Source organism: Melitaea cinxia, chromosome 23 (genome assembly GCF_905220565.1).
Source record: "Melitaea cinxia chromosome 23, ilMelCinx1.1, whole genome shotgun sequence".
NCBI lineage: Eukaryota > Metazoa > Arthropoda > Insecta > Lepidoptera > Nymphalidae > Melitaea > Melitaea cinxia.
The window spans coordinates 1,104,310-1,248,488 of NC_059416.1; the positions used below are offsets into that span (position 1 = coordinate 1,104,310).

The 144,179-nt window shown below is 32.9% G+C and overlaps 12 protein-coding genes across 16 annotated transcripts; 6 read left to right on the plus strand and 6 right to left on the minus strand.

Moving 5' to 3' along the window:
* The first annotated feature begins 4,475 nt into the window (after positions 1-4,475).
* Positions 4,476-5,156, plus strand: LOC123665106 (28S ribosomal protein S18c, mitochondrial). Its single transcript, XM_045599451.1, has 2 exons — positions 4,476-4,627; positions 4,712-5,156. Exons 1-2 carry the CDS (start codon positions 4,591-4,593, stop codon positions 5,086-5,088), a joined length of 414 nt encoding a protein of 137 aa, XP_045455407.1. The 5' UTR covers positions 4,476-4,590; the 3' UTR covers positions 5,089-5,156.
* Positions 5,157-5,518: 362 nt separating this feature from the next.
* On the minus strand, positions 5,519-7,148 carry LOC123665103 (transcription initiation factor TFIID subunit 11-like). Its single transcript, XM_045599449.1, has one exon. It carries the CDS (start codon positions 7,013-7,015, stop codon positions 5,576-5,578), a length of 1,440 nt encoding a protein of 479 aa, XP_045455405.1. The 5' UTR covers positions 7,016-7,148; the 3' UTR covers positions 5,519-5,575.
* A 368-nt stretch (positions 7,149-7,516) lies between these two features.
* On the plus strand, positions 7,517-8,698 carry LOC123665104 (succinate dehydrogenase [ubiquinone] iron-sulfur subunit, mitochondrial-like). The gene has a single exon (XM_045599450.1). It carries the CDS (start codon positions 7,753-7,755, stop codon positions 8,599-8,601), a length of 849 nt encoding a protein of 282 aa, XP_045455406.1. The 5' UTR covers positions 7,517-7,752; the 3' UTR covers positions 8,602-8,698.
* A 3,999-nt stretch (positions 8,699-12,697) lies between these two features.
* Positions 12,698-21,972, minus strand: LOC123665102 (biorientation of chromosomes in cell division protein 1-like 1). The gene is made up of 5 exons (XM_045599448.1): positions 21,717-21,972; positions 17,986-18,146; positions 14,323-17,519; positions 13,720-13,818; positions 12,698-13,330 (listed from the first exon to the last, which is right to left on the minus strand). Exons 1-5 carry the CDS (start codon positions 21,801-21,803, stop codon positions 13,161-13,163), a joined length of 3,714 nt encoding a protein of 1,237 aa, XP_045455404.1. The 5' UTR covers positions 21,804-21,972; the 3' UTR covers positions 12,698-13,160.
* Positions 21,973-22,625: 653 nt separating this feature from the next.
* On the plus strand, positions 22,626-24,451 carry LOC123665100 (glutamyl-tRNA(Gln) amidotransferase subunit A, mitochondrial). Its single transcript, XM_045599447.1, has one exon. It carries the CDS (start codon positions 22,709-22,711, stop codon positions 24,185-24,187), a length of 1,479 nt encoding a protein of 492 aa, XP_045455403.1. The 5' UTR covers positions 22,626-22,708; the 3' UTR covers positions 24,188-24,451.
* On the plus strand, positions 24,382-27,320 carry LOC123664917. Its single transcript, XM_045599285.1, has 3 exons — positions 24,382-24,427; positions 25,958-26,349; positions 26,896-27,320. The coding sequence occupies exons 1-3, from the start codon at positions 24,382-24,384 to the stop codon at positions 27,064-27,066; spliced, it is 609 nt and encodes a 202-aa protein (XP_045455241.1). The 3' UTR covers positions 27,067-27,320.
* Positions 27,321-27,643: 323 nt separating this feature from the next.
* Positions 27,644-36,024, minus strand: LOC123665217 (cilia- and flagella-associated protein 206-like). The gene is made up of 11 exons (XM_045599551.1): positions 35,817-36,024; positions 34,606-34,847; positions 33,540-33,717; positions 33,071-33,245; positions 31,907-32,099; positions 31,070-31,351; positions 30,486-30,628; positions 30,117-30,241; positions 28,920-29,029; positions 28,170-28,401; positions 27,644-27,783 (listed from the first exon to the last, which is right to left on the minus strand). Exons 1-11 carry the CDS (start codon positions 36,022-36,024, stop codon positions 27,734-27,736), a joined length of 1,938 nt encoding a protein of 645 aa, XP_045455507.1. The 3' UTR covers positions 27,644-27,733.
* A 1,890-nt stretch (positions 36,025-37,914) lies between these two features.
* Positions 37,915-42,293, minus strand: LOC123665154 (upstream activation factor subunit spp27). Its single transcript, XM_045599498.1, has 5 exons — positions 42,157-42,293; positions 39,959-40,131; positions 39,437-39,556; positions 38,520-38,627; positions 37,915-38,217 (listed from the first exon to the last, which is right to left on the minus strand). Exons 1-5 carry the CDS (start codon positions 42,197-42,199, stop codon positions 37,954-37,956), a joined length of 708 nt encoding a protein of 235 aa, XP_045455454.1. The 5' UTR covers positions 42,200-42,293; the 3' UTR covers positions 37,915-37,953.
* A 517-nt stretch (positions 42,294-42,810) lies between these two features.
* Positions 42,811-51,784, plus strand: LOC123665303 (nucleolar protein 14 homolog). Its single transcript, XM_045599624.1, has 10 exons — positions 42,811-43,109; positions 43,452-43,651; positions 44,256-44,338; positions 45,145-45,467; positions 46,395-46,534; positions 47,800-47,915; positions 48,221-48,936; positions 49,197-50,191; positions 50,823-50,978; positions 51,654-51,784. Exons 1-10 carry the CDS (start codon positions 42,915-42,917, stop codon positions 51,742-51,744), a joined length of 3,015 nt encoding a protein of 1,004 aa, XP_045455580.1. The 5' UTR covers positions 42,811-42,914; the 3' UTR covers positions 51,745-51,784.
* Positions 51,785-52,727: 943 nt separating this feature from the next.
* LOC123665305 (translocator protein-like) lies at positions 52,728-55,517 on the minus strand. 2 transcript variants are annotated; one of them, XM_045599630.1, is made up of 4 exons: positions 55,341-55,517; positions 54,118-54,356; positions 53,654-53,748; positions 52,728-53,303 (listed from the first exon to the last, which is right to left on the minus strand). In XM_045599630.1, exons 2-4 carry the CDS (start codon positions 54,350-54,352, stop codon positions 53,133-53,135), a joined length of 501 nt encoding a protein of 166 aa, XP_045455586.1. In that variant the 5' UTR covers positions 54,353-54,356; positions 55,341-55,517; the 3' UTR covers positions 52,728-53,132. The 2 variants fall into 2 exon arrangements, with proteins under 2 accessions (XP_045455586.1, XP_045455585.1); XM_045599629.1 differs by having other exon boundaries at positions 54,118-54,359.
* Positions 55,518-56,155: 638 nt separating this feature from the next.
* On the plus strand, positions 56,156-61,860 carry LOC123665304 (translocator protein). Of its 4 annotated transcripts, none has more exons than XM_045599627.1 (5): positions 56,156-56,225; positions 58,651-58,895; positions 60,198-60,292; positions 60,605-60,792; positions 61,763-61,860. In XM_045599627.1, the coding sequence occupies exons 2-4, from the start codon at positions 58,661-58,663 to the stop codon at positions 60,788-60,790; spliced, it is 516 nt and encodes a 171-aa protein (XP_045455583.1). In that variant the 5' UTR covers positions 56,156-56,225; positions 58,651-58,660; the 3' UTR covers positions 60,791-60,792; positions 61,763-61,860. The 4 variants fall into 4 exon arrangements, with proteins under 4 accessions (XP_045455583.1, XP_045455582.1, XP_045455584.1 ...); XM_045599626.1 differs by having other exon boundaries at positions 56,168-56,316; XM_045599628.1 differs by lacking the exon at positions 56,156-56,225 and adding an exon at positions 56,338-56,481.
* A 15,992-nt stretch (positions 61,861-77,852) lies between these two features.
* On the minus strand, positions 77,853-100,391 carry LOC123665242 (outer dynein arm protein 1-like). Its single transcript, XM_045599573.1, has 12 exons — positions 100,308-100,391; positions 99,073-99,195; positions 97,431-97,530; positions 96,692-96,789; positions 95,361-95,500; positions 93,957-94,131; positions 89,828-90,010; positions 85,183-85,333; positions 84,813-84,984; positions 79,088-79,220; positions 78,456-78,586; positions 77,853-78,088 (listed from the first exon to the last, which is right to left on the minus strand). Exons 1-12 carry the CDS (start codon positions 100,389-100,391, stop codon positions 77,893-77,895), a joined length of 1,686 nt encoding a protein of 561 aa, XP_045455529.1. The 3' UTR covers positions 77,853-77,892.
* Positions 100,392-144,179: the final 43,788 nt, after the last annotated feature.

The following is a 144,179-nucleotide window of genomic DNA, read 5'->3' on the forward strand; positions in this document are numbered from 1 at the left end:
CATAAAGGCTTTAACAGACAGGTGGAGTATGACAGACCAGGTGGAGTTTGATCCATTCTTAAGTAATTTTAATGTTATTATGCAACTAGCGACCCGCCCCGGCTTCGCACGGGTGCAATGCTGATACTAAATATACTACAGAATGTCTTTATTTATAGTGTGAAGCTAGCTTATAGCGTGGTTATTGACATAATAACAATAACATTCAAATATTTGTCGTTAGATTACACGTTGTTACAGAATGCGTTGAAGAAATAAAGGTCCACTGCTCGTTCCCCGTAGGTGATAGCGTGATAATATGTATCCTATATGTTGACCCAACTTCTTAATAATATTTATGCCAAATTTGAAGTAAATCCATGCAGTACTTTTTGAGTTTATCCCGGACATACATACAGACAAACAGTCAAACAGACGAAAATTCTAAAAACTATATTTTGGTTTCGGTGTCGATTATAGATCACACCTCAAGTATTCTTTTTAAAAACATATTCAATGTACAGATTTGACTTTCCTACCATTTTATTATATGTATAGATATTAATAGAGACACGCTATGGCTTTTTAGTGTGTTTTGACGTTATTTACCTACAACTAATAAGATTCACCAATATATTATACTTAGGACTTGTTTCATCAGCTGTGACAACAACTTTAAGGTTAATATATGCGAATAGAAATGTCTCATAAATAAAGAAGAATTCGATGGTAAAAACAATAATGAATCAAAAACTTTTTACTGTCGGATACTTTCATCCGTCAAATAGCGTTATCCACTTAGTGTATTTGAGCCCAACGGTACTTATGTCCAAAGTGGTCGAATGTTACGCGTTACTAAATTTTAAAAATAAGTTTACGTTACGCTAACTTTTTTATTTTTATGACATGCTCATACTTAACAAGAAAGGAACAGGTTAATTACAGAAAAAGAACAATGCTTATGAAGTTAACTATATAATGTCTGCTCTATATGTAGTTTAATGGAGATAAAAATGTCTTTGAGAGATGATGAGATGAGAAAATACACACCTAAAAGACAGTATTATATTATAAAAGCGGTAAGGTGCGTCATCTCGTCGCGTTCCCTCATTCATGCGCCTGCGCCACTTTCTCCTACCAACCTTGATTTCTTACAAGTGCGCCCGCGCCGAGCGGCTAGCATTACTTCAAAACGATGGCATTTTCGTCGCAACACGAAAACTTTTACTTTTCCCCTCAGCTATAACCGATAAACTTTCAAAAACGAACCTTCCCCGTATTTCACAATGACATATTATATAAAATTTATTATACGATCGCGGAAACTTGCGCAACAAAATCATTACCCATTTAATTCGCATTTACGTTAAGCGTTTCCTTATATCAATATCCAATAATTAGAAATATATAACTCACCAAAAAGGTTTTATTGCGATCCAATAATAAAATTCACAAAAATAACTCTCAAAACACACACTAAAAATTCGTCACCGTAACACGATTTCGGCGCGAGATTTCGCGCGTAAACACTGTCCACTTTTATTTAACAGTCAATGATGTTAAAAAGTAAAAAGTTGATTAAGCATGCGGTGAGCCACGTACGAGTCGGACTGTGGCTGAGCCGGCTGTGGCGCGTCTCAGTCGATTTCTTGTTTACAACTTTACAAGCATTAGTCGGGCCGAGGCGATCGGAGGAAAACTAGCACCATTGCATTTCCGCGGTCGTCTCACCGCGTTTCAAAACGTCTGTGTAATAGACATATTAACAAACACTCTTAGTGGACATGTCGCAACGTATCTGGATGCTGAATTTCGCAATGTAGGCAAATAAACTATCACTTAATGCGGTATAACTTAACTATGGTTTTGCTATCATCTTTGTGAGAGTAGTTACGTAAAGTTGTTATACAAGGCAATTTTTAACTATACAAAACGAATAGATGAAGCTAACATAGTTGTTTATAGCTAAATCAACAATAATACACTATTTTCTTTGGAATAAATTTATATAAATGTACACTTTTTAGAAAATCTATACATTTTTGTCAGCCAGCTATTACTTAAAATGCCTGTGGCTTTAAGTTGACTCCCTCACATAGGAACAGGCGACCGTGTGTGATAAACATATTTTATTTATTTTACTAAAACAATAAACGGTAACGGTGGGGTAGATGGTGTTATTGCGGAAAACCGGGATGTCTGGCGCGAACTTGCCTACGTCCAGCAGTGGACTGCAATAGGCTGGACTGACTGACTAAAACAATAAGAAAACTAACAATATAATAACATATAAATATATATCTGATGTTATATAAGTTTTGTAATTATCAAAATTAAATTAACATTATTTATTAAGATAAATAAAAAAAAACTATGTCAAAATTTATTTATTACTGACTTCGATAAGGAGGAGGTTCTCAACTCAATTGGTTTTTTTTTTTAAATGTATGTACACCGATGACGCCGATATTTCTGATCAGATTTACGTGATTCTTTTTTCGTTTGATGCGATAAGGTTTCCATTTTGTTTTATAAGAATTTGATTCAGTTTGACCCATTCATTTCCATTTTATGACCATTTTTAGGGTTCCGTTCCTCAAAAGGAAAAACGGAACCTTTATAAGATTACTTTGTTGTCTGTCTGTCTGTCAAGACCCTTTTTCTCAGGAACACGTAGAGGGACGCGTCAAGCTTAAATTCATATCAAATACTCAGGTCTACTGTCCCTTGGAGCTGTGTAAAAATCATATTTCTAAGCCAACGCAATCAAAAGATACAGCCTTTTGCTGCAAAAGTTTCGACACTCGCAAGAAGGGTACTTCCTACAGGGTACTTCCTGTGAACTCAGAATCTTAAAATTTGATACGAAGCAACGTCTTATAGCACAGATAAAGCAAAAATTGCAAAAAGAATAAATTTTTAGTTACATCATATAAATAATACTTTTAATAATTTTGTTTTACGGAACCCTCGATGCGTGAGTCTGACTCTCACTTGGCCGGTTTCTTTGTTCACTTGGACGATGTAAATTTTTTAGTATTTTTCATGAAAACAACGAAACGTACTATAGTCTACCTGATCTAATATAGACAAGCCAAGCAATTATCTATAAAATGATGTATAATTTATGTGGAGTCATTGTGAGGTTTTTAATTTAAGCTGTTTATATAATAAAGTATAGATGAAGCGACTAGCATTTTTGCCGGATACCGGATATTCGGCCAACCTTGTGGCCGGATAGCCGGATATTGTCGCCGAATATCCGACGGAACATTGCCCAGGAGATTTGATGAGGTAGTAAATGCAAACTATATTAGCCAGGTTCAGCGTGAAAAAACGCAATACAATGTTTATTCGTAAGCTTGATTTTCATCATAAGTCAATGCGAATTGATCGCAACTGTAACTCTTATTCTTGGTGGGGAGCTAATGCTAAACAATACCCAAATTTAAGAAAGTTTGCCAAAATCTACCTTTTAGCGCCTTGCAGCAGTATATTGTGTACAACGAAAAACTTTTTTCTGATGCTGGCTTTGTTACTGAAGGCAAACGAAACCGCTTATTACTTCCACTACTGAATGCAGAGAAATCAGTATATTGTTGATTAATAAAGCAACTATAAATATATTTTTTTTTTAGTTTTAAGTCTGCAGGATTGGCCGGATACCAGATAATTACCGAATATCCGTTTTATCTCTAATATAAAGCTTTATTTTGTTTAGGGCCTGGCATCGACTTCAAACCAATCAATAGGCTACCACTGCTGCTTGCCGCTTTGTCATACTATACTGTTCTGTAAAATATACAGTCCTATAAAAACATTACAGTTATAACCACCAGCTTTGGGAATGTACCTACTCTCTGAGTGCGAACCAGTAAATAAGCCAATGAAATGCTTAATACTGATACTGTCAAATTATTCTAGCTGCATAAAATAGCTAAGTACATAAAAGAAACGCCTAGTGAAAAAATAGCATTAAATCGAATAAAAAAAGAATTGCTAAAATCGTACATCGCAAAAATATATATAGAAAATAATACTGTCTGCGTGTCAATCTAGTGCTCATAAAATAACAGGACGTGTATGGGCCGAGGTATAGCGAAGTTTAAAAAAAAATCGGATGGCGACCTCTCACGGTTCCTAGGGAAGAAAAATTTTTAAGCAACAGTACCAGCTCCAAAGATAGCTACCCTCTACTTTCATTAGATATTGACAATAAATATACTGCAACGCAACTTATCGTTAGTGAGACCCTAATAGAATTTACAATAATAAATCATCTTTCTAAATTGAAATTTTATTTCTCCGTTCACCTGTCTTGCTCTTAATCTTTAGTAAAAAATATTAGGACTACCAGTAATATGATCAATGCATAAAACATTTGAAATTAAATAGCGTAAAACTGAAAATCAAGTTTTTAAATAACAATATTAGGCTGTATACGTAATACCTCTGCCTATTTTCAGAATTTAAGAATATAATATGAAAATTTACACAATGTCAAACTCAAAATATTGTCAAATTGACAATTTTTTTCAGTAGGAATTTGTAGGTTATGTTGATTTCCTTTCGGTAAATAACTAATTATTAATTAAAAAGTACTATTCAGCAATGGCACTTCTAAAAAATTTAATATTCCGTAACGCTTGTAAGTTCATCATACTGTTTTATACTGCGACATCAGTGAAAACTTACTTTGTAAAATTAACTAACTTTATTATTACTTTTACAGTTTTAATAACCCATAGAGCAATAGTATCGATTATACGGCCTTCATCGAACGCTCCTGTAATCGAAGATGAAGATGCACCAATCGAAATGGAAAACCCATTCAAGAAGGAAAGAGTACAATGTATTTTGTGTAAACTAAACATAACACCAGATTATAAGAATTACCGCCTTCTGTCTCAATTTCAAAGTCCATACACGGGACGAATATACGGAAGGCATATAACTGGTCTTTGCAAGTCGAAACAGGCTTTAGTTGAAGCTGAGATTAGGAAAGCACAGAACTGTGGTTATATGCCATATTATTATGAGGACAAAACATTTTTGAAGGACCCCAAGCTCTTTGATCCAGAAAATCCTATCCGTTCGCATAGATTTTAATTTATTTTTAGTCATTTTAGTTTAGGTAACTGTTATGTATGATGATATAATAAAATGTTAAAGATATACTGGTTTTGTTTTTTTTTTTTTTTTAATTTTTAGGGATGTACTTAAACGACCCCTAGTTGGCTTATAAAGCTTTAGTTAAAACTGATGTCTGTTGGTATTAATACCTTTGATATAAAAAAAAAATAGGTATTTTAAACTTTTTTAAACTATTTTATTATTTACTTTTTTTATACCTTCTAATAAGTATTTTGTTATTATGAAAATTAAATATTAACAGTATCATTACTTATTTTAACAAGTAAACTATAAAAATGACAGAAACCATTTCATTACTATAACATACATAATATTATTAAAAAACTCACTAAGCTAAATTAATTTAATATGAATAAGTAAACTAAAGGCAAAATAAACCATAACACAGCAAAATAATCATTTCTTCTTATAGCTTAATGTACATATAAATATTTACAAAATTCTATTTAATATCAAAACCAGATAAAATAATAGTAGCATCATCGGGGGTAATAAAACAATCGTTTTCCGAGTCATAACCGACTAAATCTGGAGGAATCTTCAGCAATTGTAATATTTCCGAATATTCCATATTTTGACGCTCCGGCATTTTCTCTTTCATCAGATCAAGGAGTTCTGTTAATGCATTCTGACAACCTTTCTGCCATTTCTTGATTAAACTCCGTAATTCAGCTGTTTCGTTTGTCATTGCTTTGGCTAGAAGTAAGTTCTTCTTGTTTTTTATTCTTTGGTTTAACTCATCAATGTCTTTTTGTGTTATAGAACCGGTCGATTTTGATTTTGACGGTTTTTGGATTTTGTCGTATGATTTTTTGATTAATATAGTTTTTTTATTACAAACGAAATCATCATCGTCGAGATCGATTGACTCTTGTGATGAGGGGATGGTTTCTTGCTGCATCTTTGGTTTTGGCTTATTTTTAAGTTTCGATTTTTGTTTATCTAACTTTGCTTTTAATTCCGTTGTTGATGTTGTTTGCTGTTGAAGCTTCTTTACTTTTTTACTGTCTTGAAATTCATCGTCATCATTTATGAGTACTGGTTGAGTATTATTATCTTTTTTGTTTAAATTACTTAAAGGAGTGTCATCAGAGTCTGAGTCAAATAAAACTTGTGAGGCTGTGTCATTTTGTTTAGACTTATCACAAATTTGCAAGGATGATTTGTTTTCTTTAGGTTTAAATAATTTCTTTTGAATAACAACTATACATTCTTTTGTTAAATTTTCTGGACTTTTCTGCTTACTTACTTGTATATTTTCATTATTTTCTAATTCTGATACACAAGGTTTGTCGCTAACTTCATTCTTAGTCTGTTCAACATGTTCTTGTTCTTTTACTAAAGATTTAATTATCTTTGACTTATTTTTAGAGTTTGTTCTTGAAATTTTTTTCACTTTATTATTTTCAGGGGAATCTTGTTTAGTTTCTATTATAGGTGAATCTACTTTTTCATCAATAATTATATTACTCACTTGACTTATATTATCATTCTCTTCACATTCTTTTGATAATAGTAATGTTTTGGATTTTTTTCTAGATAAAATACTACGTAAAGGTGTTCGACTATCAGATGTTCGTGGTGTATTGCAAGATGATTGAATTTCTTCTAACTCTTCATTTTTATCGCTATTCTGAGATGACTCTTGAGATGTATCATCTGTTATGGGACGTTTCCTTTTTCTTGGTTCCTGTTCCTGTGATTGAGGTGTGCTGCTCTCTGTACCTGACAAAGGGGACACAAAAGGCGATGGCCCACTTTTTCTCCAATTTCGAGAAAGTCCAACCCTTCTACAAGGGGTTAACAAGGATTTACTAATTCCACCGGGAGTTTTTGGTGATTCGCTTTTATTACTTTTCTGTATTGTAGATATATTTTTCATTTCTAACCCGTTTCACCCGTAGTGTTGTAAATATTATTTGTTTTAGACACTTTGTAAATAATTCAACATTCAGGTTTTCTTTAAGCTGTCAAATCAAAATATTAACATTCCCGCCATTTCTTCCTTCCATTAAACCCATAAACCGATCAATCAATCAATCATTTCTTCCTTCAACGTTTTATATTTAAACAAAGAGGATGTAACCATTACGTTTTATATTTAAATAAAATAAAATATATTTATTATTTAACTGTTTATTATATATATATATATATATATATATATATATATATTTAAATTTGATTGCAATTCTTAATTTAAGAACATAAATATTTCTATTTTCTTATATATATTTTTAATTAAAAAAACAACTACAGTTTCATTATGAAAAATATAAAATTAAGAATGTTTACTACATTTCACTTTATTTTTTATTTTAAATTTATTTTTGGTTTATTTTTTAAACTTTTAATTCGTCATAATATGAAACTAAACATTTATTAAAAAAAGGTTAGACGTCAACGTAAATTGTCTATGCTTTTCGGATCATTGCTGCTCGAGCCAATCAAAAACAAAATTATTTCGAGAAAAAAAATCGCGCCTACGATTTCGACACTCTCCACGACTTAATATTTAATGTATTATATATTATAAGTGCATATAATTAGTCGCAATAATTACTTGTTAATAAGGAAAAAAATATTTTTTTGTGATAATATAAATAAAAACATTACATAATGCCAATTTTGAGATTGACTGCTGGTGCTTTTGGCCAGCTGCGTACCTTCGCAACGTCATCGGCTCTCGGTAAACGGGTGAAGACCTTTGCCGTATACCGCTGGAATCCAGATGAACCGGATAAGAAGCCGTACACCCAAAATTTCGAAGTCGATCTCGATGATTGCGCCCCTATGGTGCTTGACGCTTTGTTGAAAATAAAAAATGAAATAGACCCGACCCTGACGTTCAGGAGGTCTTGTCGTGAAGGAGTCTGTGGCTCGTGTGCTATGAACATCGACGGCATCAACACACTTGCCTGCATTAGCCACATCGACCAGGATCTATCAAAGCCATCGAAGATTTACCCGCTTCCTCACATGTACGTCGTAAAAGACCTCGTACCTGATCTAACGAACTTCTACCGTCAATACCAGTCTATTGAACCATGGCTGCAGCGCGACAAAGAAGCAGTCAAAGGTTCGGAAACCCAATTACTGCAAGATGTGGAAGACAGAGCTAAACTTGACGGTTTGTATGAATGTGTGCTCTGTGCTTGCTGCTCCACTAGCTGTCCGTCTTACTGGTGGAATGGTGACAAGTATTTAGGACCAGCTGTTTTGATGCAGGCATACCGTTGGATCATTGATTCACGTGATGATGCTACAGCCAAGCGCTTATCTAAACTTAAGGACACTTACTCCGTGTACCGTTGCCATACTATCATGAATTGTACGAGGACATGTCCGAAGGGTCTCAATCCTGGCCGAGCTATTGCTCAAATTAAAACCCTGTTATCAGGAATCGTTAAGAAAACGGATCCCATCATGGACCCTGCAGGCTTAGAGAAACAATCCGCACGTAACTAATGACCACAATCAAAAATTCTGTTAAGTTTTTGCCACTTAATTTATTAGTTGACAATAATTTGACTTTAGCAAAAGTACAATAAAATATTAAAAATAAGAATTATCTTTCGAATGGAATAAATATATAATATTATATTTACTGAACGAAAGAGGATTTAATTGATGAAATAAACTTAAAAACAAATCATAACAATTTGACTCTGTACTTGTGTACATAGGATTTTACAAACATTTTTTAAATGAAAACGGGTGAAAAACTAATTCATAATTGACCTTACTACCTTTATATACTTAAAATCATGAAATTAATTATATTAGTCAAATTAAAAGTATTATTGCATGTAATCTAGTAACATACATTTTATACAAACTGCCTGACCTCACACAGTAATCGAATGTCATGTCTTAACACCTAATGTAAATTATTGTCATTATTTATTATCATCTTAGGTGTATAAATGTAATAGGTTACAATTTATTATTTTGTTGAATAAAGTTTTATTTTTTTCTGCACTAGTATTTTTATTTTATTATACATTCTTATTACCCTTCTACTATCCTAAAAAATTAGTATTCAACAGAAAAATAGTTATAATTTTTTATGTTTTCAGACATAACTCTTATATGTAGGAAAAATTTCTTGGACGAAATTGTATGCTAATTTTATGTAGGTTTCATTTTGAGATAAAGAGCCCTAAAGAAGTTATGATGTATCAAAAATTGTAGATAAATCGAAATCAAGTCGTTTTGTAAATATATTATGCAACGCAAGTTACGAGTATCAGATAGTGTGGTAATATTTCAAAAAAAAAAAATTGAGAATAATTAGCGCATTCTAGAGATATCTAGCAAATAAATAAACTCTGCCTTATCTTAATCGTAATGTTTCTTGCATCAGAATTAATTTGGTTTTTTGTTTTAAACGTAAATTGTTGTGAAATCATTCTGCATACAGATATTATTGTTAATGATACAGTAATTGCTCTCGTAATAAACGGAGTGGAAAATTCCTTGTTTATTCATATTTGCTATGTATTGGAATATTTTTATAATCCATATCAAGGATTTCCTAATTAAAAAAATTACAACTGGTTTTTAGGATAGATAGTTTATGCATATAATTATATCAAATAGTTTTTTTTTTCTGGAATTTACTCTTTATTTTAGGTCTATGAAATATGTCTACTGCCCACTAAGAGAATAAATTATTTTATAGTGCCCACTTTGAGCAATCTTAATGAATATTAGTTGATGTTCACAAGTTGTAGTCGAGAGTCCTTATAGATTAAATGACAAATCGCCCCCCAAGCCTCTACACAACGGCACCATTTTTTTTCTAGCTCTCTTAGCCCCCTTTGGTACGGCAGCGCCCACAAGGGGGCGTTATCGCCCACTTTGGGAAACACTGGCTTAAACGTTTACCAACACTTCATTCTATTCATATTCAACATATAAATTTGGACACATTAGAAAATTCAAGGTAAACGAGATAAATAAAAAACAATAACGTGTTTATGATAGGTATTTCTCACTCGGTTTTAAAGCTAAATACTGGCGTCCTAAAGCTTTTAAGATTTTATCAACAGCGATACTAAGTAATATGAAATTTTTTACCTACTACACCTACCTTACCTACGTACTTAAACGACAAAATTTTATTAAGTTTAAACATGTTTTAGACAATGGTATGGAATGGCTACGAAACATTAAGGTATCTATACCTATTATAAATTTGTAAAATTAATCTAATAATGTTAGAATAACTAGATGACCATTTTCTTTACCAGTGAAATTATCACACGTCTAAGTAACTTTCAACGAAATTGCCACTTTTTGCCTTTATGATATAACAAAAGAATTTATTGGTATTTCATAGGTCTACAAAATTCTGCTATCCATCTTTTAGGGATTAACCTAAATATCCCTTTCCGATTTTCTATAAAATAGTCCATAGTGCCGGAGCAAAAAGGATATCAGTGTCCTTACAAACTGCATCAATGGGAGAGAAAAATGTTTTTTTTTAGGGCAGCCAACACTCGAAAGCCGAACGGCTCACTTGAAGATAAGTGTAAGCAGTTACCGTAGCCTATAAATGTCTACAACATTCATCGATGCATCGCAAGTGCGTTACCCACCTTACCCAGGAGCTCTGGCCACCTTAAGCATCACAGGACGAACACTGCCTACTTGAGAGTAGTGTTATTTAGCAGTGATCTTCTGTAAGGTTGAGATACATCGTACTATCCCAGTTGTGTGGGTCTAACAATATCAAACTTCAAACCTAAAAACATTTGTGTTAAAATAATTTAAATCAAATCATGTCAGTAACATTTATTTGAATCGAAAAATCTTTAAGACTATATTTAATACTTAAAAATTAATTTTTAATAATAAATTTTGAGAAACAATCATAAAAACTTAATTACTTATTTTTCTTTTTCTTTTCAAAGTTTTGACTTATTTAAAAAACTATACGCCATTAAAGATTTTATTGTGTGAAGTGAAGTGTGTATGTGCAACTCACACACGGCAGAAGTGAAACTTCTGAAAAGTAGCCTACGAGAAATGTTTTTGTGTTTGTTTATTTAGAGTGGTGCATTTTTGAAGTGAAACTTCTTTGGGCGCATGAGGGTAAAATTTGTACGGATGGGACGGCAACGTTTTTGTCGATGGCGCTGGAACGGAAATCTAAAGCTTTAGATTTGTATAAATATAAACGAGACTTAAAAATTAGTTTGCCAAAGAAGTTTTACTTCTGACATGCGTACTTTGTATTTTTTCTTAAAATAGCGAATGCGTTTACTTTCAAATATAGTGAGAGCTGAATTGCCTTTGAATATAGTATGTTTATTTCTTTCACTTTTTTTTATTTTATTCATTTCTGGAAGTGTATCTTAAACCTAACGTTATTCAGTAGAGTATGTTATTTCACCTAAAGTTTACCTTTTACCTAGAAATTTAATATATACATAAAAGTACGATAGAACTCAAATAAAAATCTTATATAATATCAACTTAGTATAGACATTCCAGAAACTTCGATTTAAGTTTTACTATGAATAAATAATTTAAAAAAATAATAAATCGTAACTGAAACTACACTACTTTTTAAATAAATGACAGACAAATTTATATTCATATATTTATTTAATACATTTTTAAAACAATCAACATACTGATAGCAACATTTTATAGATTATTATAATATTGCCAGATATAAATGTATTTATGATATGGCAGTGTGTAGCATTTTAATCTAAATTTTAGTGTACGTTTGAAATGGGCTTGTGTGAAATTCCTAATTTTCTACATAATCACTAAAAATTAAAAATCAACATCAAGTCAAAATTTAAGAAATAAACTAAATTATTAACATCTTAAAATAGACAAGAACAAGCGATAAATAAAAAACACAAAAGACGCGCAAAATTACAATATTTACATATTGAATATTATATATCAAAAAAAAAAAAAACTAGATCCATTTTGAAATTTATTTATCGTATTACTTTTTTTATCTACTTTCTAAACCTAATATTTCTGAACGAATGCTTAGTTGTTGATACTGGCAACATTCAGATAAATTCCTGTACATAACCTCTACTTACGGACGCTCAAAACATCGTGATACAGTAATGTTTTAAGTAATTTTTTTTTTTTTTACCTTTTATTTTAATCATCTTGCTAAACACATTAAAAACAATTATTTATCACACGTTTTTAATTATTTCAGAACACACGCCTTGCTTATTTTAGTGTTATTTCTATTAAACCAAAGAAGCAGATAAGAGGAAAAGAAGACTGTATTCGTATATCGAAAGGATAAACACGTAATTCAAACGACGTTTACTACATCACTGACCAATAAACATTGAAATTATGCAAGTGAACAATATATATATAAACGCTTATGTAAGCCATAATGAATTGAGCCTCCGTAATGTTACAAATATTCTTTTTAAAAACCGCAAAAGATCTACACGCTACTTAAACTTTTAATCGAGTATTGTGGCTGTAATACTAATAATGATTTTTAGTACTTTTTTATTTTAAAATAATACTTTTTTTAGTATAAGACATATTTTTTACATCAAAATATATCAAACAATGTCCAAATATTAAATGTATATGAAAAGTATGTTTTAAATAGCATTATTTATAATAATGACACAAACGACGTGATTTATCATATAAAGGAAAAGGAAATATTTTACCGATTTTTGATAAATTTTATCTCTGAGGTAAGTAACGTGTAAGCTATCAGTGACTTTATCAGTAGGAGGAAGCAACTAATAAACTACAACGTTTGGTTATTCATCTTAAGAATAGAAAGAACTAATAGATAAAGTAAAAGTTAGATGGTGAAATAGAAAAAGAAGACAATACAATCAGATAGGTTCAGAAAGGTTAGTCTGTTGGATACCATTGTACATCAGATAAATATCAATAAGCGGTAAAACTGGCCGCGAATTTTATAATTAATTTAACAAAAGGAACGCACTTTCGAAAATCAAATTTCCCGCCCAATTTGACATTCTCAAATTAAAATGGCGGTATTTTTAAGTAATATGGCTTCTTCGTGAGAGAAAGTGCAGTTTAGGTTTATATAAGTCCGATGTATCGTATCTCTGTACTTGAACGCGTTTTATTTTTCCATTCGGTGTCTGGGGCTGGGTTTCTTCTTCATAATTCTCGACTGATTTGTCGCTTGACGGACTGTTGGGTAAGCCTGAAAATAAAATATTATTAAAAATAAAAAATAAAAACAATTTTAGCAGGATTTTTTGAGTCTATCTACTACAAATATTCGAAAATACAAATATGTTCTCATTACAACGTTATAGATTAATAATATTTATTGTGGGTAGTTTACATAATTAAATTATCAATAAAGGAATTCTATTTTAGTCAAGTAATATATAAAGGTTACAAAAACCTCCTTTGAAATATTCTAATTGACACAAAGCAAACGCATATTAGCTGGCAATATCTCTTTCTCCCTCAGAAATCTCTAGGTAAAAACTGTATTGTTTGTCTATAAGCTTTCTCTTCTTAATATTAAAATATTTTAATAAAATGAATGATGATGAAATAAATAGTGAAATGAGTGTAACTTACCAGACCTCTTTGGTCTAGACAGACCGACTCTCCTAGCTTTGCCCAAATATTTCGAACGCGCACTGTTTATAATCTTGTTATTTGAAATTTCATCGTTATCTGTAAAATATTTTTTTAAATCGTTTTATTATATTTTAAACTGACATTTAGTTATGTAACTAGACAGACGAAAACACTGGATTCCTTTTTAAATCTAGTTTTGAATAAGTAAAATATAGTGACTTGATCTTTTAAAAGATAATTTGAAGCTTTACTTTATAATCCATCTGCAATGATTGTTGATATGTCACTGTAAGATTCAGCTCCAAAATATATGTATTTTGAAATTTACGTAACTTTTATAAATTACTGTAAAATAGCGATTCAGCGCTTTAAAGTGCTTATTAGAGTACATTTAGAATATTGGACCAATAAACAGAAATTAGACTTAACTGAAAATATGGGACCTTTATATGCGAATAAACCTGACAGATTTACCTGTTTTGTAATTTTTTTGCACGCACGTGTACACCCTTTCCAAGTTTTTGACATTAACTATGGTGTTACCGATCATATAAAATAAAAAATTAAAGTATCAAATTACAAATCAAAATATCTACCAACCTGTGGTAGACGATATCTGCTCCGTACTAAGTTTCCTTATCTTGTTTGGTGTCAGAACATGCCTGTTGTTATTGATCGTAGTTTCCACATCATTCATTTTACGCTTCAAATTGTTTTCACATCCACTCTCAATGTTCGAATCTGTTAAATAGTCGATTTTGGGCATTTTACTCGGCGATGTATCTATAACACTGCCAAGTATGATTTCCATAATTTCCTGTCTAGATGTCTTATTGACCATCTCTTCTAATTTGGCATCGTAATCACTAGATAGCTCAAACGAACATTCAGATTTTTCTGGACTGAAAACATTGGATTTGAAGTTTTCATAGTAGTTTGTTGGTTCGTAATCTACATCAATGGGTAGTGATATCTCATTTGTAATATTCAGGTTCTTAATAACGTTTCCGGTTTTCGATAACTTTAAATGTCCATTTCTGTGATAGTTGACTATTTCGTAATCACCGAATTTTTTCGATGTATCTCGAATTAGGTTCTCTTCGTAGCTATCGCAGTTGATCAAGTATATCTTATTACTAATAGATGATCTCGAATCGTATTCCTTCAGGAATTTACTAAACCTAGCTCTTTCTATTTCCGCGTTGTATTTCTCGTGTTCAGCGAAATAGTGCAATTTGTTTTCATCTCCGATAAACGGTTCTTGAGAGTCTTTATCGCCATCGAATTCTTCACCAATTCTGCCCGTGTCGTGTGCCCGTTCATTATGTATTTCCTCATTTTCTGATAATTCTTCAGCGATAACAGTAACTTCAAAAAGATTAGTTTGATTCTTTTCTACCATATTTGAGTTAGGACTTTTTAGAGAACTGTCTCTATTTACAGTGCATTTTTGTTCATAGTATGATTTATCTTTTACTGTTTCAGACTCAATATTACCTACATTAGTACAATTATCATCCGCTTCAATATTTTCAATATTAATTTCATCAGCGTTTTCTGATGACACAACTTGATCATTAGTGTCTTCCATATCTGCTGTATCGCTTTGCATTTCTTGTATAGCGTTCTTTTCTACTTCAACACTTGCATCGTTTAAAACATTCAGTAGTTGATTGCTTGTATAGTGGGACTCTTGAATATTCTCATTACTTTGTACGACCAAGCCTTGGCTGTGTCCTGTATTAGTAATACAAGCAAATTCTAGTTCAGGTCCAGGAATACTAGAGTAAACCTGACTCAAACTAGGCCTTACATTTGCTTGAAATTCTAATAAAAGCGCAGCCTCTTGATTCATCCTTTTCTGTTCCTCATCTAGAAATTTACGCATTTTCATTAACCGTTTGGCTTCTTCTAAATTAGCAGCGAATTTTGGTTTCTTTATGGTCACATCTGGAACAAAGGGCAATCTAGGTGGCGATGCCACTGGTTGCTCCAAATGACTCTCTATTCTAATTATCGGTTTATGCTGAAGCGATTCTTTAATTATACTGCCGCGTTCGTGAACTATATTTTCCTTATCGCTAGGGCTTGTTGAGTCTCCACTGGGTGGAGTACTCTCCGATTTCGAACTACTTTTGGTTTCCTTTTTACTTTCTGATGTTTTAGAGCTCGAAGGGTGTGTCGAACCTTTTGATGATGTACTACCGTCATTCGAATCCCTATCCGTTGACCGTCGGTTCGGATTACCTCTGCCAGATAAGCTGTAATGATCATCGGTTTCCTTTTTACTTTTCTTATTTTTATCTTTTTCATCACTTTTGCTCTTACTTTTATCACTTCTACTACTGCTGCTACTTTTTCTATCTTTATCGGATCGATGGCTACTAGATTTCGAATCTCTTGGTTTGTCCATCAAATTTTTATCTGAACTTTTGTCCTTATCTCTTTGATTTGAAGAGGATGACGATGATTTTTTATCATCCGAATGTTTACTAGAATGTCTGTGGCTTGAGCTCGAACTTCGATGGGACTTCGAATCTCTGTGACTTGATTTATGGGAGCTTCTATGTCTTGATGAATCTCTGCTATCTTTCTTATCACTTTTGTCAGATCTGGATCTGTCTTTGTCTGATTTGGACTTGCTTTCATCCCTTGAGGATTTATTTTTGTCGTGTCTACTGCTATCCCTAGAGCTTGATTGTTTAGTATCTGATTTTCTATCTCGACTGCTCGAATGTTTGCTGGAATCTCTCGAGCGATGTGAACTCTTATTATGACTGCTCCTCTTATCATCCGACTTACGTTCCTTTCTAGAGTCTTCAGAATTCTGATCGTTTTCTACTACTTTATTTTCTTGGATAACTTTGCTGTTGGCATCACTTTCATAATCAATGTGTAGAATATTGCTATTTGAACTGTCTTCGTACAGTGGTGTATTGAAATTATTAATGTTAACTTGGTTATTAAATTGATAAGACAAGTTGGTTTCTGTATCTTTCTTTTCAGTTTTAATTACATCAGAACTGTTTTCAGGAGACTTTACGTCGATTGCAAATTTAAACGAACTCGGTTCTTTGATATCATTATCTTTTACGTCAGTTAAGTCATTGTCAAATGCTTGTTGAGCGTCGCTCGAATTTTCATTGTTAAAGTTCCGTATAGGTGTCAACGGTGACATATTTCTGCGTAGTGAGGAATCTGAACTTGAGTCGTCATCATCACTATTTATCGGTTTAAAGTATTGGTCTTTATCGTCCTTGCTTATATCATCTGGAAGCGGTATATTAGTGGATATTATTGGTTCTTTAGGTAGTTCGATTTTCTCCAATTCAACTTTAGGTGGACTGTTATCCGGTGGCGGTATATTTTCAGGCTTTATTTCTTCCGCAGGCAGAGGTATGTTACTCTTATCGACATCGGTAGTTGGTTCGGTGCTTGGTAGCTGGATATCTTCTGCTTTTTCTTCTGGTAATTCAATTGTCATACTGTTTTCTTTTACGTCACTTACCGATTTTTCATCTACAACCATGTTACTTTCTCCCGGTACACCGTCAACTTCCATTGACTCATTTTTGTCGTCATTACTTTTTACTGAACCGGGACTGACCGCTTCTAAGTCAGTGGGTAAAAGATCAACAATCTTGCCATTTGAAGTTTCAGCAGTCACAGTTTTCTTTCGTGCTATTCCTAAATAATTGTATACCAAATCTTCCACTTTTGGAATGAAAACAGAAGCCACTTTCGGATTCACAACTTGATCTACGATCCTTTCCACTCCCTGCTCTAAGTAGTTGCCACTGAAAAGAAATTAGAGTAATTAAGTTTTTTTTATCATTATGTTTATATAATTGTTATCATAGACTTGATAACGATTATACTTCTGGTATGAGAAATGCTAACCCGCAGTGGAGCAGCGTAGGGGATTAAGCTCCAAATTTTTTCTTGTATGGAGACAGAGGCTAGCAGTGGAATATTACAGGCTATTTGATTTCAGTTCCATTAAATAAAAAATAAATAAATATCGTCAGAATTCACACACGTCATCAGTTTCCTAAGGAAAACAACTTAATGCTGATATAAATAACATTTATTTCGAAATTTCACAATACATAATATATATCGAATAAAATATATATTCAACAAAAAAATTTTTTTATTCAAACCTTCCTGTTCCTGAGATTAGCATTCAAACAAACAAACAAACTGTTCAGCTTTATAATATTAGTATAGATTCAAGTTAAAAAGATACCATAGTCAACTCACTCAAGTATGTGCTTTCTGAGTTTCTCTCTCAACTGATTCTTGTTCAGATCCGGCTGCCACGTTTGTCTGGAGAGAAATGTTGACACGGAATTCTCAACTCTTTGACGCAGATTCTGGTACGCTGGCCTTGTGTCGACATCAGCGATGCACTCTTTACGAAACTGTAGATATCATTTGAAAATAAAATATTTTTCTTTACTTATAAATACACATTTGGGTCTATTCAATTTTTTATAAATTTGGTGACAAACACACTATTTTACTAAAAATTACACATGATGTGTCATGAATATTTATGTTACAATGTATGTACATATATGTATGTATGAGAGCATATTCATAGTTACATATTTACTGTAAATGTCTTGTATTAAAAATAGTACAGTGGCTGACATAAGAACTCTGTTTCGAAGAAAGATACAATTGTAAGATAGTGATCACGTTTGCAACAATAATATCATCTTTTGTACGTAACAATACTTTGCTGGGTTTTTCTTTATGTAATATTGCTGTTTTGGTATACAAAAGTGTTTCTGTCCATCTACCGAATTGGTGGTACCTTTATTTATTTTAGTACAATTTTAATTTGTAAAAATGACAATTCAAACATGCTTTTGAGAACTACTTGTATTAAAGTAATTTTCGATTTTTATTGTACAATTGATTTTTGACATTAAAACCACCATAATCTTAAGAAGCAAACATATCTTTTTTAAAAGGGCGTCTAGTTAAATTAATATTTTCATGAAGACATTCGGGTAAATTTAATTCATATTTATTAAATCAACTGCAGTCCTTGTGGGTCTCCCCACAGTGCAGCACGTTAAGCTGTCGGTCCCGGTTGTTATCATGTACACCTGATAGCGATCGTTACTCATAGTAGGGAATATATTCGAAAACCCGCATTGGCGCAGGGTGGTGGATTAAGCTCTGATCCTTCTCCAACTAAATTATTGGGAATCTTTCATTTAAATCACACTGATGTAAAAAAAGGCTTAGGATTATAAAAACGTCACACTACCTCTATAGAGATGAAGCAATATGATGATAATAATGAATACTGCTTTCCTAAATTTATGTTTCAATACAGAGTGATTTACAATTATATTTATTGGATATATTATTTTTTAATGTTTACGCATATTTTATTTACTATAATGAACCGTCCTCCCGTGACCGTTGTGGCTGTAAGGTATCCGAAACATCAGGCAATTAAAAAACCTAACAAACCACAATAAAATCCGAAAAAGTTGTTTAATTATAATACAAAGAACAATTCCAAATAAGTAGTGCCCTATCACTAACATAACCTAGTTAATTATTTATAGACTAGCTGTGCCTTTTGGTTACACTCGCGTTAATTTGAGGAAACATCGTAGTAACATTTTATATAGCCTATATCTTATAGCCTTCCCAGAACTATCCAACACAAAAAGTATTTTTCAACAAACAATCTCTTCACCTTTAATAATATCATTATAGATTACCTCCTTGACTTTTGACATTCACAAAAAGTTATATATTTTTTACATAAAATAATAATTTCCTTACTTAAGATTCAATGTGCAGAGCAGTGTGCATATTTTTAGGCAAATACTAGTTAATAAAATATACTTTTAATAAAATTCAGTATTTAGAATATAAATAAATCAATGTTTACGCAAAGATATTTTTCAATGTTGTCGATTTAGGTTAGTAAATACAACTAGATAATATAAAACAGTCACTAAGGTCCTGTTTGACCAGTTGTGGATAACGCTATTTATTAATATATTCATCATACTATTATTGAAGATACATTTATGACAATTAAATCATTTATGTTGCATTCATGATCAATAACAAATGCATCGCTGACCATTGCACTTGTTCATTACAGCCTATACAGTCCACTGCTGGACATAGGCCTCCACAAGTTTACGCCAAAAATAACGTGAACTCATGTGTTGAATCATGTGTGAACTCATTGCACATGTAATAGTGCCAAAGTATTGGGTGCTCAAAACTAATAACAGCAAACATGGTAAAAATCACATAAACATAAATCATAGAACCAATATATTTATTAAGAGACACATAAATAAAAGCTACTTTATTTTATAAAGAGATTACATATTTAGATTCAATTATAAATAAATAATGCTTGACTTGAAGCTAGGTTCACTAGTTACTGATAAAATTTAATTTGCACAAAGTTAATGATAGGCTATCAAATACTTTATAAAACAAAAGTGAAACACATCAAAATATTCATCAATAGTTCAAGGTATTTTTCTTTATACTCAAAAACTGCAACTTTTGGTTTAACAAGTAGCAAATAGTATCTATTGGAGAATGTTAAGTGTAATTGTGCAACAGAAACAACCCTATAACCTTATCAGCAATTAGTGACTTTTAAAACTAAATAAAAAAAAAACTTAAATAACCACCTAAAATTAGCAATTTTGGTCTTTGTAATGTATTTTATTAGTATTTTGTTTAGTTTTGTATTATTTATTATTAGTTACCTTCCCACATTATAAGAATAATCCACAACGTAAATTATAATTAAATCTTAAATACATACAACATTAATGTTGTGTCTTCATGTTTTCTGCAACTACTTTTAGACAGACTAAATTGATTTAAGTGTAAATTATTGCACAGAAATAAAGATGAAGTGATAAACTGTACATAATTTTGTACAAAATAATTTAAATCAAAGCAACCTGTATGTACACAGTTGGTTTATGCATATTATCACTCTTAGATAATAAACTTTGTTAAGTTTTATTTTTAGTTAAGTAATATTGATGTAATGTATTAATAAATAAATATAACCTTTGTTTTGTCGATAAATATAAATCAATACATAAATATACTTTCTTTTCTTATTAAATCGTTTATGTTTTAAATAGTTCAATAATAATAGAGCTTCAAAATAGATAAATTATTATTTTATTTTTATTGTCAAATTGATACAAGTTATTTTACTGATATTGTTTGGAGCGGAAAACAGTTAAGATTGATTTTTATTAAGTTACATTAAAAGAAATCTTTAATTCATTTACTATTAATTATAATAATAAATTATGTCAATTATATTAGTCCTAGCGACTTCTGTCCGTCCAAATTTTTTAACACTATAAGTAATCACCAACATATCATATACTAAAATATTCTCCGAAACACATTGCATCTTGTGGTATAAGTATTATTCCCATTGGTTCAGTAGTTTTCGCAGTATAACCGTACAAAAAAACTCTCCTGGATTATTTCAAGAAGAAAATTTATTTTAATGTTAAATTTGTAAAGATTTATCATACATTTCATATTTCATATTTAGTAAACATTGAGAATATATATCATGTCATACTTTTTTAATGTGATGTTGCACGACTTTTATCAGATTTATAATTTAAAAAATCTTTATAGGTAAACCAAAATGGCTACATAGTCAACTATTGGTAATTAACTATTGATCAAGTGATTTTGACATTATGTTAAACAATTTATAACATTTATAGTAAAATATTCACACAACAAATATTAACACATGTTGATGTAAGCCCAAAATTGTAAAAAACTATGAATAACAAGTACAAAAAAAACCTCGCAGTACAATTGCGATATTAATTTTAATTTACTCCTTTGTTGGAAAAGTTAAAAACATGACGAAGCGTGTTAAAATAATTTACTTCTACTACTTCTTTTTAATTATTGCGAATGTATAACTTAGGATTAGAAATTACCTGATCGAATATTCCTTTAGATTTGAGTTCGTACACCAATTGATCAACTAAGCGAGGGTCGCCGGGCATGTACTGCAAATGAGCCATTTCTATTTATATACACAAAACATAAGGTGCTCCACTGGTTAAACCTAATTATTTATTTATATTTTCGAAAATATGGTTCTTCAGAACTCAGAAAAATCAAAATAGTTTTTGACAACCTATTTTACACCACATCTTTGCCATATATATTATCTTTTTGACTTTTATAGCACAGAATGGCACAGATCAAAAGTCAAAACTATACACCGGTACACGCTAATGTTTCATTATTCCATTAATTATTGTTTATATTTAATGTGTATTTGTATTAATCTAACTAATAATAAAGTTTTATATTTTAGACATTATCGATTTACTAAATTAATCTTATAATAATTTTGTTTTTACATATTTTATTTAACGCAAAAATAATTTTATTTATATTTTACTGACATACATTGATTGATTGCTTTTCTTTTAAGAATTGTTTTAAATTAAATATAATTAATTCAAAAATTTAATAAAGCATTATGTTGCTAAAAATTAAGAGCTTAATTTACTTAAACTACTTTTTAAAAAATTACTTAAAGGGCAATTTATTAAGTATTGTCAGAAATAATTCAAATTGGAAACTTCGTTAGTCGCCTAGTCGGAAATCGTTATCAAAAAAATAAATTTTATTCAGAAAATAGGTTAAAGTATTTAATAATCATGAAGGTAAATGAAAACCATATAAAGTTGTGTGAAACAGTCGTAAAAAGAGAAATATTAGAACAAAAAGCTTTAGGTAAGTACAGATAAATCGCTATCTTATGTGTATAATCCGTCTAAATGTAAAAGGTGTCTATTTTGACGTAAGACTTGGAATTAAAATTTGTTATTATTCTATTTAATTTGGTTAAATAATCACCATTAATAAATATTTTTCTAACCTAACCGACTATCCAATTGGTTTTATTTCTGACATAATGAATAAGCTAACATCGTACACTATAAAAGAAATCCATAAATCTTTTTGTGATAAATTATTGACGCCGACAAGTTTCGTTGATTTGTGCATTCAACGTGCGAGGCAAACGAAAGAATTAAACGCTTTTATTAACATAACGAACGAAGAAGCCGAGAATCATGCAATCGAAAGTGAGAAACGGGTGTACGTTGAAAAGAAAAGTAAGCCTCTGGACGGAATTACGATCGCCATAAAAGATAATTTCTGTACAAAAAATATACAAACTACATGCGCTTCAAATATGTTAAAAAACTTTGTTCCGACTTATGATGCGACTGTTTATTCTCGTCTTATCGATTCTGGAGCATGTCTCGTCGGAAAGTCGAACTTGGACGAGTTTGCGATGGGTTCGGGGACAGTTGACTCGATATTCGGACCGACGCGAAATCCTTGGTGTTACAGTGAAGATTGGAGGATATCTGGGGGTAGTTCAGGGGGTAGCGCAGTCGCTGTGGCCTCTGGAGCCTGTGTGGCTGCTATAGGCTCCGATACAGGTGGTTCAACTAGAAATCCCGCCGCTTTGTGCGGTGTTGTAGGCCTTAAACCCACATATGGATTAGTATCAAGATATGGATTAATACCTTTAGTCAATTCCATGGACGTACCGGGTATCTTAGCTAGAAATATTGATGATTTAACTATTATATTGAATTGTGTAGCTGGACCTGATATTTTGGATTCAACTACAATAAAGAAGGAATTTAAAACAATTAAAATTAATAAAGATATAGATTTGTCTAAGATCAAAATTGGTATACCGAGTGAGTATTATTGTGAGGGAATGAGTGAAGATGTCTTAGATGTGTGGAGGAGTGTCACAGACTTGCTAGAGAATGAAAAGTGTCAAGTTAGTACGGTTTCCTTGCCTCACACGTCCGTGTCAATTGCGGTTTATTCAATACTTAATCAATGTGAAGTAGCCAGCAATATGGCTAGGTATGACGGCTTAGAGTATGGATTGAGAGCATCTGAAGATTATTCTACAGAGGAGCTCTACGCTTCAACGCGATCAGAGGGCTTCAATAATGTTGTCCGATCACGAATATTTGCCGGAAACTACTTTTTATTGACGAGAAATTATGAGAAATACTTTCTCAAGGCTCTCAAACTAAGAAGACTGATAGCTGATGATTTTAAGAAAGTTTTTCATGGAGACAATTCTGTGAATTTATTGTTGACGCCAACAACATTGTCTGATGCTCCGTTATATAAAGATTTTACGTCAAAGCATAATAGAGAACAATGTGCTTTCCAAGATTATTGCACTCAGCCAGCCAATATGGCGGGAATACCCGCTATTTCGATACCTATAAGATTATCAAATAATAATTTACCGTTGTCAATACAATTGATGGGTCCAATGCTATCTGAAGAACTAATGTTGAATGTAGCTAAAAAGATTGAAACTATGGTTAATTTTCCTAGTCTTGAAGTGTAGAAAATAATTATAGGGAAAATATATATATTTGGGCTTGTTTCACAAGTTGTTACTTTGGCTCCCTGAAGGATTTGCCAATATCTGAGTAAAGCTTAGTTTATGTTATAAGAATTGTTAAGTTAGGACAGAAAACTTTGCTTTGTGTAAGGCTTTGTGGGAGTGCAAGTCGTAGGAGCAAAAATAAAGACTAAGAAATGAATCAGAAAAAACGTCGGCCCCTAGTGTATTGTATTAAGTTTTGTAAATAAATTACTTTGTTGAAAATGATGTTTTTTTTTTTCATTTTATTATAATTTAATTCCAGTAAAGGATAACACTACATGACGACATTTTATGTTACTCCTCTCTTTTATTGTAATTTTTATTTAAAATTTATACAGTAAGGAACATTACAAGTAATTCTTGAAATCAAACGTTCATACAATAATGAATTGCTGACACTCGAAAATTATACATTATTGACTATTTTTAATATTAAATAGTAGTTGTACTGCTATTTTTATACTAAGGACTTTTTTTTTTAAATATTGTATCAAGTAACACATTTTTGAGTGCTTCAATGCACCTTTGATTTGGATGCATACTGTGTATGTTTATTATTAGAAGTAAGATTTTGCAATATGTTGTATGTTATGCTGTTGGTGTGTCAATAAATAAATAAATAAATGAATAAGGACCTCTTCACCAGTTGTGGATAATGCTATTTGATGGATGATGGTATTTATTTATTTATTTATTTAACACTTTATTGTACACCATACAAATAAAATAAGCAAGCAACATTAGCAATAATTTGTAGAAAAAAAAATGTACAAAAGGCGGCCTTATTGCTTAAGAGCAATCTCTTCCAGGCGACCTTAGGGCAAAGGAGATGATATATTGACGGTGTAGGTGTAGAGTATAATTTTATAAAAAATAATAGAAAGCAACTCAATAAATAAACATACATACTTACATAGATAGTTTGTTTACATACATACAAACACACACATACACACAGACACACATACACACATACATACACACACATACACATAAAGTTCATACTAGATAACTAAGAAGTTTTTAAACAAGATTAATAGTGACAGAAGAAGACAATCACAAGACTGGAAACCTAAAGCAAAGGATTAATTCCCACCCATTTTAAGAAAGTGTAGTTGGTATTCCATGGATAAAATTTTTTTGTATATTGTTCTTTCTTTTTTCGTTTAGATGGTCATCTAATTGCACTATATCTATGAGATATTTCTATTTGCAATTATAAATCTTTGAGTTGTAGTTTATTAAAGGTGAAACAGGTCCTAATGGGCTATACCACCTCCTGCTGTTTAAAGTATATTCGTAACATATTTCCGTGATATATACAAATGGTGAAAAAGCCCACACAGATACAATTAATTTTGTATTGAAATTAGTACGCCAAAAAATAAAACTGATTTATAATAAAGAACTATATCCCTGCAATTGTTTTTTTTTTCTTCTAATAAACACCTCACACTCAACAACCTTCACTAGGATTATCTCCTGTGCCGGAATCCGGAAACACACACGAAACGGCCGATGTGTGGGTGCAAATGCTTGCCATGTGCGGGGATCGAACCCGTAACCGCCAGCGCCACAGTCACAAACCAGTACTGTGACCGTTGCGCTAACGCGTCGTCAATTTCGTTTATAGTAGTCTTGTCTCGTGTTGTTTGTTTCCAAAACTAAAATACAATTCTTAAGGTTGATAAGTGTGAAGCCGTAATATGTTTTAATTTTGTTTTCTAGCTACACTAACATCTGATACATTGAAAACTCTAAACATATCTATCGAAAATTTACCACAGAAATGTCAAAATCTTTTACAACAAGTAGCTGAAAGCCAGTCTGTATTAGAAATCGATAATTTAGATTCGGCTTCGATATCTCTGTATCGTTCCAGAGAATTGTCAGAGAAACTACAAGATGAATATGAGATTTTAAAACTCAAACAAAAAAATGCAGTACTTCAAGCAAAGATTGACAGAAATAATCGATCGTTAGAGGAATTACGCAAAGAATTAGAATCATCCAAACAGTCGTTGGCAAGTCAGAACCCGAATCCTGATAATATACAGGACCATATCAAGCAGTTGAAACAAAAATTAACGTCTTATGAAGAGAGCTATGAAAAGGCTAAGGTAAGAATTCATTTTGGAATTCCGACAAAACTGCGTAATTCCGAACGACTTTGCAGAATTCCGAACATCTTTGCAAATATATTCTTTAGTTTAAATTAAATATTTCATGAATAAATTCTGTAAGCTCTTTTAGACGAGAAACGGCTAATATTAGAAATTGTGACCTCGCCTTGATTTTCTTTCTTTAGTTTAAATTAAATATTTCATGAATAAATTCTGTAAGCTCTTTTAGACGAGAAACGGCTAATATTAGAAACTGTGACCTCGCCTTGATTTTCTTATTTATCGTTCATTTAATAGGAACTTTCAAAAAAAAAAAATTACATATAAATTTTATGCTTATGTAAAAATCAAGACTAGGCTTTCCGTCACGATAGGAATTATGAGTAGCTCAAAAAAATTTTTTTTTTATTTTTATATATATTTTTTAAAATGTATGGTATAAATTTACTTTACAATATAAAAAAAAGATATATATATTTTAATGCAATGCAGTCTGCTTCATTCAAGTAATTTAGTTGTATATTTCTTATATATATTTTTCAGAGTAAATACGCAGTTCTATCAGTACCGGAGGCGGTATTACCGAAATCTCTCACATCTCAAGTGACGTCACTGCTCACTCTTCAAGAGGAAGCCACGTCTTTGAAACAAAGAGCCGATGATATTTCTCTAATGAAAGAGGCCAGAGAAACATTTAACAGGTTGAGGCGATAATAAATAAATTCCAGAAGTTCCTAGCGGTTTCAGGCGTTTACTTTAATTTAACTTTATATTGAGAAGTTATTAGGATATTACAGTTCATCGATTACCAACAAGCATTTTATAAATATTTCCTGATAGTGTATGTATAACGCAAGGTGCCTGTAACCTAATATTTGTGCGATATATTTAGGTGTAAGCAATTGTATTAATAATGTTTATATTGTAACTATGTTAAAAGCGGACAAAATATAAATAAATAAAAAACATTTTTTTAAATTTACGTATTTTTAATTATTATCAACATTTGTCACAGATCTAGTTACATATTATAAAAGTTTTCATAAATTTTTGCCATACAAAGGTTATAAATTATTAAACAAGAAAAATAATATTAAAACCTAAAAATGTTTGATGTTTCATTATTGATTTTATTATTTAATGATGATGAGTCGACTACTCGAAACTTATCAGTAGATGCTGTTTCTATTTCGATATTTTTAAATCGTTATAAAGCCGTACTAATGAAATTCCGCAAAAATTCGAAAATTTCGGCTTTGCAAAATTCCGCAAAATTTTGATGAAACAATACGATTTGGAAACGTTACAAATTAAACATCGATAAATATGATTAATTGAGAACATTGTAGCTAAACTTAAAACTAACGATAAGTCAAAAATCTTAGTCTTCGGAAGTAACGCATGGCCAACTGCATGTTGTTAATACTTGAGCTGTTGAGAAATATTAAACATTTATTTCATTTTTTATATAAGCGTTTACTGAAAAAGTGTAAAGGAAGATAAAATAATATAGTCGTGTGTGACTCCTGGCACAGTGGAGGGTAGGTAATATAAATATGGCTGTTAGGTAGGAACCAATATCTTGATAAAGTAATAAATTTTAATACAATCATCATCATCATCCCAGTCTATTGCAGTCCACTGCTGGACATAGGCCTCCACAAGTTCGCGCCAAAAATGCGTGAACTCGTGTGTTGCCCATAGTCACCACGCTGGGCAGGCGGGTTGGTGACCGCAGGGCTGGCTTTGTCACACCGAAGACGCTGCTGCCCGTCAATACAATAATTTCCATTAATACCCCAAAAATATACATTCACCTTTTTGTTTGTCTCCGTTAGTTGCTGTATTTAACTCCATAGCGTGTTGTCCATAACCAATTTGTCCTCGAAGACCCCATATGAACACATCACGCGGATTAGTATTGATCCCCGTATCCTTCTTAGTTTGTTGGCATTTATCGCGCGGTTCAACCGTTTGACAATGTATTTCAGATCGAAGATGGCTGTAGTCTGTTTGGGTTGAATGGGTTTGACAATTGACTATTGTGGCCTAGAATAATATTTTAAAAAAAAATTAGTGTATCATATAGAAAACCGTTTTGGTGCTAATGAGAGAAATTTTGTCAAAATCAAAAGTAGTGGACACGACACACTGCTCAGAATATCAATATAAATATTTCTTTTATTGTCTGGGTATTTGTCCTTGTGGGTCTTACCACTGTGGATGGGAGAGCACCAAGCTGAGCAACGATCGATGGGTATCAGATACTCTGATAGCTTCGATAAGGCTACTCTAATTTTCCGTCAAATTAAAATTGACAAATCAACAAAACCACTCAACACAGTACTGTACCTGTATACTTTAATACTAGCTGTGCCCAGGGGTTTTGCCCACCTTAATTTGAGGAGAGAAGGTGCTAGAATATTATGAAACCTAGAGTCTTACTCGATAAATAGACTATCCAACACAAGATGAAATTTTCAATTCGACCCAATAGTTCCTAACATTAGCGCTTTTAACCAAACGATTTCTTCAGCTTTGTAATATAAGTATAGAAGTGTACTAACCCACTGACAGGCGCGGCGTTTCCACTCCCACATATCCCAAGTGTAGTTTTTCTCTATATACCCGTCAATGGGATGAGTTTCTGTTTGTACAGGTTTGTCTGATATTTTGGCTGAAAAGCAAATGTAATAAAGCAAATATAAAATTATCTTTGCTATTTCATTCATTGATAGATAGTTTCTAAACATTGTATTGTTTATGAGAATTATTATCCGTTAGATGATATAGATACGTGAAAATTTAACAAAGTTGCATAAAAATTTATAATACAAATAGCAGTGGGCAGATTTACAAATTTGCCGCCAGTAGGCTATTAAATTATTGCGGCCCTTACTGACCTCTAAAACTCGATATCCTATTTCCAAGTAGGAGTACAGTCAGGCGCCAATCCAGTCGTCTAAAAGGTGATCACACCACTTGAAACACGGCCAAGTGCTAATCGCGAATATATCAGTTGACTTTTTTTCTCTTTTTTAGCCCAACTATTCCACAATTCCAGAAAATAATCATGTTAAGGGAAAATATACTTCGGCTGACTTTTTTTAGGTATCCATTGTTGTACAAAGGTTGTGGGCATGCCCATTCATTTAATGGATGTTTATACTAATGTTTCAAAAATAAAATTTAGGCAAATTTTTCCGCCCTGGGTTCCAGTCTACTCAGCCTACTGGTAAATCCGCCACCGCCGAATAGGGTGGAACAATAAGTGTGAAACACAATGGTCCAGTAGCATAAGGTTTAGGGTCTAAAAATGTATGTGGTATGGCCTACACAAATAATCGCCATGTGCCGTGATCAAACCCAGTTGTGTATTTTAAAATTCAGCACTCTAGGCCAATAAAGATTGCCGCCCCATATATTAAAGGAAAAGGCAAAAGCAGCGTATGAACTAGGGATGCGAGTTCTCGGGAAAAAACGATATCGTATTTTTCTTTGGAATTTTTTTTCTGACATTGTTTTTAGGTTTCCGTATAATTTATATTAATAATCGATGAAACTAACAATACCCATTATATTTCAGCCTTTTTGCAGTGCGCCCATTCCATGAATTAATTGAGTAAAAGGAAAATATCAGAAATATATTTCGGCTGAACATTTTTTTAGCCTTTTGGGCCTTGGGTACATAGGTACGCCTATGATCGAAACCACAAACTAATATGACTTGAAATTTTAATAGAGTATTATGATCTAATACATACTTTTTGGTAAAACTCGAGTGACTAGATTATCTATTTTCTTCACATCTTTCACATCTTCCAAAATATTCAGTAAATTGATCACACAGGGATTGTTTCGAGCGAATTCTAGAACTTCGTTGACGTGTCTTTAAAGAAAAATGATAACTAAATTATTTTGAAAGAAAAGTACTTAAAAGTACCAACAATATATTTAAATATAGTGGAATAATGAGACAAAACTTATGCTATGTTATGGCTAGTTAATGGCGCGATGGCATATTTTAATAGGTCAAAAATTTCAATTTTTAATGGCCAGGTTGTAAACGGTCCAAACGTATGCATAAAGGCGTTTTTTTATAACAAAGAAATAATAATAAAAAAGGTATATACCTTTGCGAGTCCTTACTGAATCGCGTCGCCATTTTAACACTACAGAAACCATAACTATGTCCTTTAAACTTAATCAGTCCGAGTTTCACATTACTTGGCACGAGCGCTCCAACGCTTAGACAAAGTGCACAAAAGCCAAGAAACTGAAATATTTTACTAACATTAGATTTAAATATTTTAACGATTAAACTATTATCATTAAAATTTAAGTAAACACTCGAAAAATACAGTTTAATTGAGAACCTCCTTGTTTTGCAGTCGGTTAATGGTGGCCAAGAAAACAAATACTTTATAAAAATAGCTCTTTTATACTACTAGGTCGGCAAACAACCTTACGGCTCGCCTGATGGTAAGCGATTACCGTACTACGCCTGCACTACCAGAAGCATCGCAAGCGCGTTACCGACCCAATCCCCAATCCCCCCAGGAGCTCTGGTCACCTTACTCACCAACAGGAACACAATACTGCTTGAAAACAGTATTATTTAGCTGTGATCTTCTGTAAGGTCGAGGTACTTCCCCAGTTGGGCTGCTCCATATTTTGAGCAGGAATTTCCTGCCTCAGTTATTATCTTATCACCAACCTGAACATTCTTGTCAGTCAATGTAGTAAAGCTACCGCCGTAAGCCACATAATTCTTCAACGAACCCAAAGACAGTTTATCTGTTACACTAATTTTACTACTCGTTCTATCGTGATCTGTGATAACACTTTTCCCTTCCAGCATCTTTTCCACAATATCGTAGGGTATCTTCATCTGATCTTGGATGTTAGCAAGAATCGACATCAATCGATTAACGGTAGACATCAAGTACATGACGTTTTGCATGGAACGCCATACTTTCCAAAGTTTTGTGAAAAGAGGCTGAAATAGACACAGTAAAATTACAAAGTACTTTTGTTGGTTATTTTAAACTTCTGTCTACATAAAATGCAAATTCTACAATAAAAAAGCAATTATTAAGGAAACTTAACAGACGCTCTTTTATAATTTATCAATATGTAAAAAGAAAATACTATAAAAATTGAGTAGGTACATTGAATACTACATAGTTATTTTGCCACAATCTAAGTAATTTGCAAAATTCCGCAGATATTGCAAGTTTCTGTTATGAGAAAACTATTATTTATATAGTTGATATTTAATAACCGACTTTTGATCACCTCAACTAATATATGTCTAATTTATTTGGAATCTTAAATTTTATCAGTGGCTCTACTAAATATTGAAATAAAAAACGAGTAAAGACTGTGATAACTGAAGTAAAAATTCTTTAGCTTCATCTAACTTATATCTCCCTCTAACTTCCGTTCCCCTCGCCTGATCACACTTTTCGTAACGCTCTCGTCACGCATTCACCAGCTCTACTACTCCCCAAGTCAAGCGTGCGTAAGGAAATTTCATTTTAAAAATACTCACAAAAACTGTCACAACGGGAACAGCAGCTTTATACTTTACAGATGAATGTAACTCTTCGAGCACTAGCTTCACTTTCTCTACGTAGTGGGTACCGTTTTGTACCATCGTTTCAACGTCTGCTAGTAATTTACGTATGTACAATTCATATTGGCGATTGAAAGCTAGCAATTCGAATATTTGTTTGAAATTATTTCTGTAAAATTGATTTTTATGAATTTTTTTCGCAAAAAAAGTTATTTTAGAATAAAGTGTTAAAATTTATACTTATAAGTACCTAGATTTATATGAAAACTAGCTTTTACCCGCGGCTTCGCTCGCATTGATTTTTTTTTTCAATAAAAATTATCCTATGTTACTTCTAATACCTCCAAAAATATGTGTACAAAGTTTCACGATGACCGGTTAAGTAGTTTTCGCGTGAAAGCGTGACAAACAAACTTACATTCACATTTATAATATTAGTAAGGATTCAGTATTTTTACATCTACTATCATACTGGATGAGGATTGCGGGAAACCGGGATATTTGGCGCGAACTTGGGGAGGCCTATGTCCAGCAGTGGACTGCAATAGGCTGAACTGACTGACAGTATTTTTACTAACAACCTATCTTAAAAATGTTTTTATAGAGAAAGAAATTATTTATTTGCAAAAGTCTTCTTATGGCAAAGTAGAAAAATTTCCAGTGCTTACAACATTTCTATACTTTGCCACTATACTGCGCCCTTTTCACATTAGTATATCCCTATACTCGTAATTATATCACAGCCCTTAAGACGTTTTTTAATAATTAACATTAAGAATCAATTACTCGGGTTCACAAAAAAAAACGTTAGTTTTATTGTAATTATGCTAGTAAAAAAAAATCTAAAATTACCGACTTCAGTTCAGCTCATTTAAATACATAAGAAACCTAATTGTGCTAGTTATGAAAATTCGCATCAATGCATCTGTTTGCGATTTTTAGCCATTTTCCGTTTTTTGGAATCTATTCAAAATTAAGGGGAATAGGGATCAAACTGACCCCAAATTTTGGAATTCACTCAAAATTAGGGGGAAAAGGGACAAAACTCGGTTTCAGCGCATCACAGATGGATCTGGTCAAAGGTACAGAGCACTTTTATTGTGGGCCATTGTTATTGAACTAAATAAAGTGAATACTAACTCAGTCAGTTCTGAGTTGCTTGGTAAATCAATGATAACGTTTCCCGTTTCTTCCTGTATTGTAATTGTATCCGCTACTGCCGTTGTTAAGGAATTAACTCTTTGCATCACTCCTATCAAGGAATTCGATAGTGCAGTTAGACAAGCCTTGCCAGCGTCCACCAGATTAAACGGCACTGAAACAAATAAATAATTATATGAAAAAATGTAAATACCCCCTCGTCATTGCAATTTGTATTACAGCGCATAACTTTTCACTGGTTGTGCTGATTTTGATGATTCTTGTTTTAATTGAAAGCTGATGCTTGTCTTGTGGTCCCGTTTTAAATTGATTACTTACTACTTTTTGAGTAATCTTTGATAACGCGTATTTACTTGACAATTTTTTCGTCTAATTACGTTGTATTACTTGTCGATGTAATTGAAGTTGGTTTTTTTTTTCGTTTTCGTACAAACAAATAGATACTTACAATCAGGTATACCCTCGCCACCCTTGTTACAATCTCTATTAAAAAGCCTCACGCCCGACGTTATTTGCATAAGTTCATTTAACTGTGTCATTTTTTCTTGTCGCGGTAAAGCGACAAATACTTTGAGATCTTCCAGAGAGAACACGCTTTCTAAGGCTGCCATGCCTTCTTTCAACGTCTAGAAGTAAAATATTTTGTAATGATTTTTCTGGTGTGATTTTTTGCTATACATTCACACAAAGTACACATTCCTTCACTTTTATTCACGTCTATTTAAAGGGAAAAGAGTGATTTAAGGGTAAGTTGATTTTTAATTAAATATCTTAACATCCGTAAATGTTTGAAATAAATATGTTTTTTGCGCCATTGGGGTGGCAAATAATCTTACATTGCCGATTCATTTTCTTACCTAGTATCTACCCTAGAAGCTCTGGCTACCTTACTCACCACTGGGACACAACAGTGCTTTACAGCTATATTATTTAACTGTGAGATTAAAGTAATGGCTGCTCAAATATTTGAGCAAGATGTTTCCTGCTGTTCCTTACCTCATATAAAGTTAACAAAACTTTTAAGAAATAAATTTTTGGCGCGTTACGGGAAAATGACAAGAGTAAATCTTTACGATGCGCGCGCACACCGTCACAAAAAAAAACCGACACACTGAAGTTAGCTAGTCATCGAAAAAGAAGTTAGCCAGTGAAGTATAACTTCTTACGTGCGTACATAAGTATTTTTAATTTATCCCTGGTGGAAATATTGGTTTAAAAAAATCATAAGTCTTCACAACTCTGAATAAGGCTTTTAAAAGAATAAGTTTTTATCATCATCATCACATCATCACAGCAGTCTTTCGCAGTCCAATACTGGACATAGGCCTCCACAAGTTGACGCCAAAAATCGTTATAATGCTCAAAAGTTATTATAAAGCTATAAAATTGAAAAAATAAAATATTCTCCGAAATTTCGAACTATATTTCGGAGTCCGACATAAAACTAGGGATATAGGTAATAAAAGTTATAGCTAAAGATCTATATAGCAATACAACAAAAATACTCCACTTACCACAATAGACCCGGGATTACCGAGTCCACTAGACAAGATAATATAAATCGATATTTTTCTAAATAGTTTCTTGAAAGCTATATCGTCGTCAACGTCAGGATCTTCGTCTAGAATCTCATTGATGAGTGGTCGGAGACACTGGTCTATGGAGTCTAGATGTTTGTCGATGAGGTTTTGTAACTTATCGTAGTTAATTTGCATTATAAATTGCATTTTTAATGTATTTATTGATGTTGTACCGCCTACAATAATATACAGTTGAATAATAAATACGTACTTAATATATGTAACTACTTATTAAGTTTGAACAACGAATATTTCATAAATACAACTGAGGTAGGGCACAGCAGGAATTTCCTACTCAAAATATGGATCAGCCCGACTGGGGTAGTACCTCGACCTTACAGAAGATCACAGCTAAATAATACTGTTTTCAAGCAGTATTGTGTTCCTGTTGGTGAGTAAGGTGACCAGAGCTCCTGGGGGGATTGGGGATTGGGTCGGCAACGCGCTTGCGATGCTTCTGGTGTTGCAGGCGTCTTTAAGCTACGGTAATCGCTTAACATCAGGTGAGCCGTACGCTTGTTTGCCGACCTAGTGACATGAAAAAAAAATACATTTGGCAAATTAGTTTTGTTTAAAATCCATCTCGGACTGAGATTTTTTTTTTATAATAAGCTGACGGTACAATCTTATTTTAAATGGCTACCGTCGCCTATGGACATCTGCAACATTAAGAGTTTCATAGCATTGCCCTTGAAGAACTCCGAATTACAAATAAGATAAATTCTGGGACGTATCGGTCAATCCGCAGTAATACATCACAGTAGTCATAGTAGATTTATCTTTATCTATCTATCTCTATCTATCTAGATTTAGTTCCAATCCTTCTCATGAAGTCCTGACTCTACCCGAGCGCCCAGTTGCTAAACATTTAATAGATGTTTATGAAGTAAAATTCTTTACGGACGCTTGACTTGGAGAGTAAGCTGGTGAATATGTGACGAGAGCGTTAAGAAAAGTGTGATCGGGCGAGGTGAACGGAAGTTGAGAGGGAAATAAGTTAGATAGAGCTAAAGATATTGTACTTCAGCCGTGTGGTCTAAAGCACACTCGTTTTTTTTTTAAACTATTTTACTAACAGACTAAATTAATCTAAATAAGTCTTATAATTATCATAGGTACATTTGCATAAAATAAAATTGACTTACTTGTAAGCATATGAACACAGTCATTTACAAAAGCCTCCAAGTTATTTCTGCTGATAGTTTTAGAGAACATTCTTCCATACTTCGGATTTAGTAGAAGTAAATCTATTAAATAAATCACGAAATCTGTATCGACCGTAATATTTTGTGCTTGACAATTACGTGTTATTTCATTCGCCATGTTTTTTATAACGTTTTCATCGCACGCCATTTTGAATATTATTTTAACAAAATTGAAATAAGTTATATGAAGTAAAATATAAATAGAAATTGTCTTTTGATTTATCAATGTGAAGTACCGGTTGCTATAGAAACTAATAACAATTTTTTTTTAACTTTGAAAGGCCTACGCACAGGCTATGTTTATTCGAATCAATTACTCGACATTACATCAAAGATGGCGCCACAAGTTATGAATTCCAAAATATAATTTCCAAAGCTTCTTTATGCACGCATGACTTAGGGAGTAAGCTGGTGAATGCGTGACGTGACGAGACCGTTACGGAAAGTGTGATCGAGCGAAGCGAATGAAAGTTAAGAGGGAGATATAAGTTAAGGAAGATAAAATTACGTTTCGTATATTACTGCAGGAGCTAAAGAATTTTTACTTCAGTCGTGTGGTTTATAGCACACTCGTTCAACATCGTATACATACAAAACCTGAAATGTCTTGCGACTTTCGGAAGATTCATAAATAAAATAAAATAACAGTTAATTGAAAGTCTTTTATTTTATCCTATAATCCCTCTGGGATATGCATACAACCTTTCAATCTAGCAAACTAGATTTATACAATACCTCACATTCAGTTTAGCGAAAAACACTTTTTTCTTATTTTAAGATATGCTTATTGCACTTTAATGTAAAATACCTAAATTTTCCTGATTAATCATTTGAATTGCTATTTTTAATTTGTGTAGAGATCAATTTAATAATTCATGTCAAATTGTCAAACAAATAGAAAAGGAAGGAACTGCAATTGTTATAAGAATCATCTCCTTTTCCCTTATTTATTACAGAAATTTTAATACATAAAAACCCGATTCCTATTAATTTTAAATTGTTGTAAATAGGATAAGAGTTTTTATATACGGTAAAGAAAAAGTATTAAATATCAAATATCTTTACATTATCAATCACAACTAGAGTTTTGCAAACACCTAATGAAAAACAACAATTTATAAGGAATCTTAAAATTATTTATTTGGATGTTTGCAAAACATATTATTAAACTTACGTCATATTTTATTAATAGGATAATTTTATTAATAATAGAACATAAACGTAATTCAGATTAAATCCAAAATAATGTATGGAAATATAATTATTAATGTACTGATTGAACTGCACTGTGTTATTAAAGTATTTATATTTAGTTATGATTCGACAATCCATAATTGAGCAGTATGGTAGTAAACTATTTATATATTTTTGTGATATTTTGAGTCAAAAACAGATTCAATTGTAAAAAAAAAGCTTTGAGTTGTCAATATAACACAATTGTTTTACACGTTGTTTGGATATTTTTTACTGACTTTTAAAAAAAAGTGGTTCGACCATTTTTTTATGTACTTTAATCTCAGATCTTTAGAAAACTACAACCCTTCTCCTGCATGAAGAAAAAGGCCTATGCCCAGCAATGGGATGTTAAAGGCTGCGTATCGCTAATTATGCGTATTTACTGGCAAATTCATTTGTAGATCATTTGAAATGTATGTTTTATTGACATCAAATGGTTTTTTTTATAAATATAATGGTCAGTTGTTTGTAATCCTTTTATGATTATAATATTTATCTTTATACAACCCTTTTATGGTCATTTTGGCAATTGGTTAAAGTATATTTTTAGTCAAATTGATTTCTATTTCACTATATACCCTAAATGGTGTCAAGCTGCCAATTTCTCTCATCAACTATCACAATAAATTTATATTACAATAACTATCAGAGATAAACTCAACTAAAATTCTGACGTTACACAGATATGACATACTTAATTTATCATTGACTTCACCGACAGTTTACTGAAAAATAGTGCACATGATATAAAAAAAAAAATGTATATATATATATATATATATATATATATATATATATATAATCACATGTCTATAATATATATGTTACCTAATTAACTAGATTACTCATCGAGAAAATGCGTTTTGAGGTACTTCATCATACCAAACGTACGGAATCTTTTCGTACCAATAACTTTGTACAGAGCATCGTCACAAATAGCAAATTGCTTGTTATTGGGATCGTAGAGATTTTTTTCTTTGATGATGGTCCAGACACGTTTGACCACTTCATGTCGGGGCATTTCTTCTTGCCCCATTAGTTCTGCTAAGGCTGGGGAAAGTTTGTATGCCCTTGTATAGCCACCGCCTTTACGGCTACCTCCCGACTGAAATAGAAATTAAATACTATTCAACTTAGTCTACACATGAAAATTTTAAATAACCCAAAATAATTAAATTTGAGAGCTGTTTTCCGAGCAAGACAACATCTGCTGGGTTCGCTAGTATTTAAATATAGAGCATGTGTCACATTTCATTAGTTTACCTGCATAAATAGTGTATATGCAAGTAAGAGGCGATAAACGAAACAACGTATACTACATACAACTTCTAATTTATATACAAAATCAGTTAGAAGCAATGGTCAAATTTTCTTTGTTATATTATAAAAATATAAATTATAAAGTACCTTTTTAGCTTTAGGAGCTTTTTCCTTCTTCTTGCCCCAGTCGCTGTCGGAATCTTCAGATCCCTTCTTTTTCTTGCCTTTCTTTGGTGCTGGCTTTTTCTTCTCCTCCTTAAACAAATATTATTCCTTTAATATTAATATAAGTAAAAAAGGGAAATATAAATAAAAGAGCAGGGATTGGGGGTAGGGTCGGCAACAAGCTAGCAATAGGCTACTATAGGTAATCTCTTACCGTCAAGGTGGGGCTGCACCCTTGCTAGCAGGGCAGTTAAAATAAAAATACTATTTGAAGTAAGTAAAGTAGGATGTGAAATAGGTATACTGAGCATGCCATAACAGACACAAACCAACTTACTGTTGAGTAAGATTAGAGGACTTTCTTATTTTCTGACAGATAAAATATATAAAATAAGAGACATCACCATCACTTCAGCCTATCACAGTCCACTGCTGGACATAGACCTCCACAAGTTCGCGCCAAAAATGGCGTGAACTCATGTGTGTTGCCCACAGTCAGCACGCTGAGCAGGCAGGTAGGTGACCGCGGGGCTTTGTCGTACCGAAGAAGCTGTTGCCCGTTTTCGGCCTGTGTATTTTAAAGCCGTTGGATAGTTATCCCGCCATCGATCGACTTTTTAAGTTCCAAGGTTGTAGTGGAACTGTGTTATCTCTTAGTCGCCTCTTACGACACCCACGGGAAGAGTGGGTGGCTATATTCTTTACTGTCGTAACACACAGCAGTACAATAAAAGTAGTGTTGTACAATGAACGCATTAATTACTTTCTAGAACGGTTTGAGGGGTACGGTATCCTGGACCATTACTTAATGTCCCAGCTTAGCGACAGATCTTACACACAGCAGCTTACACAAGCAGAACAATAAAATAAAAGTTATGTATGTATATATTTTTACAAACCTCAGATTCACTGTCATTGGATCCATCCTCATCATCTTCTTCAGAGCTTTCTTTCCTAGATTTCTTTGAAGCAGCCTTTGTAGCAGGGGCTGATCGCTTAGCTGGCTTCTTTTCTTCTTCCTGTGTGACAAATAGAAGAAAATAGAAAAATTAGAATAGAAAACAAAATTTGAGACACTAAATATATTAAAGTTTACAGTAGAGAAGAAGTGTCAAGCTCAATTTTGCAGAGGCCCATATATTAGAATGTGTAGGATTCAAATCTATACAAATAAAATTGGAGTGTCTGTTTGTAATATTAAAATAACCGCTTTTTACTAAAAAAAATAAATAAATAGCCAGTTTCACAAATTGTGGATAGCGCTATTTGATGGATGACAGTATCTGACAGTGTTAAAAGTTTTTGATTAGTTATTCTTTTTTACCATCGAGCCATTACCACCAATCACAATTGCGAATCTAACCGCTTACCGTCAAGTGGGCTGTACGCTCGTTTGCCACACAAAAAAAAATTATATTTACCTCTCCATCCTCGTCTCCATCTTTTTCATCATCAGAACTTTCGTTCACATAATCCATCACCAGCTGGTCAATGATCTTCTTTTTCTCGGTTAAGTCAGTATCAAATATCTTCTCGAGCTTCTGTACAACCTTTTTTGTTGAGGTCTTGGCGAGGTTCGCATTTTTGAGAATCTCTGTAGGCAAAGTAATTCGTTTTACAAGATTTTTTTCGAAAGATAGCAAAATGTTGAGACCCGAGAGTTATTTTAGTAACTATTTTAGCAATATCTGAGTAAAGCATGGAATATATTGATAAAAATTTACGTTTTGCAGACACTTCAGTGTTTATTTATGTATACTTAGTATATTTTTTTTATAGTCAAATAAATGTAGAGAAAATTATCATTTGTAAATGTGATTTTATGTCAATACATCATTATTCATAAAATTAACGGTTACTTGTTAAAATCAAACTAAATTTTGTTTAATAATTTCGTATTTACCAATTTAATTATTTTATACTTTGTACCATAAATTTTTGAATTTGAGATGAGCATTTGCATTAAATAACTATGAGTGCATTTATAACTGACCTCAAAAAATGTAAGAGTATCAACTCAACTGTATTTTTTATTTTTGTGTATGTCACCTCAGAACTTTTGACTGGGTGGACTGATTTCGATGTGTTTTTTTTTAAATCAAAAGTCCCATTTAAATTTATTTGAGATCTGACAAGTACTTTTTGAGTTATCTCTACTAATACGCGTATTTACTTAACCAATTTTTTGTTTATCTACTTGTACAATTTTTACCGATTTAAAAAAAAGGAGGAGGTTCTCAATTTTACTGTAGCTCATAACTTTTTGCTGAATGGACTTCACTGGGTGTACTGTGTAGATTTCGATTATTCTTGTTTTAGACCAAAGCTTGTAGTCCCATTTAAATTTCACTACTATTCATATTTTGTAAAATGTAGTTTTAAAAATATGTAAAAAACAGATAGATAGAATATACTTTATTGCACACCACTCAGAAAAGATTTACATAAAACAGTTATTTACACATAGAGCGTTAGTAATGCACAAAGGCGGTCTTATCGTTTAGTAGCAATCTCTTCCAGATAACCTTTAGAAAGAGGAAAATGAAATGATACATAGCAAAGAATTATAAAATATTAACAATATATTCATTAGGTACAAAGGGCGGCCTTATTGCTAAAAAGCGATCTCTTCCAGGCAACCTTGTATTGAAAATAATACATACACAATATATCTACTACAACAAAAATAAGGTTAGTATTTAAAAAAAAAAAAAAAAAGGTTCATAAACAGTGCACGGAAGAAACTTGTTTTTGTATTGTAATCAGCTTCATTGCAATCGAGTCGAAGAATTTTATGGCTAATTCGTTTTTATAGGCTACGATTCGATTTGGAGGGTTGAAAGTAAAATAAAACTACTGAATTCTTAATAGAAATCAAGATTATGACGAATATTTTGTTCGACATAATGCATTTCCCGCCAATTACGTTATCGATCAACAAAGAGAAAATGAAAAGGTCAATAATTACTATATTCTATAATACAAAACTGTTAATATGTAAAAAAAAAAATCTAAACTCAATCAAGTAAGACGAATTGAGTTCATATTCGCCTTGTGATCGTATATTTGTATTTGTGTTGATAGTATTTCTGAACGAGGCCGCTGGCCGCGCAACATGGCGGCTTTGATAATTGGATAAAACATTCAGTAAATTGCAATAAAATATCCACACGAAGCGTATTAAGCAAAATGCTTCGAATAAAAATTGTTCTAATAATAGATGCGCATCGTATGTGATATAACAAAATGAATAAAACTCAGTCATTTTAGCGTTTCATACGTGGAGTATAGATGTTGAAAGTTACGCGTTGCATAAAAATAAACCACCAGTGAGCAGGCTTAAATAGGCGGTATAAAATGATGGCCTATATACCAAGAGATCCGCATAATGAGACCAAACAACTTTCACTTGAAACATTTTTATAAGAATGCCCTACTATCAGAGATATTTCAATTGAAAGATACAAAAACTCGAAGTTCTCTTGAACAATTATAGGAAGCCATTACGTGACCCCCGGGTTGTAATGCTTGATACCAATTTCATGTATATTTGCAGCTTAAAAATTAAATTTAACGGCATAAAATGTAAAAAATATTATAACAGCAGTTTTTCACTTACTCGCGATTTCCTTTTCAAGATCTTCTTTACTAACATCTGCCATTTTTCTTAGAACAAGTAGATTCCGCCAGCGACACAAGGAAACACAGCCACACAATAATATACCTACGCGCTAGATGCTACACGGCGTCCTAACGAAAATAGCCGAACGGGGATTCGGGTATACTCGGCTGGTTTTCAATTGGCCTATAGAAAATGAAAAATTTACGTAGACTGCGTTCAGTTGAACTTTCAAAACATACATATTATAAGTATAATTAAAAAAATATTGTTAAGATTGCCTTTCATATATATGAAAGTCTTTTTAAGTCAATAGTAATAATTATACACATTTAATAATATAAAAGAAAGACCTGTCCATTTGTTCTTTAAAAAGGGTTAAGAAACTGATTTATTTTCCTTAAATTTTTAAAAAGAAACTTATTTTTTTGATTAATTTTTTATCATTATAAAGTTCAATAGCTGAATAATAACTTGTATCAAAATCGAGAATACTGAACTTTCCTTTTCTTTCGAGAGCTTGTAATAGTCTAAAATTAATATCGAACTCTAGATAGAGCCAGCTGATAATTAAAAAAAAATGGCGTATTGTATTATATATTCCCTGATAAATGAACGCAACTTTAAAATTTAATCTTGTCAATTGTCATTGTCAAAGCCATGTGTATTTTATTTGTTGACGAACGTTTAACCTAGAAGATTAGACATAGAGACTAAAAGTTATATTTTTGTAATAAATTAATATACTTTAAAAGAAAATGGCTAAAGTAAAGAATAAGAGGAATGCAAAATTAGCAGACAAAGTTCACCAGAAGAAAAAAGCCGAAGCGAATAAGAAGAAATTAAATCCATTCGAAGTTCATATAAATAGGGAGAAAATTAAAGTTTTAGGAAAGAAATCTAAACATGACAGAGGGTTACCCGGAGTGTCTCGTGCGAAAGCTATACAAAAGGTAATAATAGTGTTCTTTATTTTTCCTCATTTATTTACATTGCAAATATTTTATATTTATTCACTAGTACTATAATACAAAACCTGAGCGGGAATTGAACCTGCATATATATATACATATATATATATGTAAAATTTATCTTAAAAACAACTATCCCATAGTTAAGATCATGTTATCATAGAACAAAGAGGTTGTACACTTGTGTGACAATCTTAAACCTATCAATATTGCATCAAATGTTTAAACTGTTTACAACGAAATTTTGTATGTAGAGAAGAGCTGGAGATCTGGATGTATGAAGTACCAGTTCAACATATTATAACTGTTCATGTTTTGTTACAGAGAAAGGAAACCCTAGGTACAGAAATGAAATTACTAAACAAAACAAACACTTTCATTGACCGTCGTATCGGAGAGAAGAATAACCAGATATCAATTGAAGATCGTATGACGGCCAGGTTTGCCGCTGAACGAGCTAAGGCCTTGCAACGCAGCAAAACTAGCATTTATAATCTTGCTGATGATGATATGTTGACACACAGGTATTGGAAATTAATTTGAATATTCTTTTTATATATGTAAAGTGCATAACATATAAATTTATTGAAGGTCACAGCTAAATAATAATGCTTTCAAGTGGTGTTGTGTTCCTGTAGTGGGTAAGGTAACCTAAACTCCTGGGGAGAGTCAGGGTAGGGTTAGTAACACTCTTGGCCAATAGAAAATGAAATATTAATATAGACTGGCGTTCAGTTGAACTTTCAAAACATAAGTATTATAATTATAATTAAAAAAAATTGTTAAGATTGCCTTTCGTTTATATGATAGTATTTTTAAGTGAATAGTTATAACATACTCTACTCTTAGTGGCTAGGCTTTAGATTAAGAACTGTCATTTTGAGGGTAGAAGGTTAGGGTTATTTTTTTTTGTGTAACAAAATTATTCCCATAAACGGTCAACTTTTGAGCTTAGATAATTCGACGGTTCTTAATCTAAAGCCTTACCATTATTTTATAATAAGTAGAGATTGACCCCTTCCTGTCTTCAATGTGTTGGCTTCTTAAATAATTTTAAGCACATTTATCTTAAGCTAATATTCAAAAATGTACATTAAATTGCAAGATAAAACATATTTTTGTTTATAGAGGGCAAACATTGGAGCAGGTAGAAAAGTTTGATGATCCAAAGTCGGATGATGAAGACGACGGTAGATTTGGAGGTTTGGGTGGTAAGTAATATGATTATGATATATTTAAGTTTTTAAACTTTCATAGTCATTATGAGGATTTTTTATTCTATGGGACGTAGCGTGACTTTTATTTTGAAACTTGTGACGCTGAAATATCTGCAAATAAAAAAAAGAAAAGTGCAGAATAAAAAATACCAAAATTTAAATAATAATAATATATGTAGCGACATCTATCTCGCGACATACAAACTAGAGAAAACTGACGTATCTCACATCGCGATATCAAAGTTATCAGAGTGATTGAGTATATATACAAGAACCCGACAATATCCGTTGGGGGCGTTAGCCCACCAGATACATCCCCCTTCTGGTCGGAGGATTCTCCCTTTGCAATGACGGACAAGGAACTCATCACCATGTTCGTTCACGCTCGCACCTTAACTGGTGACCCCGATGTGATTATTCCCACACCTCCAAATATATATATTTTGTTTCATACTAACTACAGAAAGAGTCGAGTACAATAGCAAAACAAGTCAATATTTTATTGTTTCAAGTACCCAGACTCGTAAAATATATCGATTTCATAATTTTGATAGGCTCTCTCCTTCTTAAACTCAACTCTTTGCTCTATTGTGAGGAAGCTGTAGTTTCTTTTTTTACTATTAACATTGAAAGGCTCAAAATTACAAACCCGCGCTGACAGCCTGGGCACATTAAAACTAACTTGTGATAGGAGGGATGGACGGTCATATTTGCTATTTATATGGTTATTTCAAAAGGTACATGATATTATGACATTTTAGTGGAAATCATAATTCATCAATATTTCAATCATTTTCCAGACGACTTCGTATCTGAAGGCCATTTTGGTGGTGGTTTAATATCAAAAACTGAAGCAAAAGATGGCGCCAAATCACACAAAGATTTAATCGAACAACTAATAGCGGAATCAAAGAAACGGAAAGTGGAAAAACAGAAGGAAAAAGAACAAACGCTAGATTTAACGGAGAAGTTAGACACTGAATGGAAAGATTTGCAACCAGTTGTGTTTAAGAAACAGAGTGTTCCAGAAGAATCGTTAATCGACAAACTTCTGAGTAAGGCGGAAAAGGGCCAGGACTATGACAAAATGATGAGAGAGTTGAGGTTCGAGAAGCGAGGAACGGTGAGTGATATTTCTAGTTTTATAATTCTTTGTTGGTATCTTCTATAATATAAAAATGAGTCGCTGAATGTGTTGCTAAGCGCAAAACTCGAGAACGGTTGGACCGATTTCGCTAATTCTTTTTTTTAAATATTCCTTGAAGTACGAGGATGGTTCTTACTGAGAGAAAAATTCTAAAAAAAAAAAAAAATTAATAAAATTAAAGAATCGACTGTTAGGCGATACGAAGTTCGCCGGGTCAGCTAGTATCTATATATTAATACATGAAGCAATACAATACAAATACTCTTTATTGTACACTATCAGAGAAAAAAATTTACACCGTAAAAGAAAATATTCACATGTAAATAAGGCAGTCTTATCGCTAAAAGAGCGATCTCTTCCAGACAACCTCTACCATGAAAAGGACATGACAAAAGAATTAGACAGCATGGAGGTGTACATACATAATATATACATATAATACGTAAAAAGCAAAAACTTTGTACCCCTTTTTACGGAAATTGCGCGGACGCAGGAGTATGAAATTTCGCATACTTGAAGTTTATATATACACATATTGTTTATATAAAAATACATTAAATTAAATCAATAATGATAAAAAAAACAATACTTTGTGTACCAGGTATTTGACACACACACGCATATAATATACTCTTTTGTATATTATTATAGAAGTATAGTCTTTGACAACAGACCCTTAATAATGTTTAAACTTATAATTTAAATTAATTATTATCATTATAAAACTGTTATTTATTAAAATAATACTTTATAAGAGAGGTTGAAATCCAGACTAAATATGTAACTTTACTGTAAGGTACTTGTGTATTGTGTGGTTGTCCAGACCCGACGTCAAGGTAGTAGTAGTAAGTTAGGACACAGGAATAAATCCGAGTGGTGACCTAAAATTGTACCGTGTTTTAGCCATCAGATGGTCTAAAGAGTCAAGAGAAGCAAGAAGAAGAAGAGAGGAAAAAAATAGAAGAATTAGAGAGACAGAGAGAACTTAGAATGTTGTCTGAAGAAGAGGTTGCTCCTAAAAATAGGCAACCCGCTAAACATAGGTATGTATTATTATAATTATTACTATTAATATAAATAAACTAAGCTGACCATATTATTTGTGAATTTATCTTTTTTTTTCTTTTTTTTTTCTTTTATACAAAGCTTGTCGTAATAAGAGCGAACAAAAGAATTATCCGATGTAAAGCAATTGTTCATTTTTATTTTTGTCTTACCTTGAACAGCTAAAGTCCAATTTTGAAAGTCACTATCTCTCTATGTATGGTACAGTCTATGGTTGAGTGAGAGATGACATGTGAGGGAAGGTCATGATGGTGACCAAACCCAATGAAAGTCGATCTAACACTAAGTTTATTAAGAATATTTTGAGTACCTATATATAGGCAAAAGAACAGATGTCATCCGCATCAGGCAAATAACAATTTCGTAAAAAATTACCTAAATTAAAGGAGGTTATTGGTTTGCATAACAATTACATTGCTAAATGTACCCGTACACTAATTTATTTTTAAATATAGTTCATATTTTAAGCGTGTAAGGTCGACAGCATAATATAAAAAACGAAACAATACGTAGTATGTTAAAAATTCAAATAACAGAACATATACATACACATCACGCCTCTTTCCCGTAGCGGTAGACAGAGACCACTTCTTTCCACTTGCTACGATCCTTACATACGTCTTTCGCTTCGTCCACTTTCATTATTTCCTTCATACATGCTGCTCTTCGGTTTAGGGTACTCTTGACCTGGCCTTTTTTCAAGACGTCTCTTATTTGGTCTCGGAACGTCCGCCTAGGTCTACCCTTTTCAACCCTTCCATCCACACTTGCCTTATACACTTTTTTCGCCAATCGTTCTTCACTCATTCTCTCGACATGACCAAAATGTAAACAAACTTTTTGTAAGCAAAGTTTCTCAAGATCTCTATAAAAAAGAACTTATTTTGAACAATGGTGGTTGAAATTACGCCTAATATGAACAATATGAAATACTTACGTCACTAAACGTAGTAACGAGTTAGTCATCCCGTTTATATGAAAGTAATAAATAAATAAATAAACGCTTCACACTCAACGGCCCCCAGTAGGATTTTCTTCTATATTAGGAGTCCGGAAATACACAATACACAAGCATAAACGCCCAAACCACTAAAAACATCAATATGAGCCCGCGACCGCTAGCGCAACAATCAGTTCTGTGACCGCTGGGCCAACAAAATACAAAGACAATATCTCAAGTATGTACTGATTATATAATAAATCATACTAACAAAATTTTTATACAAATTTTTCTTTGTTACAGATCTGCAGATGATTTAGATGATAATTTCGTATTGGATAACGAACAAGACTTCATGTTGGCGTACGACAATGAAGGCAAGCCGCTTGTACCTGAACACGTGCTGAAGGATTACTCAGGTAGTACTAATTATAGATTATCTATAGTCAATTATTTACTATTAATTAAAAATATATCTATAAAAAGGTAATTTCAATTCGTAAAACAATATTTGTATTACCAACATATTCAATATGTATTTTATCTATATGGTACTGTTTATTGCAAGAATCGTAGCAATAACACAGTAGTGGAAAGCAGATATAAAAATATACACAATACGGGTTCAAGTATAGTTAAAAAAATTGAATGTTCTCAAAAGTTATTTGCTACACTGGTATTAACAATATATAAACGTTTACTAATGTAATTTCATTTATTGTAGTACCAAATGCGAAAAAGAAATTCGATGATGGTATATCAGATACATCTGAAGAAGAAAGTGAAGAAGAGAGTGGTGAAGAAGGAGAAAGTGAGAATGAAGTAGAAGATGGAGAAAATCAAGTTAATAATACTTCTGATGATGATTCAGATGAAAAGGAAGAACTAAATAAAAAAGATATACCAAATATAAAAGAAAATGATAAAGATTCAGACTCTGGTGAAGATAGTTCTGATGATGGTGATGATGAGAAAAGTAAACCAAATAAACAAGATAAAGCAAAAAGAAAAAAATTAAAAGTGAATGATATTGATTCATTTTCAGGTGAAGATGCGTCTGATGTTGAAAAAGATAAATCAGATTTAAATAGCAAAATTGTAGATATAAATAGTAAAGGGTTAAAAAGAAAACATGATTCTAAAGAAGTTGATGCTGATTCTCACAAACAAGAAAAGCAAACTAAAACAGATTCCAAAATATTAGATAGTTCTGAAAATAAATTAAACAATTCTAGTAATTCTATTGATCAAGATTCACAAGATGCTGAATCAAGTGAAGAGAGTGAAGAATCAGGTTCTGAAGACAATGATGATTATCCGAACATCAATAATTTGAGTGATTTAAAGGAATCGGATAAATCTGATTCAGAAATTGAGGATTGTAGCGAAACAATCGGTTCTTTCTTTGATTTTAAATCTGACGAAGGTGATAATTTAAAGGTAAAGAATACTTTTACAATTATGTTTATGATGCTTCTAAAAGATTCAGTAATTTACATTATTTGTATATGAAGTCAAATTTTTCTACAAATTTATCTTCTAATATATTCTTATAAAGTTGTTTTGACGATGTGATGACGCAGTAGTCACGTATACTGGATGATGCTCAGGTCACACGCTTAACATCCACTCCATTAACATTTTTCATACACAGACGTTATACAATTATGAAAATTATACAAACTATATATTTTTTCCAGAAATTATTAGCTGGAAAGACGCCATCACAGCAATCAGTCGCGTTACAGCAGTTAATAAAAAGTTACGACCCAAGCCTATCAGAAAATAATAAGGAATTATTAAGTAGACTATTCGCTCACCTCTTACAATACGTACACGATATATTCTCAAATATAACAGACGAAGGAGAAATCATAAAATCATTCTTAATTTTCGATAAAATAGTTCCATACTTTTACGACCTCATTCACTTAAATAAAGTCTCAACCAAAAAGTTTTTAGTCGAACTATTAAAAGAAAAATACGATTTATTCAAACGTAAACCAAAAAAAGTTCCAGATTTGAACACACTTATATTTTTCAAATTAGTATCTGTGTTATATCCAACTTCAGATTTTAGACATCCGGTCGCGACGCCATCTTTGGTTTTCATGTCGGAAATATTAACTTTAGGTAGATTTAGAGACGCGTATTCAGTTTCTAGAGGATTTTTCATTGTAGCTCTTATTTTAGAATATACTGTACTATCAAAAAGATATGTTCCCGCTGCATTAAATTTCCTAAGAGGTATGTTTTATCTGTGTGCGAATACTTCCGTTCTAAATCCAGTACTAGTTGTCCCGCCATTCCGTTTACATAACACAGAAAAGATATTGTATTTGGAAAACGATTGTTCCAAAATGGCCGTCGAACATAAAATGGCGGCTAAAGATCTTGTAGCCACAGAAATCAATGATAGCTTCAAAATTCGATGTTTACTATCAGCTACAATGATGTTAAAGGAATTTTTCGATAATTATAACGAATTAGAAGTATTAGAAGCGGTTTTCGAAACGCATATCAAGTTATTAGGTAGAGTAGATTTAGATTTGTATCCGCAAAAGGTAGTAAAGAAAATTGAGGAAGTATTGCAGTACATGAAAGAGACGTTAGAAGTCAAAACGTACACTCAAATGTCGAGAGAAAAAGTAAGGCCCAAGGCCTTGAGGCTGTACGAGCCTGATGTACAAGAAGTGTGAGTATTTATTACGTTTATTAAAATATTAATTAAATTGTATTTGCGTTAAAAAATATATATAGCTGTCAGTACCTTATCCTCCCTTTATCCCTCCCACTCAGCTTAGTCAGGCCCTTAACCAATTAAATCATATAATTTGTACGATTTGATTTTTGTGTTACCCACACATTAGGGAATTCTAAACATTTTTTAATATCACATCAAAAAGCTAGAGCACCGACACGGTCAGTCGGAGATGCAGGTTCGATCCCCGCTTGAACGGTCGATTTTTGATATGATATTAAAAAATGTTTAAATCATATAAATTAGAATGTCTGACTGAATGGCTCACTGCAACGTTATTAGTATTATAAAATAATTATGCTACACATATCGCTAGAGGAGAATAATGACTCATCGATGTCACTTAGCTTAGCCACGCCCCTTGACATATTAAATTGCGCTGTTACATATAACAAGCTTAAGTTGCTTACATCAGGAAGAGACAACCGTGTGTGTATTTTATAAATATTTGTTAAAAAAATATTTCAATATCAATTAGTACCTAATACACATTACGTTGTCTACATCTTGAACAAGCAACCGCGTATATAATGAAAATAATTATTTTTTTATGTATTTGTTACAGCTTCACCGGTAGCAAGAGTGCAAAACTTTCGAAGGAGAACGCAGAAAAGGCTAAACTTAAGAGTAAATACAAGAAGGAGATGAAGGGAGCTCTGAGGGAGATAAGAAGAGATAAGGCGTACATCGCGTCCGTGAAGATAAAGCAGAAGATACAGAGGTTAGTGATGTTTATATTTATTTCATTATTGAAGTAAAACTTCTTTACGCACGCTTGACTTGGGGAGTAAGCTGGTGAATGCGTGACGAGAGCGTTACGAAAAGTGAGGTCGGGTGAGGCGACAGAGCGAGAGAGAGAGAGGTGCGAGCACACATTTTCTTTCTCTCATAGCCAGTTACTTTTCATATATCTAAGACACAGTGCAGGCCTATTGTGCAGAAGTTTAACTTCACTTGTGTGGTCTAAAGCAGTCTTGTTTTTAAGGTTTAATAACAGTTGCATCTAAAATAAATAGATATAAGTTGAGCTGTCTTGTGGCTTTCAGTGATTTTGTCGTGTATGATAATACATTTTTTCAAGATAAGTGGATAATTTTGTGCCAAGTAGGCAAACTGCATGCCTGTTGTAGCAGGGGTTGCACCCCCCCCCCCCCGGGGGAGGGGGGGGGGCTTGTGTTATTAAGAAGCTATGCAGATTTAAATTACTGCAATTTTTTGTAAAAATTATGTTTTACAAATATGTAATTAAATATTAAAATATAAAATAAGAACTGATTACACATATACATACTGTTTAATAATATTATATATAATCCCATCATTCTTTATATGTGTAACCACTCCTTAATACTATTTTCTCTTTGAATCTCATAATAATATAAATTTATCATTTCAGTGACAATATAAGGAAGGATAAGGTCAAACAGATATACAAAGACGCTTCTATACAACAAGGGGAGCTGAATAAATTGAAACGAATGAAGTAAAACTATTTATTTTATTTGTAAATAAATAAATCCACAAACATATAATACTTTTACTTATATATACATTTGCTTTATTTATACACGGAAAATAACAATATTCTAACTTTAAAAAAGTATATAGGCTAATAGTGAATTCACGTAGTCACTAATAGTGATTTCTTACAGACAACTTTTATGAATAGAAAAAATATTGATAAAATAAACAATAAAGTTGACAATTAACTATTTTAACTACATATCGTCGTTGATAACAATCACTCTGGTGTAGTGGTTAGTGTAGGCGGCTTAAATATAGACGGTTTCTAGGTTCGACTCTGCTTGGCTTTGTATATGTACAAATATTTCTTTCCGATCTTTTTGTCTGTCCTTGTGGGTCTCCCCACCGTGCCTCGGAGAGCACGTTAAGCCGTCGGTGCGACACGGAGAGCCTATGCCCAGCAGTAGGATGTTACAGGCTGAACTGTGATCGATCGTTGATACTGCAATACCGCGACTCGTAAAAAATTGTGATTTTTGTATGGAATCAATCGTTTAACCCCATTTTTATGGAACTTTCAACTTCTTGTTACGCTTGTAATATCCCACTACTGGGCTCCATGGCTGTGACCGTTGCGCCAACGTCGCGTCTTCTTGTTAATTTCAAATAATTTATTTAGGTAAATAGATGGATATGTAGGTACACGATAAATTATAACAAAAATCTTAGTTCTTTAATATATATATATATATAAAAACAATATACTATCACAATCGCATTTAATCTTATAACATTATGATCATATTATATTTTTACATTCTGTAATAAGTTTTTATATAATTTGACCTCATGTTTAAATTCTGGACATATCATTTACGTGGAATAAGAATGCATGTTTTTATTTCAATGTTTCTCAGTACGTGTAAGCTCTAAAATACTTGTTTTTTATACTCAAATGTTGCAGGGATATTCTATTTTCAAAAATTTTGAATTAAAATACTAGAAATATTTTTTTAATAATTTTATTTAATATTTTTTTGTGGTCCGGGTTTTTTGTCGCCTATAGACGTCGTTGGCGTACAGGACTCGCAAGCCCTTGTCAAGTATAGATGACTATGGTGTTCAAAAGGTTAATACAGTAGAAAATTGTCTTTTACCCATAGTGGCCAGTGTGTTAAATGATATTTTAAAAGTTGTCAGCAATTTAAAGTATATACTTTGTACATACAAGCGAGAGGCAAACAAAATCACATATAATTGATCAGTTACGTAACGAACTTATAAAAACACCATATTACATATTTTATTTCAAAACTATTTATTTTCACTTGTAATAAAATAAAAATGTAAATTCTTTTTATTTAACATTCTGGCAACTTACAAAATATACACAAATAGTAACCATAATCATTTAATTTTTGGTTTCTTTGTTGAGTTGCCATATGGCAAAATTAAGACAGGTGGCAAATGTAAGCCACCCTAGATATGGAGCCATGAAGTACAAAGTATTCTTGTTAACTGTAAAGAAACTTGCAGTACAGGCAGCTGCGGCCGCGTCCAGTGCTAACATGTGTAATAAAGCCTGGAAAAAGTCATATTAGACAAATCACACAGTTATTTTTGTTAATGTAACAAAGAAGATATTGTAAATTTATTAGGTCGACGTTGATTTTACTTGAAATCTAGGGTAAATTTCGTTTTATCTAATTTTAATTTGTTTTTAGATAACTTTTTTGTAAATTTTCTCAAATAAAATCAGTTGATCCCAAGACAAATACATACAACCATACTCTTGATACCATATACTTCCCTTACACCATATACTTTAGACCTCAGACCATACTCTCCCATTAAGGTCACTGGTAACCTTATGTGGTATCTCATGTTAATATATAAAAATTTTGGCTATATAATAATATACAGGATATTTACCAAACCAATCTGATGAAATTTAAAGAATACAGGTGTCCAAGTCCAATTCAGAAGTAACTGACCACCGAACAATGTTAAGGGTAACACTGCATCACCTGGAATAATAATTTTTTTAATTTTTTCATTTCATTTGTATTTTTTAGTCCAATGTAGAAATATTTATTTGTATGGCATAGTTAAATATAGGTGCAATTGGCATAAAAATGTATTTTTTTTAAATATAATATAATTTCACTCAATGCCAAGATTTATTAATTTTCGATTTTTAAAATAAAATGAAATGACAATATTTATAATTCGAATTGTAGAAACCCACAGAGAGTAAGGTCACAGACAAACGGAAGGCTATTTGAGACAGTAGGACAACAGATTTCAAAAATTGACTTCTTAATTGAGAAATAACTATAGCTAGGATATAGATAAGTAATCAAATATGTTAATAAACAGGAGGATTGATGATATACTTGTAAATCCACCACACTCTTCATAAACCTTGTAAGAAGCGTAACCCATTCCAGTGTATAACGCTGTCCAAGCTGGTCCAAAGACCCAGTTAGGTGGATTCCAGCTCGGTTTCTTGATAGTCTCATACCAGGCTGTGCCGTCGGGTGATTTGACTTCACCAGTCATTGTTAGGGCTCCGGCCCATCCCCCAATGTTGGGCAGCACCATTGCTCCGATCATACCCCAGTTTACCATGATTCTGCTTCAAAATTTTTATTATGGTAACAGAGAGTTTGAAATAAAATTACACAGTGCAATTTGTTGTAACTTACTTTTGAATTAACTCAATATTATAATTAATTTTGTTTAAAATCATCAGAAATATCTGGTATTCTCACCAATTGATATTCAAATCAGGGTATTCTCAATAAAAAGGCCATATTAATTTAATTTATTGAATAGAATTTTGTATTATTTTTACAGTTCATTTAGTTTTATTGAGTTGATCATAGCAATAGCCAATTGTGTGATAAAACTATACATAAATAATAAAATTATTATAAAAATACTAAACTGTTTCTAAATTTCTTCTTTAAAGAAATGAAAGAGCTTATTTCAAAGAAAATCCAGAAAGTTATCTAACAGAAACATAAAAAAAAAATTGTTAGTCTATCTTTTCTTACAATGTTTTCCACAGCTGATTGCAAGATGAATAAAATAAAGTATTTAGTTAAGTAAACAAGTATTTAGTAAGTAAGGTTTGGCTAGCTCTACTGAATTCTCTAGCATTTTAGTAGGTAACTAGGTACTACAGAACTTGAACCTATAACCTTATGACCATAAGGTATTCATATGACTACTAGGGCATTATAATTATAATAATCTATGTTAATATTAATATCTGTATTTATATTCATTTGAAGCTATAAAATCAAAGAAAAAATATCTTTTATTTAAAAGTTAATTAAAAAAAAGTTAATTTAGTAATATATTATTATCTTATCACCTTATCAAAAGTTTAGGAAGTTATAAATTATGTTTGATAACATAGCAACGAATATTTTATATAAAAGAAATAGCGTAAATACTTAGTCTTATTTACCCAAATATATAATATTCAAGTACCTATATTAATTTAGTTGACAAAATATTTTTGAAATAAACAAGCTTTGATGAAGAAGAAACCTTATTAGTATATGCATAAAGCAGAATTTACAAATTTAATAATTGAGAAAAAATTTACCTGGTTAGTTAATGTAGAAGTGTAAATATTTTAAAAAATAAAGAAACAAAGGTCGTTTAAGCTTGCATAAAATGATGACCAGACGTCAAATAATGATATCACTTTGTAAATAAAAACGGGTTATCAAAATGCCGATAGTATTATTAGCTATTAGCTGTTATCAAGCTGCTTTATTTTGCTAAAATATTGTTTGTTTTTTTTAGTGTTGCCTACCTCATAGTATGTAATATATACTACACAAAAGTTTTATTTTTGTTCTAATTCGTGACTGCGTAGTTTTATTAGGTTACTTATTAACTATATTAATTATAAAAATAGTTAGTAGTTAGTTAACAAAATTACAAAGCAACTCACTAGAGTTGCACTAGCATTTTTATTAATTTAAGATGACTGCATTAATTTGTATAAGTCATTAAAAACGTTAAATTATGTGTATATATATTTATACAAAAAACAGAGTGTGTGCTCATGACCACACGGTAGAAGTGAAAACTTAATTGATCATTGCCAATCGCAATCAAACAATAACGCAATAAGTCCCGAGTTCACCCGTTCGAGCCTTTCACCTGTCAGCAGCGAAGTGCTGCTGTCTGTAATTTGCATCTTTGTGACTCTGGTACACTCGGCGGTCCCAAGTTCACCCAATCGAGAGTTTCACCTCAGTGTGTGACTGATCAGCCTAACTTACTACCTACCTATGAAAAAATGTGTTTGCGGTACTTCAAAAGAAGTTTTCACTTTAAAAGTTTCTGCGTTGCTCGGAACGTAAAAGTCACGATACACTATGTACTATCCGACTAAATAGAAAAGTATACACTTTCATTATCAATGTGGACAACTTCATACAACTTTAATTTAACACGGTTATTTGCCGGTGATTTCACCGTAAGTTTTCCCCATTTTCTCAAGATTTTTTAATTCATTCATCACCTCCATTCTAGTTTCTAATTGTGGGATACTTGTTAAAGAATAGAAGGTAAGTCATCTTAAAGAGTATTTTTTACTAATGTTAGGCGTTATTTAGTAAAAGGTTTCCTTATCCACTGAAGCATTGCATACAGTGTAGTTCAATTTTAATACAACTATTTATTCGTTTGTCTTACAATTGCGTCATCGTTATTTAGTGTTTTAATTTTTTTTGGTAAGTATTAAAATATTAATTAACGCGACATTACTAATGGGAAGAATTAATTTGAATTAATTATCTACTGACTCTTTGATAAGATTAATAAGTGACTATTGACTACGAAATTATCATATCATGTATTGTAGTGCAGTGTTATAGTCGAGTTAATACAAAATGGAAAGCGTTCACGATTACGTATCATTAAAATTCAGGTAGTGTCCAATTTAATCTAAAAAAAGCATACCTTCACATTTAAAAATAGGAGTGAATGATTAATCTATGTTACGTCGTAATTCGTAATTTTTCAAGATCATTTTGACGCTACTTGCTATTTAAATATAACATTACTAACGACTATCCTATTGTGTAATCTTATTAAGAATTTATTTGTTAATTGATAGACCTAACATAATCAATTAATGCTGTAATAAAACAAAGTAAAAAAAAGCCATATATTTCATATTAAAACTAAACAGCTGTCATTTAAAAAAAAGTTTATTGATGCCAGTAGCATTACACACTTCTTATAAGAATAAATTGTATATTATTCCTATTTTAAAAATTATATATATATTTTTTTAAATATCTATTCAAGGAACTTCATACACCTAATACAATTGATTATGTTTTTGAAGTAACAGATAATACATTTGTTATGTAAAGTCCAAATTCTTTACCGATAACACGACTTACATTTAATATGATTCTGTTTAATGTTAACTTAAAATGTGATCAAAGTGATTGATGACTTCGTTGTAGATAAGATAAAATATATGAAGTATGGATAAAAAATATCTAAGTACTATGCTGCTTAACTATGTTAAATTTCATTACTTCCTCATTATATTCAGAGCCGGTTTCACTGTTTGTCAAAGTTTATCCTGCACATAAGTTAAGAATAAACTTTCACAGCACGAGGTAGAATTATTTTTTTTTATGTCACTATGTCGGCAAACAAGCGTACGGCTCACCTGATGGTAAGCGATTACCGTAGCTTATAGACGCCTGCAATACCAGAAGTATCGTAAGCGCGTTACCGACCCAATCCCCAATCCCCCCAGGAGCTCTGGTCACCTTACTCACCAACAGGAACACAATACTGCTTGAAAACAGTATTATTTTGCTGTGATCTTCTGTAAGGTCGAGGTACTACCCCAGTCGGGCTGCTCCATATTTTGAGCAGGAAATTCCTGCTGTGCCCTACCTCTGTTATAGAGATTAGAATGGGCCATTAGGACCTATTTCTACTAATTTATTAATAAACTACGACTTTTAGGTCCAAATTTACGAATAAAAATAGCCCATGAATAAATTGGAATTGAATTGTGTATAAGAAAAATTAATTATAAACTTACATCTATTGGAAACCTTTAACCGTCAATTAGAGCTAGCCACTGCTGGCACAACAGGCATAATAATAAATACTCTTTATTGTACACCACAATACAAGAATGTGATACATAGAAAGGCGGTCTTATCGCTAAGAGCAATTTCTTCCAGACAACCTTTGGGCATAGGGCATGGAATAGAAAAAGAGAAGCAGTAGGGAAGTGTACAAAGAGTTGATAAAGAATTGGCATATAGGTTACAAGCAATATGATATTAAAAGAAGTAAATATACATACATATACACATAATATACATACATATACACATAATATACATACACACTGAACATACACAGTGAACTCTACAATAGAGCTGATAAAAAACGTGATACATATATATAATAGTATATTTATTCATTGTAATTTCAAATTTTTTTTATTACATATCAAGTTCATATTTAAAAAAATACAACTTATTGAAAATTCAAGTTGGCGTAGTATAAATTGTTGGTTTCGAAATATAAGCATATTGATAAAATATAGTTTAAAGTTTTTAACCACTTAAAGTTATCTATTCTGTCTATTTATCTGTACATAGATAAAAAAGAGCTAATTTCAACAGTAAAAATTATGTAAATTTATAATGATAACATTGATAAAGAATATTAGAGTAATCGTAGTTTATTGATTGTGATTATTTCTGTCTGCATTACTACTATCACTATAGCGTTTAAGATTATAAAATTACTAATCTCTCTATCAATGTAGAGATAACAATAAAAAATTACACGTATGAATGGAATGTAGATAAATCTTGTTTAAGAAGTAAAAATTATTTATCATACTATTTTTACAGCGAAATCACAATGGCAAACTGGGCAGCGATCGGATCCATTATCCTCCCCAATGCCGGAGGCTGGGCCAACGGTTTGTATTTCGCTGGTCAGGTCCGTAAGGATGGTGACAAGGCTTGGTATGACACCCTGAAGAAGCCTTCATGGAACCCACCGAAATGGGTGTTCGGACCCGCTTGGACGGTGCTATACAGTGGCATGGGATATGCTTCCTACTTGGTGTATGAGGAATGCGGTGGATTTACTGGTAAGATTTAATACTATGGATGTTAATATTACTATTTATAATAAAAAAATCACATTATTCCTTCAGTCTATTGCAGTCCATTGCTGGACATAGGCCTCCTTGTGGAGGAGGCCTATGTCCAGCATGTAAGACAGTTACAGAATGTGAATTACAATGGGTGGACTTATGGCTATTTAGACATTATGATATGCATGAGACATACTGAGAGGTACCTGACAGGACAAAGACATAATCTAAAATTAATAACCATAACCTATTTAATTAAAATAATCATTATTCATCATCATTTCAGCCTATCACAGTCCACTGCTGGAAATAAGTCTCCACAAGTTCACGCCAAAAATGGCGTGAACTCATGTGTTTAGTCCATAGTCACCACGCTGGGCAGGCGGGTTGGTGACCGCAGGGCTGGCTTTGTCGCACCGCAGACGCTGCTGCCCGTCTTGGTCTTGTGTATTTCAAAGCCAGCACTTGGATGGTTATCTTGCCATCGGTCGGCTTTTTAAGTTTCGAGGTGGTAGCGGAACTGTGTTATCCCTTAGTCGCCTCTTATAACTCCCACGGGAAGAGAGGGGGTGGCTATATTCTTTAATGCCGTAACCACACAGCAAAAATAATATAATAGAAATGCATATTTATAATAATCATATTTTTATAACTTATGTAATCTAATATGTACTTTTCAACTCAACCTTTTTTTTGGCATTTTTATGTGTATATTTGGCAGGTATGAGAATAGGTTGTAAAGTATACACCCCTAGGTTTGCGTATAGGATTATACGCTTCAGCCTGTAATATCCCACTACTGGGCATAGGCCTCTTTCCCCATATAGGGAGAAGGATCAGAGCTCCACCACGCTGCACCAATGCGGGTTGGCGGATATATTCCCTCCTACGAGTAACAATCGCTATCAGGTGTACATGATAACAACCGGGGTCAACGGCTTATCGTGCTCTCCGAGGTACGGTGGGGAGACCCACAAGGACTACACAAACACCCAGACCACGGCAAACACCTGTATGGCCAATACAAATGTTTGTCATGAGCGGGGATCGAACCCGCAACCGCCAACGCAACAGGTACAATCCATGGCTGTAACCGTTGCCCCAACGCGGCGTCAATGCCTAGGTGATTAGGTTGTCCCTATTCAAATGTATTTTTTTTTCACACTTGACAATTCTCAAGATGTTTGTTTAAAAATCTAATTTTTGCCCTAAAAACAATTCCATATGCAGTGAGGTAATTGATTGATTATTACTTTTAACGATTATTTTATTTAGATAAATTTTAATTACTTTCAGATGAAGCAGTTTTACCCTTGACCTTGTATGGAGGTCAGCTCTTACTTAACTGGGCATGGACGCCTATCTTCTTTGGCCTAAAGGACTTTAAGTTGGTAAGAAAGTAATATTAACCAATATATGTTCATAGAAAAATAAACTAAACAATATCTTCTTTAAATTAAAAAAAATAAATACTAAGAATATTCTCATTTGTTATTACATATAATGTTTGGTGCCTCAGTTAATCGAGACTAGACTAGACTGTCCTAAACCATTTTTACCTCTTTTTAATAATAATATTAAGTAAAGACATCAATTACTTGACGATTGCAAAGCAATTAATTGTGCGATTATCGCTCGAGGTATAAAATAATTCTAGTAACTGGATATTGATTTAAGATCATTATACCAATATTTTATTGCAGGCCTTCATTGAAATATCTGTACTAAGTGGAGCAGCGGTAGCCACTGCAGCTAGTTTTTCAAATGTGAACAAAACTGCAGGACTATTGATGTTGCCCTACCTTGCATGGCTGGCATATGCAAGCTCCCTGTCTTACTACATCTGGAAGAACAATCCTAAGGAAATCAAAGACGAAAAGAAGCAGTAAATGTAAGTTTTGTGTCTATACTAGCGACACGCCCCGGCTTCGCACGGGTGCAATGCTGATACTAAATATACTACAGAATGTCTTTATTTACAGTGTGAAGCTAGCTTATGACATGGTTATTAACATAATAACAACAACATTCAAATATTTGTCGTTAGATTACACGTTACAGAATGCGTTGAAGAAATAAAGGTTCACTGCTCGTTCCCCGTAGGTGATAGCGTAATAATATGTATCCTATATGTTGACCCAACTTCTTAATAATATTCATGCCAAATTTGAAGTAAATCCATGTAGTACTTTTTGAGTTTATCCCGGACATACATATAGACAAACAGACAAAAATTCTAAAAACTATATTTTTGGCTTCGGTATCGATTGTAGATCACACCCCAAGTATTCTTTTAAAAAAATATTCAATGTACAGTTTTGACTTTCCAACTATTTTATTATATGTATAGATTTATAGAGGAAATGTGTTTTCCCTAAAACCCAATCAAATCAACAATTACTTTATAGGCATCAAATACACTTTTGATTTGTTATTTTATTAATTATAATAGTATTTAGTTGCTATTGTTTTTAAATAAGCTTTCGTATATGTTTCTTTGATATTTAATTTTTTAATTTGGTTAGTAATTTTTATTTGTTTAGGTAAAGTAATGTAAATATTGGTTTTATATTATATCAAGTATAAATGCTAATATCAAAAAATCTAAAGGTGATACAAAATTCATAAATTAAATAACAATTTACTTATAAAATCAAAATAAAAAACAACTTTAGTCAAATAGGCTTCAAAAGCACTTTCGTAATCGTCATCTTACAAATTAAAACTTTAAAATGTTTACATATTATATTTAAAAGTAAAGCTACCACAGATTCAGAATCTAGATTCTGCAGAGAAGAATCGGTATGAAACTCCGCAGTTATTGCTAATAAATAATAATAATATATTTTTATCTTTTTCAGATGCAGAAAAACAATGCACAAAATAAAAAAATCTTTTTAATCAATAAGCGAACAAATTGAATTTGTCAAAATAAGTAATATAGAATGTTTCGTATTAATAATTTAATTTTGAATTAAAAAAAAAAAATATATTATTTTAAAGAGACGAGACAAAAACACTTTTAAAAAAATATTTTTTCATCTGTCTAAAACAAAATTGTAATGAATACCGTGCAATGTATATTTTATTTTGTAAATCTTTATTCTTTATATGCCCAATTAAGATCTATGCTTTCATAGAATTAAATAGAATAAGTTACTCAGAATTGAGAATCGAATGTAAATTAATGTACTGTTTCAACATTTCATCAATCAACATTTTTTTTGATATATTTTATTTTAAAAATAAACTTCAAGAGTTAATTGTCAAAGCTGGTCTAGTTCAATTTCCCGCAATTCCATCTACGACATTTGAGTGAAAATTTTCTTTAAATAATTTAAACGACTAATTTTGAAGATTAACTCCTGAACTATGTAAAATACAGTTAAACTGTTATACATAAGTCAATTAACTTCAATTCTCAGTTCTGAGGTAAAGTGACCTTCTGTTGATAAATGTACATTCTTAGCGTTGCATTTACTATATTTTTGTATGAATCGATCTTGACGTTTTTTCGTTTTCTTGAATATATTTATCATTAATGTTAGATAATAAATGTTAAAAAAAAAACGTGTTTTATTTTATTTTTAAGATTCTTCCGCCTGTTTTTATGTATTTTATATTTTAAAACTTTTAAAGGTACCGATTTTGATGATTTTCCTTATATTCGAAAGTTAGCGTTTGTTGGCATATACATGTAATAAATGTCTACAGTATGTATGTTAATAGATAATGAATACATGAAGTTAATTTAAATCTCACATGATCTAGAAAACGCCTAACTATGACTCGTAGTAATAAATCTGAGTTATCGTATATCTATTTCGTATTGTTGAATGATGTTGTAATTAAAGTAGTAGCCTTTTTTTTTCGTTTAATCTATTTTACATATATACAAAATGGCGTCATATAACAATTACGTCATTGTCAACAATATGTTACTTTAATCACGATTGAATATTTGAAAAATGAGTTAGCGCTTTGGTATTAAACGAATCTTAAATATAAATCTCTGTCAGCTTCGATACGCGATTGGAGATTAAGTGCTCTAGTGATATTGAAAAATTATTTTTTTAAGGGGATCTATAGTAGGTACAAAATATAAGTGTGCTGACAAACGAAAAAAAAACCAACTTCAATTACATCGACAAGTTATACAACGTAGGTAGACGAAAAAATAGTCAAGTCAATATGCATTATCAAAGATTACTCCAAAAGTTGTAATCAGATCTCGAATAAATTTAAATGTGACCACATGATAAACATCGGCTTTCGATTAAATTAAAAATCATCAAAATCGGTACACCAGTATAAAGTTATGCGGATTTTCGAGGGTTTCTCTGGGATCCCATCATCAGATCCCGGTTTTCTTATTATGGTACCACACCTAAGATATCTCTTTTCCAACAAAAAAGAATTATCAAAATCGGTGCATAAACGACGAAGTTATCCCCGAACATACATTTAAAAAAAAAGAATATAATAAAAAAAAAGTGTATCGGCCTGTTTCCTAGTTGTGGATAGAGTTTATCCGGCAAATAAGTTAGATTAGACATAAACAGCGGGACCTAGAATAGGCCATTAGGAACTTTTTCTTCTCAAATAAAAAACTGCAAATTTTACATTTATTTTCCGAATAGAAATATCTCATAAATACAGTTTAATTCTTATAAGCTTTTATCTGTTGGTTATCATCATCCGTCAAATAGCGTTATCCACAAATGGTGAAACAGGCCCTAAAAATTTAAAATCAAAACGTAAATTGACGTTTGCTATTCGTATCGGTTCAACAAAAAACCGCTAAAAGCGCTTTAAAAATTAACTACAATGAGTCTTATGTCGTTAATTAAGGAGTAAACTCTGAAAAATGCTTTAAATATCAGTAATGTTAGTCCGAATTCATAACAATAGCCTTATCATTGAATTTACATTTTTTTATTTATTGGGCCAAATCACTTACATTGAGTCATAGTCTATCATAACAATTTTCTTACAAGAAAAACTCACAGTAATATCCTTTTGAAAATGTTAAAGACCCAAAACTACTAGTTTTAATTGTAAGTGATAGACATTATGATAATTGGGTAAAAACCGTATTGATTAGGGTGAAAAGGGAAGTTGGGGCACAATGATTAATTGTTTTAGGAACGAAATGTTTAAAATGTTTATCTATCTTTTCGTATAACTTACAATTTTGTGTGTGTTTAATTATATAGGAATCATGACAGTGTATTCTGTACGCTTCCCGCAGAAGAAAAATCTTTCGGTACCCATTCATATATAACACGATCTTTTATTTCTTAAAACTTGTAAATAACCTACTTTTGCATAAGACTTCTCCACCTAATGCAGATTTGTTCATCGACTGCTATTGGTACCTAACAGATTGCTTAAGGGCTATTTTATAAGTAGTGATTCCTTGTTTTTAATTATATTAATCTTAGAAAATTAATGAGGGTAAGGCTCTTGTGATGCTTTTGAAGCTGCAGATGTTCTATAAGTTTTCTCCATTAAGTTTTCCTCCTATCACGATTTTTCTTTACTGAGACACTTAGAGAACAGCGGGAAATTTCCTGCTCAAAATACGAAGCAGCCCGACAGGGGTAGTACATCGACTACAGAAAATCACGGCTAAATAATATTGTTTTCAAGCAGTGTTGTGTTCCTGTTGGTGAGTAAAGTGACCAAAGAGGCTGGGGGGAATTGGGGATAGGGTCGGCAACGCGCTTGCGATGCTTCTGGTGTTGCAGGCGTCTATAAGCTACGGTAATGGCATACCACCAAGTGAGCCGTACGCTTGTTTGCCGACCTTATATAAAAAGAAAAAAAAAACCATCAAAAAAAAAGATCACGAGTGAGATATCCTTACAATGTTATCTAAGCTAAAAATATATAAAGAAGTATAATATTAAAATAGTTCTCTTCAACAATAAAGAAAACATTTTAAATTATTTAATAATCTTGTAGGTAAGTTTTATTTCAAAAGTTTACTGCAAGCATCTGTTGAAGCCGTTTCGTAGAACACATATTAAAACTACAACACTAATTCTATAATATCATAAATCCATCACAGAACTGAAAGTTTTACGAATTTATTTTTCATTTTTACGTTTCAGCTGTTGAAGTTATAAAGAAAGTTTTTTACAAATCGTAAACGTATATATTTTATCCTCTGAAAAATTGTCTCAACTTATGGATTAAATTTCTTTTCTTCGCTTAAGCTAATAACGCACATTTGTATAGGTACACATACTTCCATATAAACGCACACAATGCATAGATGTGTGTGTGTCACACGTCACATTGCGTCCTCAAACCAATACTAGGTACAGATGATGCGTGATAATAACAAAGGAAACAACTACCCCTTGACAGTTTATTTTTAGATTCAGTTAAATTAAGGGAAAACGGCAAAAGCAGTTCTTTTAGAAATTTTCGGCTATCTTTTTTTTAGGCTTCATATTCCATATTTTTTGTTCATCATTCATCATCATTACAGCCTATACAGTCCACTGCTGGACATAGGCCTCCACAAGTTTACGCCAAAAATAACGTGAACTCACGTCTTTTGCCCATAGTCACCACGCTGGGCAGGCGGGTTGGTGACCGCAGAGCTGGCTTTGTTGCACCGAAGACGCTGCTGCCCGTCTTCGGCCTGTGTATTTCAAAGCCAGCAGTTGGATGGTTATCCCGCCATCGGTCGGCTTTTTAAGTTCCAAGGTAGTAGCGGAACTGTGTTATCCCTTAGTCGCCTCTTACGACACCCACGGGAAGAGAGGGGGTGGCTATATTCTTTAGTACCGTAGCCACACAGTACATATTTTTTGTTACATTGAATCAATTATTTATTCATATCCCTAGTCGTATGTTCAGTTTGCGCCGCTCCTCGTACTCGGCTTGCGCTACTCCTCGCTTTGCAGAATGCTACTCCAGGCTATGACCCTTTTTGGCCTCGGTTAAATACATACGTCATTGCCCCTTGGTATAGTTGGTAAAGACTGCTCTTCGCTCCAGGGTTGAATTCGCACTTCTAGTTTAGAAGTAATATTTATATTCCATAACTCTTTTAGTCGTGCAAGCCTCAGCGATTGATAGTAGTAGAACGGAAAAAAAGACTAAGGGTATCTTTATACTACAAGAAGTTACTTGAAAGATTGGTATTATTCTTTATGAATTCATATTTATGTTAAACTACCTGACCCGGCAATCGTTGTCTTGCCGCTAAACGCTATTAAAAATAGGGGTTGATGGTAGAGGGTTGAAAATTTAGGGTTGTATGTATTTTTTAATGTTGTATCATAAAAAAATAGAAATTAAAAATTTTGTCTAAAAAATAAAAAAAAATTTAGGGGTGGACTACCCCTAACATTTAGGGGGATGAAAAATAGATGTTGGCCGATTCTCATAGATACCGGATAAGCACAAAAAATTTCATCAAAATCGGTCAAGCCATTTCGGAGGAGTATGGCAACGAAAACTGTGACACGAGAATTTTATATATTAGATAACAAAGATTCACCAAATATTTGAATTAAGTGTATGTACAAGATATCGAATAAAGTAAATCTCAAATAATATGTTTCAACATATTTAGAATACACGGTCATCCGATACTATGAGATATTTATTTCCTTCCAAAACCACACTAAAATGTCCAAAAGATAATTTATATATACACTAGCTGATCCCGCAAACTTTCTTTTGCCATATATGTTATTAACCCCCTTAATCGCCCTCTCCTTTATAACTTAGGGGTACCTAGGAGAAATAGATGTTGACCGATTCCCAGACCTACCCGATATGCACACAAAATTTGTAGAGTATTTTAACTAACATTGTGACACGAGGATTTTATATACAAACATATATTTCGGTCAACGAAACCGCAAACGATAATTTTCGATTATCAGACATTAACGGAGACATCAAAATATGATTTGGTTGGTATATAACCACATACAGTAATTAGGGGTCGCGTTGTACACTCGGCGTAATGGTCGGAAATGCTACTGTCGTTAATATCATTATACCGCCATGTTTAAATATCATATCTAGACTGGACTCACGTCAATTTTTAGAGATTCTAAGGCTAGCTATTAAGTTATCTAAAGTTGCAGTGAAGTTCCGATGCATGTTTAAATTAAAAAAAAAAAAAATGGAATGACAAAAGCAAGGGCATATAAGCCCGTGGATATATCACTTACATAAAAAAAATATATCATATCTAGTTTTAATTTATAATTCGATTTTAAAACGAGCATTAGATAATATTTCTATCATACGAAAAATTTTAATAATGAAATAGAGTGGCATTAGTGGAATGTGTGATGTACTTGGGAAGTAACTACATCCACACATTCCACTGTCGGTAATGGATAAGTATATATGTAGAAATGGAGAAATAATTCTACAAAATTATATTTATGTAAGAATGTATGTATGTCTGTGTGCATGTATGAGTGTGAGTGTATGTATACATAAAAAAAAAACAATTTCATTAGCGTCTATCACGTCCAAACTTTACTAGTCACAGGACTGTCGATTTGGAATTCTAATAATAAATCGCCTGTGGTACCTACTACAACCCTTTTTTTAACCGACTTCCAAAAAAGGAGGAGGTTCTCAATTCGACTGTATTTTTTTTATGTATGTTACTTCAGAACTTTTGACGAACTTTTTAACGATTTCGACAAATTTTCTTTTAACTGAAAGGTGGTGTGTGTCAATTGGTCCCATTTAAATTTATATGAGATCTAACAACTGCTTTTCGAGTTATATCTAATAATGCGTTTTTACTTGACGCTTTTTTCGTCGACCTGAGTTGTATTATACCGCATAACTTTCTACTGGATGTACCGATTCAATCGAAAGCTGATGTTTATCATGTGGTCACATATAAATTATATCGAGATCTGATAACTAATTTTTGAGTAATCTTTGATAACGCGTAGTTACTTGACTATTTTTTCGTCGATCTACGTTGTATACTCGTAGATGTAATTGAAGTCGGTTTTTTTTCGTTTGTGAGCATACACAATTATTTTGGAAATAAATCAGGCATAAGCAGGCTCTTAGTGTATTAACTACAAAGAGGAATTTAAATTAAATTTAATCGCGAATGCGGAAAGGAGTATACTTGAATTACAGTTTTGAACCAGTTGATTTACATTCGTTAGTGATGCGTGTGGCTTGTTGTACCAGGTAAGCTATAACGTTTTACGCTTTGCAATACGGATAAGTTAAATGTTTTGAAGTTTTCAAATACAATTTTATAAAGAACTAGTTTATTCCACAGACGTCCTATCATACGAACTCTCGAACTGTTGGAAGTTAAAACCTTAAAAGTTTTTTGAAATTTTACATTTTTCTGCAAAATTGACTGAACTATTCACTCCGTGTGAATATTTTACTAAATAATAGAACAAAAAAGAAAATGTGATAGATTGGTCCAGCCGTTCTCGAGTTTTGCGCTTACCAACACATTCAGCGATTCATTTTAATTAGTATTAGAGACAAACTTTAGCATTCCATGGATTCACCGTGCGGGTGCCGGGTCCATCGTGTGGCAGAAGGAGAAACTCAGAGTAGTTCCGAGGACTTGCGACCTAGGTGTAGGTTTAAGGAGGCTCCCTTTCAGTAAAAATATTAATATCTAATATACGTAAATAATATAGTTTTAGGTACATAGGAATATCCGTTGATCATCTAATGCAATAGTAGAATACAATGTCAGTATATGTAAGACAAAAAAAAGTGTATGTTAGCTTCGAAGCACAAATGGAGTTTACTCCTTCAGATCGACTGTCTAAATAGGTACAAAAAGGCTTACTACTCTAAGTAAAAGATTAATACCATAGCAAATAGTAAATAAACGAACCAAATAACGCCATCTATCGGATGATGAGATTATGATCGGAGATGGCGTTACTAGGGTCCGATAGATGGCGAGGTGAGAAACGTAACGAGGTCAGTCGCTCAATAGATTTTACTTCTCATATTTTCCTCATCCCGGGCCTTATATGAAAATCGATTCTTAAGGAGTAAGCTTCAATAATTGTGTTTGTCATAAATAAACCGACTTCAACTTTTTTTAGTAACCTATTATTTTATTAAGTCGGTTAAATTATCTATAGCATCGCTTAACTATCGCTATACAGTTCAAACACCAACCTTTCACCACGTGACAGATTTCACGCTGAACTTTAATCGCGGTAGTGATTTAAATAATCTCGCAAAGTTACGCCAAAATTATCAAGATTTAAATATAACTTGTTTAAAACTTAACTGGTTGTAAGGACCGTCTTGTTTTGCGTATGTCCTTTTTGAATTAATAGAATAATTATTCATACATACGATATTAAAGCCTTTATTGTTTTTATTAGTAAATATTATATATTTTTTAAAGTAGTTCTATTAATAAATAAATAAATTAAGTATCAATAAGTAAATAAGACTTGAGTAGACGTGTCCTGGAGTGGAGAACGCGTCTCGGTAAACGCAGTATGGGACGTCCTCCGGCCCGTTGGACCGACGATCTACGTAAGATTGCCGGTGTATAATGGATGAGGATTGCGGAAAAGCGGGATGATTGGCACGAACTTGGGGATGTCTATGTCCAGCTGTGGACTGCAATAGGCTGAACTGATACTGATACCGAACTGGAGTAAATAATAGGTGAGGTTATAAGGATTTCTGTAGGATAAGAACTCTTTGTTGGAAATCCGGAAAAACATACAATACAATTTGCAAGCAGACGAATCTTGCAAGACATGAGATATCTGTATAAATTACAAAAAAATGTCTGTGCGAAGAGCGAACCTGCGCTATAACTTTCTAGAATTTGCTTATTCTGATTTCTTATTATATGCCAGGTATCAATTAATAAAAAAATCGAAATATGTCCTTAGTGATTTATTTGCCGTATTTATATTCGCAGGCTGTTAATATTTAGAAGATTTCAAAACCTTTAAGATAATGAGATTACAGTCAAAGACGTCAGCGTTGCAAGGAGTTAACGACCTGACATACCCGTAAGCACAAGTCGCAGAAATACACCCGTTACTAATGGTAATGAAAGTCAAGTATAGTCTTTCAAACTCAATTAGACTCTCGTAAAACGTTCACTTCTAACGAGTTGATTTGAATGAGTTAATTTAACTATTTTGTTCAATTGTAAGATTAATTCATTCGGTCTTACGTAAAGTTTTTAATTGGCGCTGAAAAGTTAAAGAATATATCCTTTCGTTGTTAAGGTGTGTGTTTTCAAGCGAAGTTAGCGCTTCAAGGTAGCTACAATTTATGTATAAATTTTGAGCGCTCAGACTTATTATACTTAGAACAACTTTTTATATTCGACCTTAAACATTTTACCTATTCTTGAAGCACTTTAAAATCAAAAAGATTATAATTCTAAAAAGAACTGTATTCCCTAAATTTTAATGCGCAATCTGTTATGAAAAAAAAAATTATTTATAAAAGTAATAATTCCCTATTATAAACCATAAAGAATCAAACAAAAATAAATACATATAAGTATATAAAGTTCTATCAAAGCACAAACCCATATCCATTTGGCCATCCGAGTCCACAAATTTTTGTTTATTATATGCCAGAACGTTATGCAAATAGGCGTGTCTGACAAATCTGTATTTTTTTGTCACCATTGTTATTGCTTGTAAATGAAAAAAAAAACTGACTTCAATTACATCGACCATATAACACGACGACCAAATAACATTTCGTATGTAGATTAAAAATAGTCAAGTTAATTATTGGAGTTATCTCCAAAAGTACTTATCAGATCTCTATTAAATTTAAGTTGGAGCACATGATAAGCACCAGCTTTCGATTTAAAAAATAATTATGTAAATCGGTTTACCCAGTAAAAATTTCTGAGATAACACTCGTGAAAAACGAGTGTGCTTTAGAACCACACGACTGAAGTAAAACTTAAGAAATGTAACATTCTCTCTTTCTGTCTTCACTAACTTATATCTCCCTCTCATCGTCCATTCGCCTCGCCCATTTACACTTTTCGTAACGCTGCCGTCAAGCATTCAGCAGCTTACTCCCCTAGTCAAGCGTACGTAAAAAAGTTTTAATTCAAAAACACATAAGAACCTCGTCCTTTTTTAAAGTCGTTACCGACTGTTAAACCATAAAGTTGAATTAAATCTGTTAACATATTGACTGATATATTTTTATTTAATTCTTACGGTTTCACGGAAAAATATTACCAACAAAAATATTTAATAAGCAAAACCCTTAATTTAATATAATTATTACATTGAATTTTACACAAAAGCCATTCAGACGTTTCGGTTCGAGACGAAACTTTTTTAATCTCTCTTCACGAAGGCACCTTTGATAAGTGACAAGATGAACAATTGTTCTGATTCTTTAAACATTTCAAATTTCTGAAACTTTACTTATTGCGTAATTAAATTATCTTGAACGTTTACAATATTGTATTATACAGGATGTTGGGTTGCCTAGCTGCGTTCCTTCAAATGGTGGGATCTGTAATAGGTGTAATAAAACATATTTCACGTAAAATAATATTCATAACCAATTTTTAAATTTGACTTCGTTTAAATAAACCAACTGCTTTGATAAAAACGTTTGCATGATACCTTTCGTGAGCACGTAAAAACGCCTTTATAATGATTACTAACTGACGATTATAACTAAAGAACTGCGTATTGGAAGGAATTCTTTTCCTCGAAGAATGTTATTCATTGTAAAATAAAGTCGCGCCCATTGGACGGTTATGGAGAAGTACCAGTACCAGAGTAGCTGTTATATTGAGACAAAGTAAAATTAAAAAAAAGCTAAGATATTTTTTCACGTGGAACCTTATCTATTATACGTGCAGAACTCTCAATTTAAGGAACGCAGTTCGGAGTCGAACCCCCCATATATGTTACTAGCCGACCCGTGCCCATTTCGTTGGGCGTTAATTATTATTATATTAACCAAATAACATACTTTAAAGAACAAATTTTATAGCGCTTAAATAAATAATATGTTGCTCCAACGCCATCTATCAAAAATCGAGAAAACGTCGTCGATAGACTAAAATAAGACTAAATTAACAACGTCGAAAGACTAATAAATTGTTTTCTAAGTGGCGATAGATGGCGCTAGTTTATTTACCATTTTGATATTATATTTTAATCTTTTTCTTAGTTACTGAATTTTTTGTTCAATTACAATAAAATATAGCCTATGTCACTCCTGAATAGTGTAGCTTTCTGTTAGTGAAAGAATTTTCATGATCGGATCAGTATTTGCGAAGATTATCCCCTACATATAAACAAAGTTATAAACTTTACCTCTTTATAATATGAGTATAGATGTACACATATCCAGTTTTGTGTATTTTGAGAAATGCATTTTTTGTATTAATTTTTTTTATCATTATCCTTTAAATGTTCTAAAACATATTTTTATATGTGTTATTTATTTAAACGTAGTAAGAAAAGTGTATACGAAGCTTTTTTTCAAAGGATGCCTCAGTTTGTGATTTTTAATAATATTATGAAATGATACAGAATATTATTTGTCAAATATTAATATTTTTATTTAAGTTGAGTAGTAGAAAACGAAAAAGTTACTTCGAGAAAACAATTATAATAAACACAGCTATTTATAATTAATTTCAAAGTTTATACCAATCAAATTATTTATCATAATATATTGACGCTATCCTTTTGCTACCCGAAGAAAGAGGCATAGATGCCCAGCTGTAGGATGTCACTTACACTTTACTAGTGTCACAGATAACATAACGAAAGACATAAATAATCTATTCACAAATCTTATTATAAATCCCACGAAACATGAACTAAAAAATACTGTTATAAAACTAAATCAAATTAAAAAATACGTTACATTTTCTAAATATACATCCTGGGACGAGTCAGGTAATTAGTTTAGGACCAGCAAGTTTTTTAATTAGAGACGACACGGCATGTTAAGTTTCCGGGACCGGTGAGAACGGTCTTACTTTTAAATTGAAATACTCACTCTCTATCCGCGTGGTGAGCATTTTTTATCTATTTTTTGTTGAATCATGTTTAGTAACTAGCTGTTAGCCGTGGTTTTGTCTGTTCTGTTTATTATGCTAACAATGTAATACAATAAAATTCTGTATCGAAATCTGTGTCAGTCGGCTTTTGCCTACACTATAGGCATTAAGTTTGGTACCTTAGAAACAAACGATTGTGTGTGTATATTAAACCCGTTAAAATATTTATTAATATAAAAAAATAAATCATCTTCATTCTTTTAATCAACAATAGAAAACTTATTAAATAACGATGTCAGCTTTTTTTTTATGTCACTAGGTCGGTAAACAAGCGTACGGCTCACCTGATGGTAAGCGATTACAGTAGCTTATAGACGCCTGCAACACCAGAAGCATCGCAAGCGCATTACCGACCCAATCCCCAATCCCCCCAGGAGCTCTGGTCACCTTATTCACCAACAGGAACACAATACTGCTTGAAAACAGTATTATTTTGCTGTGATCTTCTGTAAGGTCGAGGTACTACCCCAGTCGGGCTGCTCCATATTTTGAGCAGGAAATTCCTGCTGTGCCCTACCTCAGTTAATCTCAGGTATAGTGATATTGTGATGAAATTTCAATCCTGAATAACACTGGGACCAGAATTTTATGTGGGTGGGTAAATTAACATGTTTTTCATTTTAGAAGTTTTTTTTTAATTCACAATATTGATATTGAGTTTTCTACTTAGCTGGAACTAGGAATAGAATCGCTGCTTCAGCAATGAGGCCTCCTTGAACTATACTCTTGTGAACATTTTTAATCTGTACTTGATTATTAAATTTGATGTGCAATAAATATCCTTAAATTAGCACTATGAATTGTAGAAGCAAACATATTCATTGTGACGAATGAGCAAGTAGGCAACGGTGTTACTGTTAAAGATATTTTAATTTTTTTTTATTGATCATTTCATAGATATGTCGTGATCTTTATAAAGTAATCTATGTAGCATTTTATTTTACTCTAGCAGACCCGGCAAACGTTGTCCTATTTGAAAAACAGCTACCAAATTTGATTGCTTACATACCGATAGCAGCTCCACCTACCGGGTCTAATTGAGATAAAAACTACACTACCTCCCAAGTTGGACCAAATTACAGATGCTTACAAAAATTTTATAAAAATTGGTTCAGTTTCGGAGTTTATCGCTAACATATATCGTGACACGAAATTTATATATATAGATATGGAACGTTTAAAATGCTTTTTTTTCTTCAAACTCATGTCATACATATAATAATAATAACAATATAACTCTTTATTGTACGCCAAAATAAGGAATATAATAATAAAATAAAAAAAATAATTTATGTTGGTAGTAATGACGCCTGTGTTTTTACTCTTTACAAAAAATAAATGCCTCCTCTAAATCGTTAATAAAAGTACACGTTGACACCATAATAATACATTTAAAAATAATAAGTTGAACAATTTGCAATCAGAATTTTGTCTAATTAAAGATATTGTACCTAAATTAGATTATATTTTATTAGAGCGTAAGTCTGAGTTTAATTTTAAATTGAATTAAAGTTGAGATTGTCTCTTTCGGGAGTTTTTTAACTATTTTAAATTCGTTTCCTTCAAAGAAAGAAAGCAATTTAATGTTTCAAAAGAATTTTACTGTACCTCGGTTATAAGGAAGATCCTTACATTTTAGACGGTAGGTTAAAAGCGTTACAATAGAGTCAATTGTCCTTTAATTACACTAAGTGATATTTAAATAGGAAATATGTATATAATATATTCATAACTACCATTTTTATGCTCAATGCCATTTATAGATAATGGATTGTTTTAAACAAATAATAAATAAAAATGACAATACATTAGGGTTTTCTCTTGTGTCGGGGGTCTGGAAACAAACACAATACACAAATATAAATGCCTAAAACATGACAGGCATTTAAATATGTACGATTTTATTTTTGTGTTACCCACACATTAGGAATTGTAAACATTTTAATCATCATATCAAAAACTTCGATCTAACGGGTACATCGTTCTATAGCTTAATTGGCTAGAGCGCCGTCACGGTCAGTCTGAGACGCAGGTTCGATCCCCGCTGCAACGGTCAATTTTTGATATGATATTCAAAAATGTTTAGGCATTTAAATGTAGGTATATGGCCACAACAACCATTACTTAAACATTTACGCCAAAACCCCGGCCCCCGGTATAAAAAACAATATGAGGAGTAAAATCTACGGAACGAATGACCTCGTTACGTTTACCGTAACGCCATCTATCGGAACTCCATGATGTTTTCTAATAACGCCATCGGAACCCAAAGGTTACGATAGATGGCGTTCTTTGATTCGTTTATTTACCATTTGATATGATATTAATCTTTTTTCTTAGACTCTTTTTGTGCTTATTTAGACAGTCGATCTGCTGGAGCAAACTCCAGTTGCTCGTCAGAGCTGACACATACACTTTTTTCTTTATCAGCATAGAAATGGTATTTAGTATACGTAGTTTCATAAATACATCTCGCTTGTATCTGTGCAGTATACAGTATCAAGACGATCTATCAAGGGGGTTAATTCTTCACTTAGATATACTGCGCCTGTTAACAATGAACCTTGAACTTGACGGGTATACCCTTACGTTGTAACCTTCATTCCATGGCAATAAATAACACTCTCAATATATGAGAATCGATCCTAGGACACGTCACCGTTTACGTAATATCGTCTGAATTTCTACTACGCTTATGTCAGCCTGGTATTTTATTACATTTTCTCTGAGGATGGGGTATTTATTATTTTACCGATTTATGTTGTAAGAGGTTGTGTTCTAGGACTTTGTAAATAAATAATATAAATAATCTCCAATAACAAGGTCGTCTGTTCTTATGGTAAGCAACTAAATGCTTGTATTACAGGTAACAGCTGACTGACTGTTATAGGTAAATACTTCTTTTGAGAAATATACATAGAAATAATACGAGTGAAAGTATAAATAAAAATAATACACAAATAATTAGGCAGAAATCGAACCCTTAACCCGAGGAATAGAAAGCAGGGCCGCTATAAACTGCGCCAATGGGCTAGTCAGAAAAAACTGTTGGGTTTGACTTCACCCAGATTTGGGTGAACCAAAAAGTAACACTAAGGTGTATTCGTAGGTTTATAAATAATGATATTTTTAAAGAGTATCTGTGGAGTTTCGAATATTCAATATTTCGAATCAGTCGACACTTCACTTTAAGCTTTAATTGATTAATTAAAAGAAATATAAATTTTCTTTGTATAATGATGAATGATGATTCTTGTGAATGATGGTTCAAAGCGTTTTTAAACCTACTTCAATCAATTTTTTTTTTCCATTTTTTTTTAAACAGACGATAATATATTATATATATGAGATCTCTATTAATAAGCATATCTTTTTAAATATTTTTTCCAAAATAAATATGTAGATATGTATACTTTCGCAAATGTACCAAACGTTCACGAGTAACTTTGAAAAAACCAACAAAAAATAACAACTTATTATTATAATATAATATATATATATAAATTTATTATAAACAAATTTATTATTATAATAAACTTACTACTAAAAATTACGAAAATATACTCTTCCTTTAAAATTCCTTAAAAACTATAAAGATGTCAAAGTTTCACAAAAAAAAAATCTTTAAGAAAAGTCGAAACTCCGAGCATAAATGGCTGGTAAAACAAAAAGAACCTCAGCGGACGTGACGCCACAACCGCACCCGGAAGTCCGCCGACACTCGCACCTCGCATTGAAACTATTCTAAATCCCTTCTTGAAATAATGACATTTTTATATGACACGAGAAGAGAACTGACGAGTTTCAAATACTTTGTATGAGTTTTATAAGTTTTCCTCGCGTGTGTCATATTTCAACCGACAGCAAAAAAGGAGATTTTTGTTTATCTGTTACATATGTTGAGGACAGCTATCGACGGACATCATGTGAGCGAATAGTGGAAAAACTAAACAAGTTGTAACACTAACAATGTAGTTTACATTCTAAATGCCAGAATTTTCGTTTTAATGATTTCCACAAATTTCTTGTCAATCGTGCGACGTTTCCCTATATATTATTATACTCTTTGGTGCGACGTGTCTACGTCTTGTGATATTATTCGCTTAGCGCGGTACCAACAGTGTTGCCAGCCTTCCGACAGTGTCGCCAGCCTCCGAACGTCGCGCCAAACTTCCTTTATTCGTTTCTAAATTAATGACTGTCTCCGATATATATTTAGTTTATTAAAAAAAATCCTGATAAAAATTACTTTGTCATCGACTACTACTGTACTACCTTTTATTTTTGTATGTTAATCTCAAATACTATGACTAGCCCGTTGGCACAGTTTGTATCCTGCTTTCTGCTTCGAGGGTTGTGGGTTCGATTCCCACCCCGAGTCTGGGTGTAATATGTATATTTATTTATATATGTATTATTTATATGTATATTTATCAAAAAAAAGTAGCTATACCTGTCGGTTGTTAACTAATACAAGCATTAAGATGCTTACTTTAGGAACAGATGACCGTGTGTTGGGTATGTTGTAAATATTTATTTATTATTATTTTATTTTTTATTAAATACCTATATCAAAATTGGCTAACGCATAGTAAGCTGTCCTACTGCCTACTGGACAAACGATTTACGCAAGATGGCCAGTAGATGCTGGATGAGAATTTTGGATAACCGGAGCGTTTGACACAAAATTTGAGATAGTTTGTGTTTAGCAGTATTTTACGATTTGGCTGATGTAATGTGGTAATGAGATAATACAAATGTGCTGAAAAAAGGCATAATGCAATTACTCCAAAAGTCATCCCTTCTTCAGAATTATGTATGTGTAGAGCACGGACAGTTATTAAAATAAAAAACTTCAACAGTAAATTCAAAAAAAATAATTTATTAATCATTCAAAATGAATCAGTATTGCATGTACCGTCTCGCTAGTATGAGTCTACTCCTCGGCACTCTGCACTCAGTCAGAGGATGTATTCGATCACTTCTCTCGAAGGCTGGGTCCTCTGACAGTTCTGTCAGAGCTGACATAGTTTGTATTGTATCGAAGGGCACTTCCATTGTTTCACTTACTCGGGAGAGCCAGCGAGCTTCTACACAACTGAAATATATGAATGTAACGCTCAATTTAGTTATACGCTTTGAGGTTTCAATCCTTCTTCTACATGGTGAAAGAGGCCCATACCCAGCATTGGGATGTTACAGGCTGCATCGTACTATTTCAATAAGTGTTAAGTATTCGTTAAGAGGCCTGTTTGGTGAAAGCTCTTGTCATAGTTCTCTATCTTTTGAAAGAAGAGAGTGAGAGAGAGAGAGAGAGAAAAGAAACTCTTAACATTTAGGTTTTATATGGATGGACTATGAAGGCTGCTAGGACAGGAAAAAAATGAAGATTGAGAGATTCGTAGCGAACAATACTAATTTATTTACTTATTAGCTTAGCTAGCTATTCCTAAGCTTTAACTTACGCAGGACAAGGATCAGCTGGTACTAAAATATTAATGGGTATCGCTGTCCAGTAGTCCAAGGGTTCAGGGTGGACGGTGTACTTCTTCAGACGAGAACTGGTTTTGCCTCCTTTCTTCTGAATGTGGCGTTCCTGTATGAAAAAGAAATGTAAGTACTACAAGTTCAGGTCTGCAAAAATTATTGGTGAAACGTTTTTTAATGTTCTTAATAATGTTTATGAATAAACAGGTAGATCAGTAGCAAGATAATTATATAAGCATTAGTTATAAAAAAAGGTATTATAAATGGCTATATGATTAAAAGACTGGCTAAAAATAATAAAGGTCTTGATCGTAAGTTAAAGCACTCATTATATCCACACAATTTAATTATCACCAACCCGCCTGCCCAGCGTAATGACTATGGGCAACACACATGAGTTCACGCATTTTTGGCGCGAACTTGTGGAGGCCTATGTCCAGCAGTGGGCTGCAATAGGCTGGAATGATAAATTTAATTATCACTGTGCCAAAAAATACGAAGAGTAATCTCTTATCGAAGTCCAAAGACTAAATGTGGAACAAACATTCTGGACACCATTAGGGCCCAATCTTCTACAGAATCTAACCTTTATTATAAAAATGAAACTTACGTAATAATATGTTATCTGCACTAACTCCTTAATTTTCTCAGTCATCAGTCTGAAAGTTAAATCCAAATTGCGCAGTGACGGTTCTCTTTCTCCGAGTAGATTAGCGTATGGTTTCATTGAGCAGTCCAATGTTCTGAAGAAGAAATAATTTATTATTAATAACCATTTTATTATTATACAGATAGGCAGAGGTCTTCTCTCTCGTAAAGTATATGAAGAAAACGAATCTATAGAGGAGCAATGGCGGCCAAAACAAATTTGAAGAATGTTTGTATGCTCGTCTAATAATAATCACAATGATGAACAGGTTGAATGTTCAATGTGTAACAGGAAACTAGCATGGGAGCTTAGAGTAATGATTCTCAAAATTTAGTTTGAAATCTAGTATAGGTTCCTTTAAGAAGAACTCCCAATTAATTAATCTAGAAGTGAAGTTATCACTCCATAAAAAATAGTTAATTGTAATGAATTCGTTTTGTATGCACATTATTTTTTTAAAGTCGATTACTGTTGTCATTATTATGAATAAGATAGTAATAATAAAAAAAACTGATGTGTGGTTATGGCAGTAAAAAATATATAGCCACCCCCTTCCGTGGGTGTCGTAAGAGGCGACTAAGGAATAATTCAGTTCTACTACCACCTTGGAACTTAAAAAATCAACCAATGGTGGGATAACTATCCAACTACTGGTTTTCAAATACACAAGCCGAAGACTGGCAGCAGCGTCTTTGGTGCGACAATGCCCTGCGGTCACAAACCCGCCTGCCCAGCGTGGTGACTATGGGCAAAACAAACGACATATCGCGCCATTTTTGGCGCGAACTTGGGTAGGCCTATGTCACGCAGTGGATTGTGATAGGCTGAAGTGACATGATGTGAGTAAAAAGAAAGGTTTGTCTGTTTTTCTATCTCCAGATGCGTACATCACACTGACTCCTAATAAAACCAAGTCCGTTGTAGTTCACAGACGATTTTAATATTACAATACATTTCAAGATCTTCAATTTATCTACTAGGAAGAATATTCTAACACGAAGTCGTGAGCAAAAGTTTTGAAATTATTGTCTTGTTTCCATATAGTACTAAAATTAACAGGTGTGTAATCATTAGAAAACTTAATTAATTGTTAGTTTGTTGGTTTTAATTAATGGTAATTGTATTCAAATGTTGTTTGGGCGCGCATCGCAATAACATTATTTTACATCGAGATAGTTGTTCTCGGTATAATAGAATATATTGTGGGAAGATAATATAGACATTATTTTGTAATTGTCTTTTACCTGTGTGAATTTAAATACCTTATGTAATTAAGTACATGTGTGTTAGCGTCAAGCACTATGTACAAAATTTTGTAAATTTATCAGTAAAAAATCAAATTTTTAAATCAATTCTTTATACACATTCTAATCCGTTTTTTTGTGTCATTACATGTCCTTTAAACAAAGGTTGTCTGGAAGTAAATTTTGAAGTTTTGATGATTTATTTTATATGAACAGCTTTTGCGTTTGTCATATCCGAGGTTGTGATTGGCAATGATTTTATTGGTATTCTAAAGTGGTCCTATATTCCCATTGTAAATAGGACGAGATCTGACGAGGAACTTATGAGTTATTCTCACTATTGCTTCTTTAACTTACTTCAAACTTAACACATTTTAATACTTATCCATGTAAATCAAAGTCGGTTTCCTTTCATTTGCGAACAGATTACAAACTAACAGACATTTATTCATCTTTTCAATAATTACACGTATGTATTACTTCCACATTATTATTTCAGTCACAATTCGTAAGCTAAGTTAATCATATGAGATTAATAACTCTCACGACATGTCCTAAACTAATCCAATTTGATAGGAATTGCATCGATTGTCTTCATACATACAAACCTACATACATATACAAGTTAATAATTATTCTCGCGCCTGATATCGCCCGCGTCGATGCGTCATTAAGATTAGCCCTTTGTTGTGCCGATCATTGTATGTTTAATTGTAAATTATTATCATTTATTGTTAACAGTAATTAATTTACCGTGGTAAGACGGAGTGTGATGTCATGTTTAGCTAAAAGTTACAGTTTTTCAGTTCTTTTCGTAAAATGTATTAATAAATCTTACGATTCAACCTGTAAAATCCCACTGATAAGCATAGGCCTTTTTCTCCGTGTAGGGGAAGAATCAGAGCTTAAGCTGCTTTAAGCACCACGCCGCCCCACTATGTGTTGGTTGATATATATATTACAAGTTTATAATTTATTAATTGTTGTTTTGAAGAATAATGAATGAATAAATATTGTTATTGAATCGAAAGGCAGAAAAATCTGAAATTACTTTAATTTGTTTTTAAGTTTCAATTCAAAGATTACACGAAATAAGTTAATAAAACATGTCATTCAAAACTCGTGAAATCTTGCATTATTTGAATTTCAATCTGATGTTTTATAGCCTAACAACAAAGTTAATTAATTTTCCAAAGTACAATATACGCGAGTGCCTCAAACTAGCTTTTAAATTGATCGGGCGCGTGTCCCGCAATACAAGCCCTTACTTACAGTATCAATCGATTGCTAGGTGTATGTAGTACCTGTTATACAATATTTGAATTTTTAACTGTTATTAAAAAAAAATGTTGATATGAAATAATTTTAATGGAAATAACTTTGTTTCTAATATCTGCTAATCATCGAGCTCAAGGTAACAATGGTTTATAGCAGTGGCTTAATGTACTCTTTAAGGCATTGTGGGAAGACGTACAACTGACAAATAGCAACAAGTATCTACTTCTATCAAGAATATAATCCGCAATCATCCGTATTAATGGAATTTCTGCAGCACTTCACTAGAACAGTGATCATAAATAATTGTGCTCTTGAATTCAATAATAATTTCGAAATAAATGGAAATAATAAATTAATGAAGGCCCAAATACATAACAAGTGATTAATTTTAAAATCAATCACAACGCTGGTATGTACCTGTTTCCGGAGTCAATTAATTATAAATAAATATACACACACATAAACATAGCACACACATAAGGAAACAATTTTAATTTGTATATTGACTAGCCTGTTGGCGCAGTTTGTAGTAACCCTGCTTTCTGCTCCGAGGCTTGTGGGTTCGATTCCCACCCCAAGTCTGGGGGTAAAATATTTATTTATATATGAATTACTTATAAGTATGTTTATAGAAAAAAAAAATATGTAGCTATACCAGTCAGCTGTTACCTATAGCACAAGCATTAAGTTGCTTAATTCAGGAACAGAGGACCGCGTGTGTATTGTGTAGATATTTATTTATTTTAACTTAAAAATAATACAATGACAATTCAAAAGTACTCTTAAAGCTTACTACTACACTTTAATTTTTTTGCACACTTCCACATACACGAACACTGACATACACATACTAACACAAACAGCCCCTCGCTACTGTGACGGAAGAATTATTTACTAACATTTCTCTAAGAAATTGTTTTCAAAGACTTTAAAGGAACTTTCTGAGCTGACGTATCGACACCGAGGGTGAGCGATTTTTATTACTTTTATCATCTACATCTGGTCTATATGTTACTGGAGAATTTCTTAAATGTATTTGAAGTTTCTAGATTTTAGTAATACGAGTTGATAAATTTACTAAGTTAGGTTATTCTGAGTTCGGTGTTAGGTTTTATTGGAAATAAAAGTGCACGTATATTATTGAAATTGTTCTTGATGATTATTTTAAGCTGTGTGGCTACGGTAGTAAGGAATATAGCCACCCACTCTCTTGCCGTGGGTGTTGTAAGAGGCGACTAAGGGATAACACAGTTTCACCACCACCTTGAAACTCAAAAAGCCGACCGATGGCGGGATAACCATCCAACTGCTGGCTTTTAATTCACAGGCCGAAGACGGGCAGCGGCGTCTTCGGTGCTGCAAAGCCCTGCGGTTACCAACCCGCCTGCCCAGCGTGGTGACTATTCGCAAAAGACACGACATCGCGCCATTTCTAGGCCGGATGGCCATGGATAGGCTGAAATGATGATGAATGATGATTATTTTAAATAGGTAATTATTAATAATTTTAGATTAGTCTATCCTGTCAGGTACCTCTCAGTATGACGATATGAGTATCATGCGTATTATAATGGCTAAATAGCCATAAGTCCCTCGTTGTAATTCACAGTCTGTAACTGTCTTAAACTATGTTTGATGTGTAACATGTAATTATGAATGAAGTACAAATAAATATTAAAATGTAAATCTTAATTTATCTGATAGATATCAGGGAGAAATAAAGAATAAAGGAAGAAATTGAAAAATTGAAACATTATTATATTATAATATTTTGTATACACCTAAGCTAGTGTCGACTTATAAGATATAATCTTATTGATGTCCTATACTATACTATAGCAGTCGAATAGCGATCACTAGTAACAAAAGTAATTCAACATAAAAATGTAACAACAAAAGCAATAAAAACACAATAATACATTGCGTATTTTGGAATATTAAATAAATAATAAATAAATATCATATAACATACACACACGGTCGTCTGTTCCTACGGTAAGCAACTTAATGCTTGTGTTATAGGTAACAACCGACTGTTATAGCTAAATACTTTTTTTAAATATACATAGAAATACTACATACATAAATATATAAATACAAATATTACGCCCAGACTCAGGCGGGAATCGAACCCACAACCCGCGGAGCAGAAAGCAGGGCCACTCTAAACTACGCCAAAGAGCTATATATACATTTTTAATTCAGCCTGTAATATCAGACTGACGGGCATAGGTCTCTTTCTTTATGTAGGTGAAGGGTCGATGTTTAACCTACCACGCAGCCTTACTACCGGTTGGTGGATATATTCCTTACTATGAATAACGATCTCAATCCTATTATTAGTATCTATCGTAACAACCAGGTCCGATAGCTTTACGTGTTCTCCGAGGCACTGCATTGACTAGAATCGCAAGAACACCTAGACCGGAAACTAATATTTCTACAAATGCAGATGTCCATCCGGAGCGATAATTAAACCCTCAATCGCTATTGTTTAGGCTCCTCCAAGTATATGCACCAGAGCGGTTTTAAAAAAATATTCTTCCAAAAATATGCAAATTTAAGATCGTCATATACAGTGTACGTAATGACGTAGAACAACGTACACGTCTCGTTAATTAATATTCGCCCGCAAGTGTCTGCCGACACCGGTGAGTGACACCGCGACGCGGGCGCTAATGATTGATAATACGTTTAATGAGAACATGTTACTTTGACAGATTATTTGTTGAATTAATTTGTCCTTAGTCTATTCGCGTGAAGAAAAGTTCTAGCTTTTAGTAAGGTTGGGCACAGGGATATGTCCTGCTCAAAATCTGGAGCAGCTCGACTGGGGAACCTTGCAGAGGAACGGCTACGGTAATCGCTTACTATCAGGTGAGGTGTGTGCTTGTTTGTCAAGCTACTTGAAAAGAAAATAGTTGGACCGAACCGAACCCTTGTTTGCCACCCTTGAAGTAAAAAGCTGACACCAAGCTTAGTCATGCCTGTTGATCAAATAAATTGTAGTAAGTCAGAATGGCGTGCTTAAACTGACCAATTGAAGTAGGTCATTTAGACAGAAATTTTATCAACCGTTGAAACTTCTATTTCTTAGGCATATCTTAGGATTACTTAAAATGTTTTCTAATACTTGGGTTTCCAATAACATATAAATAGTTTACTTGAAAATTTCGTAAACTTGTTCCATAGTTTCTTTTAGAAGTTGTTCTTTGTCGGCCAATTTATTTCTTTTCTCTTCTGTGATTATCTTCTGTTGTTCTAGTTTCTCTTCTAGAGCTTTGAGCTTCGTTTGTCTTTTTTCTTCCATCATCTCATTCCAGTCTTTTCTGTCCACTGCATTATATGTAAAAATAGTTTCTATTCAAATAATTATTGTATTTTGTTATAAATTTTTATTTAGGACTAAATAAGCCAGCGTACTTCATGCGCAGAAGACTATAACATTTCAAATAACGATTTTATGATTTTCTGTCTTTCAAGTTAACTAATTAATATATTTACATGTATGATGTAGATATTTAAAATCTTTACCAATATCTTGTCGTATCTTGTTCAGGTCCCTTCTAAGAACTTCGTTTTCAGCGCAGAACTCATTCAAAAGCTTGTATATAGAGAAGTTTTCATTCTCTATCCGTTCGAACGTTTCTATAATTTTGTCTACACTGGGTTCATTGGTGTATTCCTGGAAAAGTATTAATTTACCCAAAATCGTATAACATTTTTATTTTTAAAATATAGTTTTAGATTTCTATCAGGTGTTTTGTAGACAAAGTACGATCACTATTCAACTTGTAAGATCCCACGGCTGGGTAAAAGCATCCTTCTCCGTGTAGGAGAAGGATTGGAGCCTAATCCACCACAATGCTGCATATTGTCTACTATGAATAACGATCGCTATCAGGAATTTATGATAATAAACAGAACCGACAGGTTAACGTGCACTCCGAGGCACGGTGGGAGACCCACAAGGACAGACACCCATACCGGAAGGAAATATTTGTAAATACAACTCATATAACCGCAATCATACCCGCAAACCGCCAGTGTGTAGGCGCCAACACAGCACACCTACCACTACACCAGAGTGATTTTATCCTAACTAATGACATGTAAAATAATATAAACGCGAAAAAAATGTTCCATATTCATAAAACATTCGTGTCATAATTTAATTCCGTAACCGAAAAAAGAGAGGATAATTTCAATGCATTATCGAAAAGCCGAAATATATTAAAATCAGCACATTGACCGAAGAGCGAAATTTATTCTTTTTTGTGACGAAAATTTAACTAAATCCATAGCTGCGGGTGTTTTATTTAAATCAAGTTTTGCTCACGACCGTCAGCGGAATATTTATTAAGTAAATATTTGTGGTGGATAGTGTCGACGGTACAGATTTGTATATTTTTATATTTTTTCTGTTACTTAATTTTCTTGAGAATTAGAATTTCTAGAGTTTAGTTCGTTTTAGTTTTTTGTTGTGGCATACGTGGTCATAGCACTGGCTGTTGCGCTGACGGTCGTGGGTTCGATTCCCGTTCACGACAGACATTTGTATCGGCCATATAGATGTTAGTCGTGGTCTGGGCGTTGTGCTTGTGTATTGTGTGTGTTTCCGGACCCCCAACACAGGAGAAAATCCTACTGGGGGCCGTTGAGTGTGAAGCGTTTATTATTACTATTATACTTTATTGTATATTTCTTAATTTATCTACATTACATGTTTAAAGTTCAAAATTAAACCTGCTAAAATACTGCGCATAAGAAGTCCTGTGTTTCTGAGTAAGATAGCTGCAACTCCCGAGGAGAGTCGGGATATGGTCGGTAATTAACTTCTAACGTCATTACCATTTTTATCATAAGACGGACATTACGCTTGTTTTCAAATCCGCACAAATCTTTTTTATATCCCAATGATATAAAAAAGATTTGGCGGTCCTGAAATCTAAGCTACCATTTTCCGCATCTTAGGTGTTCAAATGATTTGTGAATAATTTGACCAAGATAAAATATGAGTTACATTAATTTTATCCAGTGTAGTATAATTGTTAGCTTTCTGCTAAGGAGCAAGTATGGTTTCGTACAAGCAAGCGATCTATTAACATTTTGTAACGGGCAAAATTATATGACATTTGGCGGAGAGGAAGGAGACAGAAGTGGCGAGGAGTGGAGAGTAGAGTAGCTGGTCATTCTTTTTGACAACAGCGTTGTGATCGGACAAAAAACATTTTTTACTAAAACCTGCTTTAGACCACACTCATCACCATCATCATCATTTCAGCCTATCACAGTCCACTGTTGGACATAGGCCTCCAAAAGTTCACGCCAAAAATAGCGTGAATTCATGTATTTTGCCCATAGTCAACCTACTAAAGTAAAACTTCTCTAGCAATAGTCCTACACAATAGGCCTGCACTGTGTCTTAGATATGAATGTAACTAGCTATGAGAGAAAGAAAATGTGTGCTTGCACCTCGTTCTCTTGCTCCGTTCACTGCGCCCGATCACATATTTCGTAACGCTCACGTCACGCATTCACCAGATTACTCCCCAAGTCAAGCGTACGTAAAGAAGTTTTACTTCAAAATCAAGATATTATTCTAGTTATTTGGACATTCCAACAAATAACTTTATTTTTAATTTCTCAACTAACGGCATTACAATATATCTCAATATTTGTCTTACCCGCCCTAACACATCCAGACCTTCTAACACGAAAATGTTAGAAACGGAAATTCAAATTAAGGAACAAGAGATAAACTTATACCGTCATAACCATATACCGTCGATCCCCTTTCAAAGTGTAATGAAACATTCACGCCTGTAATACCTACTTCTGGCCATGGGCCTTTTTCAAATGTATGGAACATTAATAAATGCAATAAAAGTTTTTGTTTGTTAATGTGTAACTCTAGAGATTTAACAGATCAGTCTTATTATCTGAAGATTTTCTTAAATTAGTGTTTTAAAGAAGTTAATTAGTCATTGCCCTATCGATACAAAGAAGTGAAAGATGAAATACGGTTGAAACTCCTTAAGAACTAGTGTGTTATAAAAAAGTACTTCCCTTTTGATTCTACGGGTATTCGCGAAGGTCATTTTGATGCTCCCGACATTTGAACGGTAAGTTTCGATTGATTGATCGATTCAGTCTGTGACATCCCACTGCTGGGCATGGGACCTTTCTCCGTGTAGTAGAAGTCCGTGTAGTGTTTAACTGAGGTAGGGCACAGCAGGAATTTCTTGCTCAAAATATGGAGCAGCCCGACTGGGGTAGTACCTCGACCTTACAGAAGACCACAGCTAAATAATACTGTTTTCAAGCAGTATTGTGTTCCTGTTGGTCAGTAAGGTGACCAGAGCTCCTGGGGGGATTGGTGATTGGGTCGGCAACCCGCTTGCAATGCTTCTGGTGTTGCAGGCGTCTATAAGCTACGGTAATCTCTTACCATCAGGTGAGCCGTACGCTTGTTTGCCGACTAACGCCCGGTTTCCGAAAGGCTGATCAACGCAGAAATTAACAAATCATCTGTCAAATATCTTGTTAAGCATGAAATGAGTTGCTAAAAGCATGGTTAACTACTTAATTTAATCATACTGTCAGTTGACATAACTGTCAAATTTGACTCTAGAATCGTATGTTAACCGCCATTTTGGGTTTCTGAAACGCGAATTAAGCTATAATCATTGATCAAACGTCTGTCAAATACTCGGTCCACTAATCGGTGTATATCGGCGAATTAACTTAAGGAAAACAATTATTTTCTACGTGAAACTACATTTTGGTTCTTTAAAGGTATGTAAAACATATTTATAACCAAGTTTTATATATGTAATGTATGTTTTATCTTATAATAGTCTACATTTTGGTCTTGATAAACTAAAATTTTTTGTTCTTTGTTGTAGCTTACACAGATGTCTATTATTATTACGAAGAAGATACTGGTCAAAGTTCAATAATAAATAAAAACACTTCAGTTCGGTCATCTCTATTATTGACACATTTTAATTGTTAAGTTTTAAATTTGATTACTAACAATATATAAATAATAGGGAATTTAAAAGGAAAGGTCATAAAAATATATATCTAAATATACATTTATAGGAACTATTAAAAAAATACTTATAATTACTTAATAACTAAAATTTGAAACAAGCTATAATAATTATAATTACTTTATCATATTTTCATCTTACTATTTTCTACTAATGTTTTTTTTTTAAATCAGTCTACAATATTCTGATAATTTTCTGCTCCGAGGGTTGTGGGTTCGATTCCCACCCCGAGTCTGGGTGTAATATAAATATTTATCTATATATTTATTTATGTATTATTTATAAGTATGTTTATCGAAAAAAAAAAATATGTAGCTATATACCAATCGGCTGTTAACTTATAACACAAGCATTAATTTGCTTACTTTAGGAACAGACGACCGTGTGTGTATTGTGTAAATATGTATTTATATTTAATTTTTTTTTTCTAAAGATGCTCTTCGTCTTATTTTCATGATATTGTTTTTTTTTAAATAATAATAAATAAATAAATATCTCATAACATACATTTTTTATAAATATACAAAGAAATAATAGATATATAAATATATAAATACAAATATTACACCCAGACTCAGACGGGAATCGAACCCGCAACCCGCGGAACAGAAAGCAGGGCCACTACAAACTGTGCCAACGGGCTAGTCAGTTATTGTTTTTAGGAACTATTTCCTTTTATTGTATCTTCCTTAGATGTTTATATGATGCTTTATTAGATGTTTGAGTATTATCATATGTATTAAATAACATCACAACTAACAATTTCTGTAGGTTTTGATACATCACAAATATATAAAATAATATTTAATTATGTTACATGACCACATGTTACAAAACAAATGTCAAATCAAACTAATCGAGGACTAGCTAATTTTGCTGTGAATGACGTTTCAGCAACTCCAATTGATTTGACATCCGTTTTAAATCTAACAGCCGATTAGTAGACCTATACTTTGACAAACGTTTCAGAAACCGGGCGTAAGTGATATATTTAAAAAAAAAGGAGAAGGGTCGACGCTAAATACACATACACCACGATGCTCTACGGGTTTATCGATCAAAAAGTGCCCATACTGACCGTAAACTTCTAAAAACTTGTAAGTTTAAAAACAGTTACTTACATAGATATCATTGAATATTTTCGTGTGATACTTCAGCTCCTTCTGTTTATCTTCTTCGTACTTCTTCTTTTGTGCTTCTTCTCTTTCCTCCTCTTTTTTGTTTATTCTTCTTACACCTTTCCGCGCGAGAAAGTGGTACAGTTTCATCTCGTGGTCGAAGGCTTTTTGCAAATCTCTCATTTCCTGGAAAATCGTTTTAATTAATACATGAATTACTAGCTTCTGTCCGCGACTTTATCCGCGTGGAATAGTTACTTTGGGCTAACGAAAACTTTAACCAGCAAATAAACTGTTTACGCAGTGTACGCAGCGGAAGTTCTCCAAAAGAAAACAACCCCAATTTTGAAACATTTTTCATTGGAGCTCCGCTCCTATTGATCTCAGCGTGATGATATATAGCCTATAGCCTTCCTCGATAAATGGACTATCTAACACTGAAAGAATTTTGGAATCGGACCAGTAGTTCCCGAGATTAGCGCGTTTAAACAAACAAACAAACAAACTCTTCAGCTTTATAATATTAGTATACGAGTAGATGAACAAGTTCATAGATTTTTTTTCACACAATGTATGGTTGCTTGTGTGTTCTCGTAAATCTCCTAGGTAGCAAGTAAAGCCGTCAATTCTGATTGCTATTTGTTTTCTTTATCATAATAATTTAATAATCGTCACATATGACGTAATAATCATTCATTTCTAAATAATTAAATATCTTATAACATTCATACAGGCTCGTTTGTTTCTAAAGTAAACAACTTAATGCTTGTCTTATAGGTAATAGAGGTTATAGAATTGAGCTATTTCAAATAATGACTGTCTACTTGACTATTTTTTTTCTACGTTGTACTATTTATCTATGTACTTGAAGTTGGTTTTTTTTCCGTTTGCGAGTTAACACAATTAGTCGGCTATGCGCCTTTTAAATAATTCTGTTATTAAATTTCTAACAAGCTAATTCGCGTTATGGAAATTAATTTAACGAAATTTACATCATACGTTGGGAGAAACGACACGTGATATTAACATAGCACTAGAAGGATTAAATATTAAATATGTCTCTTAAGCGGGAGATTTTATCACCCATCTATGGGAAGAATGGGGGCAGTTATTACCACCATACGTTTGTACAGATAATAACATAACGCGACCCTGTTTAAAATACACTACAATACACGTAAATGGTTAGGTCGACATACAAATTAATGGGTTAGCGTTATCAGAGGGATGTCATTAAAAGTGGGGCGACGGAGTGTGATCGATTTAGGAATTAGAGTGGAAGATGCCAATGTATAATAAAATTCATTGGAAACGTACAGAGGTGGGTACGTTTTATTTCAGCGTTTAATCGCTTGGAAAGGGGCGCTAATTTAACTTTTTTATTTGGTTTAGGTTGAGGAGATAAGAGTGTTAATTTGTTTAGGGTTTGAGTAAGTATACTTTATGGTACATTAAGGACAAAAACTCTTTCCCTAATTACGCTCTCTTCCTAAATGAATTAAGACTTCTTTCAATTTAAAATCAAATTCTAAGCATTTTCGAATATCATATCAAAAATTGACCGCTCCAGCGGGGTTCGAACCCGCGTCTCCGACTGACCGTTTCGGCGCTCTAGCCAATTAAGCTATGGAACGATGTACCCGCTAGATCGAAATTTTTGGTATGATAATTTTATTTTCGATTTAAGCGAACAAAAATGTTTAGAATTCCTAATGCGTGGGTAACACAATAATAAAATCGTACATATCAATTTTTTATACAAATAGATCGGCAAACAATCATACGGCTCATATGATAGTAATTGATTACAATAGCATATAGGCAATTACAACAACAGAAGCATAGCTAGCTTGTTGCTAACCCTACCCTCCCAACCCCCTAGGAGCTCTGGTCACCTTACTCACCACGTGAACACAACACAGTTGAAAGCAGTATTCTTTAACTGTGATCTTCTGTAAGGTTGATGTTCTTCCCCAGTTGGCTACTCCAGGTTTTAAGCAGAATATATTCTGTTGTGTCCTAACTTAATGAATTGAAGTATACTTTGTGATACACAAAGGACAAACATTCTTTTCCTACTCTGGTCTTTCTTCTAAATGGAGAAAGAGTCCTGTGCCCAGCTGTGGGACGCAATTGTTTGAATAAATCTAAGGACAAATGTAATATATTGAAATACAAATGACTTTTAAGTTTGTACAATTAATGGTTTTATGGTAAAAGTTAGTTAATGAATAATTTACGCTGTTGTACAAATGTTTGTTTTTTTCCATTTTTGTTATGTTTGTTTTACTAGAAATATTAAAAAAAGTATGTATTTATTATATACTAGCTTTTACCCGCAGTTTCGCTCACATTGAATTTTTTTTTAAATAAAAAAGTTACTTTCAATAACTCCAAGAGTATGATGGGTTAAGTAGTTTTGGCGTGAAAGCTTAATAAACATACTTACATTCACATTTATAATATCAAGTAAGGATATATAAACGACGAGGCAGACTTTGGTAACTAATGCACGCTTATTGTTTAATTAATTAATTTATTTTTAAAAAAGATACACCATCTACAACATCAGTAAAATAAATTTTTAAGAAGTGTACATATAAAATTACAATTAACAAATATGTCTTTACATGTGTTAGCAATATTACAAATAAAAGTAAACAAGATAAATAAAACTCTTAAGTATGTAGAGATAAAAATAATAGAATAATTTTAAACAATAAAAAACGAGAAATTAAAGATTTAACTACATTTAAAATCTTAAATACTAATCATTGGTGGACCGGAGAAAAAACTTGATTCTATCAAAACAACTGTGTTTGCCAGCAAACGAAAAAAAACTGACTTCAATTACATCGAAAATTAATACAATGGAAGTAGTCAATAAAACAGTCAATGGCTTTCATTACTTAAAAAATATTCGTCAGATCCCGATTAAATTTAAATGGGGCTACTATTACATACACCGTCAATATACCATCTCCTTTGCCCTAAGGTTGCCTGGCAGAGATCGCTTTTAAGCAATAAGGCCGCCTTTTGTACATTTTTTCTACTAATTATTGTTAATGTTGCTTATTTATTTTATTTCTTGTTTGGTGTACAATAAAGTGTAAATAAATATATACTAATATGTGTGACTACTTCTTGTGATCACAAGAATCAGCTTTCGATTAAAAATCATAAAAATCGATATAACTAGTAAAAAGATATGAGGTTATTATTTAAAAAAACAGTCGAATTGAGAACCTCGTCCTTTTTTTGAAGTCAGTTAAAATTATTAATGTGTACCATTTATAAAATACATAAAAAAATCAATATTTGTCGAAACTCATATCTCTTATTATGAGAAAGAATTACAGGTTTATCCGCCATACTGTTTTGTGCTGATATGCGGATGTACGTTATTAACGATTTTAACACATATATCATGTTAATATTTTCCTTAAGCGGCGAGAATGAGATGGATGATTAATAAGGCTTAAAAGTTAAATAATATACGTTACCAGTTCGAATTTACCAGCGATCGAAATTAAGATAAGTTTCAGGTATATCCACTAAACTAGGAATTCCTAAAGTAAGGGTTTTGTGAATATCGTAAATTTTTTAAATTGGTGAGTATTTTGCATTATGTCATTGGGGAAAAACTAGAGATATATTTTTTATTTAATTTGGCTCTTAGACCTGGGAGTTTGAGGTATAACGTCGTTTTGGAAAACGGTTTCTTGCTCAAAATAGTTATGAAATCTCTGCATTAGACCATCTTAGTTCAAAGATTGAACTGAAGTAGACTGTAAACGACCTACTGCTGGGAAAAGCCTCTTCAGCATAAAGAAGAGGATTAATCCACCACGCTGCTGCTGTACAACTGAATTTGGGCGTAATGTACCCCACCATGAGTAACGTTTGTTCTCAGGTGTCTTTCATAACACCAGGTGTTGATAGCTCTCCGTTTTCTCGAAGCTACAGTAAAGAGACCCAAAAAATATATGGATAAATGCAAATATCTGTCCTGAACAGGAGTCAAATCCGTCACTGTAGATGCTTATAACTATTTGCATTTTTGTAAAAACGTTGTCTCAAACATATACATATTATAAAATTTATGTTGTAGGTAAAATCGGTAAATGTTTACCTGAACTTGAACCATTTGATCAATTTTTCCTTTTTCCTGAACGGATTTTAGCTTCGTGCACCATTCGTCTCGCTGGTCGTATGCTAGAGTTGAAGACTCAAAGAGATCCGTTAGGAATTTCTTTCCTTTGTTTAAAGAGTTCAGCATTTTCGTCCAAGATTGATTGAAAAGTGCTCTGAAAATTTTAGAATATAAATATTGACAGTAAAATACCTTTTTTTAATGTTGCTGTTTAATTTTTGTTACAATTTGTTAAACCTTTACAAATTACGAAATAAAAAAGAGAGAAAAGTAGTTTGCTTAATTTGATCGCTTTAGTGCTTTCTTGTCTGATTTAATTTCATTTTAACATTTCATTTGAATAAAAATACTTATAACCATGATTGCTGATGTAGGTGAATCCTACAGTAAATTTGTTATGAATAGATGCATGCAAAATGAAACGCGTGAAACGCGTTGCCGACGTTAGACGCGGGTGTAGGGTCGCTATCAACACAGCGCTTCCCCAGGAGTTCTGGCTATTTTTTTAAACATGTATTGACATTTTTACTTTTTATTTATTTATTCAGAAAAACCAAGTTATACGCACAATTTTTATCATAAAGCATACAACAAACAATATAGCCAATAACAAGTTTCCCTAAAGTTAACAAGTTGGTGCTATGTAGAGATCGTTGACAAAAAGAAAAAAAAAAAACAATGACAATCAGTACATTCCGATACACAAAAAATGCTTAGAAGTGAATTTTGATGGTGAGACACAGTTAATTAACACTTAAGTAATACACTACCTAAATTGAGCAAATAAAAACAATCTAACGGTCTCGCTTACACCCGTATGTTTTTTGTAATCGTCTTTGTGATCCTACCGTCGGCGGTAGTATTGTTTAATTAATAAAGTAGAAGCGATTTTTAATAAGTATGGTAGACACAAAACTTTGTTTAACAAAAAATTGTCTAAGCTTAGTATAAATGTGTTTTTGTAAGTATTGTAGTTGTAAATGTTATAGCAATATGTATAAGTGGTATATAAAATGTGTGAGACTCTTACTTGCTGGCAAGCCTAAGGGCTTTTGCAAGTAAATATAGTGTACATGCTTTTGTTAATGTTACAAATAATTTAAAAAAAAATACTTAAATAACATAGTAAAAGAGGCATATATATATAACTACACATCATACATATACAGATATACTTATAGTTTATGCATTGTTACGGTGACTTTAATGATAAGTAGTAAAAAAAAGGAGTTGACTGGTAGATATTTCTTTTACTGATAATATCGACCCTGTCAAATTCTTTTTTGATTAAAATGTTAATATGTTTAAAGTGGAAATTAAAAATATTAGAAAAGTAGGTAAATAGTGGGAGTCCGACTCACACTTGGCCACTTACCAACTTACCTATCATTAAGCATGTGTTCAATATCTTCTCGTATTTTCTTGTTTTCACACTGAACTACGTTGAAACTCCACATCGCAGCTTCTAACTTGTTTTCCGCTGAAGTCAGTCTATTTTCGCTCAAATTACGACGTATTTCAAGCTTTAAATTTATAAAGGGAGCGTTACACAAATTCATTTACCTTCGTGATAAATTCCTTAAGAAAATCTCACTTTGGAAAAATAAGTAAAGAGAACACTAACTAAAAGTTCGAGAGTGGATAAAGTGAAAGAAATAGAATCCAATGAATGTAACTCAGTAGTGAATCAAAATCAAAATCAAAAACAGCTTTATTCAAATAGGTTTAAAAATAAATTATTATTTTTGTAAAAGTCAAGCTACAACCGATTCCGAATGTAGATTCTGCAGAAAAGAATCGTCAAAAAAACTCCGCAGTTACTCTTTTCAAAAATACTATATAAACTGTTTTTTAATACAAAATTAGTAACATGTTGCTTAAAATACAGCGTCACTAAGTCCACACATCTTTATCAACTATGTAATCCTGCACCGAATAATAAGCTTTATCTATTATTATTTTTTTCAATAAAAACTTTAAATTTATGTTGAGACAATTCCAAAATTGTTTGTGGGATTTTATTATACATGCGAATATCATGACCCAGAAAGAAAACGTTTACTTTGTGCAGTCGGAAACTTAGAGTTACAATTTTATTATTCCTTCTCGTGTTTACAATGCGATTATTACTATTTATTTCAAAACAATGAATATTCTGGTTAATATACATAATGTTGTTATAAATATATTGCGACGCAATTGTTAATGTCTACCTTTTGAAAAACAGCCTGTAGGGAGACTCGAGCTTCAAGATCATAAATGCCGCGAATAGTCCTCTTTTGCAAGATAAATACAGTCTCAATATCTATTACCCCACAGTAACAGACCGTAAGACGTAACACTATGGAAATAGCTAAAATATATTAAGCGTGCAGTTGCAACGTCGGTCAGTTGTCGTACTTTTCTAACAGCGAATGCTGCGCAGCTGAGTCTACCATTCAAGGATGAATGAGAATTCAACTGAAGTTTTGAGTCCAAATGTATCCCTAAGAAAACTGTAGTATTATTGACAATAAGCCTCTAGTTATTTATTATAAAATTAAAATTTGGATGCTTAACATTAGGTAACGAAAACACAACGCACGTTTTTTTTTGGCGTTCAAACCCAAGTTGTTTATTTTAAGCCAATCTTGAATTCGAGAAGTGTTCACGACATCATAATTTACTTTTAAAAATATAATTAACTAATTATAAATGATTGTGGTTTATTTTACCCGACCACTGTTTGTATTGACAACGCTCTTTAGCTGAATCATTTCCTTGTTTTTCCGTCGCAGTAATCCATCTATTTGACTCATCAGACTGAGGCCCTCTAGAAAATATATATTTTAATACGAACAAGGAATATTTCCGTTATGGACTAGTGGATAAGACGCACAGTTCTTAACAGAAGAAAATGCAGGTTGCTCATGGATCATAGTTGGCATGCTCTGCGCAACTGTTTTGATCTGTTTATTGGATAAGCTCCGCGGTATCGATCTTAAGGAAATTGAATATTTTAATTATTATTAAAAAGTTTTTTTTAACCTTTTGAGACAGTTTCAATCAAATCTGGCATACATCGAAAACAAGTATTTTGCAAGACAACAACGTCTATCAGGTTAATTATAGGCCTCTTTCTCCGTGTAGGAGGTTCCGAGCTTAATCCACCACGCTGAGTGATGATCGTTATCAGGTGTCGATGATAACAACCGGGACTAACAGCACATACGTGCTCTCCGAGGCAGGGTGAGGAGCCTTACAAAAACAGACTACCAGACCGGAAATAAATACTTTAAATACAAATATCCATCCCGACCGGAAATCAAACCTGCATTCGCCAGTTTGTGAACGTCAACACGGTGCACTTACCACTAAACCAGAGCGACGTCCGTTATCGGGTCAGATGGTATCAAATAAATACTCTGTCAATCTGCTGTTTTACCTATGTTAATTTAGATTTACAGTAAGTACCTTGACAATCTTGTTTGGTCTTTGAACGCAAAAGTAAAGCTCTTGCCAGATCTGCTTTCATCTTTTTGTCGTTCTTTTTATGTGCCCCTGATCGAGCAATCTGTAAATATATTTCAAAATATGACGGTGTGTAGTATACAGCTTGATATGAGGCATTTGAAGTTTTATTTATAAGTTTACATTTGTAATAAATTTTGTTGAAATGTTGATAATGTAGTCACAGCAACAATATTAGAGGTCAATTCGGTTTCTGTTGATTTATTTATTTATTTATTTATTCAGAAAACCAACAGCTTCTTATATACTATTTATATCATAAAGCATATTACAAAAAATCAAGCCAATAACAGGTTTCCCTAAAGTTAACAAATTGTGGAGATATCGTTGACAAAAAAGAAAACAACAGTCACAATCAGTACATTCTGATACACAAAAAAATGCTTATAAGAGATGCAGTTAACTTACACTTAACAATATACATATATAAATACATAGTAAAAGAGGCATAATTATATAAAGAGAGCTACACATCATACATATACAGATACATAATATATACTTATAGTTTATACATTGTTACGGTGACTCAGATAGTATTTTTATTATATTGGTTTTAAATATCCTTTTAGACTTTGTGAAGATGTCGACGTTTTTAAATAATGTGTTATACGTATGAGGGAGTCTCAGTAACAGCGAGTTTTTTAAATAATTCGAAAAATGTTGAGGAACTTCTAACATAGATGTTTTACGGGTACGATATTTAGGAACTCGGAAACCTATTTTAGATACTAGGTGTGGGCAATCAAGCTTACTATTTATTATGTCATAGAGCAGACCCATATCCAAAAGAATACGTCTCTGCTCCAACGAAAGCATTTCATGTTCCGCGCAACCATCTTCATAACTCTCACAAAATTTACGACACCGAAAGTTTAAATGTTTTATGAATTTTTTTTGTATATGTTCTAGGCGGTTAAGATAAATGCGGTATTGAGGTGACCATATAGGGCCAGCATACTCTAAAATGCTCCGTACATAAGCAAAATAAACACACTTAATAGCTGATATATTTGTAAACGGTTTACACACGCGAAGAACAAATCCCAGGTTTTTATATGCTTTCATTACTATATTTTCTATATGATCTGATAGTATCATTTTTTGATCAAAGTAGACCCCCAAATGTTGATGACAAATATTTGTACAGAACATTTAGATATTAAGGTATAAGACCTACATCTTTCCGAAAATATATACTACATAGACATATAGGAAGAGGTCAGACCCAGACCAAGATAAACGTCTATAAGGCCTACGATTTTATTTTTGTGTTACCCACACATTAGGGAATTCTAAACATTCGCCGTCTACAGTGAGCTCTTTACAGAAACTCGTACCTACTGTCTAAATAAAATCGTACGAATTAAAAATAGCATGGTGTCGTTTCTTGTCAAATATTTTTATTGTAATATGAAACTTAATAATTACGAGTTCTATAAAGAACTCACAATAGACAGCGCCACGGTCGCTTAGAACCTTATATAAAATAATTATATCAAAAAAGACAACGCCATAAGATCAAATTCATTAGATACTGCATAATTTTTAAAGTTATTGTACTATAGTATTCAACAAAGTTAACCTTCAAGTTCTTGTAAAGATTCAGATATTCCTTTTTCAACGTTCGCAGTAAATTATCCTGTCGGCGGAATTTTGGATGGACGCCCATAGTTCGATGGAGTCTGTCGGTTTGTATCATTCGAACCTGTATATATTATATGTAATTGTGAAAATATGTACTTACTTAATTTTAAGAGAAAGGTTTAGTCATGTTTTGATTCTATTAATCTTTCTAATCAATCTAAAACCTAGAAGACCTAGAAAAATTAATACAGAATTTTTATCAAGTTTTCGACCCTCTACTACTAAAGGGCTCTAGTGATATGTGTATAGCTTGGCGGTGATAGACTACCCCCCAAGATAGCCAAAAATCACGTACTTTTGGGCAAAATAAATTGAAATTTACAGAATATTACCTTTAAATACAGGTATGATCTGATTAAATTTTGTAAAATATAACATCGTGATACAAATTTCCAGACAGACATTAAAGTTGCAGGGTGTTTTTTGATTAAAAAATCACGATTTCAACGAAAAATAAATACACGAAATATTTCATCAAAGCCCTCCTGTCTACCTCACGTGATTAATGGACGACGCGTACCTATTACATTTTCAAATTTTAGTTTTGTATAATTTTCGTAAGTATATATAATTCTTTGTGTTTTATTTTTTATTTTAGTATTTTATATCTATTATGTTGTTCTAAGCTAACTGTAAAATATTGTTAGTATTTATGGACTTCTCGTCCGAAATAAAAGTATTATTATTATTATTATTTTGCAAATTCTTGTTCAAGAAAGAAATTTTTTTTAAGAAAGTTTCTTTTAACTATTCGCCAATAGATGGTGCTTATCGAAATCAACTAAATTTCATCAATTATGCAGTTAACTGTCCATTTGTTTTCTTAACTAAATTTGTTTCTAATAACTGAAACCTAATAGTGTTCCGATAGATGGCACACAAAAACGTAATGAGGTCATTCGTTCAGTAGATATTAGTCCTCATATTTGTTTCATACCGGGGGCCTTATATGAAAATCGATTGGCCTTATATGAAAATCGATTGGCCTTATATGAAAATCGATTGGCCTTATATGAAAATTAATTCTTAAGGAGGTAAATTCCAAAAAAACTTAATCTTCTGATTAAAAAGTTTCGTGATTCAAAGAACTTTTAATCGAAACATTGCTTGAAGTTATAAAATTTCCACATGAATTATTATAATCGTAAATCAAAACTAAAATATTATAGATACCTGTCGCCGTAATCTCAAATGCTCATCTTCCATCTTCTTGACTACATCCATATCATTTGATAGACATTCTGTATTACTTTCCATTTTGTAAAGGTTGAATAGTAATGTAAAAACGTTAAAAATATTTTTGACTTTTCATGTTATTGGCATAGCCCTCTGGATTGATTTTTTGTCGCATAACAATGCATAGGCAAAGTTATGGCTGAAGTGGCCATATTTGTTTTGTGAAAATTTAAGAATAATTTTTGTTTTGAAATTCATGTCAGAGACAGTCTTCCTTATCCTTCTTGTAAAAGACTGGAGCATATTCATTTCCGCGTTGCTCGATCACAGATTAACAGATAAATACGTCTTGTAACTAGTAAATAGTAATAATTCGTTTGTTTTCATTATAATCGTCATTCCTTCTTAGCTTCTTGTAAATAAAGTTTAATGCAGTCTGTAGTAATTTTTCCTATATATATATATATATATATATATATATATATATATATATATATATATATATATATATATATAGGAAATATACATCGATGATAGAGAGATATCGATGTACATACATAAAAAAAGCTCTCAAAAGAAAAAACCTGATCTTGAAATATTCTTCGTTGGTGCTCCGCTCCTATTGGTCTTAGCATGATGATATATAGCCTACAGCCTTCCTTAATAAATGGGCTATATAACACTGAAAGAATTTTGCAAATCGGACCAGTAGTTCCTGAGATTAGAGCGTTCAAACAAACAAACAAACAAACTCTACAGCTTTGTAATATTAGTATAGATTCCATTTTGAAGTTGGTTAATAATGAGTTTACACACGAAAACATGTTAAGGCACATTAATTTTAAACCATAGAATTTTATTTTGTTTAGATTGTTTTTGCCTTTTAAATATACTCGTAGTGGTCAGTGGTCATTACACTCAAGTATAACATTATTTTATATGAAATGAATATGATGTTAAAACAACGTCAGCATATAAAGATGGCTGTTCAGTTTTTTTTTTGTTACTCGTTTAACTTTACGATTCTTTTTTTTCACATAATAAGTCTTTTGGTAAGGCCTATGTCCAGCAGTGGACTGCAATAGACTAAACTGTATTGTACTCATTAGTGATTGACCGTTCCAATCCAATTTTTGATATGATATTAAAAAAAAATGTTTAGAATTCCTAATGTGTGGGTAACACAAAAATAAAATCGTAGATATTATACAAAATAGCACGGTGTCGTCTCCCTTCAAAGATTTTCATTTTAATATGAAACTTTGAATAGTTACGGGTTTCTGTAAAGAGCTCACTATAGACGGCGCCACGGTTCGCTTAAACCGAATATAAAAATCATCATGTCAAAAATTCGATCTAGCGGGTCCATCGTTCCATAACTTAATTGACTAGAGCGCCGAAACGGTCAGTCGGAGACGCGGGTTCGAACCCCGCTGGAGCGGTAAATTTTTGATATGATATTCAAAAAAATGTTTAGAATTCCTAATGTGTAGATAACACAAAAATAAAATCGTAGATATTATAAAAGTTAGTTCGACTGTATTTTTAATTCCTTTTACCACGCTTTTTTTATTCGAAAGTTGGTTTCTTGTCATATAATTTTATTTAAATTTCAGCGAGACCTGACGAGTAATTTTAAAATTAAAAACTTGACAATGTATATTGTTTGTCTATACTTCACTTCAGCCTGTAATATCCCACTGCTGGGTATAGGCCTTTTTCCCCATGTAGGAGAAGAATTTTTGTACTTGTGTCAATATAAATTTAATTTCTTATGTTTGACAACATACATAATTATTGATGTTTCATGAATGGTCACCTTTAACGCTTTAAATAAATTTTATTTATATCAGTGCGTGTTATTATTGTTTAAAATAAAAATTCTTAAACCAGCTTACAACTAATTTATTTTATTATGTGTTGTGGCGTGTCATAATTAGAACCGCTGTTTACCTATTTGTCCTTGTGGTTTTAAATTTATCAGGTTTGATATATTTTAGTTTTTTTCTTAATAGTAACAAAAGATTATTTCACTCAATATTACCTTAATTTGTAAAATATATAAAAAAATAGTCTTGATCGGAAAATGGGCTATCCATCACAAAAATATTTTCACAATTCAAAACATCGTATTTCCTGATATTAGCGCGATTAAACAACGAAATAAACAAACTTTTCAGTTTTATAATATTAGTATGGTTAGAATTCAAAGCTATAATCTTTTTCGTTCTATAAATAATTTTAATTTGTTCATTTTTTTTGTTGGTATTATTTTAATGCTTTTTACTTATACGGTTTTAGCGCGATTGACATTTGAAACTCCCGTTCCGTCTGTTGTCCGTAATTATAACCCAGCAAGTTGGCGACCTTACTTAGATTGTCGTTTTAGCGGATCAAAGGACATCCAGAGCTCCTGGGACCGGTCGGGGGTAGGGTCAGCAACGCGCTTGCGATGCTACGATAACCGTTTACCAGGTTTGCCGACCTAGTTATATAAAAATAATGAGACGTCAAAGCATATCATTAGGTTCAAGATTATATTATTGATAAATATATTCAGTGATGCTGTATGTATGAAATGACTAATTTTATAATAATTGACTGTTTTTTCAAAAGAGTAACTGCCGAGTTTTTGCGGATTCTTCTTAGCATAATTTACATTCGAATTTGTGATAGTTCGATATTAACTATATATTTAATTTTGTTAAAAACGAATATAATTTAAATTGTTTAACATGACGATTCAATATTATTTAAATTTTTTAAATAATAAGTATAATTGAATGCAAGTGAAAACGCGGGAGTTGTCTTGTTTTATTGTTAACGCTTGACCTTTCTATTATATTTGCGTGTATTAATCTAACTTTTCATTTGACGTGCAAATAAATATTAATATACATTTTTAATAATAGATATGTATTTTCCACGTTATTTTTTTGCCGTTTCTGTAATTATTTCAAAGCTTCCATTAAATTAATTGGCACTTTATTTTATTCTTTTTATTTATACGTATTATTCCTTTGTAGCATCGCTTTAATAATCAAATTCGAAGGATTACTCGTGCTCTTCGAAGCATGGATACACAAGCGTACACCTCGCGCTCACCTGATGGTAAGCGATTAGTAGCTTATAGACGTCTGCAACACAACAAACATCGTAAGCGCGTTGCGTAATCACTACAGGAGCACAACACTGCTTGAAATTAGTATTGTTTAGCTGTGATCTTCTGTAAGGTCGAGGTACTACCCCAGTCAAGCTGCTCCATATTTTGAGCAGGATATTGACTGCTGTGCCCTACTTCAGTGAAATAAATATGTAATATATTTACCAGTTAAAAGGACACAGCCATAAAGGGCCTTACATCCTTTAGATAAAGCTTTTCATTAAGTTAAGTATGAGCTAAATTGTCTCAGCAAGTGGCGTAACATACATAAATATATTAAACTACTTATAAATTAGGTTTCACTGCGACTGACCGAACAAATTTATTACAATGAAACAAATTCGGAATTTATCGCGGTTTATTAAGTTTTTTAGATGCCCGAAGTTTCGGATACTTTACAGCAACCATGGTCACGGGAGGACATTCTCCATCATCGGTTCTCCCGTTTTTCATTGTGATGAGTGAATTTCGCGTAGACATTAGAAAAACAAATTTATTTTAAGTGGGCCTAAAACAAACTATGTACCTATTTCCTTTTTATCGGAAATCTCTGTCGCTGTAAAGACGTTATTAGGTAATAAAGCATTCTTGACCTAAATTAACGCGATTTTACAACATTATATTATACTTTACAAGTTGACTCAGCGAACTTTGTAGCGATATATACTTAGTGTCGAGAATGTGTCGATATTTTAATGGCTTTTATAAGATACTAGCTTTTACCTACGGTTTAATTATCATTGATTTTTTAAAATCAAAACTATCCTATGTATCCTCTGTCCAGCGAACTTTGTAGCGACATATACTTAGTGTCGAGAATATGTCGATATTTTTAATAGCTTTTATAAGATACTAGCTTTTACCTACGGTTTAATTCGCATTGATTTTTTAAAATCAAAAGTATCCTATGTTACTTCTAATAACTCTAAGAATATGTTTACAAAGTTTCATGATGGTTAAGGTATTAGGTTAAGTAGTTTTCGCGTGAAAGGTTAACAAACAAACTTATGAGTACCATCCACATTTATAATATTACTAGCGACCCGCCTCGCCTTTGCACGGGTACAATGCTGATACTAAATATAAAATAAATATTTGCAATGTAAGCGTTAAAAAATTTGTTTATTAATGAAATCACATAAGAAACCTCTAAAACTATCAGTGTTCCTCTATTAAGTTATGCATGTTTATTCATATAGACCTTCCTCTGGAATCACTCTATTTACTAAAGAAAATCACATCAAAATCCGTTACGAATCTTTAACGATCTAAGCATACAGATAGCGGGAAGCGACTTTGTTTTATACTATGTATTGATATTATTAGAGATTGTTTTTATACAGACGTTTTTTGTTTATATTTTTTTTCAAACCTTATCTAGACCATAACAAACTCATACTATTAAGATTGATCATAAGTTTTAGCGAGTAATTTTTAATAATATATTCTAATTATATACATTTGCTCTTTGTGTATGAAATAAGTAATAATTGGTTATAAAATGAGAGTTCAATTATTTTTTTAAATTATTTTCGCATCTGTTGTGATTGAATAGCAAATTATTTCATGTAATTGATTGAAAAAAAAAACTCGAAGAATGGAGCATGGTCGAGAGATTAGGTAAATTGTATTGAAAATTACTAAATAAAATTTATTCATTAAAGCCTTAAAAACGCTATATTTATTTTTTATTGAATAGTATTTTCATGAAATTTATAACAATGCAACAAACGCTTCTAACTGTTACTTGTATCATTGTTCAGCTTAAAACATTTGCTTCATCTACACCATAAACTGCTTTCCCTTTTTTTTGATCGATCGATTTAGTCTGTAATATCCCACTGCTGGGTGTTGAACTCTTTCTCTATCTAGGAGAAGGATCGAAGCTTAATTCAGCACGCTGATCCAATGTGGGTTGTTATATTCTGTTCTAATTGATATACCTATGCTGCGTGGTTACGGCATTAAAGAATATAGCCTCCCCCCTCTCTTCCCGTGGGTATTGTAAGAGGCGATTAAGGGATAACACAGTTCCACTACCACGTTGGAACTTACAAAGCCGACCGATGGCGGGATTACCATCCAACTGCTGGCTTTGAAATACACAGGCCAAAGACGGGCAGCAGCGTCCTCGGTGCGACAAAGCCAGCCCTGCGGTCACCAACTCGCCTGCCCAGCGTGGTGACTATGGGCAACACACATGAGTTCACGTCATTTTTGGCTCGAACTTGTGGAGGCCTAAGTCCAGTAGTGGACTGCGATAGTCTGATGTGATGATGAATTGATATATTACCTATTATGATTAAAGATCATTATCAGATATTTATGATAACAACTGGGACCGACAGGTTAACGTGATCTCCGAGGCACAGTACTGAGAGCCAAAAGGACAAACATCTAAACTGGACAGAAATAATTCTATAAACATAAATTAAATATCCATCCCGAATGGGAACTGACCCAGCGAACCGCCGGTGTGCAGTCTTCGACACGGCACACGAGCCACTACTCCAAACCGATTGTCTTAACAACAACAAATACAAAAAAAAAAAAAAATGGCTGTGTTTAGTAATGAACGTATATCTCACAATCCCTGTTTATTACTATTTCTAGCTGCCCGGACAGACTTCGTTTTGTCAAAAGTGAATAGTAGAATTTTTTTAATTAATTTATTTATTTTATACTTTATTGTACACCACAAATACACTACCGTCCAAAAGTTTGGAAGCACACCTGATTTCAAACAAAACAAAAGATTGCCGACTCCCTGCGGTAAATAATAGCAATAAAATAAAGTTTTATGACCTTTTGTGATTTTTTAACACAAAACAAAAGGACTACTAGTGCATATTCCTTGAGTTTTAACAAATTCCTGGATTTTGACGAAACACGTGTTTTATTACTTCATCCGCCGGGGACTTTCTTTCATGCATTGATGCGGTTTTATTGAAAATATTTTGTAGTTTATATCTTTTTTGGACCTTATTTAGTCACACTTGAGCATTAGAACGCGAAGGTTGTGATATTAACATCGTCTGTATTCAAAAGATTTCGACTACTTCCTTGACCGTCTTTTTTTTTTATTGAAAATGGCAAAACGCAAGCAAATCACACTTGAACAGCGAAGCGCTATTTGTACTCTGCGTGAGGAAGGCTACAGTGAACGCCAAATCGCAAAAAAACTCGGAATTTCTTGTAAAGGTGTCCACTACACCCTCGCTAGAAAAAAAGAAACTGGCAAAAATGAAGATAGAAAAAGGTCTGGTAGGCCCAAATCCACTACAAGTCAAGAGGATAACTTCATCAGAGTTCTTTCTAAACGGAATCGTCGCTTAACTGCACCACAAATTACCGCATCTCTGAATGAAACGCGAGGAACACCCGTGTCAATAACAACAGTTAAAAGACGACTACTGTCTGCGGGGCTAAGAGGTTGTGTTGCAGTTAAAAAACCAAAACTAACAATTCGGCATAAGAAAAACAGACTAGAATGGGCAAAGGAACATAAAAACTGGACAATAAACCAATGGAAAAAAGTTCTTTGGAGTGACGAATCGAAGTTTCAGATTTTCGGGTCCAATAGACGTGTTTTTGTGCGCCGATCTAAAGGAGAGAGAGCTTCAGAAGCTTGTACAGTGCCTACTATCAAACATGGTGGTGGTAATGTCATGGTTTGGGGGTGTTTCGGCAACAATAAACCCGGAAGTCTTGTGAGGATAACCGAAAAACTAAACAAGGAACGCTATTTGAAAATTCTTAAGGATTTCGCCATACCCGGTGGACTGAATCTTATTGGTCCTGGGTTCGTTTTTCAGCAAGATAACGACCCGAAACATTCGTCCAAACTGTGCCAGAACTTTTTAAGGAAGAAAAAAGATGTGAAAATCATGCAGTGGCCGTCTCAATCACCTGACCTTTCTCCCATTGAACTTGTTTGGGATGAACTAGATAGAAGGGTGAAAAATCAATCTCCTACGAGCTCAGAACATTTGTGGCAACTATTACAGAGCGAATGGAAGAAGTTAGATGAACAGTATTTTATGAAATTAATTAGTAGGATGCCTAGAATATGCGAGAAGGTAATTAAAGAGAGGGGTGGACACTTCGATGAAGCTAAAATTTAATTTAATTTTTATATTACTTATTTAATTTCATTGTTGTAGAAGTGTGTTTTGTCTATTTTTTTAATTCTGTATCAATAAAAAAAATTTAAGATGGCTTACTTTTATTTTATTTGATTTTATCTTGTTGCTTCCAAACTTTTGGACGGTAGTGTATATTACAAAAAAAGCATAAAGATAGTTACAGACAGTGAAGTACAATGGGCGGACTTATGGCTAATTAGCCATTTCTTCCAGACAACCCATATATTTTTTTTTAAAGTATTAAAACCTTCTGTGGGCCTTAAGGAACATAGCCGAATTGGTCGAGCCGTTCTCGAGTTATACGCTTAGCAACATGCGTTTTTATTTATATAGATTATTACATATATTCAAATATATATATACTACATACTATGTCAATGCGACACGAATACAACAAATGTTTTCTTAATTTATTATAATTCATTAATGTAGGGCAGATATAACTTGCTAGAAAAATCGCGAAGAAACTCCGAAGCTGTGCTTAAAAAAGAAAAATGGTATATGTATATAGACAGCAAGAAGATCCAGAAGAAGAAGAAGAATTTATCTTGAAACCTTTGATCTGAACGTTACACAGGTGAAATCACAAACGTACTTACCATTTGTATACCTTTATAAAAAAGTATAAAATCGTTCAAGGGACGTGGAGTTACAAGTAGGGTGCCATACGCTCAAAAGGGCGCACTCTTTTATGATATTTGTACGTTTTCTATTTCAAACGTTTTTCAGTCGCTTGATATTTTTATTGAGATGTTATTAATAAAAATCAATTTGTTCAAAGCTTTTCAATATAATGTACACGTTTATGTGGACCCTCACATTACACGTGTAAAGGATTTCATATCACCATCATCTTTCAATCAGTTAAGATAGTTTTTAATGTTTTTGAATATTTTTATAAACCAAGTAGCTGACCTCGCAAACGTTGTTTTGCCATATCTGCTGTTAACCCCCTTCACCCTATAACTTAGGGATATGAAAAATAGATGTTGTTCGGTTCTCAGACCTACCCAATATGCACACAAAATTTCATGAGAATCGGTCAAGCCGTTTCGGAGGAGTTTAACTACAAACACTACGACACGAAAATTTTATACATTAGATGACGTAACATAGTACATTGGTGGTTATTGTAATATGGGGCGTACATTATGTCAATAATTTATTCATTTGTATTAATAGCTTTTATGATGTCAAAAGCACAGATGATTTAGCCAATGTTACGTTTGATCATATTTTAAATTATATTAAAACATGGGCATAAGATTATTGAATAGGTACGTATAATTTATGTAAAAATAATAAGAAATTTGAGAAATTTCTTCGCTTGTATTTAGTTCATGTTTGGTTTTCGATGATTCCTTTTTAAATACAAAGCGAAGCTTGTCATATGGTCCCATTTAAATTTAATCGATATCTCATAAGTACCTTTTGAGCTATTTCTAGTAATGCGTATTAACTTGACTATCTTTGAAGTAAAACTTCTTTAAGCACGCTTGACTTGGGATATTTAATAAGTTAGGTGAATCTAAAGAAGTTTTACTTCAGTCGTGTGATCTAAACAACTTCGTTTTTTTTTTCTGCGTGATAAATATAACCACAGTTGTTTTGAGTTAGCCTATAATTGCAATGTATACTTAAAAATTATTACACTTATTTTTTTTTATAAAAAACAAATTATAAAGTTATACAAGTGTATCGCTTCCTATATTTAATAAAAAAAAAAATCTTAAAATATGTCTTATTTATTGTATTAAAACATAAAAATAATCTAAGACAAAATATAATAACATCGTATATCACAGTCGTAAAGCCACCAGATTTACAGCCGTCGTCCTGAGCGTGTTTCTTAAAAATTATTCAAAATACAAGATGAAATTTGAAGCCGCTGGATGCTGTACCGAGATAACAATGTTATGCCATATGTGTGGTATGAACATGAATAAAATACGTATGAATTTTTAAGTTAAGATAAAAATGTTTCTTTGTATTTATTTTTATGTGGGTTGAACAAATAAAATTACGTTGTCTTCACTTATACAAAATGTGATACGGTCGGTTTGTGACGCTTTGTTAGTAAAAAAAGCGTTTATCAGCCCCGACACGCGACTGTAGTGGAAGTAAGAACGGTTACATTTAAAAATTAAATTGAATCAAATTATAAATTGTCGCCTTTATTTTTTTATACAACTAGGTCGGCAAACAAGCGTACGGCTCACCTGATGGCAAGCGATTACCGTAGCTTATAGACGCCTGCAACACCAGAAGCATCGCAAGCGCGTTGCCAATCTTACCTCCAATCCATATATAAATAAATAAACGCTTCAATGGTCCCCATTGCAAAGGCACGATGGAAATTAAAATGTCCAGATTATGACATACAACTATATGGCATATAAAAATATATAGAGTGAGTATCGAAGCCATGATTACTTACGCAACAACCGGTATCATAACTACTGAGCATTAATTAAAAATATTATTTCACCTTAATCAATTTAATTACTAAAGGTTATAGGTAAAATAGCATCACGTTGCTATGCAGGTCAGAGGTAAAATTAGTTGTAATAAATTTTAACACAGGTAAGACTGCGCAGATCATCTTGTAGCCTCGTGTATTTTTTGTTCTTTTCCTTCTTGTAAGATATGATTATGCTGTAATAAAACTAGACGGCACAGTTTAACCTGATTTTATGTAGCTCATCTTTACCTCTAATGTGCATTACGTTATTTTTATAGCGTTCCATTACAAAAAGGATTTTCAAAGAAAAACAAATATACATAATCGTATACAAAACTCTTTCGCATAACGTAACATTACATAACAATTTATGTAAAGTATAGATGTATAATAATTTTTCTTTCGTAGCCCTTTAATAAACAAATAATATTTGTACAAAATATTTAAAAAAAATGGCTCGTTGTGCAGTTGGTCCTATTGTCTGCTTTAGACATAGGTTCCATAGGATCGTAAGTCTAAGTGTAATGTATAGACCACCCCATTAGGGAAGTACCTACCTATACCTTACAGAATATAGTTAACATTGCTGACAAGTGACAACTTGAACACTGTGTTCCTGTAGTGAGTAAGGTAAGCAAAGTTCCTGGCAGGATAGGGTTGGCAACCATAACTATATATTATATATTTGTAAAAAAAAATGTAGGTTACAAAGTACTATTAGGTCAATCAAATAGTAAAACATATTCTCCTGAAGATGAATGATGATGAAGATGTGTTACCTGGAAAGTTAGGCTCGGCAATGCTCGTGGTGTTGCTGGCGCCTATAAGCTACTATATCCACTTAAAATCAGACGGACCATCCTCAAGTTATTCAAATTTATAATGTCAAAAAAATATCAGTTTGTCGCTACATATAGTACAGGCATTAAGTTGCCTACTTTAGGAACAGGCATTGGTTTGTGTATTTTAACCAAGTTTATTTATTTATTTATTTATTTTTGTGATAAAATTTTGACAAATAACATATATATGTGTGTTTAAGATATACCTCTATTATATACAACTATATATAAATATAGTTGTATATAATACAGAAACAAATATATAATATGATACAGAAGTGTATATACATAAATAAGAAAGTGTAGACCCATTAACTGATTAAATGAAAAATGTTAAATGTTATCAGAAATTCGATTAATTCTTTTCAATCCATTAGTATAGCGCTTTTTGTACATTTATTTTATGATTTTTATCAAACAGTCTACATAGATGTGTTATCAATCATAATTTAATTGATTCGTTGATTGATTGACGTGGTTATATTTATTGTGACATTAATTTATCAGTACATACATATTTATATTTATATTTTTGTAAAAAAAAAGATTGTAAAAAAAAGTTTTTAAAGCCGAGTTTTTTGAAGTAATTTTTGATTTTGCACTCTGCTGTTGAAAGAATTTTTAAAATTAGCAGTTAGATTTGTTGGTATATGTTTCATGGAACTCGCCAGCAAGCCTTGAGCACGAGAAGTAGTCCCAGTTGGCCAGTTGTTTCACACTGGATTACAATATACTTGGTAAGGATATTGACATTTCAAATTAATGTTACAATCCATCTCTTATAAGAGCAGAGGCCGGCACTTAACACTCAATTTGTTGTGTCACAGTGGACATTTTAGGCTACTTAAATTCTGTTTAGTAAACAAAAACTGGCTCAGAGAGATCAGCTCATTGTCACGATTTTAAAAATGTTATAATGTCGACCATTATGTCCGCAAACACGAGTAAGACTCGTTTACAGGTTGCTAGCAAATCCAAGTTGTAACATGTTTTGGCTGGAGTGCTCGTGAAGTTTTTATCGCGACCACATTTTGGCAACCGACGCAGTTAATGTATGCAAAAATATATGAAAACTGTTATCGTACTGTCGGTAAACTTTGTCTGGTTATGTAAATCTATATATTACTAGCTGACCTGGCGAACTTCCTATCACCTTATTTTTTTCTGAAATATAATAATAACATAATATATCAAAATAGAATATAGCCTATCTTTTAAGTTGGATCAAACTGCACACGGTGTGCAAATTTGACTAAAATCGGTTAAGTAGTTTAGGAGTCCATTGAGGACAAACATTGTGACACGAGATTTATATATATTAAGATATAAAAAATTCGTATCACGATGTAAACTATGTTAGCGATAAACTTCAAAATTACTGAACCAATTTGATGGATGGATGAATGAGGGATGGGAACCCGGTCCTGCTAGACATGGCGTCGTCGGGATTTTCAGAGGTGAGCCGAACAGTCCCCATGGAGGAGAAGTCTGGCCTTTCCGCCGAGGCCAGCCTGTCACTGGAGGGATCCTGTTGCCTGCAGATCCGGGACCATCCAATTAAAGCGGCCGAAGGCTCCCGCAGGGGTTTTGGTCGGTAGTGCACCCCCAAGTGCTGAAGCCGACATACGGTCTAGGAATGCCTACCCGGGCATCCTGGATATCACCCGTAAATGGGTTACCCTGCGATATCAAAAACAAAAAAAGGAGATAGGGTAGTTTTGTATCTCAATTATTGATCTCAATATTGGTTATTGAAAATTAAATGTTTATTATACGACTTTAATGTGTATTTATCGGTTAATTCTATAAAATCCTAATAGATGGCGGTTTGACATCTTAGTTGCACAGTTATCCGGTAGATGGCGCCGTATTTCTATTTCTATATTATAGATGGCGCGTTTGAAAATAGTATTTCCATATATTTTAATAAATTATAATTACTTTGCCACAGCAACGTGTCCTGAATCAGCTAGTATATTTATATAAGTTTGTATAGTTGATGGCTATTCTGGTGTTGTGGCCTGAATTATTTATTTATTATTATTTATTTATCATTTTACATTTAAAAAAAAAACAGTAATACACTCCAAAAATCGCAGGGATTTGTCCGGAGTGTTAAGTTTGAATACAGTTCATTTAGGCAATTAAAAATAAGGTGGGTAGTTCTATAATCTAAAGTAAGTATAAAATCTTTAATAAACAAGAAACCGGCTTCCCTGCGAAGGCGATCGAGACGCAAAACCGGTTTATTACAAACAGTTACAGGCTGTTCAGATAATACGACTTCAATACATTTCTTATATTTTTTATAGTGATTCTTTTCTTAAATGCCACATCCAATCTATTCAACAAGCGAGGAGTCAAATATTCCGTGGTCTTTTCACCATATACGTTATTTGTTGCAGTTGTTGTTATAAGTTTTTGTTTTATTATTTGTCGTGTATTAATTTTATGGTGAATTTTGTGCTGTATGTCCAGTATTAAAAAAGTTTTGTATTAATACGTTATATTTTAATCTATATTTTACCGGTAATACGTTGCAATACTTAAAAAGTTTATTGTCATCATTTTTATATTGTTCTTTTATTTTATGATTTACGATTTTTTTAGAATTCTAACTTGCAAACTTTGTATAGTGTGTAAGATAGGTTCTACCATAAGTCGTGATACTAGTAGCTTATGATTGAATATTCTCTTAACTCTGATGGGGCTGATGCTCGAAACGAAATATATATCACATAAACGAAATATATAAAAATATATAAAAAATATCGATATTTATCATGGATTATTGGTTAAAAAAGAGATAAAGCTGCCATTTTCGGTTACGATCCTAATCGTTTTAATTTGATTGTTTCTTTTAGAAAGGAAATTTATTCAATAATTTTAAAGATAGTTGCATGGGGTATTACGTACCAACCCCCAAGAAATGAGCCCTTTGCCAAACAGTTAGACGTAATCAAGGGATTTCATTCAGAAATTCGCGTTAATTACTTATCGATGTTGTTCTGTATTTAAAAAAAAGGCCATTTTCACAGATACTTTTGTAATAATAAAAAAATTACTCAATCAAAGTTAAAAAATCACAAAAAGTACAATTGTCACATTTTAAATTATTTTCAAATTTATCATCATCATCGAAACCATTTCAGCCTATTGCAGTCCACTGCTGGACTTTGGCCTCCACAAGTCGCGCCAAAAATGGCGTGAATTCATGTGCGTTGCCCATAGTCACAACGTTGGGTAGGCGGGTTGGTGATCGCAGGGCTTCTAATGTATAAAAAAGATTCTTAAAAACGTTTTTCGACTGACGACATCTTTAAATATCAAATTACTTAGTTTTGCTATTCCTAGTTATTGCAGCTATAGTATTATATAGTCTTCAAAACTTTCTATCCAATATTTTTCTAAAGATAAAGATACTCGTAGTCATGTATCAAAGGGATAGCAGGTTCTTATTGTTAGGGTTCTATTGATTGCTAAAAACACATTTAAAACTAATATAACATCGACATTTAGGATGAGAATCAGACCTGCAATCAGGGTTACTGCCAACTGCCAGCTAAAGTTAGCAAGCCGGTTGCAACAACTCACAACAGTAGAGTTCAGTTGTTGATTTTTGTATTGCGAATGATTGTTGAACGACATATTCCTATGTAAAGCTAATTGGTTTTTTTTGTGAATGTGTAATTTGTACTTTTGTTACATGTTTGTATAGTAATAATAAAAAAAAAGTTACACGCAAACATTAAAGACACGAAATAAATGCGACCATTCAAAGAAAACGATCCTAAAAACTATCGTATGACGCAATAAAGTTTACAAACGCCAATAAACTGAAGAAATGTGGAGAACGTGATAAAAGAGAGCTAAATTACGTATGTGAAATTTACTGTGATGACTTTTGACGTATTACTGAACAAAGGAATTTCCATTTTATTATGACGATTGTGTAGACCGTGACTGCACATAACCGTTTCACGCTCCTCATTCACTGTTTTTTCCTTATGTTTGCTTTGATGTGACAGAAAAATTGTCACAATCTTTTCAGCGGAAGAAAATATTAAGGCATCGCTTTCACTCAGCTCAGCCACGCCCCATGACCAATTAAATTGTAGTACATTAGAGTGAGCGTCTTCAAATTATTAAATTTATTTAAATAGAATTCAAAAGCACCTTCGAGTTGTCATCTTACAAATTAAAATTTTAGTTATAGATAAAAGTCAAGCTGCCGCCGATTCGGAATGTAGATTCCGCAGAGAAGAATCGGCAAGAAACTCCGCAGTTACACTTTAAAAATATATATTAATACAAAATTAGCACTTAGCTAACCTCTTTATTAACAATAAAATATAATATCCCTAAATGCCATAAAATACATATTTCCAATCACCTTTTTGATAAAAGGTAAAAAAAAAATAATTTAAAAAATTAGCAAAATATTTTATTAATTTTTATTTAGAATTAAATATTATTTGCAATTAGTTTCTATTGTTATCCCTAAGAAACTATACAATAACATATTAAGCGCGGTGAGCTTATTCGGAGCCTTCTGAACTCCGTAAAGCCTCCAAACATTTATATAGGATGCGTTTATTACTGAGCTTACAGGGATAAGGGATAAAGATAGGAAACTTTATTTCAATGGCGGATAGAATAAAAATATAACTTAATTTTATTTTTTAATATATAAAAAACTAGTCTATACCAATAGTATAAAGCTGAAGTGTTTGTTTGTTTGTTAGTTTGAACGCGTAAATTTCTTAAGAATATCTATTTATAAGGAACTACTGGTTCGAATTGGAAAATTATTATTTTTGTTGTATAGTCGATTTACCAAGTAAGGCTATAGGCTATATTAAATTTTTAGACGGTTTATCCTTAAAATTAACGCGGGTGAAACCGCGCGGCACAGTTAGTTAAGATATAAGCGAGTTTTTAAATTATGTGTAAACTACCAAGTTGGAGGTACAAGTTACAAGTACAAGTACAGGTCCAATCCCCGCTGGAACGTTGATTTTTGATATGATATTAAAAATGTTTAGAATTTCCCTAATGTGTGGGTAACACAAAAATAAATATTACTACCCTGTGGCTGTGTTTTATTGTTTTCAAGGATCACTTAAATTTATTATTAATACAATCTTTTTTAAAGCTACATTGAAATAATTTTATTTGATTACCCTGACAAAGATTCTGGTAAGTATTTTTGGAGTGATACGTGGGTAAGTTACAATTGTTACAAATAGACGGAAACAAAATGAAATATAGTTCTGTCTTCTATAAAATATTTTTTTTGGTACGAAGTCCATTATGGGGCGTTACGGATGGATACCATAGCTGGCAAAAAACATTTGTAAAAAAAAGCGTGAGATTTTTATGTATAGCCATGTCAAATGCCCATGTCTGCCATGACAGTGTTATGTAAGTTAGTTTAGTGTTTAATGTACTAATGTATGTTATATAATTATTATGTCATTCGATAATTATTATATATTTTATTATGTTATTAAAACCTATGCATAAGTAATTTTTTGTAATTGATTTATGAAAATGTTTGAATGTGTTGTAAGTTGTTGAAGACATTTGTTAAAAATGTTTATTATAAAATATTATGTAAAAAAGCTTATTCATTTCAAATAAAGTAAAGGTGTTAAGTTTGTAAAGTAAGTAGTTTTTATTTTTATTTTTATCGATTAAAATCATAATAAAAAATGTATATCCGAATAATTATTTTCTTTATACCTCGAATAGAACTTAAAATTAATATTTTATAATAAGGAACTTCGTTCCTATCTGGTCTCCCACGACTGGTTCTATTTCTGAGTAAGTAAACTAAGTAAATATAACTTGTAATTTTTATTACAAATACAGATATACGTAAATAAAAATAATATGATACAATAACAATTCTGTTCTAAAAAAAAAATAACAGTAACAATAAAAGTTACGAATATTAAAAATTGTGTCGGAAACATTTCTCAATTTATTGTAATATTTCCAATACTAGTTTTCATATCAAAACTATAAAACTATGGAAAATTAAATTGCCTTCCATAAAACGATATTGGATGTTAGGGTAAAATATTAGTAAAAAAAAACAAATTTTGGTCATACGCTAGTATTTGAATTTAAAAATATAAAAAACGAGTGTCTTTAGACCACACGACTGAACTAAAAGTAACTTCTTTAGCAATAGGGCTGCACAATGCAATGTGTCTTAGATATACGAAACGTACTGAAGTAAGCTGGTGAATGCGTGACGAGAGAGTCACGAAAAGTGATAGGGCGAGGCGAACGGAAATTGAGAGGAAGATATAAGTTAGTGAAGATAGAAAGAGAAAGAGTTACGTTTCGTAAGTTTTACTTCAGTCGTGTGGTCTAAGGCACACTCGTTTTTTTATTTGTAAGATGACGATTCGAAGGTGCTCTTGAAGCCTATTTGAATAGTTATTTTTGATTTGGATTTAGAGCAAAGTTCTGTAGCATTCCACTAATTGGAAATGTTTAGTTTCAACTTCTAACAATACTAGATTCAAGAGATTCCGTCTTGTTTTGAATTCAATTTGGAATTAGTATCTCTATAATATTATAGAGTTGTTTGTTGCTTACAAAGTTCTATAAATATTTTATGTAATTAACTAGCTGTTCCCGCAACTTCGTTCACGCGAAATTTAATAAAATAGTTATTGTTCAGTTTGCAGAGTTATAAAATAAGTTATCTAAGATTTTATTTTTTTTTGTGTTACCCACATTAGTAATTCTAAACATTTTTGAATATCATATCAAAAATTGACCGCTCCAGCGGGGTTCGAACCCGCGCCTCCGACATACCGTGTCGGCGCTCTAGCCAATTAAGCTATGGAACGATGCACCCGCTCGAGCGAAATTTTCGATATGATAATTTTTAATTTCGGTTTAAGCGAACCGTGGCGCCGTCTATAGTGAGCTCTTTACAGAAGCCCGTAACTATTCAAAGTTTCATATTACAATGAAAATCTTTGACAGGAGACGACACCGTGCTATTTTTAATATCTAAGATTTTATTTTTTTTTTTGTGTTACCCACATTAGTAATTCTAAACATTTTTGAATATCATATCAAAAATTGACCGCTCCAGCGGGGTTCGAACCCGCGCCTCCGACATACCGTGTCGGCGCTCTAGCCAATTAAGCTATGGAACGATGCACCCGCTCGAGCGAAATTTTCGATATGATAATTTTTAATTTCGGTTTAAGCGAACCGTGGCGCCGTCTATAGTGAGCTCTTTACAGAAGCCCGTAACTATTCAAAGTTTCATATTACAATGAAAATCTTTGACAGGAGACGACACCGTGCTATTTTTAATATCTAAGATTTTATTTTTTTTTGTGTTACCCACATTAGTAATTCTAAACATTTTTGAATATCATATCAAAAATTGACCGCTCCAGCGGGGTTCGAACCCGCGCCTCCGACATACCGTGTCGGCGCTCTAGCCAATTAAGCTATGGAACGATGCACCCGCTCGAGCGAAATTTTCGATATGATAATTTTTAATTTCGGTTTAAGCGAACCGTGGCGCCGTCTATAGTGAGCTCTTTACAGAAGCCCGTAACTATTCAAAGTTTCATATCATTTCATCTTAGATATTAAAAATAGCACGGTGTCGTCTCCTGTCAAAGATTTTCATTGTAATATGAAACTTTGAATAGTTACGGGCTTCTGTAAAGAGCTCACTATAGACGGCGCCACGGTTCGCTTAAACCGAAATTAAAAATTATCATATCGAAAATTTCGCTCGAGCGGGTGCATCGTTCCATAGCTTAATTGGCTAGAGCGCCGACACGGTATGTCGGAGGCGCGGGTTCGAACCCCGCTGGAGCGGTCAATTTTTGATATGATATTCAAAAATGTTTAGAATTACTAATGTGGGTAACACAAAAAAAAAAAAAAAAAAAAAAAAAAAAAAAAAAAAAAAAAAAAAAAAAAAAAAAAAAAAAAAAAAAAAAATCTTAGATATTAAAAATAGCACGGTGTCGTCTCCTGTCAAAGATTTTCATTGTAATATGAAACTTTGAATAGTTACGGGCTTCTGTAAAGAGCTCACTATAGACGGCGCCACGGTTCGCTTAAACCGAAATTAAAAATTATCATATCGAAAATTTCGCTCGAGCGGGTGCATCGTTCCATAGCTTAATTGGCTAGAGCGCCGACACGGTATGTCGGAGGCGCGGGTTCGAACCCCGCTGGAGCGGTCAATTTTTGATATGATATTCAAAAATGTTTATAAAATAAGTTTCTAAAATAAAAGTAGCCTAAGTTAAACCTTATTGCATCAGCTATCTGCCAGTGTAGTCCCGATAAAATCGGTCCAAACGTTTCAGAGATTAACCGGAAGAAACAGAAAAAAGAATTGTAAAAAATGTTATTTTGGTATATGTACCGTGTATACATACGAATTTAGTGAAAAGCGGTTATTTTGATATTACAAACAGACAATCCAATTTTATTTATTTGTATAGATAAAAGGGATGAGAACTAGAAGTTATAACATAGCTTAAAATACTTCTGTCATATGCCATATTAACTATACTATTTTTGATTGACTGAAGTCCCCACTATGAGTTACGATCGCTATCAGGTGTATATGATAACAACTGGGACCATAAACAAATTAAACCGTTTTAAAAGTACGTTAAAAACAAAGATACATTGAACAATAGCTGTACATATGTAGTAGAAAGTATGACGCAGTTATTTACAGGGGCTTGAACTTTGTCACTAAAACAGTATGAAGACAAACATTGTAGTTTTAAGTAAAATTTACATTGTTGTTAATTGGTTTCGTGTATTTGTGACGTTTTATTTGCAGAAGTTATGGCTCGCGTGGGACATGTTACAAGAGGAATATTAAATAAGGAAAATAAGGTATTAACATATAATTGTACTGTATGTATGTGTATTTTTACTCGCATTTTCGCTTGCATTGATTTTTTTGAATTAAAATTATCTATGTTACTTCTGATACCTGCAAGAATATTTGTACAAAGTTTCATGATGATGGGTTAAGTAGTTTTTGCGTGAAAGCGTAACAAACAAACTTACGTTCACATTTATAATATTACTAGCTAACCTTGCAAACGTTGTTTTGCCATATATGCTATTAGCTCCCTTAATCGATCCTCCCTTTATAACTTAGTGGTATGAAAAATAGATGTTGGCTGGTTCTCTGACCTGCCCGATATACACACAACATCGGTGCAGCCGTTTCGGAGGAGTATTGTAACTAACATTGTGACATGAGAATTTTTATAAATAAGAATTAGGGATTGTTTTTAAAATAAAAATAAAAAAAAACAATTTACATCCAGAAGTAATAAAGCGTAAGTAATAAAAAAGATAATCGATTAAATACGCATTATTATAAAGATGTGGGTCTCTATTGCGTAGGGTACGGGGTAGTGCCAGCAGAATTCTGGGCATGATATCCAGTAGACTGGATTGTATATACGTGAATCATTGCTGTGCCGTTGCAAATGGAACGGTGCAGCGGTGATTCGTGTGTAGTGTAACATTTATTAGTAACATTCATTTATTTAAAAAAAATATAATAATTCAACTAACATAGTATGTAAGAAATATTGTTTACTAACCAAAATGAGTCACTGGTTTCTTAAATAAAGAATATTATTATTATTATTATTACGAAGTCAAAGAGCACTTATCAGATCTCGGTTAAATTTAAATGGGACCACATGACAGGCACCAGCTTTCGATTAATCATTTCTGTTGATAATCATTAAAATTGGTATACCCAGTAACAAGTTACGAGATAAAACACATTGAAAATACAGCCGAATTGAGAACCGTGTAGCCCGGTTGGGAAACCTCAACCTTATAAAAGATAGCCAAGCTAAGTAGTCCTTTCCAGTAATGTTGTGTTTTTGTGGTGAGTAAGGTGGCCAGAGATCTTAGGTAAGCACATTGTTACTAGCAGTAGTCGGTAACATGGTGGCGATGCTCCCGGTGTTACAGGTTACGGTAACCGCTTACCAAAAGATGGCCCGTACACTGCGCGCGTTGCTGCGCTTCTTTTTGTTGTACTCAGAAACCTTTGTGGACTCATGCACAATACTTTGATGAAGATCATGATATGATCAAATGCATATTTTACGCCAAAAATAACGTGAACTCATGTGTTTTGCCCATACTCACCACGCTGGGCAGGCGGGTTGGTGACCGATATATTTATGCAAAAGGTCGGTCGAATAGCAGTAGCCTGCAGATGTTGTCCTGCCCGGAAAACAGCTACCAAATTTGATAGCTTACATACCGATAGCAGTGCCACCTAACGGGTCCAATTGAGATAAAAACTAACATATCTTCTAAGTTAGACAAAATTACAGATGCTTACAAAATTTGATAAAAATTGGTTTAGTAGTTTCGGAAATACACACCGATAGCAGCGCCACCTATCGGTTCCAATTGAGATAAAAACTATCCTATCTCCCAAATTGGACTAAATTACATATGCTTACAAAATTTGATAAAAATTGGTTCAGTAGTTCAGTAATTTTCATTGTTAACGCCCACCACCCCCTAATCTTTATTGGGAATGAGCTATCATAAAATCCGCTCATTGATCATTTTTACATCACATATAGGAGATTCCTACCAAATTTGGAGTCGATAGAAGCTATAGTTTAAAAATGGAAATTTTCCATTGTTAACGCTCCCGCAACCCTCCTTGGGGGTAGAATTTCTTAAAAACCGTTCTTAACTGACCTGTACTCGGTAAAAGGAATATTCCTACCAAATTTCAAGTCTCTACGCCTTATGGTTGCAGAGATATCATGATGAGTCATTATAGTGTGTGTAGTGTTGATCTCTTATATATAATATAGAAGATATAGAAAAGTTTATATACATCAAAAGTTATTACGGTTAATTTAAATGAGCAGCTGTTGATGACAACATTAAGAATTTCCAAAATCAAATAACAAATGTAATTTTAACCGCTATTGCTTAGTACAATAGCGAGATTTTCGAAATATAAAATTTTCTAAGATTCACCAAAAGGATTTCGCGGAAAGGTTAACATAACGATAATGCGAATTCTAAAGTTTTAATAATTATAATAAAACGCTAAAGCTTTAATCTTAATCACGTCAAGGACTCACGCCGTATCTGAAACGACTCACAGAGCTCTTAAAATCCAAAAATGTTGAAACTTCGTTACAAATTACAGTCGCTGTTTCGGGAAACAGCAGTATAAGTTGGAAGACTGATTTTAACTGGCGCGCAATAGCATAGAACCTCCTTTTAAAAACAATTGTTCAATAAAAAAAAGTGAGTACAATTCACACATGGCAGAAGTGAAACGTCTGAAAAGTCGAAGGAAGGTAGGCCGCATTTACTGAAGTAGGGGAGGAAATATCCTGCTCAAAATATGGAGCAGCCCAACTGGGGTAGTACCTCGACCTTACAGAAGATCACAGCTAAATAATACATTTCCAAGCAGTGCTGTGTTCCTGTTGGTGAGTAAGGTGACCAGCTCCTGGGGAGAATTGGGGATAGGGTCGACAAAGCACTTGAAATATATCAGCCATATTTATATATATACTTATAAAGGAGGAGTTTCTCAATTAGAGTGTATTTTCCGTATGTGTCACCTTATAAATCTTTTCTAGGTCAAACAAACCAAGAAAGAGAAATCTAACAATTACTTCTTGAGTTATATCTAATAATGCGCACTCGTCCTACGTTGTATTATGTATACCACATAACTTTTCACTGGTTGTACCGATTTTGATGATTCTTGTTTCAGTCGGAAGCTGATTTTATTGTGGTCACATTAAAGTCAACCGAGATCTGATTTTTACTTTTTGGGTAACCTTTTATAATACATATTTACCTGACAAGATTTTCTTCTTCGTTGTGTGAGTACCACTGTGTTCGAATTAAAAAAAATATTTTTTGTTGGATGACCCATATCCTAATATAAGCTATTTTTTTTCCTCAAGTTGACGAGTGTGAAACTGTAGGACAAAGCTAATAATAATAATCAAATTAAATACATTGACAGAAAAACCAAATTAAAAAACAAACAAACATTTTTTATTAATTTCGATTTTCAAATTTGTCTTACGTCACTATTCGAAAACTCATCAACTAACACTTATCTTCCATCATAAAAACACATTCATTCCAAACGACCGTAGTAATTATGAACGTACGAATGAACGATCGAATGAATTGCTTATTTGACAGAATGATTGAAAATTCAAACGAAAAGAAACGTAACTGCAATTGGCTCAGTACCGACTTTGACACTTAAAAGAGTTAAAGTCGAACTAGTCTGAACATGTTAAGCGGAAGATGTATTCACTTAAACGTATGCCAATAGATAAATAAGTCGCTTAGATTTATTGCTGACTTTTGAAACGTTCTTGTTTAGTTGCAACGAAATTTTGACTAACGATAATAGTCTTAGGTTCGATTTCGTATAAAAATGTTCATATTAAGCTATATAAGCATGTATACAAATATTTATATTAATGAATTTTTTTGGAGGCGTTTTGTTTAAATAAAAACTAAATAATAATAAATATTAAAATTATCATTTAAATTACATTTTATAACTATTTAAATTATAATTTACGCGAACTTGTGGAGGCCTATGTCCAGTAGTGGACTGCAGCTGAAGTGAGTGAGTGTTTCTATTGTATCGGAATGTATTGGAATTCCTGACTCAAACCTGACTATTCATCCTATGGAGGTCGTTGAGTATGAAGCGTTTATTTATTATTTATATAGGCAGTAAAATATAAAATCGTTGTCACGTGTACTTAATATGTTTAAGGGCCTGTTTCCTAGGTCGTAGATATCGATATTTGACGGATGACGGTATCTAATGGATAGGTAAAAAGTAATAAAGTACAAAATCTGAATTTTGATGATCTGAAAATGAGGAGAAACAGGTCCAAATCGCCTATTCTACCTCCTGCTGTTAAAATCTATTCGTAACTTATGTGCAGGATAAACTTTATTCACAAATCATGAAATAGGCTTTAATTTTTTTAATAACATTTTCAAAATAATGTGAATTGAATCGAATTCAACTGTCTCCTCAAACTTAAATTTACATACACATGAACATAAACGTATAACAGATAGGACTTTCATTTTAAGAGTTAGAAATATTTTTGCTCATTCAACTCGGTATTCCCGAAGGTTTCGTGTGCATAATGAATTAACATATGCGAAATGTTTAGTCCTATGAATATTTTTGTGTCTCGTGCAAGAGTCCTGTGGGAAACCGTGTCTTGCCGGTCTGTGTGTGGATCGCATGTCTAGCAGCATTCACGAAAGGAATGTTCGAACGCGGTCGTGTACTCATTTCATGTGCTACGCAGTATGGGGTTTTAATTTGAAAAATATTCTTTATATTCTCTTTTTCGATTCCTAGTTTTACTCTCGCTATAATTATTTTATATAAATCGATGAACGCCGGCTGCATGCACGAAATTGGATGACTCGTTGTCCCGTTACGCTCATTGTACGCTTGCGCCGCATCTATCTCTCTGACACTCGATTGGCCTGTGCGTTCGAGGAGATGTTTTATTATGACGTTGTCACGTCAAACTATCGTCCGTAAACCAACTTCACAGACAACCAACTTTTTTTTAACGTTTATTATATGCACTAATTTTGTTCGACCTTAATTTATACTAGAACAAGCTATCTTTGTTCCAATATTCCAACGTTTGCATCAACAACTTTGCTGCGCGTCTTCTGTTTAACTTTGTCATACACTAACCGAACTGTTCGTATCTGATCAGACCTGATCAAGGTTGGTTGGATTCGAGCCAACTTTGTTTTGTTTCATTTGTGATCATAATGTATTAACTTCATAGATCAGATATGTTGGCCTATGAAAGTTTCGCATGCAGCTGGCTTCGTGCTTGACATTTGACTTGCATTTATCTTAGCGTTTCCTTTGTAAGTTGAAATGACTAAGTCTGATAAGTTGGTACCGAAAATTTTGTAAGATGTTGGTTAGTAAAGTTATTTTTATTGTTATTTTTGTTTTATTATGAGCATGGTAATTTATCGATCGATGCTAGAAGGATTTGTGCTGTGGGTAAAGCAGGTCCAGTTGCGTGATTATACCTGTATAGGTATACTGGCTGCGTAATTATACCTGTATAGGTATTATAGGTATACGTACAGATTTATAGAGTCCACGTTGTTATTTTTGGTTTGGTAGAGTATGAAAAAAAAATATATAATATCCGTGTTATATCTAAACTTTGAATAAACGTCATTTTAAGGACGTGGAAAAAACAAGATTATTTTTTAAGACCTTTTTTTAGGGTAGGTGTTTAGCGACAAGGCATATTGAGTACAGTGTTCTGTTGCATGTCAGATATGTTCCTTTGAATTTAGTTTTGAATAGTTATTGTAAAATGACTATTTAAAATTGCTTTCAATGTGCTTAATAACGCGACTTTTAATTTTGGTTTGTTTATTTTGTATGCTGTGTGGTTACGGCATTAAGAATATAGCCACCCCCTTTCTTCCCGTGGGTGTCATAAGAAGCGACTAAGGGATAACACAGTTCCACTACCACCTTAGAACTAAAAAAGCCGACCGATGGCGAGATAGCCATCCGACTACGCTTACGCTTCAGCCTGTAATATCCCACTACTGGGCATAGGCCTCTTTCCCCATGTAGGAGAAGGATCAGAGCTTAATCTAACACGCTGCTCCAATGTGGGTTGGCGGATATATTCCCTACTATGAGTAACGATCGCTATCAGGTGTACATGATAACAACCGGGACCGACGGTTTAACGTGCTCTCCGAGGCACGGTGGGGAGACCCACAAGGACTGCACAAGCACCCAGACCACGGCAAATACCTGTATGGCCAATACAAATATTTGTCATGTGCGGGGATCGAACCCGCAACCGCCAGCGCAACCGACACAATCCATGGCTGTGACCGTTGCGCCAATGCGGCGTCTAGCCATCCAACTGCTAGCTTTGAAGTACACAGGCCGAAGATGGGCAGCAGCGTCTTCGGTGCGACAGGGTCAGCCCTGCGGTCACCAACCCGCCTGCCCAGCGTGGTGACTATGGGCAAAACACGTGAGTTCACTCCATTTTTGGTGCGAACTTGTGGAGGCCTATGTCCAGCAGTGGACTGTATTACGCTGAACCGATGATAATGATGATGATGATTATTTTTACAAAAAAAAATTATAAATACACAATTTTGTTATTCGCCTTACACCCATCAAAGATATTATAGAAAACCAAGCTTTTATCATACACGAAATTTCAAACGCATTAATGGAACGTAAATGATTATAAATAGATCAATACACATTTTGTTAATCCTTTCCACATCACCGCGCGCAGTCACACGCGGCGGGGTTTGATAAATTGTAATTAACTAATACCATGTAGCTATGAAAGAAATATGACGACGCGTTGGCGCAACGGTCACAGCACTGGTTGGTGGCTTTTGCGCTGGCGGTTGTGGGTTCGATCCCCGCACATGACAAACATTTGTATTGGCCATACAGATGTTTACCTTGGTCTTGTTGTTTGCGTAGTCCTTTTGGGTCTCCCCGGGTTGGGCCCGGCAGTGTCGGTCGGGCACATCAGAAAATGTCCTGCTTAAAATTTAGAGCAGCTCGACTAGGGAAGTACCCAACCTTGCAGAAGACAATACGTAACTAATACTTCTCTCAACTACGAGTAGTATTGAGTTCCTGTGGTGAGTAATGAAGCCAAAGCTTCGGTGGAGGGTAAGAGGTAAGGTTCGGCAACGCGCTTGCGGTGTTTCTGATGATTCAGGCTGGAATGTATGCTTGATTGCTATTTTTTTACCCCAAAAAAAAAATAATAAAAAACAGAAATACTAAAAAAAAAATCAAGTTTTACTTTGCTTTACTTCTTGTGTTTATAGCAACTTAAAAAAAAATATTCGAGTCGAGGTATGTCATCAAAAGTATTCCTATTGTATAATGTATACATAATTTTTTTTATAAAAAGATTGTAAACCTTTATCGAGATTGAAGATTTTAAATGGCACAGATAGTCCGTTTATGCAAGATTATGTGACAGAGGACTGAACATAATTTCTATGGTATATATTTTTGTTATCGCTTCACAAAAAGAATCTTCAAAAATCCGGTTTTTTAACATTTAATTTTCGTTCTCAAATGCCACGAAAATACAAAAGGGAAGGGAAGATAAAGAGAGGTAAAGAAGAAAAAAAAAGCCAATTGCGCCAACATTCGATACCAGCTTTAGGGCGGATGTCTACTGGATTTACAGTCTTTTTCATGCGGAGCTATTTGTTTCAGTAAAAATTAATTTAAACAAGCATTTCTTGCAGCTGATATGTATATAAATAAATATCTGTTTTGTTAATTCATCACAGGAATCCAACTATAATTGTGAGCAGTACTATTCGGCACACTACGGATATCTACTTCTTTTGATTAATGATTGTAATAGATAATTGATAATAATTGAGGTAGAGCACAGCAGGAATTTCCTGCTCAAAATAGCCCGACTGAAGCAGCCTGACTGGGGTAGTACCTCGACCTTACAGAAGATCACAGCTAAATAATACTGTTGTCAAGTAAGGTGACCAGAGCTCCTGGGGGGGGGGGGGGTTGGGTCGGCAACGTGCTTGCGATGCTTCTGCTGTTGCAGGCGTATATAAGCTACGGTAATCAGGTGAGCCGTACGCTTGTTTGCCGACCTACTTGGATATATATATAAAAAAACTGTAACTAACCCTCCTTTCTGCTTCGAGGGTTGATGATTCGATTCCTGCCTGAGTCTGAATGTATGATTCATATTTATTTATATATCTATTATTTATATGTATGTTTATAACATAAAAACCATTTAGTTATAACAGTCGGCTGTTACTAATGACACAAGCATTAAGCTATTAATCTTAGAAACAATCAACTGTCAACAATCGTATCTGTGTTAAGGACATATTAATTATTGTGGTTTTGGTAATAGCCGATTCATATACGCGTTGATTTTTTATAGCTGATGTATAATTAAATAAATTGAAAAAATATAATATATATTATAATATATTATATTACTCCTAAATTTAAGGCGGGAAACCTAAGAGCAGAAAGAGGGGTCACTGCAAACTGCGCCAACATCCTAGTCGAAATAAGTTTAAATTTTTCACAGCCTACTAATAGGTTGCAATTTTAAACGTATGCTTTTAGAAGGCCGTATAACCACACAATGTCTAACAACTGCTCAAAGTCCGATTGGCTCTCGATTAAGGACTGCCATTCTTCCGTCAATCAACACTCAACAATTTGCCTATCTGTTTCCATTTCAGTAATTGTTCTATGTTAAAGGCGATCGTTTGAACTGTTGTTGATATATTTCTAAATATATCAGCATGTTAATATTATTTTTTAATGTTTACGCGAATTTCAGTCATTATAATGAAACAACTTTTTTGGATTTTATCGCGGTTTATTAAGTTTCTTACATGCCCGAGGTTTCGGATACTTTACAGCAACCATGGAGGACGGGAGGACTATTAGATGGTAAAATCCGAAAAACTTGTTTCCTTATAATCAGCATCATAATTTTTTAATAAGATTTTTGTACGGATAAATTTTTCTTGTGGTTCTGTGGTCCAATTTTTTAAAGTTTAATTTAGTTCCGGCCTGGTTTTTAATTAAATTTCGAACTTAATCTAAAAATTATATTTATATAGAGGTTTGCAAATTTGATTGCAAAGCTAGACTTTTACTTATTGTAAAGCATACATTTTGTTCGTTTTATTCGTACTTAAAAATTGTATAGTACCATTTGAGTTGCACTTTGGTGTTTTGTTGGCAGTGAACTATCTTTCCGGTCCAAGATCGTAGATTCGGTTTCCGTCAGGATTCAGTGCGTACAATTTATGTATCTACGTTTTTTAAAATATACATTATTTATATATACTCGTATATTATAGATTGACTAGACTAGCTATTCTTTCTCAAATACAATTTTACTTTTCAAACAAAACTTGTAAATAAAAATAATTTTAAATTGCAATAAAGAACGATATACATATACACACACACCCTATCGAAGTCCACTGCTGGATATAGGCCTCCACAAGCTCGCGCCAAAAATGGCGTGAACTCATGTGTTTTGCCCATAGTCACCACGCTAGGCAGGCAAGTTGGTGACCTTGTGATATACATATATATGAATCCTAATTCTTAATTACTTGTTTATTTTATAAAAGCTGCCATACAGCGAAATACTTGTATTATGTGCCTTAGCAAATAAGGCAATGTACTCAATAAAAAATAAGTCAGCAACTTTTAATCAATCACTATTTAATGTACGGGACTGTTAATGTAATATTTATCAGCAAAAAATGTAATTAACACTCGTTATTAATGTGATACAATCTTTTTATTGTGTAAGGTAGTAAAGTTTTTCTTTTTAACAAAAATTTCAAAATAATATTTTTTCTATTTTTTTTTGAAACTAAAATATAGCCTATGTCACCCGCGGATAGTGAATTTCCCCAACAGTGAAAGAATTCTTCAAATGAGGTTCAGTAGCTTCGAAGCCTATTCAAAGAAAACACACAAACAATCAAATCTTCCCTCTTTATAATGTTAGTATAGATTTTTAGAATGCAAGTGATCCATTAGAGGTTGCGGTAAGATCCCTTTGTGAACCAACTACTTAGATGGTATTCATTAATTCATTCGGTCTCGAATCTTATTTTCAAATGCGATTTACAAAACCGAGTGCTATCAATCATTTTTTTTGTATATTTATAAAAATATCGTATCATATTATTGTCGTTACTCACGTAAAAGGCTGTCGCAAGTCATGATAGAGTTCAAATAATGTTTTTATTATCAATTATCATGGGGTAAGTGCTTTGCTTAATATGTATGTATGAAATGTATATATGAATAAATGTATGTATTTTTGATATTATATTCACAAAGAATAATAATACAACGCCTAAAGCTATGAAATTTTGTTATAATATAGTTAAAATTCTAGATAACACAGTATTTTTATTACAAAACTTTTGATACTTTTTGGAATTTCCGTGGGTGAAACCGCAAGGTGAGGAAATTTCAATAAATACCTACTTAATTAAACAGATTAAATCGTCCTTATTAATTTGTTGTTAATAAATTGCTCATCATCATCATCATCATCATTTTAGCCTATCGCAATTCACTGCTGGATATAGGCATCCATAAGTTCGTGCCAAAAATGGCATGAACTCATGTGTTTTGCCCATAGTCGCCTGGGCAGGCCGGTAGGTGACTGCAGGGCTGGCTTCGTCGTACCGAAGATGCTGCTGCTGCAAGGCCTTCGGCCTGTGAATTTCAAAGCCAGCAGTTGGATGGTTATCTCGCCATCGGTCGGCTTTTAAGTTCCAAGTTGGTAGTGGAACTGCGTTATCTTTTAGTCACCTCTTACGACACGCACGAGAAGAGAGGTGGATAAATTGCTCAGATCAATGGATTAAAAATTGGTGTACGAAGATTTTTTTTCGATTTTTGTAAAAATTTTTTTTGTTGGCTCAAGCACAATTTTGGCTGTCTGTAAGATATGGCTAGCTTTAAGACCGCGTCTCGTACTCTACGTATTGTCTTGAAGCTTTTTATGTTCTTTTAATGTTCATGACTTACAATAAAATGTAAATAAAAGAATAACTATAGTAATCTATATCTACTTATACATTATACAAAAAAATAAAATTGGAGTGTCTGTTTGTAATATTAAAATAACCGTTTTTTATTAAATGCATATGGATGTATACACGGTACATATACCAAAATAACATTTTTTTAGAATTTTTGTCTGTTTGTTCCGGCTAATCTCTGAATTGGCTGGACTGATTTTGACGAGACTTTCCCTGGCAGACAGCTGATGTAATAAGGAGTAACGCAGGTTACTTTCATTTTAGATTTTTTTTATAACTCTGCAAACCAAACAATCACTATTTTTGTTAAATTCCACGCGGATGAAGTCGCGGGCATGGCTAGTCTTACATATTAAAGCTTACATTAGTTTAAGTTACCTATTATAAAATTGCAAAGGGACAAATTTTAAAATAGTAACTTGTTGCTTGTTCTCCTTATCTCTATATCTATTACACATTTAGATTTTCATCCTTCATATTCAAATAATACTAAGAATCATTGCAACTTGGCGAGTGGTTTTGTCGGACTGGTGTATACAGACGAACAAACAGACACAACAAAAAGTACAGGTTTTGCTTCAATATAAACTATCGATAGTTTGGAAAAGTGTTTTTCAAAATATTTGCAATGTATGGAATCGAACCTATCACAGATCTTTATATGTATAAAAAATAATTATCGTAATATATGTACGTGTATAATTCAAAGTTTTTATAGAATTAAATTTAACACGGAGTCAGTTTGTTATAAATATACAATAGCTTGTGAACTGTCAAAGTGATTGAAAAAAAAAACCTTTATTTTTATGGTCACTAGGTCGGCAAACAAGCGTACGGCTCACCTGATGGTAAGCGATTACCGTAGCTTATAGACGCCTGCAACACCAGAAGCATCGCAAGCGCGTTGCCGACCCAATCCCCAATCCCCCCAGGAGCTCTGGTCACCTTACTCACCAACAGGAACACAATACTGCTTGAAAACAGTATTATTTAGCTGTGATCTTCTAAGGTCGAGGTACTAACCCAGTCGGGCTGCTCCATATTTTAAGCAGGAAATTCCTGCTGTGCCCTACCTCAAACCTAATAAATAAGTTAAGAATAAAGGAAAGGTGATGAGTTCTAGAGATAGCAACTATATGGCTAGCGAAGTGGATAGCCAGGTTTATACAGGGTTCAGAGCGCTGTCTATGTGGATATCTCTAACGGCTTAAATAGAAAAGATACAAAGTGAACGCGTATAAAACAGTTAAAGTTTATTTTCAAATATTTTGATAGGAACGAACCGGAGCTTAGTACAAGTTCAGCTGGTTCTCAAAACACTGCGGTACTGTCGACTATGTGCTCTTCTTATTTTTATACATATTTGAGATAGTGTGAGGATCTAGTAAAAATATAGATCGCATATATTTTTTTCACAATAATTCTATTGACTATGACCAGCCCATTAGCGTAGTTTGTAGTGGCCCTGCTTTCTATTCAGCGGTTCACGGCTTCGATTCCCGCCTGAGCCTGGGTAAAATATTTTTATTTACATATTTACATTTATGCGACAAAGCTAGCTCTGCGGTCACCAACCCGCCAGCGTGGTGACTACGGGCAACACACATGAGTTCACGCTATGTTTTGCGCGAATTTGTGGAGGCCTATGTCTTACAGTGGACTGCGATAGGCTGAAGTGATGCTAATGATGATATGATGATATAAATTATAACTCGGGATATTTATCAAAAAAAGAAGTTAGCTCTAATAGTCGGCTGTTACCTATAACACAAGCATTAACTTACTTACCATAGGAACAGACCGCGTGTGTATGTTATAACAAGATATTTAAATTAATATATTTCTATTGCAAGGTTGGCAATACTGTTTTAAATATAAATGTCTTTAAAAAATTGTGTAAAAACAAAAAAGAAATAATCAAAGTCCTGATACTTTCATATTGGATAGAATTCCTGTATTTTTGATTCAAAAACATTTACATTTATCCCGATATATCAACGGGATCGAAAATTATTGCAGGTGAAATCGCGAGGCGCAGCTAGTCGGTTATATATTACTGAAATTACGCTTTAGCTTGTACTATCCCACTACTGGGCATAGGCCTCTTTCCCCATGTAGGAGGAGAATCAGAGCTTAATCCACCACGCTGCTCCAATGCGGGTTGGCGGATATATTCCCTACTATGAGTAACGATCGCTATTAGGCGTACATGATAGCAACCGGGACTGACAGCTTAACGTGCTCTTCGAGGCACGTTGGGGAGACCCACAAGGACTGCACAAACACCCAGACCACGGCAAACACCTGTATGGCCAATACAAATGTTTGTCATGTGCGGGGATCGAACCCGCAACCGCCAGCGCAACAGGCACAATCCATGACTTTGATCGTTGCGCCAACGCGGCGTCAACGGAATACTGAAATATTAATTTTAAATGGTTATGCTAAACATAATTATTTTGTGTACTCATTGTTATTTGTGAATCTAATTTATATTTATCAAATGCGTTAATTTCAAGTTTATAATGAAATGTGATTAAATTATGATTAATTTATGAACTAGCGGCAGTAAATACTTTGTACAAACTATTTATTGTAGGTGATTAAATAGTGAACTAAAGAGGTATAATATATGTCGCAGACATCTATAATCCACGGTAGCCGCTTACCATCAGGTGGACCGACACTTGTTTGTCGACCTAGTCGTATAAAAAAGTTGTTTTTTAATTTTCGTATTGTTTTTCACTACTGCGGGACTTCCTACGACTTGTATTTTGGAAGTCCCTAAGGACTTTTCCTAAGAAGATTTACTCTAGCTAGAAAAATATCTACATGCAATTAAAGGATGAACTCCCTTTTGAAAAGACAGGATTCTATAGAATTGACTGCAGATGTGGTAGCTCTTATATCGGAGACACTAAGATATTCAAATATCAATGGGTCCAAGAGCACATAGCTGCGGTTAAGAAATGGGACATCAATAAGACGGAGATTATTGAGCACTTACTACAAGCAGACACAAATCACTGGATCGCGCTCCACGGCCCGAAAATACTTGCAGTTGAGTGCCATTTCGTACCACGTCTCATCAGAAAAGCGATTGAGATCCAGAAGTATCCCAATTTCAACGGGATAGTGAAATCTAGTGATTGAGTTATGTAAAAAGGGCTTACGTGTTCCTGTAAATTGTTGCCGTAAACACTCTGTCAGTGTAGAGTACAAGCATCTTAACGATAAACGAAAAAGGAAAAGGGTAGATCGCTATGGCTTACCTGTATAAGTGTTTGCAGGCAAACGAAGAAAAACTGGCTTCAATTATATCGCGACAAGTAATACAACGTAAGTAGACGAAAAAATATTCAAGTAAATACGCATTATCAAAGATTACTCCAAAAGTTGTAATCAGATCTTGATTAAATTTAAATTTGCCCACATGATAAACATCGTCTTTCGATTAAAAATCATTAAAATCGGTACACCCAGTAAAAAGTTATGCGGATTTTCGAGAGTTTCCCTCGATTTCTCTGGAATCCCATCATCAGATCCTGGTTTCCTTATTATGGTACCAAACTAGGGATATCTACTTTCCAACAAAAAAAGAATTGTTAAAATCGCTTCATAAACGAGGGAGTTATCCCTGAACATACATAAAAATATATATATACGCTCGAATTCAGTAACCTCCTCCTTTTTTTGAAGTCGGTTAAAAATAGCATCTAACTGGCAGCTTTCTTCAGTCATTCGTGTCTATGGCGCCTGCAACAATCATTCGTCATTATCATTTCAGCCTATTGCAGTCCACTGCTGGACAAAGGCCTTCACAAGTTCGCGCCAAAAATGGCGTGAACTCATGTGCCTGCAACAAAGCAAAAGAGTTCCAAAAAGCAAGTTCCAAAGAGCAAAGAGTTCCAAAATAAAATCGCAGAAGTCCCGTAGGATAAAAAGTTTTTGTAGTGACCGTGTAAGATTAAAAACTTATAGAAAAAAATTCAACCTCAAACTTCTCGTGCAGATAAATAAAAAAGTTACAAGCACAACATTTAAAGTGTTAAAAAATAAGTAAGCAAAAGAAATTAAATTTTATTAATGCGTATGACTAATATGTGTTTAGATTCTGTGCATCAAAAAATAAGACCGCTAATGGGAGATGCAAGTGCAGGTCTAATTCGTCACTTCGATTGGCGCTAAGTTTTCGCGCCGCGGGGAGGGTCCACGCAGGCGCCATTTCCCGCCATTTTCTCAGATTAGGGATGCCATGTTTAAATAATTCTCTACGATTTCGAGAGATTTATATATAAAATTAGTTTTTTATTAAACCTCTTATTCTTTATATTTTTACTTGTATTTAGTTAAAATTATTTATAGCTTTATATATATATGTTATTTTTATGTGTACAGATGTGTATGTCTACCGTAAAAACTCAATAAAATAATTTAAAATGAACCAGAAAAATTATTCGTAAGTAACAATTTAATGATATACTCTAAAACAAAATTATGATACAAATTTTAAACAAAGTTAAACAAAAAAGAAATATTCAGCGTTTTAAAGCAATTGAAAATTACATTTACAATTTGTTAGTAATTATTGAAATATGTTTAAATTATGTAATTTAGGAGAATAAAATTAGCTTTTGTTATATTAGCGAGAGTGTTTTCTTTTCCGGGGTACAGCTTAATGAAGGATGGTATCCCAGTCATCCCGACCGGTCAGTACTTCCCGCGCTACCGTTACGAGCGCACGACGCTCTCTCATCTCAACCGGTATCGTATGACAGAAAATATAATAAAAATATAACAAAATGTGCTCCCCAGTGCCCTCTTTTGTGTTGTTTCGGTGTATCAATGTGTTCGATGTGCTTTACAACCGCTGAAAAAGATACGTAAGTAAACATTCAAGATTTTTAGATAAATTTACAGAATAGACGTTTGTTTTCTCTGGCACCTAGAGAATAGTGGAGGCATTTTTCGGCTATTCGATACGGGCTTATGTATTTTTTTAAGTATAAAACCTCTTTTTATTAACACAAAAAACAAACCTTTTTAAAATTAAATTATTTTTAAAAATGGAATATGTTTTGGAATTATTAACCTACGTTTTCGCTAATGATGCGACGAATATTAACGTGACAAAAGCTTTGAAACAAAAGTGACGTATCTTATTATAGAAGACATGTATTATTCATTACATATGTCATTTTAAAATTAGATCTGCTCGAATATTTGAATGTGTTTTGAAGTTCTACAATTTGAATGTGTATAATTTGTATTGTCAACATATTGACATACGTTTGTGTTTTGTTTCAATCGACGAGTTACGTGACATTTTATGTTTTTCTAATTTCGTAGTTAATCATAAAATTACATGGACAGTTAATTTATAATTTGAATTGTATCATAAAAAGATATAAAGGTAATTTTCAATGTAAAATAATAAAAATAAAATTTATTTAAAGGAATCAGTGAAATAGTTTTAAACATAGGTTCCGTTTTGTGAAATCATATTTCCTTCTTTGATAAATATATAAACATTCATTTTGTAGCTTTCGAGTTATTTCAAGTAGGATGCTGGATTTTTAATTAAGATAGTTAACCTAAAACACGCGATACCGTTAATTCTATTAATTAGATGATATTAAAATTTTTTTTTTCCGGAACAATTCTTATATATATATATATATATATATACACTTTGAAGCGAGAAAGTTATATGTAATAAATCTTTTAATTTATTTAATATTAATATTTTTTTTACTACATATGTAGTTATTGTTAAATATTTTGAGACATAGAATTCACATAAATTAACTATCTATATATCCAATTACTAGTATAGTAAGAATAATAAGTATAGGAATAATTATGACTTTTCATGCTTTCACTATACTAATATATTACTAATATATAAATACTATATATTAATACGTGTAGTGTTGTACCCCTTTTTACGAAAATTGTGCGGACGGAAGAGTATGAAATATCGCACAAATATAATTTTTATAGAGAAGAAGCGTAGAGTACTGATATTTTTTTATTATGGATAAAAAATACATTAAATTAATAAAAAAAAATATAACGCACTTTACTATGTATTTAACACACACACGCATATATCTTTTGTTTAATGTTCAAAGTTATAATTCAAATTAATTATTGTCGAATTTCGACCAATCTAGTATTTTTAAATGCACAAATTAACAAATAAATTTATCATAAAGTTTTAAACTATATAAATATGTTACGTACCATATAATTATATAACATAATACGTTCATTATATATTACATAAAAATGTTCCCTTAAAATATTAATTTCGCCGTAAGACCGTTTATTTTTCCTTGATAAAATATGATCTGTCTAGCGCAGTGGTAGTAAATCAGTCTTCTTGTAAGTCGTTTCAATTTTCGTTAAACATATATATATTATTGATTTTACGTGTTTATTTTCGTAAAGAAGTTATTGTTTTTATTTAAAACATAAAAAAAAACTAAATATATTTTAAGTCACAAAGACTAAAAACAACGATTAAAACAATCAAGAAAAATTAGTACAATAAAAACCGTTCGGGTATTATATTACATTGTATTAAATATATGAAGAAGAATAATTATGAAGAAGCGTAAGAAATACGCAAATCTGAAATGAAAAATTAAAAAAGGAAATCAAATTAAATTTAATAAAAATTAAACGTAACTTGCCAATAATTGCTGTTGCAATATTTATTTCAAATTCTGGTATATGGACTTACAAATGTATGATAATGATCATAAAATTTCGAAAAATTGATTTTTATTTGGTTTAATGGGATTTAATACTGCCAAAGGAGCGTAAATGATTTTGCTAATGTAACCTAAAGTGGAGAATAAACGAAGGAGAATGAATACTGTCGAGTTTTACTTTTATACTATATAACGAGGTCGGCAAACAAGCGTATGGTTCACCTGATGAAAAGCGATTACCGTAGCTTATAAAGTCCTGCAACACCAGAAGCATCGCAAGCGCGTTGCCGACCCCAGGAGATCTGGTCACCTTACTCACCAACAGTAACACAACACTGCTGGAAAACAGTATTATTTAGCTGTGATCTTCTTTGAGATCATGTTGTTACATTCGTTTGGTGATAAGATATTAGAAAATTGCTGTGAAAAGCTATCTAAGATATTGAATTTTTCGTATACCTACGACAAATCTATTTGTAGTATTCCTTACAATTGTCGACGTTGTTTCTTTAATTACATCGCTATTTCCATCTAAATATGTAAATGAAATTTTATATCATCAATACATATCATAAAAATGTAATGGATCCCTGTCTGTACATAGAAGATATATGAGAAAAAATATTATTGGGATCTTTATCAACGCAAACAGCACCCGAAACAATGATTATTAGAATTTTTGTCTGTTTGTCTGTGCGTTTGTGCACGCTAATCTCAGAAATGGCTTATTGGATTTAGATGTAGTTTTCACTAATATGTTGTGGTAAGCTTCGATTAATATTTAGTATTTTTTTCATATCAGTTGGTTCATAAGTAAAAAATTTATGCCAAATTAAACAATCACGTTGAACATGTAAATAGTCAAAACGCGGATGAAGTCGTGGACGCAGCTAGTTATATATTATATGAATAAAGTTTTTAATAATTAAGGTCTACACTCGAAATAACTTTAGTTAATTTAAGAGTTTTTAGTATGACTTTTAATTGACGGGGGCTAGAACGAAGAGCTTTGAACGAAGGAAGGCTTTGGAAAATTCCGCTGATAGTCGGAAATTTGGACGGTACGTTTTGTATGAAAAATCTCGATATTTGACGTTTGTTTGGTACACTATATTGTAAGAAGTTTTACGTCTATGTAGGTATTTGGTGGCATATCTTGGCACGTTTATATATCTTGTGTCAACGTTTCGAATAATTTACACCAACCAGTCCTCCCGTGACCGTGGTTGCTGTAAAGTATCCAAAACGTTGGGTATATAAAAAATATAATAAACCGCGATAAAATCCTAAAAAGTTGTTTCGTTTTTAGACATTCAATAAAATTATTCTCATGGTGAAATGAAATTAAAATGTTTACTCGGAAGCTTTAAAACACCCTCAAAACGTAATAGGGAATTCAATTAAACTTGTACAACATCTGTCACAAGAAGAAAGTTCATACATAATTTTTTTGATACAATTTATGAAACTAAGTTGACAGCGCGTCGCGAATAAAATTAAAAACTTAAATGTTTTGCTCAGTTTTTTCATCTACAAGATTTATATTTACGAAGTTCTGTGTTTCAGTTTCAAATATCGGTTTTTGTGACGCTTTCGTTTATCTCAGCAAAAAATCGGTATTCAGATTTCGTCGGAAATAATTCTTTTGGTCATCTCTCGATCTGTGACTATGTGGAGCGTCTGCTGGAATCGATGTGTTTTGCAATCTCTTAAATATGATTTGTCGAATCTTCCTTTATTATCTTTGTTAGTATGGTCTTTTAATACTGGATTCTTTATTTTTAATTAATTTATTGGACTACCAACTTAATATACAGTTTATTTAATATTGAAATACACAGGCTGAAGACAGACAGCAGCGTCTTCGGTGCGACAAAGCCAGCCCTCACGAGAGGTCACCAACCCGCCTGTCCAGCGTGGTGACTATGGGCAACGCACATGAGTTTACGTCATTTTTGGCACGAACTTGTATATCGAGCAGTCGACTGCAATAGGCTGAAATGATGATGATGATATTTAATATAAATTTGGAGATAATAATACAAAATTTTTTAATTATTATCTTTAATATTATATTATCCTTAATAACTAAACTTTTTGTATTTTTAAATAAATTAATTTCATTCTTTCAATAGAAAATATAAAAGCGTATGTCTATTTGGTACAATGTTGTCAGGATGTGGAAACTTGTCAGGATGCCAGCACTCCACTGCACTATTGAGTGGTAAGCTAACAAGAGTTACATTACTAGAGTCGGATGAGAGATTTACTAGAGTCACATGTTTAAGAGTAAAGTTCTAAAAGGGATAATGATTACAGCGGCTGTTAATTATATTGTTATTTAACAATTATAAACGGACGCAATAGTACGCGAGGTGGGTAGACCCCGGTTCACATTCTATTTAAACTAATAGAGGCCCATATGAATGTTGAAATATTAAAATATAAACTTTTGTATTAGACGTAAAAATAAAGACTGTGGCAAGTTTCGCTTAGTTTTAATAACCAAGTTATTTAATTTGGTTCAAGATTACGTAAATGAAAAAGTGATATTTGTGGATTTAGTAACACTGTCTTTCATTGAAACATGACTAAATTTATAATGGTTGGGTTACTACATTTTTTTAACTGAGGTAATGCACAGCAGGAGCAGCCCGATTGGGGAAGTACCTCGACCTTACAGAAGACCACAGCTAAACAATACTAATTTCAAGCAGTGTTGTGTTCCTGTGGTGAGTAAGGAGATCAGAGTTCCTGGGGGAGATTAGGGGTACGATTGACAACGCGTTAGCGATGTTTCTGCTGTTGCAAGTCTATAAGCTACGGTAATCGCTAATAATCAAGTGTGCCGTACGCTTGTTTGCCGATCTAATGTATAAAAAAAGAGCAACTGTTGAGTTTTCTATCGGTTCTTCTCAACTAAATCTACATTCTGGATCGGTTGTCACTTTGCAGGACGATAAAATTAAAGCCTAATTTTATAAGATAACTAGCTGACTCCGCAAACGTTGTTTTGCCATGTATTTTATTAACCTTCTCACCCTCCCCCCTTATAACTTAGGGGAATGAAAAATAGATATTGTTCAATTTTCAGACCTACCCGATATTTACACAAAATTTCATGAGAATCGGTCAAGCCGTTTCGGAGGAGTTTAACTACAAACACCGCGACACGAGAATTTTATATATTAGATAAGGATGTATCTAAAAACATCGTCGAAGTAGCGTTGAAACTAGTTAATACGGAAACAATAGGAGTTCATTATCGAATGATGAACCCTCCGGTACCTTTTTTAGGAAATACATCGCAGTAATCATTTGGTTCATTTGAGCGTGTAGTCGGACCCGTAAATAATTTGATCATACTGGCGTCGTGGTGGACGAAGACGACGATACGATACGATTCAGCCTGTAACATCCCACTGCTGGGCAAAGGTCACTTTATCTATCTAGGGGAAAGATCGCCACGCTACTTCACTGTGGGTGGGAGGATATATTCGCTGCTACGACTAACGCGACGTTGGCCCAACGATCACAGCACTGGTTTGTGGTTATTGCACTGGTGGTAGCGGGTTCGATCCTAACACATGACAAACATTTGTATTGCCTAGGTGTTTGTGCAGTCCTTGTCCTTGCCGTCGGTCCCTGTTGTTATCATGTACACCTGATAGCGATCGTTCGATTCCCCGATATTTTTATTACCAAATTAAAAAAAAAATATGGCGGCTATAACTTCGCCAGGTCAACTATAAAATATCAGAGTGTCTCTTTCACGAATGTGTAATGAACGTGAGTAAAATCGCTAGTACTGTCTAGTATCGGACAAAATTGAACAACACATTACCCCTGGATGTGCTCGTCTCAATTGATGCTTAAGGATTAAGTATGTAATTTTAGTAATGTAGAGATCTCAAATGATCCTGTTAGTTCGCATTGAATGTATCAAGTACATGATTGCATTACAAAGAGACGGAAACGCGTGGTGCGTTATGATATTTTAATTCTATTTTAGGGTCATAAACCCTCGAACGTCTATTTAAACTTGAACACACAGAAGACTAAATTACATTTTGACATTAGAGTTTTATTCGAATTCATAAAAAAAAATCCACATTTTAAAATATTAAATTTTGTACGGAAATCTAATTTCGTAAGCAGGATAGTTGCCAATATCTCTAATAGACCAGATTTATAAAAAATAATAATCTAATAAATAATATCTACGTACAGTAATATTGCACGGACGGAGGAGTATGAAATTTCGCATACTTCTGCACTGCTTCTCTAACGGCCGAACCCAATATTCAATCTATCTCTGGTTATGTCCTACTAGAGACAGAAATATCTATCTATCATTCATTTTACTGACCCAATAAACTTGTCGACGATAGGCAATCTTATCCTTCAAAGCTGTCTATCGACGAGAGGGAGGATAGCTTACTAGAGATAACAATTCGTATGAAAATGACAGTGTAAGCGTCCCAATAATAATAGAGTTCTATCTGTCAGTAACGTTGGTTATCTTTAATAACAACAATATCCGATCTATAGTTTTCGGGGGATAACTAAGATTTATTAATTGAAAAAGTATTTTCTTTGTTTAAAATAAAATTAATTTCGAGTGAAAAATAATGGCAGACTCAAGTTCAAGTAGCAGTTCAAGTGATATTGCACTTTTGCAACAATTAATTGAATAAAAATAATAAGTTTCTTGTGAAATAATACTTACTTTACTCATCTTGTGAATAAAACAAACAATTTGGTGAATGATTGTACCTATAATTTGCAATGATTTGTATAATTTGAATTTTGATTTGTAAAAAAATTATACAAATTTAAACGAAACGACGATTCAATAAAACCTAATGGCGTCGTAGCGTCTTTTCGTGTCGTCTTAAAATGTTCCGTTACTAGATTTACCATGGATTCCATATTAAAATAATATCATTTATTATAAATTAAAAAGTCTGTGTAAAAATTAATTTGTCCATATTTTTATAAAGTAATCTTACTTTAATATGAATAAAATTTGTAAGACAAATTTAAATACTACAAAACATCTGTGTAACAACTGAGGCCGTCTGTGACGCTGTGTATACTGGAATGTAAGGAAGAGCTTAGGTAGCCGGTCTATCTACAGCTAACTGGAGATATTAGTCCCCTATGCGAATTATTGGGACAACTACAAAGGATAGATAGTTAGTTATTAGCAGTCGATGATAACTACCTATCTCTATCTTTAGATTGAATATTGGGTTCGGCCGTAAAAGTATAGAGAAGCAGTGCAGAATGCTAATATTTTTTTAAATTATTCATAAAAAATAAATTTACTCGTAATCAATAAAAATATGTAAGGTACACACACTACCCTGTTTTTGACACACACAGGCATAATTATTATACAGTTGTCGATTGTCAAAGACTGCAGTCAAATTGAAATTTTTTTTTAAAAATGTTCTTTATTTTCATAATTAATTTTTTGGTTTTCTTTAATTTAAATTTTTAATTATGGTCGCTATACGCTCGTTATACGCTTAGGTTAAGATGTTTGCCTCCCTTTTTAGAAATAACCTCACAATTACTCCACATAAATTATATGTCATTTTATAGATAATTGCTTGCTCTACCGACATTCATAACTAAAAAAAATTATTATTGCTTTTGTTTATGTAAATTAATTAATTAAGTATTAAAATTATGACGGCTTAAATTTTGAAACAACGTCAACATGGTTGAGGGTCGGTAATTTTTTTTCCTATTTAGTGCGAAGTTTTCGCACGCATTTTCGTATTGCTAGTATTATATAATTCCATAATACTATTCAGTAAAAACAAATGAATCCTATCTTGCATCTCCTAAGATAGCGTCTTCTTAACTTACCCAAAGATAAAATTAAATAAAACTCATTAAATAAGTCGGGATTGTTTTATCGGGAACTACTTCCGCAATTAGTAATTTATACTTGTTTACCGTTTCTATGTTTATGTTACAAACAGGAATAATTTATTTCAGGTTCCAAACTTATATCATGAAAATATATGATTTGTTATTCAGAATAATGTTTAAAAACATATATTTTAGTTTATTAATCATAATGCTTTTTGCAATTTTTTTACATCATACATCTTTTCCCTAAAAGCTGCCAACGCACTCATTTTATGTTGCAGATCTGCATATTATGTGTGTGACGACATTTTTTTTTTTTTTTTTTTTGATATCGCAGGGTAACCCATTTACGGGTGATATCCAGGATGCCCGGGTAGGCATTCCTAGACCATATGTCGGCTTAGCACTTGGGGGTGCACTACCGACCAAAACCCCTGCGGGAGCCTTCAGCCGCTTTAATTGGAGGGTCCCGGAACTGCAGGCAACAGGATCCCTCCAGCGACAGGCTGGCCTCGGCGAAAAGACCAGACTTCTCCTCCATGGGACTGTCCGGCTCACCTCTGAACAATTCCGACGACGCCATGTCTAGCAGGACCGGGTTCCCATCCCGGCCCGACATGGGCACAGGGGCGTTACTGGAGACGCATTAAGTAGCGCCTCCTACGCACCCCCGTTCGTCGCCTGCGGACGGAGGCCTCGTCGGCGGCCCCCTCTCTCATCCGCTCGTCGTTCTCCTTCTGGGACATTACTGTCTCGCAGAAGGAGACCATCGCCTTCCAGGACTCGTCGTCACCGAGCATCGCGGTGATAACGCTCGGCAGTGACAAGTCCCCTCCGAGGACTGTCGTCAGATCGCGACGTAGCGCCGCCCATCTCGGGCACACCTCAAGGGTGTGCTGGGCAGAGTCCACCGCCGCGCCGCAATCGTGAC

Excerpts from the sequence above, each read along its gene's own strand:
- LOC123665106 (XM_045599451.1), top strand. The coding sequence starts at position 4,591 with ATGGCACTTCTAAAAAATTTAATATTCCGTAACGCTT. Across the intron at positions 4,628-4,711 it reads TTTAATATTCCGTAACGCTT|TTTTAATAACCCATAGAGCA; the intron begins GTAAGTTCATCA and ends TTACTTTTACAG.
- LOC123665102 (XM_045599448.1), bottom strand. The coding sequence starts at position 21,803 with ATGGCTCATTTGCAGTACATGCCCGGCGACCCTCGCTTAGTTGATCAA. Across the intron at positions 18,147-21,716 it reads CTAAAGGAATATTCGATCAG|TTTCGTAAAGAGTGCATCGC; the intron begins GTAATTTCTAAT and ends TGATATCTACAG. Across the intron at positions 13,819-14,322 it reads GCAGATATCGTCTACCACAG|ATAACGATGAAATTTCAAAT; the intron begins GTTGGTAGATAT and ends AATATTTTACAG.
- LOC123665217 (XM_045599551.1), bottom strand. The coding sequence starts at position 36,024 with ATGGCGTGCGATGAAAACGTTATAAAAAACATGGCGAATGAAATAACA. Across the intron at positions 34,848-35,816 it reads CTGTGTTCATATGCTTACAA|GCGGTACAACATCAATAAAT; the intron begins GTAAGTCAATTT and ends ATATTATTGTAG. Across the intron at positions 27,784-28,169 it reads TAACGGAGACAAACAAAAAG|CTCAAGTATTAACAACATGC; the intron begins GTGAATGTATAT and ends ATTTCTCAACAG.
- LOC123665305 (XM_045599630.1), bottom strand. The coding sequence starts at position 54,352 with ATGGTAAACTGGGGTATGATCGGAGCAATGGTGCTGCCCAACATTGGG. Across the intron at positions 53,749-54,117 it reads AGAGTGTGGTGGATTTACAA|GTGATGCAGTGTTACCCTTA; the intron begins GTATATCATCAA and ends TTATTATTCCAG. Across the intron at positions 53,304-53,653 it reads AATTTCATCAGATTGGTTTG|GCTTTATTACACATGTTAGC; the intron begins GTAAATATCCTG and ends GACTTTTTCCAG.
- LOC123665242 (XM_045599573.1), bottom strand. The coding sequence starts at position 100,391 with ATGGAAAGTAATACAGAATGTCTATCAAATGATATGGATGTAGTCAAG. Across the intron at positions 95,501-96,691 it reads TCAATACAAACAGTGGTCGG|CTTGAAATACGTCGTAATTT; the intron begins GTAAAATAAACC and ends ATAAATTTAAAG. Across the intron at positions 85,334-89,827 it reads AAATATTCAATGATATCTAT|GAATACACCAATGAACCCAG; the intron begins GTAAGTAACTGT and ends ATACTTTTCCAG.
- LOC123665100 (XM_045599447.1), top strand. The coding sequence starts at position 22,709 with ATGAATAAGCTAACATCGTACACTATAAAAGAAATCCATAAATCTTTT.
- LOC123664917 (XM_045599285.1), top strand. The coding sequence starts at position 24,382 with ATGAATCAGAAAAAACGTCGGCCCCTAGTGTATTGTATTAAGTTTT. Across the intron at positions 24,428-25,957 it reads AGTGTATTGTATTAAGTTTT|CTACACTAACATCTGATACA; the intron begins GTAAATAAATTA and ends TTTGTTTTCTAG. Across the intron at positions 26,350-26,895 it reads AGAGCTATGAAAAGGCTAAG|AGTAAATACGCAGTTCTATC; the intron begins GTAAGAATTCAT and ends TATATTTTTCAG.
- LOC123665303 (XM_045599624.1), top strand. The coding sequence starts at position 42,915 with ATGGCTAAAGTAAAGAATAAGAGGAATGCAAAATTAGCAGACAAAGTT. Across the intron at positions 43,652-44,255 it reads GATGATATGTTGACACACAG|AGGGCAAACATTGGAGCAGG; the intron begins GTATTGGAAATT and ends TTTTGTTTATAG. Across the intron at positions 48,937-49,196 it reads ACGAAGGTGATAATTTAAAG|AAATTATTAGCTGGAAAGAC; the intron begins GTAAAGAATACT and ends TATTTTTTCCAG.
- LOC123665304 (XM_045599625.1), top strand. The coding sequence starts at position 56,641 with ATGGAAAGCGTTCACGATTACGTATCATTAAAATTCAG. Across the intron at positions 58,896-60,197 it reads GGAATGCGGTGGATTTACTG|ATGAAGCAGTTTTACCCTTG; the intron begins GTAAGATTTAAT and ends AATTACTTTCAG. Across the intron at positions 60,293-60,604 it reads GCCTAAAGGACTTTAAGTTG|GCCTTCATTGAAATATCTGT; the intron begins GTAAGAAAGTAA and ends ATTTTATTGCAG.
- LOC123665103 (XM_045599449.1), bottom strand. The coding sequence starts at position 7,015 with ATGAAAAATATATCTACAATACAGAAAAGTAATAAAAGCGAATCACCA.
- LOC123665104 (XM_045599450.1), top strand. The coding sequence starts at position 7,753 with ATGCCAATTTTGAGATTGACTGCTGGTGCTTTTGGCCAGCTGCGTACC.
- LOC123665154 (XM_045599498.1), bottom strand. The coding sequence starts at position 42,199 with ATGGCAGATGTTAGTAAAGAAGATCTTGAAAAGGAAATCGCGA. Across the intron at positions 39,557-39,958 it reads ATGGAGACGAGGATGGAGAG|GAAGAAGAAAAGAAGCCAGC; the intron begins GTAAATATAATT and ends TTTGTCACACAG. Across the intron at positions 38,218-38,519 it reads AAGCTCCTAAAGCTAAAAAG|TCGGGAGGTAGCCGTAAAGG; the intron begins GTACTTTATAAT and ends TTTCTATTTCAG.